A 120,903-nucleotide genomic window follows, 5' to 3' on the forward strand; every position below is an offset into this window, starting at 1 on the left:
ATTCAATCAATGTAACTCCAAACCGGCGCAGCATCTTTCACCCCAGTCCTACGCCTCTGCCAATAGCTACTTTTGACTGAATTGCTGCTTTTGCCACTTCCTGACGTCCTTACAGTTGCCACAGACTGAAAGTCTTGGAATCGATTGGACTCCTTTGTCCCTCCTTTCCCGACAAAGGTCTGTCTAGTCAAAGCTGTGGTTTTTCCAGTGGTCATGTATGGATGTCAGAGTTGAACCCTAAAGAAAGCTGAGCGCCGAAGAAATGATGCTTTTGAACTGTGGTGTTGGGAAAAAACTCTTGAGAGAGTCCCTCAGACTGCGAGGAGGTCAAACGAGTCCACCCTAAATAAAATCAACCCTGAATGCTCATTGGAAAGACTGATGCTGAAGCTGAAGCTTCAATCCTTTGGCCACCTGATGCGAAGAGCTGACTCATTGGAAAAGACCCTGCTGCTGGGAAAGATTGAAGGCAGGAGGAAAGGCGGTGACAGAGGATGATGAGATAGTTGGATGGCATCACCGACTCAATGGACATGAGTTTGAGCAACCCTGGGAGACTGTGAGGGACAGGTAAGCCTGGCGTGCTGCAGTCCATGCGGTCGCAGAGCCGGGCATGACTGAAACAGTAAGTGATTTTATAGATATTATATTTGTCTTCCCCTGATCTGCTTTGTATAACCTCTAACACCTATTCAGTTCAGTTCGGTTCAGTCGCTCAGTCCTGTCTGACTCTTTGGGACCCCATGGACTGCAGCACCGCAGATCTCCCCGTCCAACGCCGGGAGTCTACTCAAACTCCATGTCCATTGAGTCAATGATGCCATCCAACCATCTCATCCTCTGTCGCCCCCTTCTCCTCCCACCTTCAGTCTTTCCCAGCATCAGGGTCCTTCCCAATGAGTGCGTTTTTCACATCAGGTGGCCAAAGTATTGCAGTTTCAGCTTCAGCATCGGTCCTTCCGACGAATATTCAGGACTGATCTTCCTTAGGGTGGACTGGTTGGATCTCCTTGAAGTCCAAGGGACTCTCAAGAGTCTCCTCCAACACCACAGTTCAATTCTTCTGTGCTCAGCTTTCTTTATGGTCCAACTCTCACATCCACACATGACTACTGGATAAACCATGGCTTTGACTAGAGGGACCTTTGTTGGCAAAGCAATGTCTCTGCTTCTTAATGTGCTGTCTGGTTGGTCATAACTTTTCTCCCAAGGAGCAAGCATCACTCACTTTCTTGGCTGCAGTCACCATCTGCAGTGATTTTGGAGCCCCCCAAAGCAAAGCCTGTCACTGTTTCCATTGTTTCCCCATCTATTTGCCATGAAGTGAAGTGACAGGACCAGATGCCACGATCTTAGTTTTCTGAATGTTGAGTTTTAAGTCAACTTTTTCTGTCCTCTTTCACTTTCATCAAGAGGCTCTTTAGTTCTTCTTCGCTTTCTGCCATAAGGGTGGTGTCATCTGCATATCTGAGGTTATTGATATTTCTCTATTCCTTTCCCGATTTGGAACCAGTCTGTTGTTCCATGTCCAGTTCTAATTGTTGCTTCCTGACCTGCATGTGGACTTCTCAAGAGGCAGGTCAGGTGGTCTGGTATTCCCCTCTCTTTCAGGATTTTCCAGAGTTCCCTGTTCCCTGTGACCCACACAGTCAAAGGCTTTGGCATAGTCAATAAAGCAGAAGTAGGTTGTTTTTCCGGGAACTCTTGCTTTTTCCGATGATCTGACCAACGGATATTGACAATCTGATCTCTGGCCCCTCTGCCTCTTCTAAATCCAGCTTGCACAGCTGGAAGTTCAGGGTTCACGTACTGCTGAAGCCTGGTTTGGAGAATTTTGAGAGATGAGTGCCCTTGTGCAGCAGTAGTTTGTGCATTCTTTGGCATTGGAATGAAGACTGACCTTTATCCCATCTTGTGGCCACTAGCTGAGTTTTCCAAACTTGTTATGCCAGCACGCTCACAGCATCATCTTTTAGGATTTGAAGATTTGAAATAGCCCAACTGGAATTCGATCACCTCCACTAACTTTCCTCCTACTGAAGGTTCTTGAGAACCACCCAGACCCCAGCCACCCCACTTCCCATTCCGGACGCTGCCAAACGACTTAACTTGCAAGAAAAGCGAAGTACAGCCAAAATCCGACCAAACGACCTTCCAGTCTGACAACATAGGCAAGGTACACCGCCACACACCACTAGTACAGTAAACGCCAGAGCAATAAAGTCGACTGGCTATACGGCTCACAGACAACACAGCTTCTCACTCGGTCTGCTCTTACATAAACCATGTTAATCAGGGGAAAGCGCGAACGCAGTCCCCCACTACCACAAATTATGCAGTCGAGTTTCCCACATTTGGGGAAATCGCAGGGGTCAGCACATCCGGAGTGCAATGGATAAGCCTCGCCCTGGGAAAACCACCTTCGTGATCATGGTATCTCCCCTGCCAGGTAAGTATGAGTTGCCGCCCGCCCACCGCCCAGCACCCTCCAGCTCGCCCCACTCTTAACGCACGGTCACTTCCCTCGCGCCACCTCCGCACCCGCCGCCCCTGCGCGTCCCTCGGCCCCGCCTCGCCCACCCGGGGAACAACCTCAGGAACCTCCGCGTGTCCACACGCGGGACGCCGAGGCCCCGGGTGGGAGCGGGGCCAGCAGGCTCTGCGCGCCGCTCATCTGCATACGCCACGCCCCCACGCCGGCTGTCTGACCAACCAATCCCCAACCTAGACAACTTCCCTTGAGGTTTCTGCGCCCCCGGGTCTGGGCGCGCCGCGAGAAGGCGCGACCTGCAGGGGGAGCCCGGGAAAACAGGAGTTCTGAGCGGCCGGAACCCCGCATTTCAGAGTGGGGCTGTGAGTCGCGGCTCCGTTCTAGTCTCACCTTCCGATTTTGTTTTCACAGCCAGACCGAACTCATCCCCACTGGGCATGGTTATTATGAGGGCCTTTCCCACCCCCGACCCCCATCAAATATTTAAGTAAGAGGACTTCCGCAGTCAATTAAAAAGCGATCGCTTTATTCGTAGCGTCTTCCTGAGGGAGCATCTCCATCAACTACTTCGACACATATCTGCTTCAAGATACACAACTAAACCAAGTGAAACTTAAAGGGGAAAAAAAGTCAAGATTCTAACCTTGAAGAAAATAAACCAGGGCAAGGTACAAGCTTCTTCCACTTGGCAAACAGTACAGTGCTTGAGTCAAGTATACTGGCAAATACGAAGTTTTAAACTTTATTTTGGCCGTTGCCCTGCGATTTGCAGTATCTAAGTTTCCCCACCAGCGACTGGGACTCTGCTCCCTGCAGTGCAAGCACAGAGTCCTAACACCTGGACTGTCTGGGAATTCCAAACAATTTTTTAGAGAGTAAATGAGACGTTTTATATCCTAGCTATGCTGCCCACTGAGAATCTACCCCTCCCCTGGAATATTAGTAACTAGACTGATCAATAGAATGAGGCCCAAGTGACTTTCAGGGATTCTGAGGCTAGGTCAGCAGAAGCCTTGCATCTTCCTTCTGTGTTTTCGAGAACCTTGTGTGGCCGACTTGAGCTGTGAGTACGAAGGCTGACAGCTCTGGGGCTGCCATGTTGTGAGGAAGCTGCTGCTTTAGAACCTGACTCTTCTCCCTCCCTAAGGAGAGAGTAAAGATAGAGGTAGGCCACTCTAAATTGGTAGATGGCAGGTCTAAGAAGCAAGGAAACTTACTAAGATTGTCTTGGGTGGCTGAAAGAGGAGTAGATCTCTACCCCTGCCTGCCAAGTCTTAAGTGTATACAAAGGCCTTAACTGGGTTGTCAGGTATATCATTCAGATGGTCTCAACAACACCTTACTTCCACAAGATTTTCTTCTTTGGGATAGCTCCCACTGTGGGAGTAATAGGCAGAGAGTACATTCCAAGGACAGGGAATGGTTGCCTGAATCTAGCTCAAAGACCAGTGGTCACAGCCTACCGATCCTCTCCTTTAACAGAAGACCAAAGTTTTGTCTCCAATCTGTTCCTGGTTGGAGAAGTAAGATCCCACAAGCCAAGAGCCATGCATGGAAAAAGGATACAGGTTTCAGTCCCAAACTGTGACCCCAGACATTGTGGAAGAGAGAAATCCCTTCCCAAAGCACAGATTTGGATGAAAATAGATGAGTGTTTTTGTTTCAAAACTCTTAACTTTGGGGGTGATTTTTTTTTGGGGGGGTGATATTTTTGTGCAACAATAGAGTAATGGAAGAGGGAGACAGAAGTAAGCGAACAAGTAACATGAAGTAGAAGGGGGGAAGTGGATTAAGGGATAGAGAAGACACGATGGAGAGAGGGGTTGGGGTTGAGGGCTTCCAGTGTTTGACAAGGGGGTCAGGGAAAGTCTCTTTGTTTCAGTTTGCTACATACTCCTGCTTCCCTTTGCTTGTTTATCATTAGTGCATTAGCCATGTAACCACCAAAAACTGACAGGCTCAGCCCCTGAGTTTACTTGTTCTGTTACCTTGAGGAGGGCCACAATTCTCAGAAAAAGAAAAATGGGTTTCCTAACAGGTGTTTCTTTCATGTCATTGTGACTCACTGGAGAGTATTGTACCTCCCAAGAGAGTTGGGTGGAACAATAGTTGAAAACCAGGGAAGGGAGTTCCCTGGCAGTCCAGTAGGACTCCTCCCTTTCAGGGCAGTGGGTCTGGGTTCAGTCCCTGGTCAGAAAACTAAGCTCTCACAGCCAAGAGGCACAGTCCAAAAACAAACAAAACCAGAGAAATACATAGCATGTGAGTAGTACCTTATCCTACAAGATTTCAAAGCACAGAGCGTGCAAGCAGAGGGAAAATCTGGAAGGTATCACAGCAATCGCACAGATGGAGTTACCATAAGTGCAGCATCTCATGGCTGAAAGGAATCCTAAAGGATCTTTCTATCCAGTTGCTTGCAGATGGATTTTGACAGACAGGCAGGGTTTCGATGGTGCTTGCACTGCAGGGAGCAGAGTCCCAGTCGCTGGTGGGGAAACTTAGATACTGCAAATCGCAGGGCAACGGCCAAAATAAAGTTTAAAACTTCGTATTTGCCAGTATACTTGACTCAAGCACTGTACTGTTTGCCAAGTGGAAGAAGCTTGTACCTTGCCCTGGTTTATTTTCTTCAAGGTTAGAATCTTGACTTTTTTTCCCCTTTAAGTTTCACTTGGTTTAGTTGTGTATCTTGAAGCAGATATGTGTCGAAGTAGTTGATGGAGATGCTCCCTCAGGAAGACGCTACGAATAAAGCGATCGCTTTTTAATTGACTGCGGAAGTCCTCTTACTTAAATATTTGATGGGGGTCGGGGGTGGGAAAGGCCCTCATAATAACCATGCCCAGTGGGGATGAGTTCGGTCTGGCTGTGAAAACAAAATCGGAAGGTGAGACTAGAACGGAGCCGCGACTCACAGCCCCACTCTGAAATGCGGGGTTCCGGCCGCTCAGAACTCCTGTTTTCCCGGGCTCCCCCTGCAGGTCGCGCCTTCTCGCGGCGCGCCCAGACCCGGGGGCGCAGAAACCTCAAGGGAAGTTGTCTAGGTTGGGGATTGGTTGGTCAGACAGCCGGCGTGGGGGCGTGGCGTATGCAGATGAGCGGCGCGCAGAGCCTGCTGGCCCCGCTCCCACCCGGGGCCTCGGCGTCCCGCGTGTGGACACGCGGAGGTTCCTGAGGTTGTTCCCCGGGTGGGCGAGGCGGGGCCGAGGGACGCGCAGGGGCGGCGGGTGCGGAGGTGGCGCGAGGGAAGTGACCGTGCGTTAAGAGTGGGGCGAGCTGGAGGGTGCTGGGCGGTGGGCGGGCGGCAACTCATACTTACCTGGCAGGGGAGATACCATGATCACGAAGGTGGTTTTCCCAGGGCGAGGCTTATCCATTGCACTCCGGATGTGCTGACCCCTGCGATTTCCCCAAATGTGGGAAACTCGACTGCATAATTTGTGGTAGTGGGGGACTGCGTTCGCGCTTTCCCCTGATTAACATGGTTTATGTAAGAGCAGACCGAGTGAGAAGCTGTGTTGTCTGTGAGCCGTATAGCCAGTCGACTTTATTGCTCTGGCGTTTACTGTACTAGTGGTGTGTGGCGGTGTACCTTGCCTATGTTGTCAGACTGGAAGGTCGTTTGGTCGGATTTTGGCTGTACTTCGCTTTTCTTGCAAGTTAAGTCGTTTGGCAGCGTCCGGAATGGGAAGTGGGGTGGCTGGGGTCTGGGTGGTTCTCAAGAACCTTCAGTAGGAGGAAAGTTAGTGGAGGTGATCGAATTCCAGTTGGGCTATTTCAAATCTTCAAATCCTAAAAGATGATGCTGTGAGCGTGCTGGCATAACAAGTTTGGAAAACTCAGCTAGTGGCCACAAGATGGGATAAAGGTCAGTCTTCATTCCAATGCCAAAGAATGCACAAACTACTGCTGCACAAGGGCACTCATCTCTCAAAATTCTCCAAACCAGGCTTCAGCAGTACGTGAACCCTGAACTTCCAGCTGTGCAAGCTGGATTTAGAAGAGGCAGAGGGGCCAGAGATCAGATTGTCAATATCCGTTGGTCAGATCATCGGAAAAAGCAAGAGTTCCCGGAAAAACAACCTACTTCTGCTTTATTGACTATGCCAAAGCCTTTGACTGTGTGGGTCACAGGGAACAGGGAACTCTGGAAAATCCTGAAAGAGAGGGGAATACCAGACCACCTGACCTGCCTCTTGAGAAGTCCACATGCAGGTCAGGAAGCAACAATTAGAACTGGACATGGAACAACAGACTGGTTCCAAATCGGGAAAGGAATAGAGAAATATCAATAACCTCAGATATGCAGATGACACCACCCTTATGGCAGAAAGCGAAGAAGAACTAAAGAGCCTCTTGATGAAAGTGAAAGAGGACAGAAAAAGTTGACTTAAAACTCAACATTCAGAAAACTAAGATCGTGGCATCTGGTCCTGTCACTTCACTTCATGGCAAATAGATGGGGAAACAATGGAAACAGTGACAGGCTTTGCTTTGGGGGGCTCCAAAATCACTGCAGATGGTGACTGCAGCCAAGAAAGTGAGTGATGCTTGCTCCTTGGGAGAAAAGTTATGACCAACCAGACAGCACATTAAGAAGCAGAGACATTGCTTTGCCAACAAAGGTCCCTCTAGTCAAAGCCATGGTTTATCCAGTAGTCATGTGTGGATGTGAGAGTTGGACCATAAAGAAAGCTGAGCACAGAAGAATTGAACTGTGGTGTTGGAGGAGACTCTTGAGAGTCCCTTGGACTTCAAGGAGATCCAACCAGTCCACCCTAAGGAAGATCAGTCCTGAATATTCGTCGGAAGGACCGATGCTGAAGCTGAAACTGCAATACTTTGGCCACCTGATGTGAAAAACGCACTCATTGGGAAGGACCCTGATGCTGGGAAAGACTGAAGGTGGGAGGAGAAGGGGGCGACAGAGGATGAGATGGTTGGATGGCATCATTGACTCAATGGACATGGAGTTTGAGTAGACTCCCGGCGTTGGACGGGGAGATCTGCGGTGCTGCAGTCCATGGGGTCCCAAAGAGTCAGACAGGACTGAGCGACTGAACCGAACTGAACTGAATAGGTGTTAGAGGTTATACAAAGCAGATCAGGGGAAGACAAATATAATATCTATAAAATCACTTACTGTTTCAGTCATGCCCGGCTCTGCGACCGCATGGACTGCAGCACGCCAGGCTTACCTGTCCCTCACAGTCTCCCAGGGTTGCTCAAACTCATGTCCATTGAGTCGGTGATGCCATCCAACTATCTCATCATCCTCTGTCACCGCCTTTCCTCCTGCCTTCAATCTTTCCCAGCAGCAGGGTCTTTTCCAATGAGTCAGCTCTTCGCATCAGGTGGCCAAAGGATTGAAGCTTCAGCTTCAGCATCAGTCTTTCCAATGAGCATTCAGGGTTGATTTTATTTAGGGTGGACTCGTTTGATCTCCTCGCAGTCTATCGGACTCTCTCAAAAGAGTTTTTTATGTCACTTATATGTGGAATCTAAAAAAAGGAAGTTAACTTATTTATAAAACAGAAAACAATCACAAACAGAAAACAGTGCTGTGCATCGAGGGGGAGTAGGGAGAAGAGGGGAAGGCAAAAGACAGGGGTAAACTAGTAATATGGGATTAATAGTTATAGAACACCAGAAGAAATAAGTAAGAGCTTACTACATGGCACATTGAACTATATTCAATATCATGTAATAACTTATAATGGCAAGGAATCTGACTGTACACCTGAAATTAACACAAGGTTGTAAATCAACTAGTTTAATATATAAAAAAATTTTTTAAAGAACGTGGAGGGAATTTCCTGGCAGTGCATTGTTCAGGACTCCAGGCTTTCACTGATGGGGCAAGACATGAATCCCCGGTCAAAGAACTAATGTACCGAAAGCTGTGCAGCCCGAAAACGAAAAGAGCAGATTTATTTACATGTACAAGAGAACCCCCAAAGGAAGATAAATACCCCCAAAAGTGACTAAGTGCTTCTTTTTATTGGTCCTGGTTCCTTTTGCTGGAGAATATTTAGAGACCAAAATCTGGTTCCTCTTGATGAATACTGGTGTGTCACTGCTATTACTATTAAGTCCTGTACCTATTTTACTCAAGGATTATATTCCATTATTATTACCTTGATTTGGCAGTGGGACTCCTTTGAAACTGGCTCCTGTGTGGATGATGTGCCCCAAAATCAGTCATCGTGCATTTCTTCATTTTTCTAGGCTTGCATTTTCCCAGACTAAGAGCCTCACCTCCAGTGGAAGCTGATGTGCCTCTCCGCCCTCCTGCCTACCATGACTTCAGGTCATAGCGAGGCTTCCTGTGGAGTGATGGAGAAGGCTATCAGGCTAAGAGCAATGAGCACATCCAGGCTTAACCAGGCCTGTAGGTATCCAGCCTTGGCTGTCCTCCTTTGCCCACCTACCCTAGTTTTGGGGCATAAGTGGTTGCTTCCTGGAAAAGGTCAAGCTTCTGTGGACTTCCTGGAGAGGGGGCTGGAATCCAGAGGGAGGGGCAGAGGGCACGGATGTCCAGGTTGGACTCTACAAACATTTCAGATCCCAGGGGTGTGTGCCCACCACCCAAGATTGCTAGCCCACCCAGCAGAAGTCCTCCAGAGGCACAGCAAGCCACAGTGAAGTGGCCTTCCCTCAGCCTGGTGTGTTGCCACTCCCTGACCAGGCAGCGGGCACCTCTGCCCCTTTGAGGTTGGGGGAACAGTGCCTCAGAGTGCCCCTGCCAGTCTCTGTGACACCCAGACCAGAAGGGTTGGCCATGCTGGTCACCAAAACCCACGCCCCTTCCCCCTTCTCCAAACCCAGGTCCCCAAGGGCTGCATACTTCCACATCCTTTGGGAATAAATCCAACAAAGGCCTAAGGTTCTTTCTTTTGGCCCCATCTGCTGGTCTTTACAGTTGGTATCATTTGAGGCTGGGGTCTCTGCAGTCGCAGAGCAACAGCCCCTTCTGGAAGGACACCGTTCAGACTGCAGCGGCACAGCGCCCCAGGGCCAGGGAGACTCCAAAGGCTCCAGGTCAGCGCATGTCAGTTAGCAGTGGGACGATGGAAAGGGCTGAGACCAACAGGGGTTGCCAGAAGAGGAAGACAAAGCAGAAACACAGTCTCCAGTTTGAGAGGCAGTTCAGTTCAGTTCAGGCGCTCCTTCGTGAGGGACTGTTTGTGACCCCGTGGACTGCAGCACAACAGGTTTCCGTATAAGCAACTCCGGAGCTTAGTCAAACTCATGTCCATTGAGCCGGTGATACCATCCAATCATCCTGTCTTCCCCTTCTCCTCCCGCTTTCAATCAGAATCAGCACCAAAAACGGCTTGTGGCCTCACGGGTCGGGGACAGCAGCCCCGGGCCCCTGAGGTTTCAGAGAGCCACACTGCCATTGGCCTTCTGCCGAGAGTCCTCTGAGATGGACTCGAAGTGTAAGCAGAGTCTCCGGCGTTTCCCTCCCACAGGAAGGGAGGGAGAAAGTACCACTCCCTGCTGTTCTCTGTACCCACACCCAAGCCAGTCTGTCCCCAAAGTGAAGCTGCTCCTTCTTGATGACAGTCCTGCCCATTTCCTTATGGGTGCTCTCTCCACTTCGTCCTCTTCTTTCTCCCAATTTAGCCTTAAGGACCCAGCACTAAAGTTAGCCACCTGCTCAGAACCAGGTGGTCCGTGCAAGGAGGTGAATTTATGTGCCCCTCATGCTGGTGTCTCCCCACCTGCCCCCATCCCACCCTCCACCCTTCTCCCTGCCATCAGCCCCCGTTGCTCCCGACTCCGGGCTCTCTGAGCTCGTGTCTGTGCTTTTGCTGTCATCTCTCTCTCCTCCATCAGATGTAGCACAATGGTGGAGGCGCTTTTCCCACCCTTCTAAACAGTGAGAGCAATCCTTGTTCTTTCCACAGGAACTTGAACCTTCCAGCGGCTACAGGGATAGGTGCAAAGGCCTATGAAAGCTGAGGCTTCCCCGGGGGCCACCCGTGTCCTCAAACGGACGGGACACCTGAAGCAGCCGCCGAATTTCTCATCAGCACAGTCAGGCCCACTGAGAGCCCTGCTGACTTTTGCTCCTGCGGCGTCTACTTCTACGTAGGAGCAGGGTTGGCAGTGGTTCGAAAGATCTCGGGGTGGCTGCTCTGCCCCGAGAGATGGTTGGGAAGGTTTCCTGTCTCCCCAAGTCTGCACCTGCAGAAACCATATGAAAGACAGGGACGGAGAGACAGAGGCTGGGAGGCTGAAAGACTGTGAGCTTCCTTGGGGGGCAGAGCCGGGGACTGAGCCGCCATTGAGGGGGTTTCAGGAAGGGTGCCCTGCTGTCCCTGACCCTGTGACGGCCTGGGTGCTTGTCGGCCTCGCTCCAGGGCTTTTGGTGCGCAGCAGCTGTTTGGAGGGCCGGTGTCGGGCGGGGTAGAGGGGCCGGGGCGGGGTGCCTTTCACTGGGGAGCAAAAACAACCAGCACCTCCTTCGAGCCGGAATCGAACCAGCGACCTAAGGATGACCACAGGTGTCAGCTCTACAGTCCTCCGCTCTACCAGCTGAGCTATCGAAGGGTGTGCGCCGCCAAGCGGCCGGGACCTTCCTTTTTCCGGAAATGCCGCAACACGACACTGGGACGCTGGTCGGAAGCCCCTTTGAAGAGAACCCTGCGCGCGCCGCCAGGGCGCCGCGTGCGGTGCGAGGACCCGGCAATCCTGCGGGGTGGCTGCAGCCCAGCCGTGGTGGTGGCTGGCATCCGGGCGGCGAGTTTCAAGATACCTCCTGTCCTCTCAGCCGTCCCTCTTTCTGCAAGTGGGGACCACGGCCTGAAAGCGGGGAAGAGGGCTAAGGGAGAGGCGGCGAAATGGATGCGCTCGCGGGGTGCGGAAGGCCGAGCCGAGGAGACGGGCACAGCGGAGCCGGCTGCCAATCGACTAGGCAGCCACCTGGGGCTCTTTAAGTGCCGTTAGTTCAAAATACTCCTTTGCTTAAAATTATATTTTTTGCTGTGGCACGTTGTGCCACCCTTCAAAGCCAGCATCATCTTGCCTGCATTCCGCAGGTCTCCTGTGAATCTCCCTGCTTTCGCTCTGCCACCTTTGCGGCCAGAGTGATTTTCTCTCCTTTCCTAGGAGTGTGGGGAAGAGGGGTGGGGGTGGGGTGTGGAGGGTTTAGATGAAGCTGCTCCTCTTCTGGAAACTTCTGGTTCACTCAGACTTGAACCCTTACAAAGGTCTAGAAGACCCTCAGTTCTTGTCCCCACGCAGTCACCTCTCTCAGTTTCCGTACCACTCATATTCTTCTGTACTCACGACCTTCTTGCTTTCTCCAGACACTGCTCTAACTGACCTTTTGCTAGGGATGCTCTTCCCAGACAGCCCCATGACCAGTCCCCTCCTCCCTCCAGGCTGCTCACATTGTTACCTTCTCCAGGGAGCCTCCCCTGACCATCGAAATCAACACAGCAACCTGCCTCCTTACAGCAATTCCCCATCTCCTTTCCTTCCTCGTTTTTCTCCCCCTTTTTCATAGCTCTTAACACCCAACATACTAATTAATTTGCCTACTGTGACTATTGTCAGTTTTCTCCCACCTCCACACCCCTTTCTCTAAAATATGATATCTAAAACATCTGACGTACATCTGAAATTAACACAACGTTGTAAATAACTATGCTTCCATTAAAAAATAAATTATGAAAAAAATTCCTCTCTGAGAAAGTCCAACACCTGACGCAGGCCCCTGACACCCTTTTTCTGTCTTCCCTTTTTGGCCGCGCTATGCTGCATTTTAGCTCCCTGGCCAGGGTAACCCGTACCCCCCGCCTTGGGCGCTCAGTCTTAACCACTGAACCGCCAGGAAGGTCGCTTGACTGCCCTTTGTTACAGCATTCATTTAAAAGGCCTTGCAAGCTCCCACAGTATGGCCGGCGACATTAGCTAGCGCTCGCTCTACTCTCTCTAACGGGGAAACAGCGGACTACAAGAGACTGAGCTGTATCTGCCTCTATTTCCAACAGACTCACGTTCAACTTTCGCTCACCCACACACACAAAGCCGGGAAAATTTTATTAATCCTTTTTTTAAAAAAGTTAATATAAAATTATAGCAAAAAAAAAAAAAAAAAAGGAACCTGAACTTTAGTAACACAGCTGGAACAATCCGCAGCGGCGGCGGCGGGAGAAGAGATTTTAATTTAGTTGATTTTCTGTGGTTGTTGGTTGTTCGCTAGTCTCACGGTGATGGAAGCTGCACATTTTTTCGAAGGGACCGAGAAACTGCTGGAGGTTTGGTTCTCCAGGCAGCAACCCGACGCAAACCAAGGATCTGGGGATCTTCGCACCATCCCAAGATCCGAGTGGGACATATTTTTGAAGGATGTGCAATGTTCAATCATAAGTGTGACAAAAACTGACAAGCAGGAAGCTTATGTACTCAGTGAGAGTAGCATGTTTGTCTCCAAGAGACGTTTCATTTTGAAGACATGTGGTACCACCCTCTTGCTGAAAGCACTGGTTCCCCTGTTGAAACTTGCTAGGGATTACAGTGGGTTTGACTCAATTCAAAGCTTCTTTTATTCTCGTAAGAATTTCATGAAGCCTTCTCACCAAGGGTACCCACACCGGAATTTCCAGGAAGAAATAGAGTTCCTTAATGCAATTTTCCCAAATGGAGCAGCATATTGTATGGGACGCATGAATTCTGACTGTTGGTACTTGTATACTTTGGATTTCCCAGAGAGTAGGGTTATCAATCAGCCAGATCAAACCCTGGAAATTCTGATGAGTGAGCTTGACCCAGCAGTTATGGACCAGTTCTACATGAAAGATGGTGTTACTGCAAAGGATGTCACTCGTGAGAGTGGAATTTGTGACCTGATACCAGGTTCTGTCATTGATGCCACAATGTTCAATCCTTGTGGGTATTCAATGAATGGGATGAAATCGGATGGAACTTATTGGACTATTCACATCACTCCAGAACCAGAATTTTCTTATGTTAGCTTTGAAACAAACTTAAGTCAGACCTCCTATGATGACCTGATCAGGAAAGTTGTGGAAGTCTTCAAGCCAGGAAAATTTGTGACCACCCTGTTTGTAAATCAGAGTTCTAAATGTCGCACAGTGCTTTCCTCGCCCCAGAAGATTGAAGGTTTTAAACGTCTTGATTGCCAGAGCGCTTTGTTCAATGATTACAATTTTGTTTTTACCAGTTTTGCTAAGAAGCAGCAACAACAGCAGAGTTGATTAAGAAACATGAAGAAAAAACGCAAAAAGAGAACACACATAGAAGGTGGTGGTGGCTGCTTTTTAGATATTGATACCAAGGGCCATGCTTTCCATAACCACCACCTTGTAGTTGCAGAAAGCCCTAGATGTAATGATAGTGTAATCATTTTGAATTGTATGCATTATTATATCAAGGAGTTAGATATCTTGCATGAATGCTCTCTTCTGTGTTTAGGTATCCTATGCCACTCTTGCTGTGAAATTGAAGTGCATGTAGAAAAAACCTTTTACTATATGAAACTTTACAACACTTGTGAAAACAATTCAATTTGGTTTACACACAGTGTAATATTTCTCCAGGTGTCATCCAAAATTCCCCACAGACAAGGCTTTCGTCCTCATTAGGTGTTGGCCTCAGCCTAGCCATCTGGGACTGTTCTATTAATTGCTGCCAGGATTTTACATCCAGTTACCTCCACTTTCTAGAACCTATTCTCTACTAATGTTATTGAAACCAATTTCTACTTCATACAGATGTTTTTGCAACAGCAATTAAAGTTTTTCTTCCACGAGTCGAGTCCTCTAAGAAAACAATTGGAACTATCCATTCTGTGTATTTATATTTTAACACTGCTTCCTGTACTTGTATTACTTTGATTCCTTCCGTTTACCATGGTGTCTCCCCTCCCAACCATACCCCCTCAATAAAGCAATACACTGTTAAAAAAAATAAATAAATAAAATAAAAGGCCTTGCAATTGTGAAGATGGTTCTCTTACAGCCCAGAGGGTCTCTCTCAAAGACTGGGAGCCATTCCTTTGAAATGTAAGCAAGAACGGTAGGGCCTGTGTCTCCCACTTTCTGAGCGAGGACGCATCCTAACTTCAGTAACTGCCGGCTGACAAACTCGGCCGGCCTGCCTCTCTACTGACCAACTCTGTGGTTTTTCACTGCCGCCTCTTCTGAGTCCCCTCGCTCTCCTCCTCCCTTTAAAACGCTCCGACCCCCTCGCCCATTTCGGAGTGGAGCTCGGTCAGCTCTTTCCCCTGCTGTCAGTATTCACTGAATAAAGTCTGCTTTCACCACGTTCTCTACGGTCCGCTGTGTTTCTCTTTGACCGAGTCAGATCGGAAAGGGCCAGAGGACACCTGGGGGGCCGCCCGGTGTGCACGCTGGGGCAGGGCACGGGGGTCGGGCGCGAGGCCCAGGGGCAAGGGTTCCCCGAGCACCGCGCTCCGGGAGCCCCCGCCTGCTGCGGTGGAGGCGACCACTCGCGCTCTCACCTGGTTTTCTCTCTGCAACAGGACCCCGGATTTTCCCTCCAGCATCACTAGGATAGGCTGCACATCCCGAAGCACTTTCGTCACTTTTACTGAAAAAGACATCGTGAATAAACATTACCACGCTTTCCTATTAAGGCGGCTTTAGCGCTTAACGTCAACCGGCAAATAGGTCTTTCCTGAGCTTTCCATGACTAGAAGATGAGTTCAGACAGGCGAGGGCAAAAATGGGCTGACATTTTTTGCTGAAAGGAAGGTGAGACTAGACCCGAGCCCCGACCCACCCCCTCAACTGCGGCGCACCGCGAGCTCGCGTCTTCCCAGGTCCCCCCCGACTGGCCGCCACTCGCCCACGCGCTCCCCTCACGAGCCACCGGCGAGCCTCGGGTGGGGTTAGTAGGTCTCGCGCCCCCACGTGGAAGAACATGACATCCGGGACATCCCGGCAAGGGGGCGTGGCGTATGCAGATGAGCGGCGCGCAGAGCCTGCTGGCCCCGCTCCCCCCCTGGCCTCGGCGTCCCGCGTGTGGACACGCGGAGGTTCCTGAGGTTGTTCCCCGGGTGGGCGAGGCCGGGCCGAGGGACGCGCAGGGGTGGCGGGTGCGGAGGTGGCGCGAGGGAAGTGACCGTGCGTTTAGAGTGGGGCGAGCTGGAGGGTGCTGGGCGGTGGGTGGGCGGCAACTCATACTTACCTGGCAGGGGAGATACCATGATCACGAAGGTGGTTTTCCCAGGGCGAGGCTTATCCATTGCACTCCGGATGTGCTGACTCCTGCGATTTCCCCAAATGTGGGAAACTCGACTGCATAATTTGTGGTAGTGGGGGACTGCGTTCGCGCTTTCCCCTGATATTTGCTGTTACATAAAGGTAGATATAGCCATTTACATGTTGTTTTGGTTTTCCTATAAGCTGTTTTTTCTTTAAGTTCTGCTGAAAAAGTGTGTTTTAATACAACGTGTAACATTGCAGTTTTCGAGCTACTTGAAATTTGATATAGTTGTGGGTTTTTTTAATTAGTGTTCTGCGGGTTACGGGTAGTTCTCTGTTTCTTGACGTGATTTGCTGAAATTTTTTTGTTTATGGAATTGGTATCTCATTTTTTGTGGCCCCGTTCTCTTCTCTTGCTCTCCATCTTTCCCGGCATCTTATCAGGTTCTTTATGGATGAGTCCGCTGTTTACATCACGTGGACAAAGTATTGGAGCTTCAACATTAGCCTTTCCAATGAATATTTCGAATTAACATTTTTGGGGTTTGACTAGTCTTAGTCTGATCTCCTTTCGGTCCAAGAGATTCTCAAGAATATTCTCTATCAGCACAGTTAGAAAGCATCATCAGTTCTTTGGCGCTTGGTTTTTCTCATGGTTTAATTCCCACATCTATAAATGCCTAGGGGGCAAAAACACAGCTTTGTCAACAAAGTGATGTCTCAGCTTTGACTATCCAGACCTTTGTCAACAAAGTGATGTCTCAGCTTCTAAATACGCTGTCTAGGTTTGTCATAGGTTTGTTATTTGCTCTTTCCTTCCAAGGAGCAAACGTTTTAATTTTGTGGCTTCAGTTACCATCTCCAGCGATTTTGGAGCCCAAGAAAATAAAATCTGTCACTGTTTCCACTTTTCCCCCATCTATTTCCCCTGAAGTGATGGGACTGGATGCCATGATCTTAGTTTTTTGAATGCTGGGTTTTATTTAAGTCAGCTTTTAGAGTTAACGTCTTATATTTAAGTCAAGTACTTATATTGACTGAAGCAAGTATATATTTTAAATTTTATATAGAAAAGTCATTTTGCTGTACAGTAGACTGACACAACATTGTACTCCAATTAAAATTGTTTTGAGTCAAATTTAGCGCTTGAGTACATGGATTCAAGTTAGATTTACTTTGATATTATAAAAAGTAATGGAAGTGGTCTTGCTTTTGCCCTGCCAATAATCACCAATGACAGTTGTTCGACTTAAATACAAACCATGTCTGAGAGTGCGAAGTGGCATTGACTGGAAGCATGTAACTGAAGGAATCATTACCTTTTCAGTACAGCTCAGTTCCAATGTCAGTTATTCCAGAAAATTTAAGTGTCAATTTTTTTCTCCCTTTTTTCTGACAACAGAGATGTAACTTCTCGGAAGATTGGCATTCTTTCCCATCTGTGTCAAAGGGCATGGTGGCTTGCTGTTGATTTGTATATGCTTAACCTGAACTGTCGGAGAAGGCAATGGCACCCTACTCTAGTACTCTTGCCTGGAAAATCCCATGGGCAGAGGAGCCTGGTAGGCTGCAGTCCATGGGGTCTCGAAGAGTCAGACACTACTGAAGTGACGTAGCAGTAGCAGCAGGAGCAACCTGAACTATGAATCTTTGGTGAACTTTATGTAAAATGAGCAACCTGAACTATGAATCTTTGGTGAACTTTATGTAAAATGTCAGTAAGTTATTTTGATGTGTGATCCTTTGTTCTGAAAAATATATGTGACTGTGCCTTCAACTTCTTTCTCAGAGCTTATCCTGGGTTATAGTCCTCAGTTTGACTACAATAAAATTCTTTTTTCTTTTTTTCCTCTTTTTTCTTCTTAATTTGATTGTCAAGTTTTGTTAATTGTTCTCTATCTCAAACTAAAAATGTGTCATTATTTGCTAAGGCCCAGCTCCATACATGGATTCGTCTCTGTTTGGAGGGCTTTTCCAGGGCAATATGAGATAGTCACTCTTTTTTTCTTTTTTTTTTTTTCTTTTTAGATAGTCACTCTTGGCCATCTTCTTTCAGGAGGTACATAGTTACCAAATTAGGGGCCTTTTTCTCCAAGGAGCTCCACCAACATGGCATCTATAGCACAGGGCATGATAGCCTTTAATATGCACAGTAGGTCTCCCCAGTAGGTTAAAAGGAGAAAATAAGAATACATGTTTCTCAAGTCAGAGAGCTTGTTCTACATGAGAACCATGGAGGAAAAGGAACAAGTAGAAAGGTCGCCCAAAAAACCAACAGTTTCTACTACACTATCACCAGATGGAAAGTAGAACATTTCCAAGAAATTGAAAAGTAGAACCAGTATCTATGAGAAAAGACAGGGCTATATTAGGCCAAGGAAAAGTTCTTGACACAATATGGTTTGGAGTCTGGATGGTCCATCCGTAAGAGAGCTGAGACCAAAGGTTAGACATAACAGCAAATCTGATCTGCACCTGGATCTATACCAACACCTGCTGAGACATTTCAATCATCAAACTGCTGACGGAAATCCGTGGGGATACAGCTCTTCTGGGTACAGTGCTGTAATTTCTCCCAGCTTACCTTTGGCAGGAAAGGCTTTAGGAATACCCACTGACACGGTCTGGATGGTTCTTTAAAGATCTTAGTTCTGCCCCAGTCATGAAGGCTGACTTCCCTTGGTCAAGAGTACTCTGTGTGGCGGGTCACTGGGTCCCCACAGCGTTCCTCCATCAAAGCCCCTGTCTTCTGGCTCCCTGCTGCAGCCAGCACACACCCCCACAAGCAGGGCTGGTACCTGAGAGCACGCTGTGGAATACTTCTGCAAATTTGCCTGGGTCTTTCCTAGGGCACAGAAAAAGCAGCCTGTAAATGGTGAATATCAGCTGGTGAGAAGGGCATGTGGATCCTATTGTTTTGCAGGGGGATAAGGAGAGTTGAGGGCTGGGTAGCTTTGCTGGCAATCTGATTAGGAAGGGCTGGTTTACCTCCCATCAAGAAAAAAAAAAGAAAAAGATATGACACATCAGTTTCTTTCCCCATGCTGGATTTATCAGCCTAACCTTTTTTGCTTGCCTTTTTCTAAGTAACTGATATGACTGCTCTCCATCCTGTGCCCTTCAGAGGGGACACAGTGTTTTATCTGAGTTCTCAGTTATTCCTGGATCATACATCTGAGTCATGTCTGCTGTCCTAACTACATGGTGTGTGTATCATAAGGGACTCTTGGAGGTGGAATTTGGACTGACATGAAGTGAACTCTAGGCTGGGCTGGAGAAACACAAATCCACGTTCTTGAACACAGCAGCTAAAGAAGTTGTGTCTTTGTCCACTTTCCCTCTTCTCTGGAGTTGATTTAAGGCTGGGAGGGATAAAGGGATGCTGGAGGCCCAGAGACAGCAGAGAAAAGAGGAAGAGGGTAAGAGAGTCCTGGGAAACAGAAACCGTCATTCTCACATCCCTCTCCCATTGTTTTCAATCTTTCCTTCTACCCTAAAAAATTACTTAGTATTCCTCTTAGAATGATATTAATTCTTTCAGTACCATAATCCACTTGCTTGGGATGAGGCCCTTCTTTAGAACCTGCACAAACACAAAAGAACCAAATCAAAGGAACCATCCTCAGGCCACTGTAACACTGGATTCTCCTATGCATACCCATTCTAAACTAGAGAGAGACAGATGGAGAAATCAGACTTTAAAAAGCAAGACATGACCTGCAACAGATCTGGTTGTGTGTTTGTGTGTATATATATATATATATATACATACATACACACCCAGGGGCTTCCCAGGTAGCTCAAACAGTAAAGAACCTGTCTGCAATGCAGGAGACTTGGGTTTGATTCCTGGAATGAGGAGATCCCTGGGAGAAGGAAATGGCAACCCACTTCAGTATTCTTGCCTGGAAAATCCCATGGACAGAGGAGCCTGGCAGGCTACAGTCCATAGGGTCACAAAGAGTTGGACACAACTGAGTGACTATATATGTGTGTGTGTGTGTGTGTGTGTGTGTGTGTGTACACACAGACATATTTCTTTTACCTCCAATGCTAATAGTGATCCTGAGAATTGTAGAACCTATATTATCCATGCTTACTTAATATGTTGATATTGAAGTGGGTGGTTCCTCCAGTTAGAATTTGAAAAGAGCAGAGGGCTAAAAAAGGGCTTTTTCTTTTTTGCCACACCACATGGCATGCATAACTTTCCCTAACAGGGATCAAACCCATGCCCCCTGCACTGGAAGCATGGAGTCTTAACCACTTGACCACCAGGGAAGTCCTAAAAGGGAGACTTTTAAAAATAACTCAGGGTCTTTTCTTATCTGACTGTTGTGAGACCACAAGACGTTTACCTGATTCAGTCAAGAACTGCCAAACCAACCCTTGTCCTCGATGCCAGACCATTGAGAATACCATCTCCTGTCAAATCAGGGAATCCTCTCCACAAAGGTAGAAAGAAAGAAAACATTTTTACTGAAAAACTACTAAACCACATTGTAATGTGCATCACAAGATATGCACCAAATAGACTGCGAAGACAGGATGTCATTCAGTCTGGGCTACCGTAATAAAACACCATGGACTGTCAGGGAGGTTTGAATAATAAGAACGTTTGCCAGTTCGAGGAGCTGTAAAACCAAGACCAAGATATCGGGCACCTTTGCTGTCTCATGAGGCCTCTCCTTGGCTTACAGCTGTCCCTCACATCTCCAATTAAGGACACCAGTCATATTGAATTAGAAATCCACCTTTACGACCTCATTTTAATCTTAATTTACCTCCTTAAAGGCCCTGTCTCCAAATACAGTCACATGAGGGTTAGGGCCTCAACATTTGAATCTTGGGGCGGGGGCGGGGGGTGAATGACACAATTCACCCCATAACAATAAGAATGTTGCCTGTTACACAAGCAGGCAGATACAACTCATTACATATATGTCTTCAAGAACTTGTCCTCAATAGGAGGACTTGACAGCACCATTTGCTACACAGTGCATCCTAAATTCAACTGGTGAGAGGAGAGGCCATCCATGTGCCTTTATCCAAAAGGAAATAAGACTCGTAACTCCATGTCAAGCAGGTCCTTACAACATGGAGCCAGCCACCATTTAGCTAAACTCCCTGAGGTAGAGGGAGATGAGACACTAACTACCTTCTTTAACGTTCACAGTTCAAAAGATGGCTTCAAAGGCTCAAGACAAACATTCTCAGGTTGCAACACCGACAAAAGATTTCTTTAGCTGTTAAAAACACTATGTATCTATATATCTCAAAAGGACAGAACAGGTATTTGCAAATTTTTTAAGAAATGGGGAGGACTTCCCTATTGGTCCAGGGGCTAAGATTCCACACTCCCAATTCAGGGGGTCTGGGTTCCATCCTACTCAGGGAACTAGACCCCACACACTGCAACAAGGATCCTGCAAGCCAAAATTAAGACTGGCACAGACAAAAACAAAAGAATAAATAGTTTGAGAAAGAAGTAAATATCTTTCCCTTTCTTGCATAGGGGAATTTTTTTTTTTTTCTAATTTAGTATTCATCTTCCATTACACATGTCACATGTCCCAGTGCCTATGATGCCAGAGAGCCTGGGCCATAACCGACTTGGGTAGTGAAGTGAGTGAGTCACTCAGTCCGTGTCCGACTCTGTGACCCCGTGGACTATGCAGTCCATGGAAGTCTCCAGGACTGAATACTGGAGTGGATAGCCTTTCCTTTTTCCAGGGGATCTTCCCAAGCCAGGGATCGAACCCAGGTCTCCCACACTGCAGGCAGATTCTTGACCAACTGAGCTATCAGGGAAGCCAGGATGGGGAAGGGCAACATTATCACTAGAGGAAGGCCCACATCACGATGGTGATTCCGTCTTACAACGGCAGTCTCCTGTTTCTTCCTGGGCAGTCAGGAGACTCTCTATATAGCATTTATGAAAAACCTTAGCAAATGGCCGGGGTCTTGCCTGGTCTTCTGAGTTCATCAGAAGCACAAGTCCCCTGTTTTGCAAGGGCCTCATAAACAGGACTTTGCTGTCATCACATGCTAACATCTTGAGAGTGGGAATAATGCCGTCGGGGCCCCTTCCAAAAGCCTAGAATTTGTCCACGACTCTGTATTAGATACTCTCTACCCGCCAACTCTCCAGGACAAGCAAATGACTGGCAACTGACAGAACCCGGTCAAACCTCACAACCAAGTTATTAATACCTGCAGCACCAGATTAGAACCTGTTCACCATCCGCTCCTCTCCAGAGAAGCCAAGCCCACTGCTACGGAAGCTCATCATCTTCACTCACTGATAAACCTTCTTTGCATATAGACATGGGACTTGCGTTTTTCACCTCAAATATCTCAAAAGTACAAGTCAGTCTTTTGCTCTGGCGTTCTCTCCTGTTGCCGAAAGCATAATTGATATCACTAGGGGCGCGGGGGGTATCAAAGCAACTTGATGGCAGACACATTAGAAAGCTTAAAATAAAAGAAACCCTTTCAAGATAACAAATCAAAAATAAATAAATAAATAAATCAGCACGGTTAAAAGAGAAACGATCACAACCTAGCAAAGTATGGGACAAAAAGAAAAATGTGAGACATACAAAAAGATACGATGGGGCAACAGTACACGTAACTTCACGATCCCATGAGCAACCCACCAGGGCCAAACCACGCTAATCATCTTCACCAACCCGCAGAAATCAAATCAAATCCACATGTAGTTTACCCCTTTTAACTTTCCAAACCACTATCAACTCCTTTTATCTTTCCCCATACCCAACATAAAAGTATTTTACGTGTACTTGCATTTTTTAGAGTTTGGTAAACAAAACAAAAGCATAGATAAGGTTAACAGAACTACTTAAAATGCTCAAGTCAGAACAATGAAGACAAACCAAAGTCTGTTCTTATAACCGAAAAAGTTTCAGGGGAAAGCGCGAACGCAGTCCCCCACTACCACAAATTATGCAGTCGAGTTTCCCACATTTGGGGAAATCGCAGGGGTCAGCACATCCGGAGTGCAATGGATAAGCCTCGCCCTGGGAAAACCACCTTCGTGATCATGGTATCTCCCCTGCCAGGTAAGTATGAGTTGCCGCCCACCCACAGCCCAGCACCCTCCAGCTCGCCCCACTCTAAACGCACGGTCACTTCCCTCGCGCCACCTCCGCACCCGCCGCCCCTGCGCGTCCCTCGGCCCCGCCTCGCCCACCCGGGGAACAACCTCAGGAACCTCCGCGTGTCCACACGCGGGACGCCGAGGCCCGGGGGGAGCGGGGCCAGCAGGCTCTGCGCGCCGCTCATCTGCATACGCCACGCCCCCTTGCCGGGATGTCCCGGATGTCATGTTCTTCCACCTGGGGGCGCGAGACCTACTAACCCCACCCGAGGCTCGCCGGTGGCTCGTGAGGGGAGCGCGTGGGCGAGTGGCTGCCAGGGGGACCTGGGAAGACGCGAGCTCGCGGTGCGCCGCAGTTGAGGGGGTGGGTCAGGGCTCGGGTCTAGTCTCACCTTCCTTTCAGCAAAAAATGTCAGCCCATTTTTGCCGTCGCCTGTCTGAACTCATCTTCTAGTTATGGAAAGCTCAGGAAAGACCTATTTGCCGGTTGACGTTAAGCGCTAAAGCCGCCTTAATAGGAAAGCGTGGTAATGTTTATTCACGATGTCTTTTTCAGTAAAAGTGACGAAAGTGCTTCGGGATGTGCAGCCTATCCTAGTGATGCTGGAGGGAAAATCCGGGGTCCTGTTGCAGAGAGAAAACCAGGTGAGAGCGCGAGTGGTCGCCTCCACCGCAGCAGGCGGGGGCTCCCGGAGCGCGGTGCTCGGGGAACCCTTGCCCCTGGGCCTCGCGCCCGACCCCCGTGCCCTGCCCCAGCGTGCACACCGGGCGGCCCCCCAGGTGTCCTCTGGCCCTTTCCGATCTGACTCGGTCAAAGAGAAACACAGCGGACCGTAGAGAACGTGGTGAAAGCAGACTTTATTCAGTGAATACTGACAGCAGGGGAAAGGGCTGACCGAGCTCCACTCCGAAATGGGCGAGGGGGTCGGAGCGTTTTAAAGGGAGGAGGAGAGCGAGGGGACTCAGAAGAGGCGGCAGTGAAAAACCACAGAGTTGGTCAGTAGAGAGGCAGGCCGGCCGAGTTTGTCAGCCGGCAGTTACTGAAGTTAGGATGCGTCCTCGCTTAGAAAGTGGGAGACACAGGCCCTACCGTTCTTGCTTACATTTCAAAGGAATGGCTCCCAGTCTTTGAGAGAGACCCTCTGGGCTGTAAGAGAACCATCTTCACAATTGCAAGGCCTCTTAAATGAATGCTGTAACAAAGGGCAGTCCAGCGACCTTCCTGGCGGTTCAGTGGTTAAGACTGAGCGCCCAAGGCGGGGGGTACGGGTTACCCTGGCCAGGGAGCTAAAATGCAGCATAGCGCGGCCAAAAAGGGAAGACAGAAAAAGGATGTCAGGGGCCTGCGTCAGGTGTTGGACTTTCTCAGAGAGGAATTTTTTTCATAATTTATTTTTTAATGGAAACATAGTTGTTTAGGCAGAATATTTTAGATATCATATTTTAGAGAAAGGGGTGTGGAGGTGGGAGAAAACTGACAATAGTCACAGTAGGCAAATTAATTTGTATGTTAGGTGTTAGGAGCTATGAAAAAAGGGAAAAAAATCGAAGAAGGAAAGGAGATGGGGAATTGCTATAAGCAGGCAGTTTGCTGTGCTGATTTCGGTAGTCAGGGGAGGCTCCCTGGAGAAGGTAACAATGTGAGCAGCCTGGAGGGAGGAGGGGACTGGTCATGGGGCTGTCTGGGAAGAGCATCCCTAGCAAAAGGTCAGTTAGAGCAGTGTCTGGAGAAAGCAAGAAGGTCGTGAGTACAGAAGAATATGAGTGGTACGGAAACTGAGAGAGGTGACTGCGTGGGGACAAGAACTGAGGGTCTTCTAGACCTTTGTAAGGGTTCAAGTCTGAGTGAACCAGAAGTTTCCAGAAGAGAAGCAGCTTCATCTAAACCCTCCACACCCCACCCCCACCCCTCTTCCCCACACTCCTAGGAAAGGAGAGAAAATCACTCTGGCCGCAAAGGTGGCAGAGCGAAAGCAGGGAGACTCACAGGAGACCTGCGGAATGCAGGCAAGATGATGCTGGCTTTAAAGGGTGGCACAATGTGCCACAGCAAAAAATATAATTTTAAGCAAAGGAGTATTTGGCACTTAAAGAGCCCCAGGTGGCTGCCTAGGCGGTTGGTAGCCGGCTCCGCTGTGCCCGTCTCCTCGGCTCGGCCTCCTGCACCCCACGCGCGCATCCATTTCGCCGCCTCTCTCCTAGCCCTCTTCCCCGCTTTCAGGCCGCGGTCCCCGCTTGTAGAGAGAAGGACGGCGGAGAGGACACGAGGCATCATGAAACTCGCCGCCCCGATTCCGGCCGACACAAAGGCCGGGCCGCAGCCACCCCGCAGGATTGCTGGGTCCTCGCACCCGCACCCGGCGTCCTGGCGGCGAACGCACGGGTCTTTTCAACAGGGCTTCGGACCAGCCCGGACGGCCTCATCTCGGGCGCCCCAGTGTCGTGTTGCCGCATTTCCAGAAAAAATAAGGTCCCCGACCGCTGGGTGGCGCGCATCCTTCGATAGCTCAGCTGGTAGAGCGGAGGACTGTAGAGCCGACCCCTGTGGTCATCCTTAGGTCGCTGGTTCGATTCCGGCTCGAAGGAGGTGCTGGTTGCTTTTGCTCCCCAGTGAAAAGCAGGGGAAGTTCTGAGTAGGTTGCTAACTTTAGTGCTGGGTCCTTAAGGCTAAACTGGGAGAAAGAAGAGGATGAAGTGGAGAGAGCACCCATAAGGAAATGGGCTGGGCTGTCATCAAGAAGGAGCAGCTTCACTTTGGGGACAGACTGGTTTGGGTGTGGGTACAGAGAACAGCAGGGAGTGGTACTTTCTCCCTCCCTTCCTTTGGGAGGGAAACGCCAGAGACTCTGCTTACAGTTGGAGTCCATCTCAGAGGACTCTCGGCAGAACGCCGATGACAGTGTGGCTCTCTGAAACCTCAGGGGCCTGGGGCTGCTGTCCCCGACCCCTGAGCCCACAAGCCCTTTTTGGTTCTGGTTCTGGTTGAAGGCGGGAGGAGAAGGGGAAGACAGGATGAGATGATTGGATGGTATCACCGGCTCAATGTGCATGAGTTTGAGTAGGCTCCGGGAGTTCATAACGGACAGGGAACCCTGGTGTGCTGCAGTCCATGGGGTCGCGAAGAGTCGTCACGGGTGAGCGCCTGAACTGAACTGAACTGCCTCTCAAACTGGAGACTGTGTTTCTGCTTTGTCTTCCTCTCCTGGCAACCCCTGTTGGTCTCAGCCCTTTTCATCGTCCCACTGCTAACTAATATGCGCCAACCTGGAGTCTTTGGAGTCTCCCTGGCCCTGGGGCGCTGTGCCGCTGCAGTCTGAATGGTATCCTTCCAGAAGAGGCCACTGCTCTGCGGCTGCAGAGACCCCAGCTTCAAATGATACCATCTGTAAAGACCAGCAGATGGGGCCAAAAGAAAGAACCTTAGGCCTTTGTTCGATCTATTCCTGAAGGATGTGGAGGTATGCAGCCCTTGGTGACCTGGGTTTGGAGAAGTGGGAAGGGGCGTGGGTTTTGGTGACCAGCATGGCCAACCCTTCTGGTCTGGGTATCACAGAGACTGGCAGGGGCACTCTGAGGCACTGTCCCCCCAACCTCAAAGGGGCAGAGGTGCCCGCTGCCTGGTCAGGGGGTGGCAACACACCGGGCTGAGGGAAGGCCACTTCACTGTGGCTTGCTGTGCCTCTGGAGGACTTCTGCTGGGTGGGATAGCAATCTTGTGCCGGGGTCCAGCCTCGACAGGATCCAGGGGGTACCCTCAGGATGAACGGCGTCGGCGAGAGAAAGAGAGACGTGAGACTAGCCTTGATAGGGCCAAGTCTGTGTTTTACTTTTTGACAACCGGTTTTATACCCTTTCATGGAACGTTTTCAAGGTACAAGATGCTTACTCATGATTACACAGGATTAGCGTTACATCATTTTGATTTTTAGGAAAAGCAGGATTTTTTTGCTGTCTAATTCTATAGTAATTTTTAGCACATGATCTTCTGGCCTTGAGGCTATTAACATTTCATGCAGGTCAGGTGATTGTAAACCTATTTTCCGTTTTTTTTTTTTTTTTTTTTCCGTTTTTATGGTGACCTTAACTGAAAGGTAACAGGGTCATAGGGAAATAGTACAGAGTAGAATTATATTCTTGTTAATACAAAAATTAATCTTTTTGCAAAAGTTGTCAGCTGCGTTTATCTAAGAACTTTACCCCATACAGACTCTGCGGCTTCAGTGAAGCAGCTTCTGCCTAGTACTCTTTGCTGACAATAAACAACCATCTCATTGTTACCACACTAGGGCTAAGTTCTTATTTCTCTAGATCTTTAACTATATTAACAATGGTTTTGATAACACAACCTTAGCACATTAAAGGCAAAAATACAGCAAGCAAAACACAGCAAGCAAATCACAACCCAATAACCACCTATAGAATAATTTCTTATGTTTTCTAATAGGACTCCTTTACCCCTTAAAAGGGCTCTGTATCTATTAGGGCTTTTATATAGTTAGGTTCTTTATGCTATTTTATGATTAGGATATTATAAGCAATCATGCATATTAGTACCAAGCGCATAAATGCATTTGGCTAACAAAACTACCAGCAAAGGAGTTTGAATTAAAACACTCTTTTCACCCTGGATAATCTCATAAAATACCACCACCTGGGAAACTATTTGATTAAAGTTCTAAATTGTTTCTTATTTGGGAAGAGATCGGGGAAGGCCTTCCTGCCTGTGTCAGAGAAATTAGGGAGTAGTCCATTGAGGCAGGCATCAGAAAGACAGATATCATCTTTAAGGTGAGAGCCGGGGGCAGCTTTTCGAAATCCCTGAAAACCTGATCTGCCTTGCCTGTCAGGCTTTCTCCTCGTGACCTTGTCATGGGTGGGATCTCGTGAGCTGGCCTTTTCGAAAACCCCTGAAAACCTGATTCACCTTGCCCATCAGGTTTTTTCCCTTATGGCCTTGTTAGGGGTAGGGTTTCATGAGCTGACTTTTTCGAAACCCCTGAAAACTTGATTCGCCTTGCCCGTCAGGTTTTCTCCCCATGGCCTTTTTAGGGGTAGGGTCTCGTGTGTTGGCTCCCGGCAATCTTGGGTGGTGGACACACACCCCTGGGATCTGAAATGTTTGTAGAATCCAACCTGGACACCCGTGCCCTCTGCCCCTCCCTCTGGATTCCAGCCCCCTCTCCAGGAAGTCCACAGAACCTTGACCTCTGCCAAGGAAGAAACCACTTATGCCCAGGAATTGGGGTAGGTGGGCAAAGGAGGACAGCCAAGGCTGGATACCTACAAGCCTGGTTAAGCCTGGATGTGCTCATTGCTCTTAGCCTGATCGCCTTCTCCATCACTCCACAGGAAGCCTCACTGCGACCTGAAGTCATGGTGGGCAGGAGGGCAGAGGGGCACATCAGCTTCCACCGGAGGTGAGGCTCTTAGTAGGGGAAAATGCAAGCCTGGAAAAGTGCCGCTGTGCCAAAAAGTGAAGAAATGTAGTGAAATGAAGTGATTGATTTGGGGGCATATCAAGCGCACAGGAGCCAGTTTCAAAGGAGTCCCACTGCCAAATCAAGGTAATGATAATAATGGAATATAATCCATTGAGTAAAATAGGTACAGGACTTAATAGCAGTGACACACCAGTATTCATCAACAAGAGGAACCAGATTTTGGTCTCTAAATATCATTCTCCAGCAAAAGGAACCAGGGCCAATAGAAGGGGCCACTTAGCAACTTTTGGGGGTATTTATCTTCCTTTGGGGGTTCTCTTGTACATGTAAAAAATCTGCTTTTTGGGTGAGGGGGCTGCACAGCTTTTTGGATCTTAGCTCTTTTACCAGGGATCGATGTCCCGACCCATCAGTGAAAGCCTGGAGTCCTAAACACTGGATCCCCAGGGAATTCCCCCTGGGTTCTTTAAAAAAAATAAAAAAAATTATGTATTAAACTAGTTGATTTACAGTCCTGTGGTAATTTCAGGTGTACAGTTGAGATTCTTTTCCATTATGTTATTATAAGATATTGAATATAGTTCAATTGCTGTATAGCATTATTTTTTATATAGTGTTCTACCTATTAATCCCACACTCCTAGTTTATCCCCACTCCCCCAGTTTTGTTTTGTTTGTGATTGTTTTCATTTTATAAATAACGACTTTTTTTAAGATTCCACATGTAAGTGATATAAAAGCCTTTTGAGAGTCCCTTAGACTGCGAGATCAAACGAGTCAATCCTGAATGAAATCAACCCTGAATATTCGTTGGAAAGACTGATGCTGAAGCTTCAATACTTTGGCCACCTGATGCCAAGAGCTGATTCATTTGAAAAGACCCTGATGCTCGGAAAGATTGAAGGCAGGAGGAAACGGGGTGATACAGGATGATGATAAGATGGTTGGATGGCATCCCAACTGAATGGACATGAGTTTGAGCAGCTCTGAGAGATAGTTAGGTAAGCCTAGCTTGCTGCAGTCCAGGGGGTCACAGAGTCAGGCATGACTGAAACAATAAGTGACTCTATAGATAAACTAAAGTGAAAGTGAAGTTGCTCAGTCGTGTCCGACTCTGCAACCCCATGGACTGAAGCACACCAGACTCCTCCATCCACGGAATTTTCCAGGCAAGAAACCCTTCAGTGGGTTGCCATTTGTCTCCTCCAGGAGATCTTCACCCAGACATCGAACCCAGATCTACCGCATTGTAGACAGACGCTTTACCATATGAACCACCAGGGAAAGGAAGTATAGATACTAGATTTATCTTTTTCTGGCCTTTAACACCTACTCTTGTTGCTGTAAACGGCAAGCCTTTTGAAACGTTTAAATTCAAACAGGAACCCTTTCCCCACCTACCCAGATAACGCTGAAAACAAAAAAAATCACAGAAATTTGAAAAACGACACATGCTGGCTAAGAAACAAAATAGAATCGAAAACAACTCAAAAGAGTGTGTTTTTCCACCAACTAAGACAACATTACTGCGTTTTAAAATACAGTAACTAAGAAAAGAACACTACACAACGGCAACAAAGCAACTTATACAATCTCCGTAAATCACAAACAGCACGATTGACTCAACCTATCATTGAAAACCAATTTATCAGGGGAAAGCGCGAACGCAGTCCCCCACTACCACAAATTATGCAGTCGAGTTTCCCACATTTGGGGAAATCGCAGGGGTCAGCACATCCGGAGTGCAATGGATAAGCCTCGCCCTGGGAAAACCACCTTCGTGATCATGGTATCTCCCCTGCCAGGTAAGTATGAGTTGCCGCCCACCCACAGCCCAGCACCCTCCAGCTCGCCCCACTCTAAACGCACGGTCACTTCCCTCGCGCCACCTCCGCACCCGCCACCCCTGCGCGTCCCTCGGCCCGGCCTCGCCCACCCGGGGAACAACCTCAGGAACCTCCGCGTGTCCACACGCGGGACGCCGAGGCCCGGGGGGAGCGGGGCCAGCAGGCTCTGCGCGCCGCTCATCTGCATACGCCACGCCCCCTTGCCGGGATGTCCCGGATGTCATGTTCTTCCACCTGGGGGCGCGAGACCTACTAACCCCACCCGAGACTCGCTGGTGTCTCGTGAGGGGAGCGCGTGGGCGAGCGGCGAACCGTCTGGATCTGGAGTGGGAACCTGGGAAGACACGAGACCGCAGTGCCTCGCAGTTGAGGGGGTGGGTCGGGACTCGGGTCTAATCTCACCTTCCTTTCAGCAAGAAGAAAATGTCAGCCCATTTTTGCCGTCGCCTGTCTGAACTCATCTTCTAGTCATGGAAAGCTCAGGAAAGACCTATTTGCCGGTTGACGTTAAGCGCTAAAGCCGCCTTAATAGGAAAGCGTGGTTATGTTTATTCACGGTGTCTCTCTAAATAAAAGTGACAAAAGTGCTTCGGATGTGTAACCTAACCTAGTTATGCTGGAAGTAAACTCGGGATTCTGTTGCAGAGAGAAAACCAGGTGAGAGCGCGAGCGGTCGCCTCCACCGCATCAGACGGGTGTTCCCGGAGCGCGGTGCTCCAGGGCAGGAGCCCTGGGCTTTGGGCCGCGCCCCCGCCTGCTGCCCCAACGCGCAGACACTGGGCGGCCCCCCAGGTGTCCTCTGGCCCTTTCCGATCTGACTCGGTCAAAGAGAAACACAGCGGACCGCAGAGAAAGTGGTGAAAGCAGACTTTATTCATGAGTACTAACAGCAGGGGAAAGAGCTGGCCGAGCTCCATTCCGAAATGGGCGAGGGGGTCGGAGCGTTTTAAAGGGAGGATGAGCAGGAGGCTCAGAAGAGGCAACAGTGAAAAACCAGAGTTGGTCAGTAGAGAGGCAGGCCGGCCGAGTTTGTCAGCCGGCAGTTACTGAAGTTAGGATGCGTCCTCGCACAGAAGGTGGGAGACACAGGCCCTACCGTTCTTTCTTACACTTCAAAGGAATGGCTCCCAGCCCAAAGAGAGACCCTTTGGGCTGTAAGAGAACCATCTTTACAATTGCAAACCCTGTTAAAAGAATGCTCTAACAAAGGGCAGTTAGGCGACCTTCCTGGCGGTTCAGTGGTTAAGACTCAGCTCCCAATACATGGGGGCCGGGGTTACCCTGGCCAGGGAGCTAAAATGCAGCATACAGAAGCCTAAGGAAGGAAGGAAAGAAAAACCGGAGATCAGGGGCCTGTGTCGGGTGTTAGATTTTTTGAGACAGGATTATGTATATTATATATACTGTAGACTCTAGTCTCATGTTATTACAAAATATTTAGTGTAGTCCTGTGTGCTATATACAGTAGGTCCTCTTTGTTTATCTTTTTTTTTTTTTTAATATGGAACGCTTCACGAATTTGCGTGTCATCCTTGCACAGGGGCCATGCTAATCTTCTCTGTATCGTTCCAATTTTAGTATATGTGCTGCCAAAGCGAGCACTGTTTATCTCTTTTATATATAGTAGTGTGGATATGTTAATCTCCAATTCTGTCTTCTCCCCACCTTTCCCCTTTAGTAACCCTAAGTTTGTTTTCTATGTCTGGGATCAGACAGACATTTTAATGGGGGTGGAGGTCAAGCCAGAGACAGGACCTTATGCTGCTGAAAGCCAGGCTTGAGTCTGGTCAAGTCTCTTAGTGCAGGAAATGGTTTGGAGGGGTTGCTACCTGCTGAGAGTTCTGTAGTTCTCAACTTACATGCCCTACTTTGTGATCAAAGAAGATAATTCTGTGCATCCCCCTGGGCAAACCCTGGTTCCTAGCCCCTTCTTTTATATCCTGATCTCCTCTTTGACAGTACTGGGCACTTTTCCACTCAACAACTATTTACTGAATACCCCATGCCAGACACTGTTCAGGAATTTGGCAACAAAAAGGCCTCTTGATATTCATATTTTACTTAGAGAAAGGGGTATGGGGTGGGAGAAAATTGACAAGAGACACAGTAGGTAAATTAACTAGTATGTTAAGAGCTATGAAAAAGAAAAAAAAAACAAGGAGGAAAAGAGGATGGGAGTTACTATAAGGAGGCAGGTTGCTGTGCTGATTTCGGTGGTCAGGGAAGGCTCCCTGGAGAAGGTGACACTGTGAGCAGACTAGAGGGAGGAGGTGGCTAGTCATGGGGCTGTCTGGGAAGAGCATCCCTAGCCAAAGATCAGCTAGAGCAGCGTCCAGGTGGGACTGTGTCTGGAGAAGAGCAAGGCGGTCCTGAGTACAGAACAAAATTTAGGAGTGGTACCGAAACTGAGAGAGGCGACTGCGTGGGGACAAGGACTGAGGGCCTTGTAGACCTTTGTGAGGATATAAGTCTGAGCGAACCAGAAGTTTCCAGAAGAGAAGTGGCTTCATCTAAACCCTCCACACCCCACCACACCCCATCCCCCACTCCTCTAGAAAAGGAGAGAAAATCACTCTGGCTATAAAGGTGGCAAAGCGAAAGCAGGGAGATCCTGCGGAATGCAGGCAAGATGATGCTGGCTTTGAAGGGTGGCACAACGTGCCGCACAAAAAATACCATTTTATTCAAAGGAGTATTTTGAACTAACGGCACTTAAAGAGCACTTAAACGGCGCTTGAACGCTGTCTTCAAAAGGGCTTCCCACCAGCCCGGACGGTCTCCTGTTGGGCGTCCGAGTGTCGTGTTGCGGCATTTCCAGAAAAAGTGAGGTCCCCGGCCGCTTGGTGGCGCGCACCCTTCGATAGCTCAGCTGGTAGAGCGGAGGACTGTAGAGCCGACACCTGTGGTCATCCTTAGGTCGCTGGTTCGATTCCGGCTCGAAGGAGGTGCTGGTTGCTTTTGCTCCCCAGTGAAAGGCACCCCGCCCCGGCCCCTCTACCCCGCCCGACACCCTGCGGCAGCGCAGCGTCCTCCCTCCTTGGCCAGAGGCGGGAAGGCCTTTGGGAGACCCGCACAGCCCCGCGTTGGCCGTGGCCTGGGGACTCCTGCCCGCAGGCCGCACACAAGCCCGCAGCGCGGTGGCTTCCGCCGCGGGCCGCGCCCTCTGCACTTTTCTTCGCTTTCCCACTCCCGCCCCGGCCCTCCAAACAGCTGCTGCGCACCAAAAGCCCTGGGGCGAGGCCGACAAGCACCCAGGCCGTCACAGGGTCAGGGACAGCAGGGCACCCTTCCTGAAACCCCCTCAATGGCGGCTCAGTCCCCGGCTCTGCCCCCCGAGGAAGGTCACAGCCTTTCAGCCTCCCAGCCTCTGTCTCTCCGTCCCTGTCTTTCATATGGTCTCTGCAGGTGCAGACTTGGGGAGACAGGAAACCTTCCCAACCATCTTAATCTGTTTGTGGGGCAGAGCTGCCACCTGGAGATCTTCGGAACCACTGCCAATGGAACATTAGTAAATGCGATGGAAAGAGAAGACTTAAAAGCAGTTGCTCGTCAGGACTTGCTGTCCTGAGACCACCATGAGAAGAAGACTGACTTATCCTATTGGAGGATGAAATATGGGAGTGAAGATGAGATATGTCTGCTGAGGCTCTTAGACCAACCTGCCCCAACTGTCCGATAAGCTGACTGCAGCTGCATAAGTGAGCCTACATCAATGCCACAGAACTGCCCAGCTGAACCCAACTGCAACTGATAACCCAAAGGATGGTGGACAAATAACATGGATGCTATTTTTTAAATTAACTAATCACTTTATTGATTTGCCTGAGTCAGGTCTTAGTCACCATGGCCTAGGCTTAGTTTCTCTGCAATTCTTAACCAGAGGACCAGGGAAGTCATCCACATGGTCACTATTTTAAATTGCTAAGTTTTAGGATAATTTGTTACACAGCAGTAGATGACTGATACACCACCTTAACCAAATAATGAATGTTAGCACCATCAATAATTGAACAAGCTTGCTTCACATGCTTCCAATGTGATGCCCACAGGAGGACGCTGGATTAACTTGATACAGCTATCATATATAAAGCACTACTATCTGGGTGGTTTGAAACAAAAGAAATTTATTCTTTCACAGTTATGGAAGTTAGAAGTTCAAAATCAAGGTGTCAGCAGGACCATGCTCTCTCTGAGATTCTGGGTAGAGTCTGTCCTTGCTTATTCCTAGCTTCTAGTGATGACAGTCAATCCATGACTTGCAGCTACAAGTCACTGCAAGACCACCACTACAAGACCACTGCATCTGTCCTTTGTCATTACATGGCATTATCCTCATATTATCTCTGTCCTTACACAGCATTTTCCTCTTATAAGAGAAATATTCTTACTGGATTAGGACACACTTTACTGACCTTTTACTGAAAGAAAGTTGAGCGCTGAAGAATTGATGCTTTTGAACTGTGGTGTTGGAGAAGGCTTTTGAGAGTCCCTTGGACTGCGAGGAGATCAAACCAGTCAATCCTAAAGAAAATCAGTCCTGAATATTCACTGGAAGGACTGATGCTCAAGCTGGAACTCTAATACTTTGGCCACCTGATTCTAAGAACTGTATCATTAGAAAAGACCTTGATGCTGGGCAAGATTGAAGGCATGACAGAAGCTGAGATGGTTGGATGGCATCACAGATTCGATGGACATGAGTTTGAGCAAGCTCCAGGAGTTGGTGATGGACAAGGAAGCCTGGCCTGCTGCAGTCCATGGGGTCACAAAGAGTCAGACACGACTGAGTGACTGGACTGACTTACTGACCTTACCTTAAGTTGATTATATCTACAAAGATTCTATTTCCAAATAAGGTCGTGTTCATAGGCAGGAGGGATTAGGATATCAACATGTGTTGTTGTTTTTTTTCCTGGGGGGGCGGGACACAGACATAATTCAAGCTGTAAACGGATGCAGTATCATTTATGTTGTCTACCTGTCAAAAAATACATACTTGAATGTAATTATGAGGACATACAGGACAATTTAAAACCCAAAGGATATTCTACACAATAATAACTGGCCTGTAATTTTCAAAAATGTCTGCATAATGAAATAAAAAAGAGAGGGCTGAGAGTTATATCAGATTAAACAAGGTTAAAAAGTCAGGATACATAATGTAACACATGATTCTGAATTTTCCTTTGCTATAAAGGATTACTGGGAGAATTGAGCAAATGGAATAATGTCTATAGAATAACGTATCAATGTTAATTTCTTGGTTTTTATAATTACACTGGGGTTAGATAAGAAAATCCTCTATTTTTAGGAAATATACACTAAGAAAGAAAACTTCTTGAGACAACCAATAATCAGAAAGGGTGCTTGGGACTTCCCCGGTGGTCCAGTGATTAAGACTCCACTTCCACTTCCACTTCCACTGCAGGGCGCAGGGGGTTGGCGAGGGGGTGGGGGGGTGGCGGGGCGGGCACGCGATTCCATCCTGTTGGGGGAACCAGCATTGCCCCCACCAGACGTGTCGGCAAAAAAAAAAGAAAAGAAAAAGAAAAAAGGGTGCTATAACAGGTGTTCTAGGATCTTTGAGCAGTCAGGACCTCAGGAAGCCTTCCCTTATCTTAAAGTCTCCAGTCATGCCTCTCGCCTCGCTTTGCTCCCTTGCACGGACCACCCAGGAGCGCACAATAGTTCGTTGTCTTTTTGCTCATGGTTGGGGAGGAGCCACTTGATTCCGAGAAATTGATTTCCTCTTCATGTACGGAAGAGGAAAAGACAAATCTGGCGGTTGAAAAGGCAGCCTAGTCCTTCAAGACGAAAACGTGATATTTGCGTGCATTTGATTTTCAGGGACCATTCAACACCCCACCCAGCCCATACACATCTACCCCTTGCAGGAACGGGTTTGCCCTGATAGTCTGTTTTTCTTTCGCTGTTGCAATATTAGAGTACTACATAATCTGAAAGAAAGATCATGGACGAGGATTAAATTTCATGCTAAATTTAAGACGAAACTCTGCTCTTACTATTTAACATCCGATTGACATCCTGTTGCGTGTCAATTTCAGTAAAAAGAAGGTGAAACCAGACCCAAGCCCCGACCCACCCACCCACCGACCCCCTCAACTGCGGGGCGCCGAACGCCGCGAGCTCGTCTTCCCTGGTCCCCTCTGCAGGTCCGGACTGGTCGCCACGCGCCCCCCCTCTCCCCCCCATCGAAGATATTCGCGCGCCTCCGGTGGGGTCAGTAGGCTCCGCGGTCCCCAAGGCGAAGCAAAGGACGCCGGAGACACCCACGCAGGGGCGTGGCGTATGTAGATGAGCAGGCGCGCAGAAGTTGCTGGGCCCGCTTCACCTGGGCCCGCGCGTCCTGCGTGTGGACACGCGGAGGTTCCTGGGGTTGGTCTACGGCTGAGCGAGGCCGCGGCGACGGGCGTGCTGGGGCGGAGGGCCCCGAGTGTGCGGAGTCGGCTGAGAAAGTGACCGTGCCTGGAGGATGGAGCGAGCGCGAGAGTGCTGGGCGGTGCATGGGCGAAAACTCCTACTTACCTGGCAGGGGAGATACCATGATCACGAAGATGGTTTTCCCAGGGCAAGCCTTATCCATTATACTCTGAGTGTGCTGACCCCTGCGACTTCCCCAAATGTGGGAAGTTCGACTGCATAATTTAGGGTAGTAGGGGGCTGCGTTCGCCTTCCCCTGGTAATTGTGAATACAGATAAAAAGGGACTTATTTGGTGTCTGGAGTATGTGTGTTTCAATGTTTTATACCCAAAGGAATTTGTAGCGGTGTCTTTTGTGTCATTTGTTTTCGTTTTCTGCTATAAACTTGCTCTTCGTTAGCTATTGTTGTTCAGTGCCTCAGTCCTGCTGATTCTTTGCCACCCCATGAACTGCACCATGCCATCTATCGAAGTGTACTCAAACTCACGTCCATTGAGTCAAAATGATGCCATCCAACCATCTCATCTTCTGTCGCCCCCTTCTCTTGCTCTCAGTCTTTCCCAGCATCAGGGTCTTTTCCAATGGTAGCCAAAGTATTGGAGCTTCAACTTTAGCATCAGTCTTTACAATGAACATTCAGGGTTGATTTCCTGCAGGATTGACTGGTTTGATTTTGTTGCTGTCCAAGGGACAGCTTGAGTCTTCTCCAGCACCATAGTTCCAAAGCATCCATTCTTTGGCTCTCAGCCTTCTTGATGGTCCAATTCTCACATCTGTATGTGACTGGAGAAGCCATAGCTTTCTATATGGACGTTTGTAAGCAAAGTGATGCCTCTGCTTTTTTAATATGCTGTCTAGATTTGTCATAGCTTTTCTTTAAGGAGCAAGCGTCTTTTAACTTCTTGGCTGCAGTCACCAACCACAGTTTTGGAGTCTGAGAAAACAGTCTGTCACTCTTTTTGTTTTTTCCCCCATCTATTTGCCATGAAGGGATGGGACCAGATGTCATGATCTTTTGTTTTTTGAATATTGAGTTTTAAGCCAGCGTTTTCACTCTCTTCAACAAGAGGCTCTTTAGTTCTTCACTTTCTGCCAAACGGGTGGTGTCATCTGCATACCTCAGGTTATTGATATTTCTCCTCTACCCCATAAGCAGTGAAAAATCAATTTCTTGACAGCTTTCCTTTTACACCCCTATGTGCCCACTGGAAAAAAAAAACTCTCATCCATTTGGAGCCTCACTGGCCTCAGGCAGGCTTGACCCACCTTTTTTCTTCAATGATTTCCTCTGTCACCCTCCTTGCTCACCACATAAACTCCTAATCCCTCACACCCTTGGTTCCCACCACAACCAGCAGTGACTCCCCAAGCCACTTCCACAGACCAGGTTGCTCCTCTTCCTCTCGAAGCATAAAGTGTCTCCTGAGGGAAGCCCTTTTGTCCACTGTTGTCCTGTCTCTGCCACTAGATGTCTTCTTCTGGCACCTTTGCGATGGTAGGTTTTATGAATGCAACAACTCAATCACTAGCAGTGAATCCAGGGTAGGCTATTTTTAAGAGAGACTAGCAGTGAGCTATGGAATAAATGTTTCAATTATTCTGGAGGTACAAAGTAAATTTTTTCCATATGACTTCAAAGCAGTAACACACATTCTTTCCCAAGACCCTTGGATAGTAATTAACTCATTTATACATGTATTTATTAAGCACGCCTCACCTCCCCACACTCATAACTGTTGCCTCCAGTTTACCTCCATTCCGTCAAGCATTCTAAAATGTAAACCAAAAGGTCAGGGGATGTACTTTTCACTGTACTCCCTTCCTAGAAAAAGGCCAACTTGGTAGAAACAGATTAGTTGATGGCTGTATAGAAAATTGTGAACTTGCTATTTTTTAGCATTGACACAGCATCTTCACATTTCCAAAGCACTGTACCAACATTTATTAATCCTCACAACACCCCTGTGAGGTAGGTCAGTATATCCTTCACGGTGGAGAAACAGGCAAAGAGCTCAAATGAACCTTGTGGTCTGAGGCCACAAAGGCAGCTGGTGAAGGGACAGCCCCTGAATCCAGAGGCTGGGGCCCTCCACCCCACGTTCACCCAATGGTGGGCATCACAGGGGCATATTCTCACCAGTGAAGGGGACACGGAGGACAAAACACAATCTCTCAGCCAACACAAACATGGACAATTCAAACGCGCTAAGGAACAACAGTAACACAGAGGAACATTGAGCAGCACACCAGTGAGGCCAGAGACAAGCAGCCGAGGAAGTCTGGAACCACAGTAACGAGCCCTGAGACCCAGGCAGGCGGTCTTCAGAATGGTTTGCAAAAACAATTAGGAACACACTGGAGGGGTGACCAACCCAAATGCCTGTGGTTTCTACATGGGAGACAACTTAGAGTGGAAAAATCCAACCACTCAAGCTAATTTTAAACTAGGAATAACATAATGGTCATTCACATTAGAAAGGTCAATAATATTTGTAAAGTAGCTACTGACATTACCTTAACTTTGTACCCTAACTTTTATTCCAAATATTCCAACTTTTCCCCATGGACAAGTGCTATTCCCTATAGCAGGTCTGTTTCTCTCTACATACCGATCTATACTCTGGCATGTGTCTCATGGTTAACTGGCTGAGCTGGAGGTGGAATCCTGGGAATCCGAACAGACCAGAGTCTCTGTTCCAGTTTTAGAAACAGTGGTCTCTAACCTGTCTCTGTCCAATTCCATCTTACAAGAAGTGCTCAAAGCACCCAGAGAAGCAGTTCATTCTTTTGTAAAGCGGTGAACTTGGTTCCATATGCCATTTTAAAAGAAATAAAGAAAAGCTAAGACCTGCACTATAAAAGCATAGTATAGGAGTAGATTATAACTACTCCAAATTTTAGAGTGATACAATGACCACAGAGTTAAAAACTATCACTGTTATCACTGTTTATTTGACAATAGTTGGTTTAGTCTACAAGTTTAAGGCAAACATACTAATGCATTTGCTTTTCTTCAGAAATCATACTTATAAAGAGTACATAAAGCCTGTCCCAAAACTTCTAAGCAACGTTCATTAATTAAAATAAGTCTGATTAAGATGCTTTACCAGGATACAAGAGTGAACTATGGTGGTGTATAATGTTTTGTTTTGTTTTTTTAACAAAAATTTTTTAAAAAGGTAACGGCAATCCTTATCTTCGTTTAAACCATGTATTTTGGAAAGGGTTAAACTTCAGAAATTATTTAAAGGTAAGTAAGATTGGCAGCCAAAAGGAATACTATTCATAAAATAAACACAGTTATAGAGGCTACTTAAAAAAGACAGAACTTTGGACTTCTGAAGAGGAGGAGGGCGAGATGATGGGCAATTGTCCAAGGCGCAGGTGCCACCACACAGCCCGCGGACCCGTGAGTGGCACCAATCCATTATTTTTCAGAAAAAGGGAGAGGAGATGCACTCTGTCAGCTGTTTCTTTCATTTCCAGTGAGCAGTAAATGCCTAACATCATTAAGAAAAAATAAAATCTGAAGGAAGGCAGCCCTTTTTAACTGGAAGGCAAGAGTGTGGCTTATGTGTCTCCACTGAGCACTGCCAGGCAGTTCTGCAGCAACTGTAGATTGCCCTGAAAAGGAAGGGAACGGAAACAGTGAGGTTCAAATAGCGTGAGAGAGTCTTACTGAAAACACATGGCATTAGAAATCACATTAAGATACCAGAATCGTGAGAACAGTCATTATGTAGAAATAAAGGTTTAAAGACATAAAATTATAGAATCTATTCCACGCACAATAACATTTTCCACAGACTAGATGCTTCAGTAAGTTTCTATCTAGACCAATATTAATATTTGGCATGTTCTAGTGAGGGTTATAAAATATGCCCTTTGTATACAGATTAAACTACTGAGCATGTTCTGATTGTAAGGTAGGTTCCTATTCTTTAACTATTAAAATATACGTTAGCTTAGACTTATAGCAGTTTTATAAAAATAGTAAGATCACACAGGAGTATTCTACAAAAGTCTTACCTAAATGCCCATATATAAAACATGTGAACTGGCATCCAAATTTAGGAACATACAAAAGTAAACTTCAGTATATTTATGTTACAGTAATATATTAACAGGAGTGAAGGAAATCCTTCTCCTTAGAAAGTCAACTAAAATGTATAAAGATGGAATTAGAAAATGACCATTTGGCAATCATCACAAATTAATTGACTCAGGCAAAAAACATGAATGGATGCTATTATGAGACTTAAAATGCCAATATTGTAGCCACTAGCTATGTACAGCTGCATAATTAAAATTTCTGTTAATTAAAATTAAATAAAACCTCAGTCCCTCAGGGGCATTATCCACATTTCAAGTGGTCAACAGCCACACATGACTGATGCCAACCACACCAGGCAGTGCTAAATGAGTACTTCCACCATGGCATGACGTTCTATTGGTCAGTGCTGGTTGAGTGCTGGGGTATTTAACAGTCTCAAGTACCTCCCCACAGAATAGCTCTTAATTCCAAAGTATAAAACAGCAACTCAGCCACTGTGAAGCCTGCAGACATCACTTTAAGCAAATTATGTCGATACTAATTTCCTCACCTTTATAACTATTTTAAGAAAATTACTTTGTTTTAGGTAATTCACAATGAAATGTGTAAAAGAAAGAAGCACAGTATCTGCAACTTATTCATATGGTTTAAGACAAAAATAAATGTGTACAGGGGTGTGTGTGTAAAGAGAAACAGGGAAGAAGAGGAAGAAAAGGACAAAATCGATGTGGTAACATGCACATTTGGGGAATCTGGGTGAAGAGTATTCAGGAATTGTTTGTACTTTCCTTGCAACATTTCTGAAAGTCTAAAATTAAGTGAAAATAAACAATTTTAGATGTTTAAGTTACTGTCAATTTTTGGCCAGTATAACAACAGAACTGTGACAAATGATTCTAAGCCTGCCTATCATTATGCAATTACCTTCTTACAGCTGCATCCCTCAACGGGAACCACTAAGTCACAAGATGTATGTGCTGCAGGCTGACACCTGCCAAAATGCCCCACAGAAGGTGTACCTTTCTCTGCACCTACAACAGGGTATGTGGGGACTCATGTCACACCCCAACAGTTGGCTCATCATTTTCTTTTGTTACTGCCCCTTTCATACATTTTTTATTTCCTTAATAAAGAATCTGAGCCTATTTTCAAGGACACAAAAGTGACCTAACTATTGAGTTTTCTGTTATAACTAGACTTCAATTATGTGGTAAAGTCATATATGTCAGTTATAATAAATAAAATCCAAAGTAGTTTCAAACATCTTGCTGTAAATATAACCATTATCTACTCTTTTTTCTGGAATGGTTTACTTGGATTCTGGGACCAAAATGAGATTTTGTTCAGACTTACAAAATCAGTAAGAAATCTGAGACAAAAGAGTTCTCCCAGCTCAGCACTCCTGACGCTGGGGCTGCGTGATCCCCTCCCATGGGGGCTCTCTGGTGCATCGGAGGATGCGGAGTAGCAACCCTGGCCTCTGGCCTCTACATAACCTGCCCATCCCGATTGGTGACAGCCATAAATGTCTCCAGAAACTACTAAATGTCTTCTGGGGGGCAAAATCACCACTAGTCCAGTTCAGAACTGGACTAGAACAGCTGTGAGAAACTGGCACCCAAAGAACACACCCCAGAAAGGATTTGAAAAAGTACAAAATCTGGAAACCAGAGGCTAACACCAATCTATAGCATGGGTCAGCAAACTTTTTTTGTGAAGTGCTAAACAGTAAACATTTTAGACTTTCAGAGACAATTTGATCTGTTTCAACTACTCAACGTTGCTGCAGTAGTATGAAAGCCATCATAGACAAGGCATAAGTGAATAAGCTTGGCTGTATTTCAATAAAACTTTATGGGTTAAATTTGAGTTTTATGTAATTATCATGTCAAGAAGTATTCTTTTGATCTTTTTATAACCATTTAAAAACACGAATGTTATTTCTGACTCACAGGCTGTACAAAAACAGGTTATAGTTTGTCAACTCATCCTTAATCTATAACAAAATCCGTGATAGTTTATAACGTCTTTAAAAAGAACATAAACAGTGAACATCAGAAAACCAAAACAGGCTTGATCCTAATGTCCTTCACAGATAAAATGGAGAAATAATGGTGGATAATAGTATAAATAAGTGAATTCATAACTATTCAAATAAATATAACCAAATAAATATTAATTAATAATATCAATTAGTATAGAAAGAACAGAAGGGAACTAAAAGTTTTTTGGTGCCACTTACTTTTATAAGTTAGATTAACAAACACTGCTTCATTTAATACTGATCAACCTTTTAAATAAAAACTTAGATGAAGACATAAAAAGGAAGTTCATGCAAATTGCAAATATCAAACAACTGACAGGAAAAACTAGTGTAATAGTCAAATACTACATGATCAAACCCAAGTTTCCAAAAGATCTCAATGAGCTGGGCTACAATTAGCAAGCTAAAATTTAACAGACACACATGTGGCCTGCAATTACATTTTTAAAATAAATGCTCAATAAATGAGTAAGTTCTAGAGATCCAGTGTACAACAACATGAATATATTTAACACTACTCAAACTTTACATTTAAAAATGGTTAATTTTATGTTATTTACCACAAAAATACGAATTTGAGAGTAACATATACACACTTTTTTTTGAAAGTTGCTCAGTTGTGTCCAACTCTTTGTGACCCCATGGACTATATAGTCCATGGAATTCTCCAGGCCAGAATACTGGAGTGGGTAGCCTTTCCCTTTTCCAGGGGATCTTCCCAATCCAGGGATCAAACCCAGGCCTCTCGCATTGCAGGCAAATTCTTTACCAGCTGAGCCACAAGGGAACATATACACGCTACTATATATATAAAATAAACAAGGATCTACTGTATAGCACAGGAGACTATACTCAATATTCTGTAATAACCTGTAATGGCAAAGAATCTGAAAAAGAATATATACATATATGTATATAACTGATTCACTTTTATGTACACCTGAAATCAACGTAACATTCTAAATCAACTATATACTTCAATTAAAAAAACATGCTGCAACAAGAAATGTGTACAATAATCATTTCACACACGCAAAAGTGTTTCCATTTTCAGGTACAGTTTTAAATGAGCAATGACAGTAGGGTAAAGAAGATTTATTTTTTTAACAGTCAAAAATGATACTGTTTCTCCATATTAGGTACTAGAGTCTTGCAGAGCTGACCATTAGAGACACTGCAGATACTATTCCTGAAATTAGATAAATCTTTAAAATCCCTCTCAAGTCTAAGATTTCCTATTTTTAAAATTAGTATAAAGTATCAGAACAGACTCATTTCTAAATTTTAAGTCACTTAAATTGTTAAATCTTTAATATGACACTACCTTTGCATGCTTCAGTTCTAACTCTGCCAGTTCCACTAAATTTTTTCTGAATGCAGCAACTCTTCTTGTCTTAAAATCTATAAGTTCTGTGAACAAAACAAATTAGGATTAACTACTTGTATAACAGTGTAAAACATACCTGATGATTAAAGGTTAATATAAGAGTACCTTGTTTTGCAGATTCAGATATTTTTTCAAATTTCTGACAACATAACTGTTGGGATGTTTCAGCCTGCAGAACATCTTTATTTTTCGCTCTTGCTTTATCCAGTGCTTTATTGGCATTTTCATAATCCACTAATGACCTAGATCTTCGATAGAGGAGATCCTATAAAACAGAATGCTTCATGATAACATATGCTGCTGTGTCTAGTAGCTGCTGCCAACCTCCCTCCCCCACCCCTAACCATCATCGGAGCTAACACTTACACCTTGAATGCCACAGGTCAGTTACTCTTCTAAATTTTTTTGGTAACAGTTTTACTGAGGTATAACTCATATCACCATATAATTCACCCATTTAAAGAGCACAATTCAATGGTTAGTATGCACATGGAGTTGTGTACCCATCACTACACTCAATTTCAGAACATCTGTCACCCGAAAATAAATCTCATATCCATTGGCAGTCACTCTCCATTTCCTCCCACAGCCCCCACCCCCAGTCATGGACAACTATTCATCTGCTGTCGCTACAGATTTGCCTATTTTGGACATTTCATTAAAAAAGGAATCCTGGGCTTCCCTGGTGGTTCACGGGTAAAAAAATGTGCCTGCCAATGCAAGAGATAGGGTTTCCCTCCCTGATCAGGGAAGACCCACATGTCGTAAGACAACCAACCCCATGTGCCACAGCTACTGAGTCTGTGCCCTCGAGCCCGGGAGCCACCATTCCTGAACCTTGTCCACTGGGGAGCCCATGCTCTGCAAAGGAGAAACCACCACAAGGAGAAGTCTGTGCACCCCAAGGAGAGAGGAGCCCCAACTCGCCACAACTAGGGAAGAGCCCAAGACCCAGCACAGCCAAATATAGATTTCTTAAAGGAATCACTTCATACGTGGCCTTCTGTGCCTGGCTTTTATTCATTTTTTTCCTTCTTTGGCTGCTTGCCTTGAGGGATCTTAGCTTGCTGACCAGGGGCTGAACCTGGGCCCTCAGCAGTGAAAGAGCAGAGTCCTAACCACTGGACTGTCGGGGGACTTCCGTCTGGCTTTTTCACTTAGCATAAAGTTTTAAGTTTACCTATTTGTAGCATGAATCAGTACTTCATACCTTTTACTGCTAAGTATTTCACTGTATGGATATACCACATTGATTTACCCATTCATCAGTCAAAAGATTCGGTTTATTTCAACTTTTTGGCTATTTCATAAAAATGCTGTTACGAACTTGTGTCTTTAAGCTTTTCTGTGGACGTGTTTTCATGTTTCACTTCTCTTTCACAGCTCGTTATTTAGAAGTAGAACTGCAGGGTCACCTCGTAACTCTATGTTGAACCTCTTGAGAAAATGCCAGACTACTTTCAAAGTGACTGCACCATTTACGTTTTTCCACCAAAACTATATGAGGGGTCTCATTTCTCCACATTCCTGTCAACACTGTCGCCTTTTTGACTAGAGCAACCTAGTGGGTGTCAAGTGGTAGAACACCATGGTTTCGATGTGTACTTGGTGGCTCAAATGATAAAGAATCTGCCTGGCATGCAGGCAGCCCGGGTTCAATTCCTGGACTGGGAAGATCCCCTGAAGGAGGGAATGGCTACTCCCTCCAGTATTCTTGCCTGGAGAATCTCCATGGACAGAGGAGCCTGACAGGCTACAGTCCATGAGGTCGCAAAAAGTCAGACACGACTGAGCGACTAACACTTTTCTTTCCCTGACAGTTCAAAATACACAAATAACTCTTTTTTTTTAAACAGGTAGCTCATCAAAGACACAGAGATGGCAAATAAGCTTGTGAAAAAATGCTTCACATCAAATGTTATCCGGGAAATGCAGATTAGAACAAGGTATCACTACATGCCTTGTTAGAATGGCCAAAATCTACAATACTGATTAATACTAAATGCTGGTGAGGATGTTAAGCAACAGGAATTCTCATTCATTCTGGTGGGAATGCAATGATATAGCCACTTTGGAAGACAGTTTGACAGAGCATACTTTTTTATCATATGGTCTAGCAATTACCCTCCTTGCTGTTTATTACTCGAAGGAGTTGAAAACTTATGTTCACACAAAAACCTGCATATGGGTGTTTACAGCAGCTGTACTCATAACTGCCAAAACTCAGAAGCAACCATTCAGTTAAGGGTAGTGGATAAACAAACTTGATGGACAGAGGCTATTAACTGCTAAAGAAATAAGAGCCATCAAGTCCTGAAAAGCAGAGAGGAAACTTAAACACACATTACCAAGTGAAGAAACCAATATGAAAAGACCCAACGATATGTTGTTTTGGAAAACGGAAAAACTACAGAGGCAATTAAAGTATCAAAAAGTGTTAGGAAGAAGGTGAATGAACAGATGGAACACAGGATTTTTGGGTAGGAAAACTATTCTGTATACTTATGGCACTACACACTTGTCCAAATCCATGGAATCTACAACACCAAGAGTGAACACTAATGTAAACTGCAGTCTTTATTGTTGGGCTTCTTTCACTCAGCAAAATTATTTTGAGAGTGACCTATCTTGTTGTATATATGCATAGTTTATTCCTTTTTATTGGTTGAGCAGCCTTCCCTTTTATGAATATATTACAAACAATTACATATTATAATAGTAAGCCTTCAAAAGTGAACAATTTATTTTAACCCTGCCCAACCAATGTTAAGTAGTTCATAATACACAATCTGATTGATTTAAAACAAATTCGATATGGACAGTGTATCTGTAAGTACTTAAGTCCTCAAAGTTAAAAGGGTTATTTATAATTTGATGAGAAATAAAAGAAGGGTATTCAAAGCACCAGTGACCAGATGGGAATTTTCTGTACATCTCAATTCATAAATTAACACTGAACTGGAGTATCTGAGTCACTAAGATTTCAGTGCTTTAGAAGTTTTTGTTAAACATTTTCTTGATTAGTAAGAGTTTTAGTTTTACACATGGACAGATTTCCAAAAGGAAATTTGAGATGCCTTAAAATAAAACATATCCTTGTTTTATGACTCTCTCACCCTCAACAGAGGGCTTCCCTGGTGGGTAAGTGGTAAAGAATCTGCCCGTGATGCAAGAGACACAGGAGACGTGGGTTCGATCCCTGGATCGGGAAGGTCCCCTGGAGGAGGACATGGCAACCCACTCCAGTGTTCTTGTTGGGAAAATCCCATGGACAGAGGAGCCTGGCGGGCTACAGTCCATGCAGTCATGAAGAGTTGGACACGACTGAGCAGACACCTGCAACAGAGGACTTAGGCCAAACTCGGGATCCTCTAGCTGTACAACTGTTATTTGAGCGTTTTCCTTTTGTCTTTGCAGGTATTGCACCTGGCTAAATATACCAAATTCAAAGAAAAGTTCCAGACAAACTGTATCAGAAGTTAATAGAGGAGACTTTAATGTGGGGTTCCGTAACCTACAAGCTAAAAAAGGAGGAAAAAAAAAATCACACTTGAAAATATAATTTAAAATCAAGAGATAAGTCATCTTAAACCATCTTAAGTCTAACAACTTCTAAGGAGATGATGGGTTTCTGTAAAGCAGTCCATTTTAAAAAACAATGAATAAAATTACCTTAGCAGCTTGAGATTCTCTTAAGTAATATTTTAAAAGGTCAGAAAGCTTGAGGTCCTCATCAGCTGACACTCGTGCTTCTATTTTCTAAAATAGGAGAAAAAAAAATTAGTATTTGATCTGTACTTACATTCTACACTCAGTACTTTCTTAATTATTGTAAAAAAATTAAAGTTATACCATACACAAAAATAAACTCAAAATGGATTAACAATCTAAATATAAGACCAGAAACTATAAAACTCTTAGAGGAAAATATAGGCAGAACACTCTCTGACATAAATCACAGCAAGATCCTCTATGACCTACCTCCCAGAGTAATGGAAATAAAAACAAAAATAAACAAATAGGGCCTAATTAAACTTAAAAGTTTTTGCACAACAAAGAGAACTATAAGCAAGGTGAAAAGGCAGCCTTCAGAATGGGAGGAAGTAATAGCAAACGAAACAACTGACAAAGAATTAATCTCCAAATTATACAAGCAGCTCATGTAGCTCAATATCAGAAAAATAAATGACCCAATCAAAAACTGGGCCAATAGAACTAAACAGACATTTCTTCAAAGACATAGAGATGGTTAACAAACATGTGAAACAATGCTCAACGTCACTCACTATCAGAGAAATGCAAATCAAAACCACAATGAGGTACCATTTCATGCCGGTCAGAAAGGTTGCCATCAGTCTAGGAAAATAAATGCTGGAGAGGGTGTGGAGAAAAGGGAACCCCTCTTACACTGTTGGTAGGAAAGAAAACTATAGTATAGCCACAATGGAGAACAGTGCGGAGATTCCTTAAAAAACTATAAATGTAATTGCTATTCGACCCAGCAATCCCACTGCTGGGCATACACATCGAGAAAACCAGAACTGAAAGAGACACGTGAACTCCAATGTTCATCGCAGCACTGTTTACAATAGCCAGGACATGGAAGCAACCTAGATGTCCATCGGCAGACAAATGGGTAAGGAAGTAGTGGTACGTATACACAAAGGATTACTCAGCTATAAAAAAGAATGCATTTGAGTCAGTTCTAATGAGGTAGATGAAACTGGAGCCTATTATACAGAGTGAAGTAGAAACACCAATACAGTTTATTAACACATATATATGGAGTTAGAAAAACGGTTGACGATGACCCTATATGCAAGACAGCAAAAGAGACAGATGTAAAGAACAGACTTTTGGACTCTGCGGGAGAAGGTGAGGGTGGGCCGACTTGAGCTATCAGCACTGAAACATATATATTACCATATGTAAAACAGATGACCAGTGCGAGTTCAAAGCAAGATGCACGGCACCCAAAGCTGGTGTTCTGGGCCAACCGAGGGATGGGGTGGGAAGGGAGGTGGGAGGGGGTTCAGGATGGGGGGACACGTGTACACCCATGGCTGATTCATGTCCATGTATAGCAAAAACCACCACAATATTGTAAAGTAATTAGCCTCCAATTAAAATAAATAAATAAATTTTTAAAAAGAAAAACAAATGAATTAAAAAATTTAAGTTATAAGTAACTACAGTATCAATTCCTACTTAAGCTAAGTTTCCTTCCATTCTTTCTATAAGCCTGTTAGTTGTCTTTGTATGTAACTGACAAAAAAAAAATTAATAGAAAAATGATGAGATCAAATGAGATTAGTGAATTTATGGAAGGACTCTATATTTGACTCAAATTCTTGGCTGTTAACTAGCTTCAATAGCATCTTTTAGGTTCACCTGTACTTTTCTGTTCATTTTAATAGCAACTGATATATACACATGACTATAAAGTAATGGACTAGGTAATTCAAACCAATCCCCCTGCTGCAGACAACCACAAAACAACATTAAAACATTAACAAAATGTGCCTGAAGATACCAAAGAGTAAAAGTAAAAAAAAAAACAAAACAAAAACTAAAGCAGTGTGGTTAGTCTGAGGTGAGGTAAAGTGGGAAGCAGCCATGTCAGACTAAAAAGATGACAACTCTTCATTCGCTCTCAAGAGACGGAGGATAAAGAATGTATTATGTCAACCAAATCTAATATGGGAACCTCATTTGGATCCTGACTCAAAGAAAGTCCACTGCAAAAAGCCACTTATAAGATAACTGGGAACATTTGTAAAACAGATATTGATGACACTAAGGAGAATCACTGATAATCATCCTACTACATTAAAATTGATTCTTAGGTCCTCGCTTCGGCAGCACATATACTAAAATTGGAACAATACAGAGATTAGCATGGCCCCTGCGCAAGGATGACATGCAAATTCGTGAAGCGTTCCATATTTTTAATGGAATATTACTCAGCCATTAAAAAGAATACATTTGAATCAGTTCTAATGAGATGGATGAAACTGGAGCCCATTATACAGAGTGAAGTAAGCCAGAAAGATAAACACCAATACAGTATACTAACACACATATATGGAATTTAGAAAGATGATAACGATAAGTCTATATGCAAGACAGAAAAAGAGACACAGATGTACAGAACAGACTTTTGGACTCTATGGGAGAAGGTGAGGGTGGGATGATCTGAGAGAACAGCATCGAAACATGTATATTATCAAGTGTGAAACAGATTGCCACTACAGGCTGGATGCATGAGACAAGTGCTCGGGGCTGGTGCACTGGGATGACCCAGAGGGATGGGATGGGGAGGAAGGTGGGGGGGTTCAGGATGGGGAACACATGTAAATCCATGGCTGATTCATGTCAGTGTATGGCAAAAACCACTACAATATTGTAAAGTAACTAGCCTCCAACTAATAAAAATAAATGGGAAAAAAAATTGATTCTTAGGAAACAACAAATTCTGTAAAGCAATCATCCTTAAATTAAAAAATAAATTTTAAAAACTGATTCTTATCTTTAAAAGAGAGAAATGTACACAAAGGGCAAAAAACAATAAATATGGACTTTGGGGAATAAAATAACTTTAATGCAGAAAATGTTAACATTAAGGAAATCTGTATGCAGGACAAGCAGCAACAATCAGAACTGGACATGGAACAATGGACAAGTTCAAACTGGAAAAGGAGCCCGTCAAGGTTGTATACTGTCACCCTGCTTTACATCATGCAAGATGCTGGGCTGGATGAATCACAAGCTGGAATCAAGACTGCTGGGAGAAATAGCAACCACCTCAGATATGCAGATGATATCACTTTAATGGCAGAAAGTGAAGAAGAACTAAAGAGCCTCTTGATGAGGGTGAAAGGGGAGAGTGAAAAAGCTGGCTTAAAACTCAACATTCAAAAAACAAAGATCGTGGCATCTGGCCCCATCACTTCATGGCAAATAGATGGGGAAAAAGTGGAAACAGTGTCAGATTTAGTTTTCTTGGGCTCCAAAATCACCGCAGACAGTGAATGCAGCCACAAAATTAAAAGACGCTTGCTCCTTAGAAGAATAGCTATGACAAAACGAGACAGTGTATTAAAAAGCAGAGACATCGCTTTGCCAACAAAGGTCCGTTTAGTCAAAGCTATGGTTTTTCCAGTAGTCATGTATGGATGTGAGAGCTGGACTATAAAGAAGGCTGAGAACTGAAGAATTGACGCTTTGGAACTATGGTGCTGGAGAAGACTCTTGAGAGTCCCTTGAAGTGCAAGATCAAACCAGTCAATCCTAAAGAAATCAATCCTGAATATTTATTGGAAGGACTGGTGCTGCAGCTAAAGCTCCAATACTTTGGCCACCTGATGCGAAGAGCTGACTCATTGGAAAAGATCCTGATGCTGGGAAAGACTGATGGCAAGAGAAGGGGGCGACAGAGGATGAGATGGTTGGATGGCATCACCAACTCAATGGACAGGAGTTTGAGCAAACTCCAGGAGATGGTGATGGATAGGGAAGCCTGGCTTGCTGCAGGTTCATGGGGTCGCGGAGTTGGACAAGACTTGGTGACTGAACAACAACAAAAGGAAAGGAAATTTGGGTGACACATGTACAGGAATTCTTTGTACTATTCTTGCAATGTAAGTCAGAAATTGTTGTTTAAAAAAAAAAGTTCTATACATTCACCAGAACAGCTAAAGTAAAAAAAGACACCAAATATTACAACCCTATGCAGCAGCCCAATGCTCACATTCATTCTGGTGGGAATGTAAGCTGGCACAATCACTTTGGGAAACAGTTCACCTACAAAAGTTTTTCACATGGGTATCCTATGAACCATCAATTCTCCAAGTTACATACATCCAACAGAAATGTATACTCATGTTCAGCTGAAGATAAATAAAAAATGGTCTTAACAGTACTAAGTGTAAAGTACCTCAAACTGGCAACTATCCAAATGCCCACCAGTAAAACAAATAATAAGGTTAGGTGTTTTCTTGCAATGGAAAACAATACAGCAATAAGAATGTAGGAACTATACCTACATGCAACACCAATGAATCCCATGTATATAACAATAATTAAAAGAAACCAGACAAAGAAGAATATATACTGCATATGTATTTATATAAGATATGAAAATAAAACTAATTTTTGCTGTTAGAAGCTAGGACAGTGGTTAGTCTTGCAGGAGTTGGTGACTCAGGAGGCAGCTGAAGGGGGACTCGGGCACCTGAATTGCTGTAATGCTCCATTTCTTGATCTGGGTATTCATTACATGGGTGTGTGAAATAATAACATTTCACTGAGCTGTACGTTTCTGTTATGTGCTTTTTTCTACTTGTACAGTATACTTTAAAAAGAAAGTTAGAAAAAACTTTCTGGAGAAACAAACTTAACTTCCTGATATGCTAGTTAATATTGGGTGCTTTTAAATGGGGCTCCTCTCCTGCCATTAAGAAGTATGGTGTGTGTCCTCTTTCTTTGAATCTGGGTTCTAAGACTGCTTGGCCAATACAGGAATGATGCCACACCAGTTTCCAAGCCCCAGCTTCCTCTTCCCATCATTTGGGATGCTCACTTTTGGAACCTCTTTACCATGCTGTGAAGAAGCCTAAGCAGCTCCATGGGAAAGCCACATGTAGGTGTTATAGCCAACAGCCCTAGCAGAAGTTCCAGCTGCTAGCCAGTATCAACTCTCGGACACAGGAATGATAGAGCCTTCAGATGATTCCAGGCCCTGGCCTTCATAACCTTCCTGTGGAGGTACATCACGGAGCAGAGGCAACCACCTCTGCTGCACCCTTTCTGATTTCCTGAACCAGAGTTCACTGGCTTAACCAAATGGTTGCTGTTTAAAGCTACTGATTTTAGGATGATGTGTAACAACAGCCATAGTAACCAGAACACCATGCACATGCTAATGGAAATAAGAATTTGGGGGTTATCAAAATGTGCCACCCGGACCTCGGTCAAGAGAAATGCTTGCTGCAAGGAGCATAGCTGGCTGGCTAATAGCCCCAACTGCAGTATCTCTGAATCTGGAATCATGTTCGTACCAAAGTTATGTTCGATCCTTCCCACCCAGCCCATTTTTGCCTGACACAGAACTCCTCTAACGGGCAGCTCTGGCTTAGGGGCTCCCCTGTGACCTGGATGAAGCTTTTTTAGAACTATGCTGAAGTCTGAAACCCTGCCTAGACAGTCCTCTCTCCTCTCCCTCTCCTTGCACGGTGCAGACCGGCACTGTCATCTGAAGGCTCCTCCTGTCTACTCCTGTTCCTTCCTTTTTGCTTTTCACAATAAATCTCTTGTGCATCTAATCCCATCTTTACATCTGCTTTTGAAAGAACTGGCACATAAGGCTATTTTGTGATAGATCCCTATTCTTCTGATGTAAATGCATAGATTCAAGAAAACTACTGTATCTTTCCAGAAAATGCTCACTGGTACAAATATCAAAGGCAGAATAATGGACTATATGGACCCCCGTATAACATTTATGTATTTAAGAACTTGTTCCGTTGGCAGAGAATATTATTTCTACTTGTCTTCACTACACATAGCTCAATTGACAAGATCATGATGAAACCAGACTTCTACAATGGACTAGCCACCACCAATCTTAATTAGCTGCTGCTGCTAAGTCAAGTCAGTTGTGTCTGACTCTGTGCAACCCCATAGACGGCAGCCCACCAAGCTCCTCTGTCCCTCGGATTCTCTCGGCAAGAATACTGGAGTGGGCTGCCATTTCTCCAAAGCATGAAAGTGAAAAGTGAAAGTGAAGTCGCTCAGTCGTGTCCGACTCTTCACGACCCTGTGGACTGTAGCCTACCAGGCTCCTCTGTCCATGGGATTTCTCAGGTAAGAGTACTGGAGTGGGGTGCCATTGCCTTCTCTGCTTAATTAGCTAAGTACTATCAAACATTTAGTAAACATTTTCACTATTCTATCAATTTGTTATTTAATGATCATAATGATTATAAATAAAACACAACCCCTGAAAACCAAGACTGTATCAGTATTAAATTATTATTACAATGAATGAAAACTTCATGTAGTTATATATTTGCTTTATACTAATACAACTCACTTTTAACTCAGTATGTCATGGGGGATCAAAAACAATAATCTTGGTAAAGTTATAGTGAATCCAAGGTTTTCTTCTAGCTTACAAAACCCCCAAGAAAAAATGATTTTTTCATAAAAATAAACCCAGTTTCCTACTGAACACATTTTCTGATCAAGAATTTGAACTTTTACACCACAACAAATAATGAATTTCCTGAAAAACTCATTATTTTCTAATCTGAATCTGCCTCTTCATTCTTCTAAAGTATAATTCATTTTCCTCAATAAAGTTAAAAACAGTCCAACAAGTTAAACACTATTGTAGACATTTATACTCCCAAAGGTTAATTAATAGTACTTACTCTTGTCTTATCAAACAGTTCTGAAACTTTAAGAAAAAACCTGAAAGGGAAAAATATTTCATCATAAGCTATCTTTGAAATAATTTTCTATTGCAAATGTTCAAAGAACATACTCCAAACCATATTAATAATGAACATTCTTATCTCATTACAATAATATTTAATGATTTTTTTCACTGCAGACTTCATCTAGTTCAACAAAAATCTTTCTTTGTACAAGCACCCATATAACAGATTCCCCTTGATGTACTGTTATAGAAAATCCTCCCATTTCAAGGTAACAGTCTAAGCCATACATTAAAAACTTTGTCTCGGGAATTCCCTGGTGGTCCAGTGGTTAAGACTTCATGCTTCCAATGCAAGGGCCTAGGTTCAATCCCTGATCAGGGAACTAGATCCCACATGACACAACTAAGACCCAGTGCAGCCAAATAAATATATTAAATAAAGGTTTAAAAAAGGAAAACTTTTGTCTTGATATCCTTTAGTAATATGCCGCATAATATTAAATAAGGTATATACCTTTAAATTACTACAGAAGTACAGAACAATCACATCCAAAGAACTACATTTTAAATATTTTCAAGTAGAGTGGCTTTGTTTTGGGAAACAATAGAATAGCCAACTTCTATTTCAGAACTCACTTTCACTTTTTTGGGGGGTGGGTAGGGGGGCTACACTTGCAGCTTGCAAGGATGTTCCTGACCAAGGACTGAACCGGGGCCACCTCAGTGAAAGCCCGGACCCTAACCGCCAGGTCACCAAGAAGTCCCCACTGTTGCTTTTAACTAGAATAAAGTCCATCTTTCAAATGCTGATGCCAACTAAAAAAATATCCCAATGCCAAACTATTAAAGGGCATTCTGTAAAATATGACAGACAACATTATATTTGGATTAGAGCATATACTATTGAGAGCTGAATTTTATGAACTTCACTTTATTAAAAAGAACTTGCTTTGACAGATTTATGTAAGATAACATATGGTAAGGTGCCTTTTTTTCCTTATCAAAGACTTAAGAACTAACTCTTTGGGAAGGTAGCATGTTAATTAGTTAATTAGTAGGCTATGGTATCCTGCTTTGCTGAAAAATTTGATCTGACATGTCTACTGAGACAGGATATATGAGAGAAGAGTTCAAGGACGTGGTTTAGAGAAGGGCAGGACTATGAACACAGTCTTTCCTCTTATAATTTTAAAAGTATGTCTGAGCTATTTTCAATGGAGAGTTAAGTTTAAACAACATTACACCAGCAACTAAGATTTATGGCTAGATTAAAACTTCAGTTCAGTTCAGTTCAGTTGCTTAGTCCTGTCTGACTGTGACCTCAAGGACTGCAGCACACCAGGCTTCCCTGTCCACAACCAACTCCTGGAGCTTGCTCAAACTCATGTCCAGTGAGTTGATGACACCATCCAACCATCTCATCCTCTGTCGTCTCCTTCTCTTTCTGCTTTCAATCCTTCCCGGTATCAGAGTCTTTTCCAGTGAGTCAGTTCTTTGCACCAGGTAGCCAAAGATTAAAACTTGGCCTCCAACACAATATATGTTAATATACATATTCTAATTCTAAAATAGCATTTCTTATTTAAAATAAACTTTATCAAAATCTAAGAACATTTTAATATAAATTCTGTTTCTTTCTCACAAATTGGCAAATTTTCATCAACTAAAACATTGTAAATGTTAAAAATTATATATACTAAGGTTGATTTTTATTTCTTGGATTTAAAAAAGTAAGAGAGAAAAGGAAGAGAAAAATAACACCAACCTAAGTTTATAAAGAAGCTCTATACCGTCAATGTGTTTTGACAAAAATATTCCAAAACGCTTGCTGGGTCAGCAGAAGTGTGTGTGCCTGAGCTGCCAACAAAAATTTTGTTTTATTTAATGTTTTAAATCAGAATCCTTACTTGCATATATCTGTAGAATCCTGAGTTCCTAAAGCATATAATGAAGAACCAATTCTATTGTAATCATCTGCAGCACCTATGGAAAAAGTTTTAAGGATTTAATATATTTATTCATGGATTAAAAAATAGTTACTGAATACATACCTGCCAAAAAATGTGTATGTAATATGAGATATCGAAATCTAGAGAAAGATACGACACAAACTATAATACATTATGATGAATATGGAACGGGAAGTAGCCATAAACTACTTAAGGAGCAGGGGAAACACATATTCCAGCTGAGGATGTCAGGGAAGGCTTTGCAGACACTACAGCAGCAGTTGGAGTTGCAGGGTGAGGAAATCTTTCCTAGGCAAAGTGGAGGAAAAAGCATTCTAGATAAAGAGAAGGGCCTGGAAAAAGACCAAGGAGACATTCAAGAGCAAAGAATATTCAGAGAGACTTCTGGGTCTATAGCACTGTACAGTACAGAGGGTTATTTTTTTAAAAGTAAAACAAAAAAAATTACGTATTACTTTTTTTTGTTCTTAAGGAAACCACTCAGACAGCATTCTCTCCCAAAGGAGGAGGAGAACAATCATCAACAGCAAATAGCAACTGCAGAAGCCATCGCCACGAGCTGGCTTCACGCTGAGGAGAGAATGTTGTGTGAACTGTGTCTCCTTGTGGTTTCCGGTGCTCTACGTGTTCAGAGAAACTTCTAGAGTAACAAACAATAGAAACGATCCCTGAAAGTACAGTGTTAATATTTACTATTTTAAAGTAACAGTATTAAAACCATTATGTGTTAACATGATATTTAAATGAAAAATATTTAAAATCAATTAGCATGACACTTGGATTTTTGCAAATCTCTTTTGTGGGTCTGCATTAATAGTCAATAGCTCCATTCTCTTATCTGCTTCTGCATTCACTGTACTGTGATACAAGATTTTTGCTCAAGTATGTGGGGGGAAAAAAAATCTAGCTTCAAACAGGTATGTCATTGGAAAAGCAGGAGGCATTTTACTAATATTTTCAGAGAACTGTGGATACTCTACTCAACAAGCAGTAGTTTCTTTAAGGATGAGTCACACTGGGGAACCTAAAGTCCTATCAATGAAGTCTGTACTCTATCACATTAAACTCCAATGATATGTGATATTTATCCCAAGAATATAAGATTGGTTTAGTAACTGAAAATCAATCAACATGATTAACCATATTAACAGACTAAAAAAATAAAAACCATATGGTTATCTTAATTGTTGCAAAAAGAGTATCTGACAAAATCCAACGTTCATTCCTGACTTAAACCTGCTAAAAGACATCTAGGAAAAACCTATATCTAACATCACAATTAAGATGGATGCTTTCCCCATAAGATAAGGAATAAGGTCAAACTGCTTGCCCTCATCACTTTTACCAACATGGTACTAGAGGGTAAAGCTACAGTATAATGGGCAAGGAAAAGAGATCTTAATCCTCCCCAAATTGATCTATATTCTACACAATTCCAATAAAAAATCCCAGCGGGCATTTTTGTAGAAAGTGATGAGCTAATTCTAAAATCCATCTGAAAAAATAAAAAACCTAGAGGTGCCAAAGCAACTTTGATAAAGAAGAATAAAGTTGAAAAAACTTACACAAGAAAAGAAGTTCAATATCATCAATCACTGAAACTAAAACCACACTGGCCTAGCAGAATGGATAAAATTTAAGAATGACTTTGTTGGTGAGGATATGAAGCAGCTGGAATTCTTGTGCACAGCGGGTAGGAATGCAGAATTTATAATCATTTTGGAAAAATGTTTGGCAATTTTTTTTAAAAAAGTTAATTATACACTTACATTTGACGCAGTCATTCTACTTCTAGGTACTACCCAAGAGAAATGAAAGCATATGTTCATACAAAGACTTACACATTTTATTTTGAACGGGTGAAAGCTAGCAACAATCCAATTGTCCACCAACTGCTGAATAGACAACTGTGGTATATCTATACAGTGGAACACCACTGAGCAATAAAACAGAATCAACTACTGATGCATCCAACAACATGGATGAAACTCAAACTAATTTTGTTGAATTTCAAAGCCAGATCATAAAAAGTACATATTGTAGGATTTCATTTATATACAACTCTAGAAAATGCAAATTAATCTATAGAGACAGAAAGCAATATCAGCAGTGGCCTGGGGACAGGGACAGGATGGAGGGATTACAAAGGGCCACAAGGAGACTGTGTGTGGTGATGGACATGTTCATTATGCTGTCTCTAGTGATGATGTCATACACGTGTCAAAACTTATCCAATTGTAAACTTTGAACATTGCAGCTTATTGATAGCAATTACACTTCAATACAGCTGTTAAAAAAAACCATTAGTCTATGGTGTACTTAACATGACTTTGATCATTTAGAAAATACTGGTTCAATGAATCACACAGATCTTCCAAATGCAGATGCACTTCAGTATATAAAAAGTATCACACTCAGTAATTACTATCACCATCAATTTCCTCAGACAAATCTTTAATTACTGAAAAGCAAACTCATGGTGATTGATACAAGTTTTCCAAGATTCTAATAATTGCTGGAAAGCTTGATTTTTATCATTGTCAACATACACTGCCAGTAGTTTTTCATGAAGTGTGAGGCTCATTTAATTAATTTTTGATAAAATGTCTACCAAAACACAAGTCTGCAAAAGAGCAGCTTGTCTGTCAGTTGTTCTTTCAAGTAAAAATGGTATTGAAAAAAAGCAGACAGTTCAGTTGCAACTCAGTTGCTTTTCTAGAAAGAACCATCATACATCCATATGCAAACTGCTTTATGCATACCTCCCAATCCATCATTCAGAATATTAAACAGTATACTCAAGGGAGGAGACTTTCAACAAGTAATAAATTTCACTGCTTCATCAAGGACATTCTTAATTGAATTTTAAAAATTTTGAATGCAGTGTGGGAAAGAGTACAAAGACTATTAGTATTAGTACAGTTTGGTGCCACTGCTTTGATTTATCCTAGAGAAAGTGAAAGTTGTCCTGAGACACCAGCAATTTATCCACCACGGCTTTTGCATCATTGGTGTAAATGTCAACATGGTGAAAAGGACAAAAAAATCATCCTAGTATTATTATGAAAATAGTTTTGATCTCACAGACTTGCTTAAAAGAGCCTTGAGATCAAAGCTTCATAGACCATAGTTTGAAAATCACTGCCCTATATCAAGACTTTTACAAACTGTAAATAACATAACAACTTTATAATTATTCTATTAAACAATGTAAACTTGAGCCACAAAGAAAAACCTTACTTTTGTGGGATCTTGTCATCCTATCAGATTTAGCAGATGCATCCTTAACTCGGTTATGATATTCTAAAAGGAATGTTCGTTCATGCTCAAAGAAATCATCTACATCCTATGGGATCAAAAGAAAATATGAGCTTTTTTCACTTATTTGCTTTAATCTAACATATAAATCACTTTGCTACCCTTATAGTCATAAAAGATCATCATTTAACAGCATAGCCATCCGCTAATAATCAGACATTATATTGATTTCATCAACAAGTTCAAAACAAGTTCAAACTTCAGAAACATCTCTCTATCAAGTAAGAAGTCTTCTACAGCAGAAGGCTCATGGTCCCAGATGGTCCAAGCTCCCATGTTGTACTCGAACCTATTCCAGCTTGTACTCTTCCACTACAATCCTGCTTCTCCAACACACTTATTTCCTGCAGTGGGAGCAATCAACTGCTTTTGAGAAAAAAAAGGAAAAAAAAGCCTGGCAGACAAGTAGGAATCTGCTTTTCTTGGTCTGTTACGCATTTTATGGACCATTCCTGAATGCTGCCAAGCCTCATCCATTGGCCCTCTCTGATTGCTTTCAGGAAGTTGGTCAAATTAGCTATCTGGGAGCAATTTTCGTGTTAAACACTGCTTTCAATCTTTTTTGCAACAAAGCTAGATATCCATTAAAACTAAAAACAATGAACTACTTTTCTCCCTTCTAAAATAGCAATTGTTTACTGAAAAACTACCAGCTGAAATGATGTAACTTGAGACCCACATTAACAGAAAATAGTAGCGAAAGTTAGTGTGACAAAATGTGACTTAAAATCTGTTAATTCATGTGTACTAGTTTTCTTAACTAGTACACGCGAGATCTATTGGAAAAACAGAGATAAAACTAACTTGCAGAGTTGTAGTGAAGATTAATGAAATGTGAGCTACCAAACACCACACTGCAAATGTTCAAAAAAAAGTCAGCTATTACGTTAATAAAATTATCAAACTCATAAAGAATATAGTGGTTTATACTTAATGTTAATCAAAAAGTTCAACATAAGCAGCATCAAAATGGAAATAATCTGAAAACAAAACAAAACAAAACAGCCTGAATCTTTTTTTGGTCTCACTGCATGATTTGTGGGATCTTAGTTTCTTTTTTTTTTTTTTTTGATATTAGTTTCTTAACCAGGGATTGAACCCACTGCCCTTGGCAGTGAAAGCACCGAGTCCTAACCACCAGACTGCCAGGGAATTCCCATGTCAACTCTTTACTAAAGTAGTCACAGGACAGGCACTGTCAACATATCAACTGCCCTGTCTCCACAAAATCAAAGTATAAATCAAACAGTACTTTACACACAAGTTTTAGTGTAGATATATTTATAAAAACAGGCAATGATGATAAAGCATTATTTATTGTGCTATTATTTGCTTAATAATATTATTATTGGAGTACAATATACCATCATATGATTCTATATAAACTTTGAAAATACATTTTGCAATAAACATTTTTTCAATATTTTAATGGTAACAGTTTTCAGAAAAATCAATTCTTGTACCATTTTCAGACCATCATTAAGAAAAATCTAAGTGTTATCTAGGTAATTGTAAGTATATGCATACCTATCATCTCATTCTTTCTAAATCTAACTCAGTCTCTCTAACAATCCTGTAGCCAGGTAGCATTACTAACCACATTTTCAAAATGGGAAACCTGAGATTTAGAGAAAGAAAAGTGACTTTTCTCAAGGTCACGTAGCTATTATGAGACAAAACCAAAACTTCAACTGAGCTCTTCTAACTTCAGATCTGAACCCAAGTCGGCCCCTAACATTTGTAAAGCCAAGGCTAAGTGTACAAACTGAGGCAGCCCCTCGGCGCCCCATCCTGTGACTCTGTAAGGCACCCAGAGGGACCTCACGTGCGTGTGGCCGGACAGCCACTCCACCCTGCACACCGCTCTCCTTCCCTTGCTGGCCCTCTTCTCCCTGACTACCTGTGGAGGACAGACCACCAGAGGCACTGTCTACTCACCAGCAGATGAATTCAAGGAGAAGTGCAGGCAGGACCTGAAGGCAGGCTCGGAATTTGGGCAAGAAAATGTGGGGTTCTAGGTAAGGAGAAAGGTCTGGTTTGGAGGACAGGGGTGTGGGCTCTGGGTTGGCAAACCCCCTTGGGGCTTCAGACCTATCACCCCTTAGAGAAAGGAGCTCTCTGAAGAGGGGAACTCAGGGCAAGCAACCCCGTCTCCCAGGCCTAAGAAGTCTACTATTCAAACTTCTCTTTCATTCTAATATAACTGCCTACACATCGGAAAATCTCAAAGTATCTCCCTCATAAAAGAAGTAAATTCTCAAAGCAGTACCTCTGTTAACCAAATAGTGTCTTACCTTTACTCCAGAAACAATTACTCCATCTGCTGATTTAACCATGTTTTTAAAGAAATCTTCAAGTTTCTCTTTTTTATTTTTTCCTCGCACACTCAACTGAAACAAAGGTAAATTTAAGTTAGTATTTCTTTTAAGATTACAAATGAGAAGTTAATACCTCCTTTATTCTCTGTCATCAAAAGCATCAATCCCAAAAGGACTCCAGTTTTTAACTTAATAAGATGGCAATTTCATTATGTATGATCAGTAATTTTCAAATTCTGGGAACTTAAAGGAGTCTGGCTTCACCCACGAAGATTCAGGTTCAGCTGACCAAGGCTCAAAAGTGAAAGTAAGTGTTAGTCACTCAGTCGTGTCTGATACTTTATGACCCCATGGACTTTAGCCTGCCAGGCTCCTCCGTCCATGGAATTTTCCAGGCAAGGATACTGGAGTGGATTGTCATTCCCTTCTCCAGGGGATCTTCCCAATCCAGGGTCTCCCACACTGCAGGAAGTCTCTACCGCTGAGCCACCAGGGAAGCCCCCCAAATTGTATAAGTACAGTTGATAATTCTGCTCTAAGGAGCCCTTTCATCATACTTTGTCAAACACTACTACATCATATAAAGTCAACTAAAAATTCAATCAGGAGTTTCTCTGAACATGTAAAATTTATTGGAGTACAATATACCATCATATGATTCTACAGAAACTCTGAAAATATATTTTGCAAATTTTTCACTCTGAACTCCAAATCTCATCTCCTGACCTATTTTGGGGTCAACAACTCATGAGACAAAGGACACAAAAGATGACTCTGAATGGTATGAACAGTGTATATCTAAAGGCAAAACTGAGAAGCAGTCAACTCTGACTTTACCACTTATTGCATCAGGGCCCCATGAAGGAAGATCTCATCTAATGTCCTTTTCTGCTGCCATGGCTTCAATACTCACCATTAAGTAAGTGACTCACAGATCTCTATCACTATGCCTTGGCTCTTTCCTGAATCTTAGATTCTGTTTCCAATTGCCTCCATCATATTCTTTACATATATATTCTGCTAACCGCACATTAGAATATTTTTAACAGTATCTATTCTAATCTGATCTCCAAGTTTTCCCTCTTCTTGGTTCCCTATTCATGGTTTTCCCATCTATACAGTCTCTCAAATTCTCATCTGTTCCCTAAAACGCCATCAGTTCAGTAGCTCAGTCATGTCCAATTCTTTTCAACTCCATGGACTGCGGCATGCTAAGCTTCCCTGTCCCTCACCAACTCCCAGAGCTTGTTCAAACTCAAGACCAACAAGTCAGTGATGCCATCCAACCATTTCATCCTCTGTCCTTTTCTCCTCCTGCCTTCAATCCTTCCCAGCATCAGGGTCTTTTCAAATGAGTCAGTTCTACGCATCAGGTGGCCAAAGTACTGGAATTTCAGCTTCAGCATCAGTCATTCCAATGAATATTCAGGACTGATTAGCTTCAGGATAGACTGTCTGGATCTCCTTGCAGTCCAAGGGACTCTCAAGAGTCTTCTCCAACACCACAGTTCAAAAGCATCAATTCTTTGGTGCTCAGCATTCTTTATAGTGCAACTCTCATATCCATATATGACTACTGGAAAAACCATAGCTTTGACTAGACGGACCTTTGTTGGCAAAGTAATGTCTCTGCTTTTTAATGTGCCATCTACGTTTATCATAGCTTTTCTTCCAAGGAGCAAGCGTCTTTTAATTTCATGGCTGCAATCATCAACGGCAGTGATTTTGACGCCCAAGAAAATAGTCTCTCACTGTTTCCATTGTTTCCCCATCTATTTGTAATGAAGTGATGGGACCAGATGCCATGATCTTCGTTTTCTGAATGTTGAGATTTAAGCCAGCTTTTTCACTTTCCTCTTTCGCTTTCATCACGAGGCTCTTTAGTTCTTTGCTTTCTGCATATAAGTTAAATAAGCAGGGTGACAATATACAGCCTAGATGTACTCCTTTCCCATGTTGGAACCAGTCCATTGTTCCATGTCCGATTTTAACTGTTGCTTCTTGACCTACATACAGATTTCTCAGGAAGCAGGTCAGGTGGTCTGGTATTCCCATCTCTTTAAGAATTTTCCAGTTTGTTGTGATGCATACAGTCAAGGGCTTTGGCATAGTCAATAAAGCAGAAGTAGATGCTTTTCTGGAACCCTCCTGCTTTTTGATCATCCAATGGATGTTGGCAATTTGATCTCTGGTTTCTCTGCCTTTTCTAAATCCAGCTTGAACATCGGGAAGTTCACGGTTCACATACTGTTAAAGCCTGGCTTGGATGATTTTGATCATTACTTTGCTAGTGTGTGAGGTGAGTGCAATTGTGCGGTAGTTTAAAAATTCTCTGGCATTGCCTTTCTTTGGGATTGGAACAAGAACTGACCTTTTCCAGTCCTGTGGCCACTGCTGAGTTTTCCAAATTTGCTGGCATATTGAATGCAGCACCTTCACAGAGCCATCTTTTAGAATATGAAACAGCTTAACTGGAATTCCATCACCTCCACTAGCTTTGTTCGTAATGATGTTTCTTAAGGCCCACTTGACTGGACTCCAGCATGTCTGGCTCTAGGTGAGGGATCACACCATCATGGTTATCTGGGTCATGAACATCTTTTTTGTATAGTTCTTCTGTGTATTCTTGCCATTTCTTCTTAATAGCTTCTGCTTCTGTTAGGTTCATAGCATTTCTGTCCTTCGTTGTGCCCAACTTTGCATGAAATATTCCCTTGGTATCTCTGATCTTCTTGAAGAGATATCTAGTCTTTCCAATTCTATTGTTTTCCTCTATTTCCTTGCACTGATCACTGAGGAAGGCTTTCTTATCTCTCCTTGCTATTCTTTGGAACTCTGCATTCAAATGGGTATATCTTTTCTTTTCTCCTTTGCCTTTCGCTTCTCTTCTTTTCTCAGCTATTTGTAAGGCCTCCTGAGACAACCATTTTCCCTTTTTGCATTTCTCTTTCTTGGGGATGGTCTTGATCATTGCCTCTTGTACAATGTCATGAACCTCCAGCAACAGTTCTTCAGGCACTCTATCAGATCTAATCCCTTGAATCTATTTGTCACTTCCACTGTATAATTAAGGGGTTTGATTTAGGTCACACCCGAATGATCTAGTGGTATTCCCTACTTTATTCAATTTAAGTCTGAATCTGGCAATAAGGAGTTCATGATCTGAGCCACAGTCAGCTCCTGGTCTTGTTTTTGTGGACTGTATAGAGCTTCACCATCTTCAGCTGCAAAGAACATTATCAATCTGATTTCAGTATTGACCATCTGGTGATGTCCATGTGTAGAGTTATCTCTAGTGTTGTTGGAAGAGGGTGTTTGCTATGACCAGTGCGTTCTCTTGGCAAAATTCTGTTAGCCTTTGCCTTGCTTCATTTTGTACTCCAAGGCCAAACTTGCCTCTTACTCCAGGTATCTCTTGACTTCCTACTTTTGCATTCCAATCCCCTATGACGAAAAGAACATCTTTTTTGGGTGTTAGTTCTAGAAGACCTTGTAGGTCTTCATAGAACTGTTTAACTTCAGCTTCTCTGGCATTAGTGGTTGGGGCAAAGACTTGGGATTGCTGTGATATTGAATGGTTTGCCTTGGAAACGAACAGAGATCATTCTGTCATTTTTTGAGATTACACCCAAGTACTGCATTTCAGACTCTTGTTGACTACGAGGGCTATTCCAGGTCTTCCAAAGGATTCTTGCCCACAGTAGTAGATGTAACAGTCATCTGAGTTAAATTTTCCCATTCCAGTCCATTTTAGTTCACTGATTCCTAAAATGTCAATGTTCACTCTTGCCATCTCTTGTTTGACCACTTCCAATAGATTCATGGATCTATCATTTCAGGTTCCTATGCAATATCGTTCTTTTATTGTTCTTTACAGCACTGGACTTTACTTCCATCACCAGTTACATCCACAACTGGGCACTGTTTTCACTTTGGCTCCGTCTCTTCGTTCTTTCTGGTTATTTCTCCACTCTTCTCCAATAGCATATTGGGCATGTACTGACCTGGGGAGTTCATCTTTCAGTGTCACATCTTTCTGCCTTATCATACTGTTCATGGGGTTCTCAAGGCAAGAATACTGAAGTAGTCTGCAGTTTTGTCAGAACTCTCCACTATGACCCGTCCATCTTGGGTGGCCCTACACAGCATGCCTCAAAGTTTCACTGAGTTAAACAAGGCTGTGGTCCATGTGATCAGTTTGATTAGTTTTCTGTGATTGTGGTTTTCATTCTGTCTGCCCTCTGATGGATAAGGATAAGAGGCTTATGGAAGCTTCCTGACGGGAGAGACTGACTGTGAAGGTATGAAGGTATGAAAACCCCATACCTTTCATTAAAAGTCTTGACACAATCTACAACTTTGTTCTTTTTCTTTCCAAAATCACACTTTGAGCATCTCTTCCATACTTAAGTAAGTTCACAGAGTTTCATAATGTTCAGAGACTGAACACCAATCCCCTTAGCAAGGTACTCAACACTGAAAAAACTTGGTTCAGGTTACCTTTCCACCTCCCGCCAACCCCAAAGAACCTTATGCTCCACACTGTTGTCGAAAGAGGCTCTGAACTCTTAGGTTCCTCTGTATTTGAAATGGTATCTCCTCTCCCACCAAAAACCCTATTCAGACTTTAACATTCAAAATAAAAGGCATCTCTTCATGAAACCCTTTCAAATTCCCAGTTAGAATTCACTGCTCTATCTTAGGCCTCTCAAAGCACTCCAGCTTTTTTTTAACCTTATTTTTTATATTAATTATTTCACTAATTCACTCATTTAATAACAAACCATAATGAATGTATATTATAACCACGCACTGTGCTGGGTGTTACAAATATTAAGATGATAAAGAGGTGGTCCCTACTCTTAAAGTAACTTATGGTACAGAGGAGGACAGAGAGAAGCAAACATATAATTACACACAGTATGAGAAGTATAGTGTTAAAGCTACTGATGGGATATTAGCGAAGCATCCAAGGAACTCAATACGACTGAGGGGTTGAGAAAGGTTAAGACTGGAGGCTGACTGACCAGTCAGGGTCAATAACCCAATAACCCAGGCGAAGATTATGAAAGTCTGGACTAGTCTTTTGGTCTAGTGATGGAAGGAAGTATGAACACCAAAATGAGACAGAGAGAATCTGGTGACTCCTGATAGGAATAGACAAAAGGAGTCCTGAGTAATTTTCATGGTGGAAGGGACTGGGATTAATTGATGCCTTCTTTGAGATAAGACAGAGAGTACAAAAGGAGGCATGGATTTAAAAGAAAGGTTCAGCTGAGGGTAAAAGGCCAAGGGACACCTAAATGGAGGTTTTTCAAGAGGCTATTTAATGAATAGTGCTGGGACTCAGGAGTGATACAGTTGGGGCGAGGGGAGCGGCCAGGCGGTGCTGTCCCATGCAGCTTCTGGGATCTTAGTTCCGTGACCAGGGATCAAATCCGTGCTCCCAGCAGTGGAAGCACAGAGTCCTAACCACTGGACCACCAAGGAATTCCCATAGATTTCTAAGTTAATAGCATATCAGAATTGATGGAGCCACAGAAGCAGGTATTAGAGAGAATTTACAGAATTAGAAATCTTATATAGACTTGTAGAGAACTCAGTGAGGAACCTTGAAGAATCAGATTTAAATGAATGGATATATAGAGGGAAAACCCCATGAAGCAGACTGGGAAGCAGCAACAGAGTTAAGAGGTGAACACATCAAGACGGATTCCCATAGATCCACAAGAACATGGGAGTCAGCATAGCTAGAAAGGTATCTCAGTCAAAATGGAAAAGCATGATGTATTTCACCACATTAACAGAATAAAAAACATGATCATCTCAACAGATGTACTTTTTCATGATAAAAACACTCAACAAACTAGGAACAGAACTTCTTTAAGCTGACAAAGGGTATCTAGGTAAAAACCCACACTTAACATCACACTTGATAGTGAAGGAGTAAGTGCTTTTCCCCTAAAGATCAGGGACAGAACACGGATGTCTGCTCTTATCATTTCCATTTAACACCGTACTGGAGGTTCCAGCCAGGGCAGTGAGGCAAGCAAAATTTAAAAAGCATCCAGATTGGAAAGGAGGAAGTAAAAAAGAAAAAAGAAAAGAAAGCTATTAAAGGAGTGTGGCTGCCAAGGTGGTTGAAGGCTATGGGAGGATACAGGAGGTTCGGGCATTTGCTTTCTGACTGGGTCCACTCCCAGTGAACAAGGTCATTATTTGAGCAAGAAGAATTATTGAAATTAGCTTTAATGGAAAATGACAGAGATCTGTCTAAAGTCATAACACTGCTATTAGTGATAAAACAGGCATTCTAGGCAAGATAAGAAAGAAAGAAAAACAAAAGGGCTATTGACAGGGTCAAAGTGCAGGAGAAGTCAAGGGCCTGGGTGCAGCACTGAGTCAAAGAACTGCAGTGGGAACAGGGGAAAAGGAAGTTGTGAGGGCAAGGCTATGTCTGGAGCCCATCACATCAGGGTTTAAGAACCTGGGGGTGAGAGGAGGTCCTGAGTGTGGTCACTGATGCCATAGGAAGAAATGAATGAAGGTTAGGAAACATCTGTCTTCTGCTAAAAGCATGAGTTAATCTTGGCATTCAAATAGAGACTCCAAGATCTGTATCATTCATCCACTATAGAGATTTTTTCCAGGACCACGAATGAAGAAACCTCTTGAGGCAGGGAGGGAGGGAGGGAGGGAGGAAAATCAGCAGCAACCAGCGCTGAAGGAGGCAGGCTAAACAGATCAAGAGTCAATGATCAACCCAAAAGTAACTGGGAATTCTTTAGCTCAAGAACTTCTCTGGCATTCTGCATAAGGCTTCAGAAGCCTCCAAACTCAAATTTAAGAAACATTAACCGATTTAATAATTCTATTTCTAAAGAAGTTCACAATTCAGGATCAAAATCAATATCAGTAACATAGTTTAGCATCATTTAAAAAATTAATCCACTCAGGTTCTACTGAAATACTGGATCATCATTAAAAAAGAGTCATATTAAACTGCCTTGAAAAATCAGAACATTTTATAAAACATATTTATAAGGCCTTAAGCCTTTTCTAACAATTCCCTTTTCCTTCCAATGACTCTTTAAAAATAAACCTTGATCACTGCTTTGATCAATTCAATACTCACATCTTGATTATATTCCAGGAAGACATGGAAATTTAAATCTTTCCTCAAAATGGGATGTGCAGCCACACGACACAGAAACACTTCATGCATTGCAACCGTCTTCTTGAATATTGCCAAATACTCACTAGAAATAATACACAAAATTAAAGGTAAAACATTGCAGAAAAACACCCGCAAGTTTTTTAAGCAAATACTGGGAATTATTCTAAATGCAAAACTAGAGGCACAAAGATATATTCCATGTAAACAAAGGTTTTTAGTTGAACTGTTAACAAAATAATAAAACCCAGCTCTGAAAAGACTTCATGCTAGTTAATAGTATTTATTATATATAAATGTTAATATTTTTAGGTTTTATGAACCTTTCTTCCTATGCAAGTTGACGTTAAAGGTAACTATAGGGCTTTTTGTTTTCAGCTTCAGAGAAAGTATACTACAAATTATAGCATACAATTTTAATGATTCAATTTCTAGATAATTACTGCTTTTCAACACCTTCATACAAATAAATAACACAAACCTCAGTAAGCATATTTTCAACTTAAATAACTATTTTCATGTAAAGACCCAATCACACAAGAAAGAAACACACCATGGAGAGGCTAGTGTTTTCCATTACACTGAAGAACTGTGTTTAAAACATTTTAATATCATCAGTGAATCACAGCGATCATATAGTAATACATGTCAGTTTGGAAAAAAGACACTCAAGGAAAAGGCCCAATATTCTTGCTTCAATTACGTGCAAGGAGGTTAAGTTTTACATACCAGCAAACCAGCAGGACCAATGTTGGGAGAAGTTTGATCTCTGTGAGGGTAGTCATTCAGTGAAGACAAAAAAGAAGGATGCAGAGGATGGAGGTAGCAGTAGAATAAACCCAAGGTTCTCTGTTATCCAACCCCTAACCAGACCACAAAAGAATCATGATCAGGGCCACTGGAAAACCACAGATTCAATATTAATGTGCGCTGCCCATTTCCAGCTTTCAGGCTTATAAACTCTAGAAGCTGTACCTGTCCACTATCAGGCTACTGCTTGCACTCAGTATTGACAGAATTCTTAAAATATCTGTCACCTTACAATTTAACAAGGAAGACCTACTTTGTTAACTTCTCAAGAGTTTAACATTCTGAAGAAGAGTCTAGTAGCAGCATAAATATATGCTTAAAAACTGAAATTCAGTGGAAGAGGAAAAAAGGAAATGCACAAACAGGAGAAATGATCAGAAAAAGTGATGGAGGTGATGGTAACGCAAGGAAAGCGATTTCCTTGTTTAACTCTCAAAATACAGAAAAATAATATGCAGCAATCCAAAATTATTTCAAATGTTTAAGAGAAGGGGAAAAACTGTATTTTCAGCGAATACACTAAAAATGAAATAGAATTTTTTCAAGAATTCAGTGTATGTCTAGTATGTCAATGTATGTCTAATAATCATTTAATAAAAAACACTAAAAAACTATATTCTCTCATTGCTTTGCTCCTATTCTTTTCCCTTCAGGCAGAAGCCATAGGCACACAAATGAGGAGGGGGAAAATTACACACACATTTGTGCACACACACATACACACACACACACACACACACACTTTTTGAAAAAGAAAGAAGAAAATATCCAGAGTTGCTTAGTGCATACTTATATGAGAGACAGAAATCTTGGTAGAATGCACTTGTCCAAACAAGAGAACCAGGTGGGTAATGACTAAGGCCTTATAAATAAAAATAAAAGGATCTACATGTGTGTTTTAAAAAATCATTATTTCCCTTTCTACAATCTTTTATGAACTTGTGGATCTTTTGTTTTCAATCTTCAGAGTTTATTGAAAACAGCAATTTAAAGAATTTTACAATGCAGACAATTATTCTATAATTTTCCTGTAGGCTCTGATCATGATAGTTAACATTGGTTGTATGGCTTCCTGCATCTTCCAGAAAGGGTCACTGTGGTGAAATGATTGAAAGGATGGGATATCAGAGAGCAGAGAAACAAAAACAAAAACCAACCAAACAAAAAAGGGCATAAAAACAAGCACAAATAACAACAAAAGTCACATACGCTTCCAATTCCTGTTTCATCTTCGTGAATTCCTCCTTTGTCATAGACCCTTCTCCTTCTCCAAGTTTCTGCAGTTTCTCCCTTGAGGCATCAAAATCAGGTCTTGGTGGTGCTGGAGGGATCTGTCACAGAATAAAATCACTAGTTTTGTTTTGACTGTGCCATGCAGCAGGAGGATCTTAGTTCCCAAAAAGGGATAGATCCCACGCCTCCTGCAGTGAAAGCACAAGAGTCTTAACCACTGGACCATCAGGGAAGTCCCCTAAACCACTAGTTTTTAAAGATTTTTATTTCTCTCAGTATTTGCACTATTGCCACCACAAAAGACTTGTCTCGTCGGTTCTCACTTGAGTCGGCCTGCTGTTCTAACAGTGTCTCCCACTCTAATAAACTTTATTTCCCTCTCAAAAAAAAAAAGACTGCTATCTGAGAGAGCTAAAGACATCCTGAATGAATGAGGAATACCCTAATTAAGGTGAAAGAAGTTGATTAAATCTAGAAATGAAGATTCGTAAGGTCCTTAACACCAAGGAAGAAACAGAGCGTAGCACTATATTCTGGTATCAGATCAGCAGCACCCAAACTTGAGGAAGAGGATACGTCAAGGCTGTATATTGTCACCCTGCTCATTTAACTTATATGCAGAGTACATCAAGAGAAACGCTGGGCTGGAAGAAGCACAAGCCGGAATCAAGACTGCCGGGAGAAATGTCAATAACCTCAGGTATGCAGATGATACCTTATGGTAGAAAGTGAAGAACTAGTAAGCCTCTTGATGAAACTGAAAGAGGAGAGTGAAAAAGTTGGATTAAAGTTCAACTTTCAGAAAACTAAGATCATGGCATCTGGTCCCATCACTTCATTGCAAACAGATGGGGAAACAGTGTAAACAGTGGCTGACTTTATTTTTCTGGGCTCCAAAATCACTGCAGATGGTGATTGCAGCCATGAAATTAAAAGACGCTTACTCCTTGGAAGGAAAGTTATGACCAACCTAGACAGCATATTAAAAAGCAGAGACATTACTTTGTCAACAAAGGTCCGTCTAGTCAAGGCTATGGTTTTTCCAGTAGTCATGTATGGATGTGAGAGTTGGACTATAGAGAAAGCTGAGCGCTGAAGAATTGATGCTTTTGAACTGTGGTGTTGCAGAAGACTCTTGAGAGTCCCTTGGACTGCAAGGAGATCCAACCAGTCCATCCTAAAGGAGATCAGTCCTGGGTGTTCATTGAAGGACTGATGCTGAAGCTGAAACTCCAATACTTTGGCCACCTCATGTGAAGAGTTGACTCACTGGAAAAGACCCTGATGCTGGGAGGGATTGGGGGCAGGAGGAGAAGGGGACGACAGAGGATGAAATGGTTGGATGGCATCACTGACTCAATGGACATGAGTTTGGGTAAACTCCAGAAGTTGGTGATGGACAGGGAGGCCTGGTGTGCTGCGGTTCATGGGGTCACAAAGAGTTGGACATGACTGAGCGACTGAACTGAACTGAACCCACTCTTTAGTCTGTAGGCTCCTATGTGACAACCTAGAGCTCTCAAATGTATATGCACATAAGCTCTAAGTACACACTAATTAAATGTGTTGCAAATATGCATGATATCTTTCCGAAGTATGTACATGGTATGATTGGAGTGTACCAGAGGCAGAAAGCACTGACTCAACTACAAGAGAATAAGGCACAGACGAATGACTAACCTCCCCCTAGTCTCCCACTGTGAGGGGGAAAGTAAGCACTTACCTTAAATAAAAATACAAGGTCTAAAAGAGATGTATCACTCAAGGGAATGATATATAAGAAAAAAAAAATCTATCTTAGAGGAAGAGCCTGCAAGTAAGAACTGTGAAGGGGAAATGATGGAAAGCAAAGATAGCAAGTTAGCAGAAGGAAAGGTGAGTAGGGGGAAGTGAAAACAGCAACGACCAGCAGAAAAGGACTATATCAAGGAAAGCAACACGGAAGGGAGCACCAGGTACAGACTGGCACATGTTCATTGCTGCCCACACACGACATCTACTGTGTGCCAGGCGTGATGCTGAACGACCAGCACATAAATAAGGCATGGTCTTGATCTTTGAGGACGGTTTCGTCTATGAGAGAAAAAAGTAGTAAGAAAATAACATCACACAAGGAGGTGAGGGGGAAAAGGGTGGAAACAGGAGAGCTTCCAGGCTAGTAAACACACTGACATGCTGGGAAATTGGAAGGTGGTACATCCTGGCAAGGGCATGAGAGGTCTGTGCCAACCCCTCACCCCAATATCTCATCCTATGCATCTCTTCCACTGGGCTGTTCCTCAGTTGTTTTCTTTATAAAAACTGGCAATTAACAACAACAAAAGCACTGCCTCTTGTGCACCAAACTGGAGTTGTAGAAAGAAAAAAAAAATGCAAATGACTGAGAGTAAGGGCCACAGGATAAAGATGGAGTCAGGTCAGGATGACTTCAAGGAAATCAAATGAAACAGTTCCAGAAATCTGTGTGGTCAACAGCTGAGGCACAACACCAGGTGCATATTCACATTAGATAATCTCTCAGCAGCCCTCCAACTCTAAACATCTGTCTACCTAATGGTTCAAGACCAATATGGTCTGTAACACCTCCTTAGTTATTACTCCCCAGGACAACAAGCTCATTTCAATTCTAATAAACAGTAAGAATTTAAGTTTATGTGAGGGAGCGTTACATATCGATATCGCCACACTCCCAAACAAGACAACTTGGGATAAAAGGTGGCAGTCAATTATGTTTCAGTCAATTTTTTAAAAAATTACATCAGTTCACTGGAAGTGTTGAATAAGATTTCCACACATAATAAAGTATCCAAAAAGCTCCTAGAAAATAGGATTAAAATGGAACCTCAATACTTACAATGTAACCTGCATAGTCTTCATTTTCAATGAAGGAATCGTGAAGCCAGATAAATTCTTCATGTTGTCGGACAACAGAAAACTCGTTCTGTTTAAAATTTGGCAATGAGCTCTGCAAACACAGAGATTCTCTCAAATAAAAATTAAGATAAGACTATATAAGCTTCTATGAACATTTTATACCTTATTTTCTAAACTTAGTCTTTAGTGAAAAATAAGCAGCAGTGAATTATATATAAACTAAAATACAATTTCTAATTATGCTAAAAACCAAAATTCTAGTCAGTGTACTATTACATATGTAACAGCACAATAATTAAAATAACATAAGTAAAAAAATCCCGTTTACCTTTGTGTGAACAGTGAATTTTACTTTGTCTCTCTCACTCAGAGCATCAGAAATGTCCACCTGCAGAGCAGCATCACTCTGAAGATCTACATTTATTGCTTTAAGCTAGGAAAAAATAATACTTCAGTGAAAATACTATAGGTTTTTATGCAAATTCATTCTTCTCCTAGACAATAAGACGTGCAAAAACAAAACTAAAATTGCGAATCTTAGATCTAACAAGTATGCAAGTTCATTTAATCTATCTTTTGGGGGAGGTGCTTTGGGTATGTTATATTAAACAATTTTCATTCTACACCTTTCAACTATCCTTTGTATGAGTCAATGTGCTAACTATGATTTACTATAGTTTCACCCAAAAAGTAAACTATTTTTCAAAAAGATGGTCTTTTACAAGTTCAAGTGTCCTAAAATTAAGAAACGTATCTACCTTTAAGAATAAGAAAAATAATAAAAAGAATAACGGCCATTTAAATTTTATTGTTTAATTCAGGAATATATAATAAAATTAATGACAGTTAAACATATTATATATATGCAAAGTGCTAAGAAAAATGCTAACAATAATTAACTCCTGTGATATATATTAAATTTTACTCTATAGTTTCAGTACATTAAAAGAATTGGGTATATTCCCTATTTAGCGCTTCTATTTACTCATCTACGAGAAGACTTCACTCATAATTCTAACCGCAATTTTACTCATTCTTAAATATCACTCATTTTTCTTCCCTTTTAAACAGATTAACATTCTAATATCTTAGGGTAATTTGGAGATTTACAAAAGAAGCAAATACACTAAAAGATAAAATCAAGTCTTAGCCAGATGCAAAGATACGAAATATTAAAAATCTAGCTAATTAGCCTGCTTCCAATACGCTAGCTGTACAAGCAGGACTGCCTTTGGAATCTTCCCGAATCATTAGGGCTTCAAATTTCAATCACGATGCAAATGGAAAAAATGCTAGAAGCAAAACTGTTCACTCTATGATCTCAATTATATTTTTTAAAAATGCATACATAAAATTATTATGTATAGGAAATACAACAAAATGTGAGTTGCAGTGGATTTTTTTCTATGTTCTTTATTTTCCCAACTTTCCACAATATGCATGAATTACTTTTTTTTTTTTTTGCATGAATTACTTTTATAAAATTGGAAAAAAGCCTCTAAGAAATTTTGTGACTTATTAAAAGATGATTTTTGTGAAGTTTCTCATTAAATAGAGTTGTTTATTAGTAATGAAAGTAAAATGCTATTTCACTTTTGCACTACTGGTTCTATATTGAGTAGACGTATTTTTAAAAAATAAATAACATTACAATCTAACTTAACAGTCACAGAAGAAATGAATCATTATTTAAAATGCATGATGCTATCTATGATGGCTTTTAACAAAAACTTTATTGGTAAGTTTAATAAGTTTATACTGAATTTAAATTTCAACCAGCAATCATATTTTTAAGTTAACACTATAAACTTACATAAAAATGTTTTAAAAATCACTATTGTACTCTGCTACATGTAGCCATTGTCTGATAAAAGAAATTAAAGGCTGTACTGAATTACAAAGAAATTTTCTTTTTCATTTTCCAATTACCTTCATTGCTTCCACAATACTGGAAACATTAGAGTCTCTGTTCTTTGGTTTTCTTGCTTTTATTTAGTCTTATCAGGTCTTCAAACTGTTTCCTACCTCTTCTCTAACCTCTTACCTTAATTCTAATTTAAGAAATCTGTTTCCTTATTTCTTTTTATTCATATTGAGGCCACTCTTAAGATGTTTATTGTGGTTGGCTGAATCAGAGCTCTCCCAAAGACATCCACGTCCAAATCCCTGTGGATGTGACCTCATATGGTAAAAACAACAACAAAAAAGATGTGGAGTTTATCCTGGATTACCCAGGTGGGCCCTAAATACAATTACATGTATCTTTATAAGAGGGAGATTTGACACAGACAAAAGGAGAGAAAGCAACTTAACTAAGGAGGCAGAGATTAGAGTGGTAAAGCCACAAGCCAAGGAGTGCAGGCGGCAGCGAGAGAGCTGGAAGAGACAAGTAACTAATTCTTCGCTAGAGCCTCAGGGAGCATGGCCCTGCCAACACCTTGATTTCAGCTCAGTGATACTGATTTCAGACTTCTGGCCTGCAGAATTGTGAGAGAATAAAACTCTGTTGTATTAACCCATCAAGTTTGTGGTAACTTGTTACAGCAGTCCCAGGAAACTAATAAATTTATCTTACGGATTTTGGAATAACAATCTTGGTAGTTCTTCATTTATGTTTTCACTGCTTGGTCTAGCATTTCTCAGACACAACTGGTAAGACTCAGCTTGGATGCTTATTAAAAAACACAGAATCCTATGTTCTATCACAGACGTTATCAAAACAATTTTCAGAATAAGCCTTAAAAACCATATGAGGGAACCACTAGTCTAGATTTTCCAGACTGTCTTTACATTCTGTCAAAACTTTATCTCAGTTGCTAATATTTTCTTTTTAATGATTACATAAAACATTTTGCCAGACTCCATATCTCTAAGTACATTTTAATTTTCAGGTTTATTTTTTTAACCATTGCACTATTAATCTGGAAACACACCTTTCAGGATTTCTACATATGAACAGCTGTTATTTATTCTTCCAATTAAAGATTATTTTAAATTATTAACATATTTCTCTGTCTATTTCAGTATCCTTTTATACCACATCCACTATTTCCCTTTTTTTGCTTTGTTTTGTCTGACAGTAAACACTTGGCTTTTTAAAATTGCAACTCATCAGTAAAAGTATTTCTATACACAAAAAGTATACCTATATTACACATTCCTATATTCTTATATATCACTTTTGGTCTTGTACTCTATTTTTTTAGGTACAGTTTACATATAATGAAATGCAGATTTTAAGGATATAATTTGAAAAGTTTTAACAAATAAGTAGATTATACCCTTGTAATCATCACCATAATCAGGATATGGAACATTTCCATCCATCCCAGAAGTTCCCTCCTTTGCTTTTATTCCTCTACTTCTTTCTAACCTTTCTATAAATTCTCTTCTTGTATGCTTTACTAAAGCACCCCATATAATAGCCTTAATAGCTATTAATTCAACCTGCCATTTGCTTCTTTCATTCTTTTAACAGCTGAGTTCTAGACTGATCTCAGGAAAATGAACATGAATTACAAATGTGGTCACAGCAAAATGCTGATGGTAAGATTCTGATTCTTCCTCTTTACATCTCATAATAAGTTCAGCTAAGTATCAGCAGAAGCATTCATTTTGATAGCGGATGTTCCTATGGTCAGTTCCCATATACACGTCAGACTGCAATTTTTTTCCATTTCCTGGGCCTATGGAGAAGGATTATTTTGTCTGAACACAAGATTTGTTTCACACACATAAGGGTTTGCCAGCCAATAAAACCATCTCCCACATCAATAGAAAACTTTCGCTGAAAGATAATCTGGATGGATAAACAACAAGGTCCCACTATATAGCACAGGGAACTGTATTCAATATCCTAGGATAAGCCACAATGGAAAAGAATTAAAAAAAAAAAAAAGTCTGTATGTGTAAGGGCTTCCCTGATAGCTCAGTTGGTAAAGAATCCACCTGCAATGCAAGAGACCCCAGTTCGATTGCTGGGTCAGGAAGATCCGCTGGAGAAGGGATAGGCTATCCACTCCAGTATTCTGGCCTGGAGAATCCCATGGACTATATAGTCCATAGGGTCCCAAAGAGTGGGACACAGCTGAGCTATTTTCACTACTATACATGTATAACTGAGTCACTCTGCTGTATTGCAGGAGTGGACACAACACTGTTAATCAACTATACTTCAATTTAAAAAAAGTTAAAAAGAAAGATAATCTGATATCATATTTCATCAATTCCAGATGCAAATTTTCCACATTTTAATGTATCTGAAATAAGGATGCCCTGTAATCGATGACAAATTAATAGTTTAGTTGGCTGTATTTTTTTCTTAGTGGTACATGTAAGAAAATATATCTTCCAATCAACTGCACCTTAGATTTAATAAAATATCGTATTGTAAATTTAGTGGGTTTTTTTTTCTTTCTTTCTTTACTTGGCCCTGTTGTGCAGTTTGCAGGATCTTAGTTCCTCAACTGGAGATGGAACCCCGCCCCCTGCAGTGGAATCACAGAGTCCTAATCCTGGACTGCAGGGAACTTCTGTAAATTTAGTGCTAATTAGACACAATGTACACAGATTTTGCCTGGAGAAGGAAATGGCAACCCACTCCAGTATCCTTGCCTGGAAAATCCCATGGATGGAGGAGGCTAGCAGGCTACATTCCATGGGGTCACAAAAAGCTTGACAAGACTGAGTGACCTCACAAATACACACAGGCACAGATTTTGCAAGCAGAGTATCTTCTTGGTTTAGAGAAAAATAAGTAATTTTAGGTAGCTTTTATTAAGGGGAGGAGTGAAGCAAACAACTGTGATTTATTAACATTTAACTGTGTGCAACTAGTCAGGTCAGTTTGAGGATATTCTAATTAGACTACACTCATCAGTTTAATCCTAATCTGGGTCAATAAACTTTGTACTTTCTTTTGTCAAACACTTACTAGGTTAAACACTTGTGTCATGGTCAAGAGAAAGCGCAAGTAGAGGAAATGGATTAAGCAACATAAATACACTATCCTTAGAAATATAAAGACACTGCCCTACAGCTAACAGATAATTCTTCATGTATAATTAGTAAAGACAACATTCACTACTAGTTTAGTACATTGATGTGTTTACACATTAAAGTATCTACTTTATGACACTCCTAAAAAACTATCTTTTTTCAGAAAAGTAAATACATATACAGAGATAGACTGATGGAAGGAGGAGGAAGAAGGAAGCAAAGTAACTGACTTTTGTATTGCCACAGCTTCCCAACCAGTCTCTTGCTTCTGTTCTCTTTCCTCTTCAATCTACATTCCATATAGAGCCACTGGAAAGATACCACTAAACTAGAACTCATTCCCCTGCTCAAAACCTAAGGGGTTCTCCCTTGGAGAAAAGCCTAGTCCTTACAATGAGCCCCCAGGCCCTATTCTTCTGGCTCAATGCAGCCCTGAAAGAAAGGTGCAAACCGTAATAGTGCTAAGAAACTATTTCTAGAGAATTATAGTACAATCAGTGAAAAACCCCATGAGATAGACAGAAATTCTGGTTCTGGCCAAAATTTAAATCTATTTTACTCCTAGTCCAGTTAGGATTTAAAAAAAAAAAAAAATTTTTTTTTAACTTGAAGTACAGTTGATTTACAACCAGTTATAATTTTGGAGATGGTGAGGGATAGGGAGGCCTGGTGTGCTGCAGTCCATGGGGTCGCAAAGAGCTGGACACGATTTAGCGACTGAACAACAATAATTCTGGAAGTCCTGTGATGAATTATTTCCATTATTATACCCAGTATACTCAGCAGCCAAATCAATGGTTGATATACATACACCTTCTGGAAACTAGATTTCCTTTCATCTACCATACCAGAAATAAGTCACTTGATGTCACTCCAATACCTTTCTCACCAGTCTTGTCAACTCTCACTGCTCCTTGCCATACCTGACTTGCAAATTCCCACTTGGAGGATCAATTCAATCAACATTTTTTGCTTTCTGAGCTGAGTGTGGCTAGAGAAAAGTCACAACTGTTTGTGGCACTTGTCCACTACAAATTACTGGTCTCAAAACTGCATTAGATCCTTAAAATCATTCACAGTCCTAGGCCGACCTGCTCAGCTCCCCTCTGACTCCCTGAGCAACGACTCCAAACCTTTCCTGTCTCAAGCCTCAACCACATTTCCACCCCTATGCTCAATATGGGACACTGCCTCCCACATCTCCAAAAAATAAACACTAGCAGCTGTTACCCCTTCAGACCCATCAATAAATCTTTCTACAAATAGATTTGGACTCAATGCCTCTGCTTTCTCAGAAGACATGGTGTCTTACAGAGAGCTGAGCTTTCTGGCCACCTGAGCATATAACCTTCCTGTCTGCTCTAGCACTGCTCTTCTAGTCAAACTAGCCCTGGTCTCACAAAACCTTCACACGGTGAGGACCTAATTTCCAAATCCAATACTTTGCGGTCTTCTTGACCTCGCTTCGGTATTTTGCCTTAATGATCATTCTGACCCTTTCCCTTAAAACTCTCAGCTTCTGGGAATGCTTCTCATTCTCTTCCTGCCCATCTCAGCCCCATCAATTGGTCCATTTTCTCCCCTTGGCATGTGAATCTTGTTTCCTCTGGGTATCTAGCCTCCGTAATCTCAGCCATTCTTGACTAATAACTCCTGAATTTATACCTTCAACTTACATCTCTTATTCTAAGTTCCCAATCATAATTTCAACTTACCAACTAGATATATCCATCTGGATGTATTTGTTGTTTAGGGTTTATGTATTTATTGCTTAATACTTATTAAACCACCGAGTGCCTTCAGTATGCCAACCGATGCCAGAGGTGCTAGGGTGAAAAGACACAATCTTTGTCCTTTCAGATCTTAGTTTGTGGTTTTGGGGTTGAAAGAGTTTAGGCGCTTCAAATCTAGCATATCTGAAAACCAAACCTACTATCCACCTTCTAACTCTACTCTACTCTCCTATATTCCTCATTTCCTTCTCCTCTGCCCAGTCCATGTATTTCTTAAGCCACCATGCCCTGTCCATTCTGTCTCCTAGACATCTCTTTGCTATGTCCTCTCCTTCATCCCTTTTCCCACTGCATGGCCTTAGTTCTACCTTTAACATTTCTCATCTGGACTGCCGCAACGGCCTGGTAACTCCTTTCTGCAAGAAAAGCATCTTCCACACTGGAGTCATCTACAATGCTATATGTCCTTCCCAGCTAAGAACCCTCAGGACTTTCCACTGGCTGGATTTTTTATCATTATGCACTTTATCTGTACTACCGGTATTTACTCCTGCCTCCAATGAGAACAAGTGCTGCAGGTGGAACCAAATGACTTATCTACACATGTTATCTTCTCTGCTGACTAGCCCTCCCGTTCCCTGACAGCCTATACAATTTCTGATCAACATTTAAGGTTTAGCTCGTTTAGGAGACAGCACCACAGTTAACGGGATTCCCTGGTGGCTCAGGGGTAAAGAATAGATCTGCAATGCAAGAGATGCAGGTTTGATCCCTGGGTCAGAAAGATCCCCTGAAGAAGGAACAGGCAAACCACACCGGTATCCCTGCCTGGAGAATCCCATGCACAGAGGAGTCTGGTGGGCTACAGTCCATGAGGTCACAAAACAGCTGGACATGACAGCCCAGGACCCATAGCTAGATTCCCTCTGAGTCTGATTCTATTTCCTACTGGCTGTCGGAATCTGGGCAAGTCCTTCTTTCTAAACCTCACTTTTCCTTTCCAAAGTAGGAATAACGGAAGCAGTTACTTCACAAGGATTTGAGAAGTGAGGTAATATATGGGAAGTCCCCGGCCTGCAGCAGATGCCTCGGCAGCGCGTAGCTACCGTTAGGTCATCACCCTCCTTGGCACTCCCTTGGCACTTCACCCTAAGGCCCACACCACACTGCCACGGTCCCGGGCAGGAGCTTTCTCTTCTTCCTCTGCCACATTCAACTTTTCCTTTGCTAACAAAATCTATGTGACATTTTTATCTGAAATAACTATCAATAAGTGTGGAATGTACTCAAGCTAAATGCTGAGGAGGTACAAAAGAAAATGTAGACATCTGGGCCAAGTCTTAAAAGATAAGCCAAATTTCATGTGGAAAAAAAGAGGTGAAGGGAAAAAACCACTCCGTAACATTGACAAGCATGCATAAAACAGACATTAGAAAGGGCAGACGTGCTTGACAAATAGTCTAGAATATGCCTACAGTGTGTGTGTTGGGGAGGGGGTGTCTGCTGGGCCATCTTGAGAATGAAGTCGGCCAGAAAGGATGATGAACGGTACTCAACGCTAGCATAGGGAGTTTAGACCTTACTGCAAAAAGAACTGGGTCCAAGTAAGTCCTTGTGACTACTGGTGCCATATGATTCAATCATTTCAGTTAGATAAACTAGCAGTCATGTGAAGTCTGGAATGGAAAACAGAGACACCAGAGACAAAGACCAATAACAGATACTGCTACAAGCCAGGCAAGAGATGGCAGGGACCTTAACTGAGGTCATGTAAACAAAAGATGAGCTAAACAATATTTCTGAGGTGAAATTATCTGGCCTTGATGATTGTTCTGGTATGGGGATGAAGGATATGATTCAGAGGCTTCTTGGCCTGCAGGAATGGAAATGATATTAATGAAGATAAGAAATACAGAGGGAGGAGCAAGGCGAGGAGTCCAGGACAGGTGTAGTTCCTCCACCTGAATAATTCTGAAAACAATAAACATATTTAGAATTCAAATCAAATGCTAACAGAACTATGCCATCATGCTGGCACCTACTGCTCTATTTAACAAGGACATCAGAGCAAAATGTGTCCAGTTCAAAGGGCTCATTTGTTTACTAAATAATATGTTACTGTCCTGCCTTTGGGAAAGAAAAAAATACCCTATTATGTAGAGGTGTAACCAAAGAGATTAAACGTGACCAATATTTTCAATGCTGTGTATTCTTAAAGTCTGCTTTTTATGCTTCTCACAAAACAGTATTTTCTTAAAGCTCTAAGATTCTCTTCTGCTCCAAATATCATAATGAAAATTCAAGGCTGCTTATAAACGTATTTAAAAATACTGTCTTTAATTTTGCTTACTTACTGCTTTGAATGAAGTGCTTACATTATTATTTTTGAATCTGTGATGTTCCCCTCTGCAATTTGTATCAAACAGATATTTCATGCTTTCTCTTTATCAAGACTTTCTTAAAAGGCTGAACAAGACAATCTGAACTAAAAGTGCAATGCCTAAAAATTCTACTAATCTATTTCTATCAAGACAAACACAATATAAAGAAATTTTTTTTTTAATATAAGGAAATTTAAACAGGCCTGCAATTTCTCTTCCTGAAATGAGGAAATAGCAGGATAACTTTGTGCAGCCATAATCAAACTTCATGTACAATAGAATCTTCTTGCTTGTTAACAAAGTAATTTTCTTCCCTCTCCATCTCAAGAGACTGATTTACCAGACAGAGGGCCCAGAACTTTTTGACTTTAGTTTTTCAAACACCCCAGTTGATTCTGATGCAAGTGTTTCAAGGAGACTTTGAGAAATATGTGCACTGGCTTTGATGTCAGCTACATGGTTTAAAGTCCACCTCTCCGACTCACTGACTGTGTGACTTCAGACTATTTACTTAGTTTCCCTGAGGTTCAGATTTCTCCTCTGTAAAGGGGGATACTAAAAGCTTCACAAGAATGATGAGAAGATACAAGGAAACAGTGCTTATACACTGCTAACACTGTCCAGCTGCGGCTATTACTATGATTCACCTAGTTCCACAGGACAAAAATAAGGAAGAACTGGACATTTAGACATATTCATCATGACGTTCTAAATGCTTTCAAATTCATGGTAATGTTTGTTGGTTTTGTTTTTTTTTTCCATTTTCACATTAAAATTTTCATCTGCAAAATTCTGTAAGAATCTCCTGATCACCCATGCCTTTCATCTCACTCTGCCTTTAATCTGCAATACATGAAAAGTTTCTGGACACATTACTTAAGAGGTTCCAGTTCGATAAGCAAATCTCATCAAAGCCATAAGGCTTGAAACACAAATATTCACCAGAAAATAATCTATTTTTCACATCAACATAAATACTCAAAAAATTAATACTTTTACTGAACAATAGTCAGGTTTTACAAGATAGCAAATCCTGTTTGCTTTTCCTGTTTTGTGTAAACAGAGAAATGTATTAACTCCTCATTTATAAAAGTATACTGCACCCTTTGCATCTTTCTTACCATGTTAAAGCTTTATAAAGGTCATCAGTTAATACTATCTTATCTTTAATTTTTAAAAAGGGGGATAAAATCTTAGAAGAATATTTTATCATCTGCCAAAAATCGACTAACAGACGTGTCTCTCATATTATCAAAGACAAATGAGTAAAAGCAAAACAGAAAAGTAAAGCTCAGGCTGTTAAATGTGAAGGAATCATAGAACGTTGCTGAGTTGCAATCATGTATCAGTATGTTTCAAGTGCTCACTTGTACAAGGCACTATACAGATTACCACCCTTCAGCCAAGGTAAATGGGGGCAGAGTGGAAGGGAGGAATCACAGCTCTGAAGGCCCTTTCTGAAGGGAACTGCAGTTTGCCTCAAATCACCACCAAGGGGTCTCCGCAAAAGATGCGTCTTTTGGACATTAGGAAAAGTAAAGGTACTGTGGGCTACTAGCACTTTGCAAAATCTCGGAGGCTACTGAAGAGATAAGACCCGGCGACTGTAAAATCCCTTGCAAAAGGATAGTTTACAAGCCAGCACTACAATGTCTTAGAGATAGAGGAGGGTGGGCGGAGACGGGTGAGAGTTCCCAAGGGGAAATTCAGGGTGCGGGCAGGAAGGTCTGACAATGGGTTTCATGGCCCCCAACGTGGGGCGGGGGGGCGAGGACTGGCCAGCTCCGGCTTCCCCCTCCGCTTCCCCACCTGCACCCGGAGCGGGCGGGGAAGGCAGTCCACCGCAGGGTCGGAGCCGGGGCGGGGGGCCGAGAGCGGCCGCGGATCCCCGGGAAATCAGAACCGCACGGCCCAAGGGAAGAAGGGCGGCAGGAGGGCGGGGCGCGGTGCGGCGAGGAAACCGAAAGGAGGCCGGCGGGGAGCGGGTGCCGCGCGGCCGGGGACCGCCCTCCGGTAACCCACCCCAGGGCCAAGGCGAGGGAGGGGGTCCCGCGAGCCAGAAGGAGGCAGAACTTACTCCGCGGTCCTCCTCCGAGAGGAAGTCGGGGCCGTCGTCCAGGCCTTCCTGCGGGGTCGGCGGGGCCCGGCGCGCCGGGGGGAGAGGATGGGGCGGGGGAGACACAAAGGGAGACGTTAGTGCCTGGCCGGCGCGGCCCCCGCGCCCGCCCCGCGCCCGCAGCCCCCACCGCGCGCCCTGGGCTCGGCGCCGCGAACACCCACCATCATGGCTGCTCCGAGACGAGGGCCAGCGCAGGCGCGCACCGCACCGCGGGCCGGAGGGAGCCGGCGGCGGCGGCGGCTGCAGGCGGGCGGGGCGGGGCCGGCGGCGGGGCCTCGGAGCAGCTCCGCCCCGCCCCGCCCGTCCCGCCCCGACGCGGGGAGCCGGGGTCTGAGAGCGCGGAAGAAGGAGTCAGCGCCCTCCGCCCAAGGTCGTAGCATCCTGGGCCGAGTGCGCCCAGGCCCAGGGGCACGTGTCTGGAGACCGCTCGCGGCTGGCCGGTTCAGACCCGGGAAGGGCCGAAAGGGCCACCCGGGGCGCTGTCCAGTTCCCTCTCCCTGAGGGCTGTAGCGAAAACCAAGCAAGTGCCCTCCGGGAGCCCCAAGAAACCTCTCGTTTTTGTGTGGTGCCACACGATAATTAATCACAATTAATATTTTGCCCGTGGATGTTGTGGGAACCAAGGCCCTTTACACAGTCATCAGTCAGGGGCTGTAATAAAGCTTTTATTGCTGGCAAGGTAATAACTACCTCAGGGTGTGGGGCGCTAATAGTTGAGAACTATATAAATGAGCTGTACACTCTAGAGTATTCCTTTTCTTTATACCAAGAACTGTCCCAAAGCCCACTCTACCTGTCCAGTTCTATAGCACCAGGTGTCCACAGGCACTTGAAACAAGACAAAATCATTCCTTACCCCCTGCCCCACTTCTTCTGTTACACAGAAGTGCACACACGTGTACAGACAAAAAAAGCAATCCTGCGTTTCCATTCAGTTTATGGCATCAGCATGTTCAGATGTTCAGGCCAGAAACCTCAAAGTCCCATTCAAGTCCTTCCTTCCTCTCCCTCAGTCCTCACACCATTTAGTAACCAAACCCCATTACATCTATAGTTGATTATCTGCCATTACCTCTTAAATTGATCTCCTTCCTCCTTCCAACTCCCTTCCACAGCAATTACCCTCAGCATCTCTTGTCTGGCCTGTTTTTTAAAAATCATCTTTAAAAATTGAAGTAGAGCCCCTAGTGTATAGCATGGGCTTTCCTGGTAGCTCAGCTGGTAAAGAATCTGCCTGCCAATGCAGGAGACATGGGTTCCTTCCCTGCGTTGGGAAGATCTCCTGGAGGAGGAAATGGCAACCTACTCCAGTATTCTTGCCTGGGAAATCCCATAGCAGAGGAACCTGGCGGGCTACAGTTCAGTTCAGTTCAGTTCAGTGGCTCAGTCGTGTCCGACTCTTTGTGACCCCATGGACTGCAGGACGCCAGGCCTCCCTGTCCATCACCAACTCCCAGAGCCTACTCACACTCATGTCCATAGAGTCGGTGATGCCATCCAACCATTTCATCCTCTGTTGTCCCCTTCTCCTCCCACCTTCAATCTTTCCCAGCATGAGGGTCTTTTCAAGTGAGTCAGCTCTTCGCATCAGGTGGCCAAAGTATTGGGGCTTCAGCTTCAACATCAGTCCTTCCAATGAATATTCAGGACTAATTTCCTTTAGAATGGACTGGTTGGGTCTTCTTGCAGAAGAGTCTTCTCCAACATCACAGTTGAAGAGCATCAATTCTTTGGCGCTCAGCTTTCTTTATAGTCCAACTCTCATATCCATACCTGACCACTGGCTACAGTTCATGGGGTGACAGAGTAGCACGCAGCTGAGCAACTGAGCATGAGCGCATACTGCACAAGAGGTCCTTGTTGTTTATCTGCTTTATATGTAGCAGTGTGTATATGTTAATCCCAAACTCCATATTTCTCTCTCCCCACCCTGTCCAGCCCTTTGCAATACTCTCATAACTTCTCTTGCCATTCTATATATACCACTGCCAGTTTTCCTCCTAAGACACAGATATTGATGATTATGTGACTACCCTGTTCATTAATCTTCCCAGGTCTCTGTTATGTGAAGGTCCAATTCTTCAGCCTGTGAGTTCCTATTTTGCCAGGCCCTCCCATCCTATCTTATTAAATTGAAGCTCTCAAAACAGTAGTGGATTTTTTTTTTTTTTTTTTGGTCAGGTTCCGCCACTTGCAGGATCTTAGTTACCCAACCAGGGATTGAACCTGTACCCTCTGCAGTGAAAGCACACAGTCCTAGCCACTGGACTGCCAGGGAATTTCTACAAAACAATAATGTTAAACTTCCAGACATTTTCATGAGAAATTGTAGGTTTCATTTTATGTGTAAGGAGAATTGAGGCATAGAAAGATTTAAGTTACTGCCCCAACAAGGGTTATTCTCCAACATGGGGGGGATGACTTTATTTTTTGTTTGTTTCTTGTTTCCCAGTGCAATGTAATAGCTACTAGGGTGGTGTTTTTCACTGGGAGTCATGAGGCATCATGTGGTGTCAGTGTAGTGTGGTGAAATGTCAGGAGGAATGTTCCAGTAACTTGTTGCTGATATGTGTCAATATTTCCCAATAATTTGTTTTTGGTTTTAAGATAATGCCTATAAGGTTACACTTCCTAGGTGGAGACAGAAGCAAGGAGCTACAATTAATGAGCTCAGGATTTGTACACAACTGGTAGGAGGGTCAGGTGTGTCCTTGTGGACAAAGATCAAGAAGTGCCACATAAGATTATTTCAAATGCCTCTGTATTAACCAAGGGTTTTAAATTTCAATAGTTAAGCCAAGTCCAGGAACACTATACAGAAACACTGAAATTCTCAAATGCCAAAACTTTAAGATCACTAGTTCTGGGGAAAAAAAAAAAAAAAAAAAAGGCAGGATTTAAGTTATGAGTAACTGGGACTTTCCTGGTGGTCCAGTGGCTAGGAATCTGAGCTCCCAGTGCAGGGGGCCTGTGTTTGATTCCTGGTCAGGGAACTAGATTCCATATGCTGCAAACTAAGAGTTCACATGCCACAACTAGGGTTCGGTGCAGCCAAGTGAAAATAAAATTTTAAAACAAGATATGAGTAACCAACTAAAATGATCAACAAAGACATATAGTAATTACTGTAGCTAAAATCAGTAGCTGAAAACTCGCATAAATAGAGAACTCAATCTTGAAACAATAAAGTTGTTCATTAACATTTGAGCCTTCCTTTCTGAGCAAAGGTCTCAAGATATATTTTGTAAATAATAAAAAAAAAAGGAGTTATAAGTAACTGATACTAACAACTATCAAAAAGACAGTTATAGAAGTTCAGGAATATGAAAAGAAATTAAGGTAGAAGTTTACATAACAGATTTTTTAACTACTTGTAAAATAAATCAAGAAGATATTAAAGCTAAACCCCTTTCCTAATACTTTTAACCAAATAATCAATCTTCATCTTGTTTTGATAGATTTCTATGAAATTACCTACTTTATATAAATTTCATGAGCAAATTATGTTGAATCACAATTTGATTACTTCACAGATTCAACAGGAAAGTAAAATGTTATAATTATGAACAGTTTCCCAGTGGTGTGCTTAAGCAAAAGGCATGCATTGGGAGACTTCCCTGGTGGTATAGTGGCTAAGACTCAATGCAGGGATTGTGGGTTGGATTCCTGGTCAGGAAACTAAGATCAAACATGCTTCATGATGTGGCAAAAAAAAAAAGACATGCATTGGAAGATTTTAAAGGAGAGTAAGATTTCAGAGAATAATGAGTTACTTTAAAATTCTGGAAATAAACAATTGTATTGGCGTTGAACATTTTTTGTCAAACAAAAGTTTTGTGGGGTTTTTTTCTAGAAGAAAAACTTTAAACATATGAAATAGTAATTGTTTAAGTTAGATTAAGAAGGGGCTTCCCTGGTGGCTCAGTAGTAAAGAATTTGCCTGCCAATGCAGGGGATCTGGGTTCAATCCCTGGTCAGGGAGCTAGATCCCACATGCCACAACTAAGATCCAGCACAACCAAAAAATAAGTAAATAAGAGAATAAATTTAAGAAAAAAAAGCTTACTATCTGTTTCCTTCTAGGAGTTTTATGGTCTCAGGTCTTATATTTAAGTGTTTAATCCATTTTGAGTTAATTTTTTATATAGTGTAAGGTAGCGGTCCACTTTCATTCTTTTGCACGTGGCTATTTGGTTTTCCCAACACCATTTATTGAAGTGCCAGATATTATTTGATGTGTTTTTTAAGGAGAAAGTTTAGAAAATAAATTGAAGATCATTTCTTCACACACATATATCTCGAAAAGTAGATTGTCATTGCCAAGGACTGAGGGATGGGGAAATAGGGAATGACTGCTAAAGGGTATGTGGTTACATTTTTAGGGTGATGACAATGTTCTAAAATTAGTGGTTTTGGTTACACAAGGTGAATATACTAAAAACCATGGAATCATACACTTTAAAAGGGTGAAATTTATGGTATGTGAATTATTTTTCAATTTAAAGAAGAAAGAAGTGATTTGGGGAATTTCTTTTTTAGGATCCTACACATGTTTTTTTTTTTTTTTTTTTTAAGAATGATATTCCATGGAGAAGGAAATGGCAACCCACTCCAGTATTCTTGCCTGGAAAAATCCATGGGCAGAGGAGTCTGGCGGGCTGAACTCCACGGGATTCCATGACTGACCGTGTGTGCACGAGGGTGGAGGGAGACGGGATAATAAAAAAATTATAAAATAAAAAAATAAAAAAAAAAAGAATGATATTCCAAAAAGTCACAGAGTTCTTTTGTGAAAAGATAGCTGCATCTTTGCATAAAGGGAAGATGAGTAATGTTTACAAATCCCAGGCCTTGCTTGGAAAACCTGCTGCTTCCCTACTGCTTTCATCTTTTGTTGTTGTTGTTTAGTTGCTAAGTCATGTCTGACTCTTTGCATTCATCTTTTTAGGAGTAGCTTATCCCTTTGCTTACGATCTAAGAGTACCTGAGCAAGAACCATTTTTCCAGCAAAGACTAATGGGGTTAAACCCCAGGAATCCTGTGAACTGACCTCAGCCCATGGCTATAACACGGGAGTCTCAAGAAAGGAAACTTTCAGGAATCAGAAAACTCTCTAAGCTTCCCAAGCAAAAGGCCTGGAAATCCCTCCAAAAGGCTGAGCCCGAGGCCCTGCTCCTCCTTCTGGATGTCTCTTCAGAAGTGTTGCTTGGCCCCAGTTGGCACAAGAGTATCCAGACACATGAAGTTCTCCACTCTAGGAGTCAGTTTAGACACTGCACTCAGAAGGAATAAAATGACAGGTCCAGGAACCCTTCGCTTAGTGGTGCTGAACTTTCCCTCTCATTGTAGGGGATAGAATCAGACTGTGTCTGGCCCAGAAAGGGGAGCTGCCTAGATTTTAGTCTGTGCAGGTAATGCAAGACCTCCCCTGTTCTCACAGCCTGAACTTACTTCCCTCTTCATCTGTGCCTCCCCAACCTTACCATCCTTCAAGATGGGCCCAGAAGTTGCCTCCACCACCGCCCCTTCTTTACCTGGAATAGTTAGGAAAGAACATGGGCTTTGGGGACAGTCTCCTGTCCAAATCTTGGCCCTGTGTCCTGTAACTGTGGGTGAAGAAAGTTGTCTTTCTGAGCCTGTTTCCTTCCTTTGTAATATGGCAATGCTCACGTAGACTCTGGAGTTAGATGGGCTGAGTGTAAATCTCACCTTTGCCATTTGATTATCATGGAGCCTCAAACACTTTTATAAACTTTTTTTGTTCTTTGGTTTCTTCATTAAAATGGGAATAATAGCACATACCTATCTCAAAGTGGTTGAAGAGGTTTAAAATAATCCTTAGAAAGCACACAGAAGAGTACCTGGCTTACAGCAAAAGCTCAGATATTTGTTTTAATGCTATTGTTATCATTTGCTTAGAACTATCTGTCCACTCAAGAGATAGTGGGCCTCCAAAACCATGTTTAAGTCATGGACAGTAAATCCCTGGTCACAGACGACTGGGCCAGAGGACATCTGACTAAAGCTGGCTGGGCCAATCAGATTCTTTTGCGTAAGGGTCTTAGAGACATGCAGCAACAGAGTTGGAAGCCCAGTCATGTTAATGGCAGGGCCTGTCAAAAGAGGCAGGCACCCCAGAATACTACTGAGGTTCCTAGAGCTGCTCTGACCCCAGTCCATTAAGGTGCCTGATGGTTTACCTTACCTTTGTATCCAGTGAGATATTCCAGCTCTCTTCCAGTAACATCTTCTTTGGTTAAGCTTTTGGTTACTTGTAAGGAAAAGAAGTCTCAATGAATACAAATATATGTACTTTTGTACTGTTAGTTAATACAAGTGCATATATAAATAAAATTTAAAGTTTAAGAGCCATATTATTTGAGATTATGCCAACTACTTTAATAGATAAACCTAAAACTTCAATGGTGTAACCCTATATGATTTACTTCTAACTTAAGCAAAATGTATTTGGCAGTGGTGGGGGTGTGGGGGGGGCTATTTTGAGAGTCTCAGCTACATGAAGATTGATATTCAGGAACTCAGGTCTCCAATCCTGGGGTTCTACATCCCTTTTAAGACAGTCATGGTGGCCACAGAATTCAGAGAATCTGTAGACTTGAATGGGAAAAAATTTACATCTCTATTTTCTCCAGCCTTTACTGTAGGCAAAAAGTCTCAGTACCCATGACTGCCGTGGAGACAACTCACAGATATTTTCATGTTATACTATAGTTGTTACAGAATCTCAAAATAATGTTTATGTTCACCACTATTTCAAAGTCAAGGTAGCTACTAGATCTAGTTTTGTAATGTGTTAAAAAAAGAAAAAGCACATAAATTATTGTATCACAGTTTTTAAAAAAAACTCCAATATTTCAATGTGATTTGTTTTCTTTATAATCCTGTTTTTTGCATGTAAAACATTATTCTGGAATTCCACAAAATTCCTGAACAGTTCTCCTCAAAAGTACCTGTCAAAGTCATGAAAACCAGGGAAGACCAAGACATTGTCACAGACTGAAGGAAGCTGAGGAGACATAACCACTAGAGAGACAATGTGGTATCCCGAATTAGATCTCAGAACAAAAAAGGGATATTAATGGAAAAACTGGTGAAATCAGAATAAATTCTGGAGTTTACCTAATAATACTGTACCAATGCTGGTTTTGGCAAAGGTACTGCAGTAATGTAAGATGATGACGTCAGAGGAAACTAGAACTGAGTGAACAGCATGTGGGAATTCTGCTATTGCAATGGACTGAATGTTCATATCCCCCAGATCCATATCCCGAGCCCCACGGTTATGGTATTAGGAGGTGGGTTCTTTGGGAGATGATTAGTGTCCCCATGAATGGGATTAGCACCCTCATAAACAAGGCCCTAGAGAGACCCCACACCCCTTCTCCCATGTGAGGTTACAGTAGGAAGATGACCATCTTCCTATAGTAGGAAGCAGGCCCTCATCAGACACCAAATCTGCTGGTGCCTTGATCTTGGACTTCCCAGCCTCCAAAACTGTGAGAAATAAATTTCTGTTGTTTATAAGCCACTGGGTCTATATTTTGTAATAGCAGCCCAAAGGGACTAAGATACTATCTTGGCCACTTCTCTGTAAATCTAAAATGATTCCAAAGTATAAAGTTTATGAAAAAAGAAAAAGGTTCTGAGAAGGAATGCAGGCATCCATGGTACAAAATAAATAGGAACGCCTGCCCAGGAGGTTCAGATGTTATTAAACAAGGGCAGAGAAAGCATCAGGATCAAATAGGAAGCTTTGGTGGCCCAGGCCTGGTAACAGGAACATCTCCTCTGCCCACATTCAGTCACAAGGCCCCCTCCTGATGCAAGGGAGAGTAACCTCTGGGCTGAGCGGCAAGAACTCTGTGCTTCAGAAGGGCGTGTGACTCAGCTAGCCATCTGCCACAGGAGTTCAAGCAACAGAGTCACAGACTTCCTGTCTACCAGTCAAGATTCTAACAGGAAACAGATGTCACACTCCTTAAGAGATTCAGAAAGGGTTCATTTACAAAGTGAAAAAGTTCAAGGTTGAGGGTGGGGATAAGGCAGAACTAGGGCCAGCAGAACCCAAGCCAGCAGAAGTCCCCAAAGGACTTAAATCTTGAGGACAGGAATAAGTCCACCATAGCAACAGGACAGTAAGGAGTCCTTAATGAATCCTCAACAAATATTATTAACTAAATTGCAATAAACTGGAATTTAAAATCTGGGAAATATATATGGAATGGTCTCCAAGATAGATTGTAGGAATTTTTTTAACTGAGAGCTGCATATGGTATGAAATTAAAAGATAAAGAAGGGGGAAAAAAGCTGGGAAATAACATTATAGAGTAAGGCTGATGATGAGCAAAAAAAAAAAAAAAGAAAAGGTTAAAGGATGACTCCTTCAAGTGCAAAGAACTGAGTCAGACAGAACTGTACTTACTCTGTCATTTCTTGGTGAAATAGGACTTGTTTTTATAAGTATTAAAACACTGAATATAAATACATCCCTAAATTGTGTTTCCACCTCTGACCACCTCTAGAGGGTGACTGGACCGGGGCAAGAAAGAGTGGGCCCTTGCTTTCGTTTGCAGGACACTCAGCTGGAGGAAGTAGTTATAACATACAGTGCTCACAACAGCTGAAACTAGATATATACATATTTTAATTTTATGGCTGCACAGCGGGTGAGATCTTAGTTCCATGCCCAGAGATCGAACTCCTGCTCCCTGCAGTGGAAACTCAGAGTCTTAACCACTGAACCACCAGGGAATTCCCTGACAATATGCTTGCCTGTTCTAAGACTTTGCTATGGGGCTGGAATGGAGAGAGAGATAGTATCACCAGTTCCTTTTAGCCTTGATGGAGAGAAAAGGAGTCGAGAGGAGAAGAGGGCATGGACAGTCACAGGGGGTCTTGATTTCCTCTCTTCTGACTTTAGGTCTGGAAAGAATGGGGCATCAGATGCATGGGGCATACGCTAATGTAGGGAGATGTTCTTGCTCAGTTTTAGGGCTGAGAGGGCTGCCCCCTTGTTAATCTAGCAGTTCAGCCCCACCAGGCAGAGAGAAGTTATGAGTTTTTTTTCTTTGGGGATATGATTGAGGCCCAGAGTTTCCCCACCCCTCAGCCCTTCCTCAAAGTCAGAAGACAGCTGAGTTGGGTGCCGGCAAGTCTTCCATGGGCAAGGCACCTAGCAGATATTGGCATTGCGTATGTCAGCTATGAGGATTCAGACAATACCTTGAAAAGTTCTATACAACCTTCTCCAAGCTTAAAGATCCTGGAGCAGAACACACAATACCTTTCTGTCTCCACCTGCAATCACACACTTTCCGGCATGACTTCTATCTGGGCCTTCTCAGAAGCAGAGAGTTGGGCCAAACGACCTCTTGAGTTTTCTTTCTGCTTGCTGACTCAGAAAAGGTACTGAATTATTTACTCTTGTATGTTCTACAACCAGATTTTTAGTCACTTCTCTGACCTTGCTATTTACACAATTTCCTTTGCCTTGCTTGCAGTTTCTAAAAAGGAAAGTCAGAATATGTTTATCATCATTTTAAAGGCATCTTGGAAACATACACTAATTTCTGAATCATTAAAGGTATTTCTTTTGCCCTCTTGTATTTAACTGAATGGAGATGCATAAACTTGGTATGGGAGGCTCCCAGAAATTCAGGTGAAAACCACCATCGCCCCTGATAGGATTCACTGCGAGACTGAGGCTGCCGTCACTGTAATGGTCTGATGTGAGGCAGAAATGTGGTGCTCTTTAGGCACTAAAAGATATTCAGTTTCACTGGCTGGTTCCATGGTTTGGAAGCTTTCATGAAAGGCTGTGGAAGAGACTGGCCAGATATTCACCAAACCCTCTTTTTTTCCCAGCCATTCAAGATTACATTCTGGGGACCCCATCAACATAGGAGTGACTGTGTAACTAAGTTGAATGAACTGTGAGTGAAAATGCTGTGCACACATCTGCCCCTGAAAAACCTCTTATACAATTATATCATTTTTCTATTACTTCTGCAACAAATTACCACAAACTTAGTCACTTGACACAATACAAATTTATTCTCATTTCTAGAGGCCATTCCTCCCAAATCAGTTTTACTAGCTAAAGTCAGGGTGTTAGCGGGACTCGTTTATTTTGGAGGTTCTAGTGGGGAATCCATCTCCTTGCCTTTTTAGCTCCTGGAGGCCACTCACTGCATTCGTTGACTCTTGATCCTTTCCTTATATCACTCTGAAATCTCTGATCTTTACATCTACTTACTTCTTTCTCCTTTGACCTTCTTGCCTCCCTCTAAAATGAGGACCCTGCTGCTGCTGCTGAGTGGTTACACTTAGGGTGCACCCAGATAATCTAGTGGGAGAAGGAAATGGCCAGCCACTCCAGTGGTCTTGCCTGGAGAATCCCGTGGACAGAGGAGCCTGGCAGGCTGCTGTCCATAGGGTCACAGAGTCGGACACAAGGAAGCAACTTAGCATGCATGCATGCATTGGAGAAGGAAATGGCAACCCACTCCACTATTCTTTTTTTATTTTCTCTAAAAAATTACTTTTTTTTTTCATTTATTTTTATTAGTTGGAGGCTAATTACTTCACAACATTGCCCACTCCACTATTCTTGCCTGGAGAATCCCAGGGACAGAGGAGCCTGGTGGGCTGCCGTCTGTGGGGTCGCACAGAGTCGGACACAACTGAAGTGACTTAGCAGCAGCAGCAGCAGATAATCCAGGATAATTTCCCCAATTTAAAAGCTTTACTGTATCTGTAAAGTCCCTTTTGCAGTGTAAGATAACATTCACAGATAATAGAGAAGAGAATGTGGACATCCTTGAGGGCCATTACTCAGCCTACCACAGTGATCCTACACCCTTTGTCTCTCTTTCCATGTCTTTGAGCTAAGAGGAGAGAATGATAAAGCCCAAAGAGATGAACAAACCGCCCAACAGGAGGCTCGGTTGCTGGATGACTGGATGGTAAGAGTTTCCCTGCCTACCACACAAGATAGACTGTGAAATAAGGGAGAAAACTCTCAGTTCAGTTCAGTCGCTCAGTCGTGTCCGACTCTTTGCGACCCCATGGACTGCAGCACGCCAGGCCTCCCTGTCCAACTCCCAGAGTTTACTCAAACTCTTGCCCATCAAGTCGGTGATGCCATCCAACCATCTCATCCCCTGTCGTCTACTTCTCCTCCTGCCTTCAGTCTTTCCCAGCATCAGGGTCTTTTCCAATGCATCAGTTCTTTGCGTCAGGTGGCCAAAGTATTGGAGTTTCAGCTTCAACATCAGTCCTTGCAATGAATATTCAGCAATGATTTCCTTTAGAATTGACTGACTTGATCTTGCAGTCCAAGGGACTCTCAAGAGTCTTCTCCAACACCACAGTTCAAAAGCATCAATTCTTCAGTGCTCAGCTTTCTTTATAGTCCAACTCTCACATTCATACACGACTACGGGAAAAACCATAGCTTTGACTAGACAGGTCTTTGCCGGCTATGTAATACCTCTGCTTTTTACTATGCTGTCCTCCCACGGGTCCACACTTTTACTGTGGTTCCTTGAACTTCCTGGCCCCCTGACCATGGGACTTGGTTTGGTCCATAACGTGTGAGTGGGAGTGACTGACTGTGTGCCTAGGCTTTACTAAGACATTGCTTGTGCTTCCACTTGCACTCATATGTCTCTGCCACTCTCATGAGCTTGCACTGCCCTGAGCTTGTCCAGATCAACCAAACCCCAGCTGCCCCACAAATCTGTGTTTATAATGAGTAACTGTCATTTTAAGGCAAAAGATTTGGGAGTGGTTTACTAGATAACAATGACTAACTAACGTATGTTTTCCTCTAGGAGTTTTATGGGTTTGCATTTTATATTTAACTTATGATCCATTTTGAGGGGTTTTTTATGTTTGAAGGATATAAGGTCTGTGTATAATTTTTTTTTTTGCATGTGGATGTCTAGTTGTTCAAGCACCGTTTGTTGAAAACTCAAATGCTTTTAAATGATATTTACATCTGTATAATATAAATGCCAGCTCCATGGATGTTCCCAAGCCCTTTGGAATTCAAATGAGGTTTGGTTCAAACTCCCATCCCCTGTTTCTCTGAGGATACTCTGGGGCTTAGCCTTCTCTCGGTGTCCTCTGGTTCAGTCTTCCTTCCAGCAACACTACAGCCCTTCTACTCAGGGTTTCTTCTCCTTTTCCCCCACCTTGTCCCCCAATTTCTTCACCCTGAAACATCACTCATCCATGCTATATGTAAGCATGTATTATCAAAGGAAGAGAACCATGGAGGAGATGATGTTCCAGGGCAGAATGACCTAAAGAGGATTTTAACATTTCTGAACTTAAAAATCCCTGGTCCATTTTTTCTTATGGCAAGTTCATCCCATACCTGTTCCATCCAAGTTGTGCTGGGTCCGTCTTGGGGTCACTGTTGACCCATACGACACTTTAGCAAACATTTTTTTAAAAAGGCAGCCCTTCTTCAGCAGCCTTGGCAATATTCAGCACAACAACAGAGACTGGGCCAGATTTCAGCATTGGTTTCCCTTCATTTTGCTTTAGTCCCCATCTTTCCCTTACTTACTGGTCCTCAATCCCTCAAATTCTCATTCATTTCTTACAGAGCAGGTTAGCTCTTTCTTTACAGGCTCCAGGCCATCCAAGTTATTCCCAAAGGTTTCATCTTCATAATTAATTTTAAAATGTGCTCAATTTTAACAATTAGAACTCCGAAAGGAACTCTGGGGTGTTGACTTTTTTCTGTCACTACATGTACATCATGATGATGGTGATAATGACAATAGCCCTTAAGTAAATACAAGTTATCACATGAGGAGAAAAATGGTCTTTTCCAGGAAAATCAATAGTCCTTTCTTTGACATGTAAGAGGTTGTATATTATACCCCTGTACACCACAGAATAGAAACCAGAGTCTCTAAAGCGCTTTAAGCTCTCAAAATTAAAAATGCTGATCTCTGCAGATGCATTCTGTAAATGCATAAGTCTGGCAGAAAGCCAGCAAGTTCCTGGAAGACAAGAGGATGTCAGCCCAGCTTTATGAAGCATATGTATTGTCATCACATTCTTTAACAGACCAAGAAGAAGCAGAGGCACGGGCCATGTCATTGACATAATGTATTTCTGCAATTTTAAGGTGTACCAAGAGCATTGGGAGAAAGAAAAAAGGCAGTGCATTAGATGTTCACACCAGCATTAGGTTACATCCATCCTGATTTCAGAACTTTAAAATGAGAATAATGAAACTGTATCTTAGAAGTAAGGAGTACTGACCTTTCTGTTTAGGTCTTCCATAGCACATTCCTCTATATCCTGAAGAAAAAGTTATTTCAATAATAGTATTGCTCAATACATGCAAAATAAGCTTTCAGATAGAAATAAAACAATCAGTATATTCAAAACGAGGCATGATGTTAATCGAATAGTCTTTTTCTTGACTCAAACTACAGAATATAAAGAATTTGGTGAGGCTATGAATAGCAGAGAACAACTTCTCTAAATCTAGTTTTCTCATCTGCAGAACAGGTAAAATAAAGTACCACCATCCTGATAGGTGTGAAGGCTGAATGAAATAAGACATGTAAAGTGCTCAGCATAGAGCCTGGAATACAATACTGTCTCCTGCTCTGCAGAAATTCAGAAGGAACTGCAGAGAGAAGGCTGGGGTGTTACTTATTCCTGGTATTGTTCAACCTAATCCAACAAATACTTCATGACTATCCACTTTATGCTAAGAATTGGGCTGGGAGGTGCTATAGGAGAAAATAAAGAAGAGTTCTGTGCCTGTCTGTCTTAGGAAGAGAGAGCAGATGGGAAATATTGGGCACATTTAATTTTATTAACTGAACTTCGTATTTAAATATTGACTAACTGGAAATAGAACTGCCATATGACCCAGCAATACCACTTCTGGGCATACACACTGAGGAATCCAGATCTGAAAGAGACACGTGCACCCCAATGTTCATCGCAGCACTGTTTATAATAGCCAGGACATGGAAGCAACCTAGATGCCCATCAGCAGATGAATGGATAAGGAAGCTGTGGTACATATACACCATGGAATATTACTCAGCCGTTAAAAAGAATTCATTTGAATCAGTTCTAATGAGATGGATGAAACTGGAGCCCATTATACAGAGTGAGGTGAGCCAGAAAGATAAAGAACATTACAGTATACTAACACATATATACGGAATTTAGAAAGATGGTAACGATGGCCCTATATGCAGGGCAGAAGAAGAGACGCAGAAGTACAGAACAGACTTTTGAACTCTGTGGGAGAAGGGGAGGGTGGGATGTTTCGAAAGAACAGCATGTATATTGTCTGTGGTGAAACAGACCACCAGCCCAGGTGGGAGGCATGAGTCAAGTGCTCCGGCCTGTTGGGCTGGGAAGATCCAGAGGAATCAGGTGGAGAGGGAGGTGGGATGGGAGACCGGGATGGGGAATTCGTGTAACTCTATGGCTGATTCATATCAATGTATGACAAAACCCACTGAAAAATAAAAATTTAAAAAAAATAAAAAAATAAAAAATAAAAAAATATTGACTATGCTATACTTAAGTTATCAAATATATTAAACTTTAGGTATTAAGTAGGTAGGGGCTTCCCTCTTGGCTCAGATGGTAAAGAATCTGTCTGCAATGCAGAAGACCTGGGTTCGATCCCTGGCTGGCCCTGGAGAAGGGAATGGCAACTCACTCCAGTGTTCTTGCCTAGAGAATTAATTCCATGGATAGAGGAGCCTTGTGGGCTATAGTCCGTAGGGTCATAAAGAGTCAGCCATGACTGAAAGACTAACAACACATTAAGTATGTTATGTTGCTTTAAATATACATGCCTAATGTATACTGTTTTATATACATGATTCTGAGATAATTCTGTATTGGCCAGTACATAAATAAATAACAAAAGAATATTTTTTTAAAGTGGTATTCACCCTTGCTTCCTCAAGAATATTAAAATAAATGAGCCAATTGAAGTAGAACCCTCATCCCTCCTTACTGGCCTTAGGAGTAAATGCAGGGACTGCAGCCATGGAATTAAAAGACACTTGCTCCTTGGACAAAAACTAGTCAATCCTAAAGGAAATCAACCCTGAATATTCATTGGAAGGACTGATGCTGAAGCTCCAATACTCTGGCCACCTGACACAGAGAGCTGACTCAACCAACTTTAAAAGACCCTGATGCTGGGAAAGATGCAGAAGGGGGCGACAGAGGATGAGATGGCTGGATGGCATCATTGACTCAATGAACATGAATTTGAACAAACTCCAGGAGACAGTGAAGGACAGGGAAGCCTGGTGTGCCACAGTCCATGGGGTCACAAAGAGTTGGACATGACTTAGCGATTGAACAACAAGAAGGAGTAAATGAATGAAAAACTACCCCTTATCTCTTTTTCCCCCCAGTTTTAAAGCATTTATTGAATTTGTTACATTATTGTTTCTGTTTTATGTTTTGACTTTTTTGGCGGCAAGGCCTGTAGGATCTTAGCCCCCTGACTAGGGATTGAACCTGCACCCTCCGCACTGGAGGGCAGTCTTAACCACTGGAACGCCAGGGAAGTCCCTACCCACTACTTCTGAAATAGCAAACTTGAAGATGTACTAGGACATGAAAGTGAAAGTGTTAGTCGCTCAGTCCTGTCCAACTCTTTGCGACTGTATATGGACTGTAGCCTGCCAGGCTCCTCTGTCCCTGGAATTCTCCAGGCAAGAATACTGGAGTGGGTAAGCATCCCCTCCTCTAGGTGTCCTGACCCAGGGATCCAACCCAGGTCTCCTGCACTGCAGGCAGATTCATTACTGTCTGAGCCACATGGCAGGTCCTTGTTCCTGATGATAAAGAGTAAATGGCCTTGAAGGACACTTTAAGATTAGAGGTTATCCTAGGTATCTGTACTAGCCAGTTTCCAAGAGGGCTCCTAGAGATTCTTGCCGCTGATAACAGCAGCCTCAGGCAAAATCTGATTGTATCCTCCTGAAAGATTCCAAGCAAGAATTTCCTAGCCAAGCCCTCCCCAAATTCCTGACCCATATGTGATTACTGTTGTTTGAAGCCACTACATTTTAGGATAACTCATTACAGATACAGAATGTATTGAGTGGAGCAGTAAATGGTCAGACATGCATCTAGAAATAATTCTGCCTTCAAGGTAGAAGTTGGATGAAGGGGGTGGACACTGAGAAACTAAAGGTCAGACACTGCTGAGGAAGGGATCCTACCATCCAGGAGTGAGGAAGTAGGGACTGAGACCACGTGGCGAGCAAGCAGGAGGTTAGAGAAAACTTCAGAAGCAGAGACTTGATTGAAATAAAAAGTGATTATATGGGGTTTGTTAGAACTGCTGCTGGGGAGACACAGGTTCTAAAAGAACTTGAATTGTGTTCCGCCATACTACAACATGGGGGAGGCTTATAAAGGCAAAAACTGTAAGGTTAGAGTCAGTTAAATCAGCTCTTTATCAAGAATTGTAATTGGAACTGCCAAGAAGTCAGGGTGCTTATTAAGTAAGGACTGGTTGGGGTCTGAAATGGTCACACAGTTGCAAAGGGAGACTCTGAGAACATAAGGTTGCAGCTGGCAGGTGGTGTCCTTGGGTCTGGTATAGTTCAGTAAAATTCAGGTTCTCACTGATGCAGAGACTGCTAGAGACTAGATCCTAAATGGTTCCCTGACTCCACTTTTGTATTCCTGAACTGTGATGACTCCATTATAATTTCTATTTGTCATCAGGATCAAGAAGTGTTTATAAAAGATAGAACTGCCTCCATTAAGAGACTGATGGGCTGTGATAGGAAAGATAGAGACTAAAATGATTTCTGTGTTCTCTTTTTTTCCTTCTAGAATCTTGCCAAATGTATAGATTCCCCAGCTTTGACTATTTGCTGAAGAAAGAGTCAGTCCCATGCTATTTCTCCATCTCAGCTCAGAAATCTCCTTTTGAAGGTCTCACTCTTATCTAAGATAAATGTATTAACCTAGTTGCACTTTGTGGATTTATAGTAAGTACTAGATAGAAATATCTTCCTATAACTTGGCGGGGGGTGGGTGGGTGGGTATGTGAGTATTTTCCTTAAACTAAGTGTTCTTTAACATATTTTGTTCTTCAAGGTTTTTCTTACATCAGCATTTTTCTATTTAAGAAACACTAAAAATGTAGTCTTCATTTCAAATGTCCTTTTAAATTACTTAATATTTTTAAGACATCAATGATGCCGTCTAGTTTTAATAGTAAACTGACTTACTTTAAATTCAAACTTACACATATGCCCATTGAGAAATTAGCCAAGCCTCCTTCCGCGTTCTCTCTTTACGGTGGGCGGCCGCCGAGAGGGACGCAGGGAGTCTCCCTGCCTCCCGCTTTGCCGCCAGCGCCCAAGCTCGCCAGCGTGGCCGTGGTGCCTCCCAATCGCTCGCAGAACGGCCGGCCCCGGGATGTCACCCAGTTCAGCCACACGTACATCCAGCAGACCAAGCCCCTCCCCCGGGAGCGCACCATCAACCTGTACCCTCTTAGGCATTCCCTTTTTGGTACAAAAGAGCCCCTCTGAGAAGGCCAGATTTCAGCGCATGAGGAAGGAATTTGACAGAATTGGCATGAGGAGGGCTGTGGAACCCGCTTTGATTGTCAATGAGCACGGGCGACCCCATGTGTTACTACTCCAACTGGGAACAACTTTCTCCAAATTACCTGGCGGTGGGCTTAACCCAGGAGAAGATGAAGCGGAGGGACTACAACGCTTAATGACAGAGATAGCGGGTCGTCAAGGCGGAGCCCTGCAGGACTGGGTCTTTGATGACGGCATTGGCAACTGGTGGAGACCAAATTTTGAACCTCCTCAGTATCCACATATTCCTGTACATATTACAAAACCTAAGGAACATAAGAAGTTGTTTTTGGTTCAGCTTCAAGAGAAAGCCTTGCTTGCAGTCCCTAAAAATTACAAGCTGGTAGCTGCACCACTGTTTGAACTGTGTAACAACGCACCTGGATGTGGACCCATCATTTCTAGTCTCCCCCAGCTTTTGAGCAGGGTCAATTTTATATACAACTGAATGGCCACATAGCAGAGAAGTAAGAGAAGCTGTCTCTGTGAGCACAGCTATACACAGCATAGAATAAACGTCCAGGAAGAGCTTTTTTGGTGTTCTCTCTTTCCCAGTCCTGAAATTACCACCTACTTTCTATTGTCTGAATAGTAAAGTTAATATGAAAAGCTAGATTGTGCTGTAAAAAAAAAAAGAAAAGAAGAGAAATTAGCCAAGAAAGAAGAGGGACATTAATCTCCTAAAGTCTTTTTTTTTTTAAAGGCTTTCTTTTTAACTTTGGAGAAATCTTTTGGGAATAACTAGTTTTTACTTTGAACAAACATTTATCTGTAGTTCAGTAATTCTTTCCATTTACCTCAGACTCCCCTCTTGACCTGTTGTGGCTTTGACCCTAAACAATACTCTCTCTCTTTGCTCAAGTGGTACTGTTAGGGCTTTCCCAGCTACCTGTGTGAACCTAAGAAACATAACACTTCCGCTTAAAAACCATGTTTGAGCTCATGAAAAGAAAAGTGAATGTGTCAGTCGCTCAGTTGTGTCTGACTTTTTGTGGCCCCAAGGACTGTAGCCTGCCAAACTCCTCTGTCCGTGGAGTTCTCCAGGCAAGAGTACTGGAGTGGGTTGCCATTCCCTTCTCCAGGGGATCTTCGTGACTCAGGGATTGAACCTGTGTCTCCTGCATTGCAGGCAGATTCTTTGCTATCTGAACCACTAGGGAAGCATCCATTTGAGTTCATGCAAATCAATTAAAAAACAAAAACACAAAAGCAACCCAATCGAAAAATGGGCAGAAGATCTAAATAGACATTTCTCCAAAGAAGACACACAGATGGCCAACAGACACATGAAAAGGTGCTCAACATTGCTAATCATTAGAGAAATGCAAATTCAAAACTCCAATGAGATACCACCTCATACTGGTCAGAACAACAGCCATCATTAAAAAGTCTCCAAAGAACAAATGCTGGAGAGGGTGTGGAGAAAAGGGACCCTTCCTACACTGTTGGTAGAAATGTAAGCTGGTGCTGTCACTATGGAAAATAGCATGGAGGTTCTTCAAAAAGCTAAAAACAGAATTGTCATATGATCCAGCAATCCTACTTCTGGGCATATAATTTAAAAAGATACCTTTATGTTCATAGCAGTGCTCGTCACAATAACCAAGACATGGAAACACTGAAATGTTCACTGACAGAATGAATGCAAAAGAAGCTGTGGTATACATATATACAATGGAATACTACTTAGCCATAGAAAGAATGAAATAATGCCATCTGCAGCAACACGGATGGACCTAGAGATTATCATACTAAGTGAAGTAAGTCAGAAAGAGATACCATATGATATCACTTATATGTGGAATCTAAAATACGACACAAATGAACTTATCTATGAAACAGAAACAGATTCACAGACATAGAGAACAGATTTGTAGTTGCCAAGGGGGAGGTGGGGCAGGAGAGGGATGGATTGGGAGTTTGGGATTAGCAGATGCAAACTATTATATGCAGAATGGATAAACAAGTCCTACTATCTAGCACAGGCAACTATATTCAGTATCTTGTGATGAACCATAATGGAAAATAATATGAAAAAGAATATATATATAAATATGTGTTTGTGTGTGTGTGTGTGTATATATATATATGAGTCACTTTGCTATATAGCAGAGATTAATACAACATTGTTAATCAACTCTAGTTGAATAAAAATTTAAAAATCTTTTAAAATCCTTGTGGGGAATTCCCTGGCGGTCCAGTGGTTAAGACTTGGCGCTTTCATTGTCGTGGCCCTGTGGGTTCGATCTCTGACCAGAGAACTAAGTTCCTGCAAGCTGCGGGTGCGGCCAAAAACAAAAACAAAAACAAAAACCCTGTGTTTGAATCATTTCAAAGAAATATAGAGCACAGATCACAGTAAGGTTCATTCCAGGATAGGTTGTGTAGTAAGAGTTCAGGGCACTTGGAAAACTTCCTTCCAGAGACTGCTTTTCCTTTGTTTTCCCATATTCCAGGATCCCATTACTAGATAAGCATGATTCTAGCACTAACTCTGATGGGTGGCTTTTTTCCCCACACTAAGCAAACTTCTGACACCAGCTGAGTGTCCTACAATTCAACTCAATTCTGACACTATCTGCCCAAACAGCATCAGATCCCACAGATTCAGGGCTCAGCCCTGAAAGACTGCCCCTACTTCAGATGCCAATCACAAGTCCAGGTAGTTACCTGTGCTTCTGACCCAACAGCTGGAAATTAGAGGTTTCCATGACTCCCTCCTGGGGTGTGATTAATTTTCTAGAGTGACTTGGGGAACTCATAAACCAGTTTACTCACTGGATTACTGGTCTATTACAAAGGATATTAAAGGATTGGAATCAACAGCCAGATAATAGAGATATAGAGGGGGAGGTCCTAAACAAAGGAGTTTCTGTCCCCATGGAGTTTGGGGCCCAGCACAGTGGCATGTGAAAACATTATGGTTCACCAATGTAGAAGGTCTCCAAATCCCATCCTTTTGGGTTTTTATGGAAGCTTCATTACATAGGCATGATTGATTAAATCATTGCCCACTGGTGACTGATCAACCTCTAGCTCTCCTCTGCTCCCTGGAAATGGAGGCATGGGACTGAAAGTTCAATCCTCTTTTACTCGGTTGGCTCTCTTGGCCTACTGCCCTCAATCTGAGGTGCAGCCTGAAAGTCACCACTCCATCACAAAAGACACCTTGGCCATTCTCTTCACTTGGGAAATTCCAAGGGTTTTAGGAGCTCTGTGCTAGAAACAAGGATAAGACTGAATATATATTTCTGAGTATGAATGACAACACCACAGTGAATCATCATTAGATGATTCCAAGAGTCCCTTACTAAATTGTATGCTACCTTTGTCACATATGTCAACGAAAAAGGTCACATACAATTTAGTAATTAATCAATAGCAGATCTAAGAAAGAAATGGAAAATTGTATTGCTACCAACCTGAGGATTATAACCTGGGAAACAGTCTTTCAGAAAGCTCCGAGGACTATTTCCTTCTTTAGAGGTCGAAGTACAGTGATATAAGTCTTTAAGACAAAGGGCTATAGTCAATTGACAGTTTACACAATCCAGATTTACACATGGCTCTTGGCCTCTTACAAGGTTAAGAAGGAAGGTTATCTCCTAAGGAGCTATAAGCCTTTATGACATTAAGAAGGAATTTTATCTCCTAAAGAGAACCGGTTAAAGCAGATGCACAACATGCACTGAAGGAGAGGCCGGCAGCCCAAACAGGCAAAGAAAAATTTTAATTTAAAAATTTAAGTTAAAATTTTTCTTGTCTTGCCATAAAATGTGAATTTTATTTCAGCACGTTGTAGGGAAAGATTTTCCACTGCCCCTAGGTTCACTCTCCACCCACCTTCGGCCTGCTGTATAGGGTGGCTGATCCCTACAGGCTAGCTCAGAGCCTTTGACTTCTAGCTGGGTTTAACCAACGACAATCCCTGGGAAAGATCAGAAGAAGCGAGGACAGTGGAGCTGTTCGGGGAACCACTGCTGAAACCACCTGCGCTGGCCAGCACCACAGGAACCAGACTCTCACATGAGTTATCTTACAACAGGAGGTCTTGGAATTCTGGAAAGGTCAAAACGAGAGAGGAGACTCTAGCCCACATGTCTTACCAACCTCCCAGAATCCTTTTTGCTGGAGTCCATCTTGGCTGAGCGGTCCACGTGCCACCAGGAAGGACCCTGAGTCAGAATGATTGGCCAGAGACAACTGGAAACTAACCAAATGACCGTTAAACCTGAGACTTAGAGCCACGTGGCAGAGCAGTTCTCCTGGGTTCCCTCACCTTACTATTCTCCACCTGGGCACCTCTTCCCAAAAGAATCTCTTGCTTCATCAGCACTTGTGTCTCCTTTGACAATTCATTTCCAAGTGGAAGATAAGAGCCCACTCTTAGGCCCAGGAGGTGCTGTTATAACTGCCCAATGTCAAGCCTGAAAGGTCACCTTGGGCAGCTTGGGTTCCATGACCAAAGGTCATAGTTCCTCTTTTGGCAAGCTCCATGTGTCTCTAGAGAATCCACTCACTCCCTGCATCCTTCTGGGAGTAGGGGTGGGAATACCCTTGGGAATACTACATGCACTTTTCTCTCCTTACACACTACATGCACCTTTATTAAACCCACCTTGAATTATCCTAATTTGAGTGTGCCATCTGTTTCCTCCTGGGACTTTGACAGATACTCCTTGATAGAAGCAATTTACCAAGCTATTATTGGCCATAAACATCCAATTATAAATTATGAGATTGCTTTTCAATGTATAACCACCTAAGGCTGAGCTCGGATGGAATGGGACTTAGGACAAATAAAGCTTCATAGAGATAAAAGAGAAACACCACCAAGCAATAGGAAGAGCAAGAGGTTTGAAATGAGGAGATCTGAGTTTGAGGTCCAGATCAGCAGTTTACAACACTTCTGGGCCTCATTTTTCAATAAAGTAAGAGTTTTTAAATAGATTGGCAGTTTTCAATTTGCATTTCACAAAACCCCACAGCTTCACAGAGGTACCTCAATGTCCACCAGCTTGGGAGGGGAGAGATGCAAAGGAAAAATAGGTAGCAGAGACAGAGCCCCACTCCTGCTCCAACCAGGGCAGCTGTGCTGTAAGCTTTCTGTGGAAGGAGATAACCAAGGATGTGACTGACAACGCCAGGTCAAGGACAGGCTCCTTTGCTCTGGAGAGTGCTCAGGTCATGGATGCAAAACTGGGTATTCCTGCTGCCAGTCCTCTAGGGGAGAGTGGGCTTTGCTGTGTGTGTGTTTAAAGAGCAGTTTGGGATTTCTGCCCTCTGAGTACAGTAACAGACTTCCCTATTGGCTTGGTGGTAAAGAATCTGCCTGCCAATGCAGGAGACCCAGGTTCGATCTCTGGGTCAGGAAGATCTCCTAGAAAAGGAAACGGCAACCCACTCCAGTATTCTTGCCTGGGAAATTTCAGGGACAGAGGAACCTGGAAGGCTACACATGGGGTCACAAAGAATCGGACACAACTGAGGGATGAACAAAGAGTGTGGCACTCTTTCTGTCACAAAGCGTGGAAGTCCTATCTGTGTGCAATAACACTGGGTGGGGACAAACATCCCCCACCCTCTTTTCGGACCCATTGCAGGTATCTGTGGTGGAGGACAATCAGGCAATGCTTCCAGGGTGGTGGAAGCTGTCCAAATCTGATTTCCCACACCCACACTCCCAGTAGAGACCAGTAGGCAAGTTAAGTGCAGGACTGGGTCCCAGCATGAGTTTTAGCTCTCTGGTGTTCACATGAATTTGTAACACAGAGGAATTTTGCGGAGGGAAGAAAGAAAGGATTTTCCAGAGACTGGCATGTGCGTTTGTTTGCATGTTGCTTTGATGTTAAAAGGAATGTGACTAAATTTTAGACCCCTATTTGGTAGAAGTGACATATATTCATGACATATAGATAGTGTACAGTACATAATAGGTGCTCAGTAACTGTGGAATAAGTGAATCCATGGATGAAAAGTGGATGAATTCTGGGTCACACTGCATTAGAAGCTAAGAATTCTGCTCTTAAATACATGAATGAAAAGCAGTAAGCTAGTTCACATTGGCATTATGGTTTGCTCTGACTGATGAGCATGCACATACCTGTTCTGGCTAGATTCCTCTTGCAGGTTCCTCAGGGACTATCGGGAAAGGCTTCTGACCACCCTTCCCGGCCAGTAGCCAGGAAGAGGAGGGAAAGAAAAGGGGAGTAGGGCAAGAAAAAGAACAGAAAAGTCAAAATTTCAACTGATGCACATTTTTAATCTTTGTCTTTGTTATTTTCCTTCCATTACAGTTCAAGAAGCTCAAAAAAGACTTAAACGATTTAAAGCTGCAAAGTAAACTCATTAGACTTCCCCCCCCGACTTTTCATTTTGAAATAATCATAGATTTACAGGAAATTGAAAAGTTGGTACAGAGAGACTAGTGTATACTAGAAACTGTATACCCAACAACAAAATATATATTTTTAATGTAAAATCTAGTTTTAAATATTTGGGTGCCACTTTATTCCATTTAATCTTTCTTCTGAAATGCTGATTACTTTAAAACTTAGGATCCAACAGACAAATTGATATTCTTGCCCGCAGAATGCCATGGACAGAGGAGCCTGGAGAGCTACAGTTCATGGGGTCACAAAGAGTCAGACACGAGTGGCTGACACTTACTTACTTAAAATGGTATTTCTGATTAAGAAATCAAGCTGGAGCAAAAAAGTCACTGCTCTCTCTTTTTCAGATGATAAGCCTTTAGAAAAAAGATCACTCAATAGGAATTACACAGAGATTTAGTATTGTATTTACATGTTTCCAAAAATTTTGAGTCCTCTGTGGACCATTAGCTGCCTGGCTTTCTAGAAAGTAACCAGTAGAGGGCACTCTAGCCTTCAAAGACTGCAGAAAAAGCCCCAGAATTGCCAGAAGCCTTATCTTTTACCTTCTGCAAGTTACTTTTCACCTTATTATGAGCTTGCCTGTTGGATGACTGCTGAGTTTTGCGTGTGTATGTGTGTGTGTGTGTGTGTGAGAGAGAGAGAGAGATGAAAATAAAAAATTATGAACTCCCAAATAGCCATGTTAATATTACACAAATAATTTTTTTAAATTAAATCCAATGTTCTTGCATCAGTGTTTCCCAGTTACTCAAATTTGCCTTTGTATTATTTTTATGACACAGATTCCCAGAGATAACTTACACATGATTATCAGGATTTCATAATCCTGAACATTCTTGCCTAAATCCATATCCATTGCTTGAACCTAAGTCCAATGCAGATGTATTTCTGTGCCAGTCTTTAATTAACCAATAAAAACACTGAAGCGGGGCTTCTCTGGTGGCTCAGTGGTAAAGAATCTGCCTGACAATGCAAGACACTCAAGTTCGATCCCTTACCCAGGAAGATCCCACATGCCAGAGAAACTTAGCTGGATTTTTCCACAGCTAAACAAGGCTCACCTGTGACCTGAACACTACACATCTAACACTTAGAAAACAGCTTTGAAAAAGTGTCCAGACAACCTATTGCACAATTATACACAGCAGCTCTACTTGTAACAGCTAAAAAACAAACAAACAAACAAACAAAAACACTGATGCACTCCAAGCAGTTTGGCAGGGCAACAAAGCATGCTCTTCTTTCACCTTTTATAAACAGTGCACAAATAGGATTATAACTTCCCCACGAACATGCAGATGAAACTAGAATTTCACCAGAAATCAGCATGTGCTTTAGATGCATCAAAGTTCCTCTGGAATTGGGAGGAAAACTACTTTTGCCAAAGATCTAGCATAGGTCAGGCACTTGCTAGGTGTTTCCTGGCCATAAGCTTCATTTCGGACTCCTATTGTCGAGCTTAACTTACAGCTGGGGAAATAAAGATGCTCAAAGACTTCCAGCTCGCTAGTGGCAGGGGGAGAAGCAAACCCAGACGTTTTTGGCCCCAGGAGCTTTTTCACTCGGGGACTCTGGTCTGTGTTCAGCCACTCTGCCACGAATTTCCCTGGCACTTGCTGGGACTATATTTCACAGGGAGGTTCACTTTCAGTGATTCCTGGTTGTTTATATTTTGGAATTTGCCTGATGTTTATAATTTGGGATTTGACTGAATATACCATCTGTTGCTATGAAACTGCCCCAAACCAGGGTAATAAAGGTTTAAAATAAAGAAAGAAAGAACTTTTTTTTTTGTAGGGGCTGACTGTTGGGAGAAGGGGGTTGGGCAAGGGCAGTGAAGGGAGACTTTTGTTTTTCACTCTGTTATTTCTGTAATGTTTGAATATTTTATGATTTGCACATATTAATGCAGTATTTTTTGCAGTATTTTTAATAAGGAAAAAAAAAGAACCTTTCCAGGAAAATATGAAAAAACAATGTAGAAGGAGCCACAATGCAGTATATGTTCTCTTTTTATGATATATTTATAGTAATTTGAAGATAAAGAGCTCTTTTGAGAGAGGGAGAAAGAGGACCAAAGTTTCATTATATGGCTATTCTCATCTCTTCATCCCTCACACCCTACACTCAGAAACACAAACAAAAGCCTCTTATTGTTTCCCCTGACGGAACAACGATGACTAAGTGAATAAATCATCCAGTCACCAAAACTTCATTCCCAGTCATTTGACACCATTTAGGGAATACTATGTTGGAAATGTGCAGCTGTTCGAATCCCCATCAACACCACCCCTTCAGATAAGCAGATCCGAGGAATAGGACAAAAGTAGTCGATACAAGCGTTTCTAAATGAACGGTGGATATTCCATGTCAACAATCACACTCTTAATTTGAAGGTGAAAAGGGTGAAAACATGTTCCTTTCTCCCTTTCTTCCCAACTTCAGCACAGGTTATTTTCACACTAAATTGGGGGAAGTAAGGTTACATATTTTTAGGGTTAAATTTACAGTCTGTTAAATTCATTCACAGTCCGTCCGACAAACAACTTTAAAGTAAGGTTTGTGCCAGGAAACTGAAGTACAGTGGGGTTAAATTTTAGACGCGGAGAGGGTTGAATAACCTCTCCCTGGTGATTCAGTATCTGCTGAGAAGAGTTTACCGTAGAGAAACTCGACAGCAGAAACAGAGTCAGGACACTTCCCTCTCCTCTATTACTCATACGGCTTTGCAACCTTATTAAAGCTGTTGCATTGTGGAAGCTCTATTTATTCTAGTTATTCTGGCACAAATTTCCTTGTTAGGTAGCAAAAGCACCTCAAACCTCTTTTCAATATTTAGTAGTCAGTATCCTACTTTTTCTTGCTTTCCCCCACTTGAATAATCTGGAATGCTTCTGTATTCAGCAGTGCCTCCCGTGTGGGGCACATTTTGAACATGTATATTATTATATACACTCACGTGTGTATATACATATGCATCACACATACACATATATACTTGTGTGTATGTTATATGTCTTAAAAAACTGCCTACAGAGCAGACTTTCCTTTCACCTGCCTTTACTGGTTTTCTCTCTAATCCTTTAAAAATCATTGAGTTGATAGGTTTGTTCTTCATAATTTTTCAAGGTAATCATATGCATAAGATCTAGCCAACAAGCTGAATGGATTTGCTGTAGTCACTGTCTATGTTCACCTATTTGATATCTTTATTCTCTTGGTTCTCAAGACTTCTTGGCAAATATGCTTTTCAGATAACTTCTTAATTCATCAATTTAAAGTGACCTCTTATTTTTAATAGTATGAAAATTTATTGTTTTACATAGCAAGAAGTCCAGAGGTGGGGCGGCTTAGGAGTTGGTTAGCTCAGTGGATCAATGTTGTCAGGGACACAGATTCTTTCCACTGTTCCCTGGCCATCCCAACTGAACTGGCCTTCGTCCTCCCACTTGTCCCTTCGTGGTCTCGTCGGCAACTTCTCTTCCTGATGATTATTCTGGGTTCTTTCTCCTGTTTTCCTTACCTGTAGGAGTTCTGCCTCAGGAGATATGAGGATCTGGGAATTTGCACCTCTAGCCTGCCCTCTACGTTTCCCCTCCAGAAGGTTACCTGATCTGACTCCAGCTGGCATAGGTCTGGGTCCCAAGGCCCCTCTTCTAGAGAACTAATTTGCACCTTGAATTTAAAACCATGCGCAGCTCAGGGGTGGGATTCACTGTTTCTTCCTCATTACCTGGGCACCCCCCCACTCTCCCCACCCCCGGTTCTTCTGGGTCTCCAGTGTGCTCTGCTGCTCCTCTGGCCTGGAAGTCTTCCAGGGTTCAGAATGATCCGTCCCCTAGGAAAGTCACCATCCTATGGCTCCCCCTCACTCCTCTGCGACTCTCTTCACCTTCCCTAGGGAGAGAGTCAGGTTCCTGTCTCCAGTCATGGCCTGCTGGTCTTGTCACCTTCCTGTTCTGTCAGTTCTTTGACTTGAACATGCCCCAAGCTGAATGCCCCATTCCTTTTCCACCTTTTTCAGACTTGTCATCATATAGCTGCTGTTAACATCTATCATTCTATTTCAATATGGTTTAAAGCTAAGATCTGAAAAATAGTGGGATTATATTCAGTACAAGTCACTTTTTCAAGAAGTACATGGGCCAAAAGTGAAGATGAGAAACTTCTGCATTTACTCATGAGGCCCACTGCTGTAAATAAAAATTAAGAGGAAAACAATAGTTCTAGCTCCAAAGGGGAAAGGTTTTTGGATTTCAGAGTGAATGGATGACAACTAAATGCAACGTGTGGTCTTTTTACCTTTGTATTCTTTTTGAAATCTAGATTAAAAGAAAAAAAAGCCTACAAAGGATATTGTTGGGAGAAATGAAAATATTTTAATAATGAACTGTGTATCAGATTATATTAGTGCATTACTGTTAAATTTCCTGAGTGAGAGTCTTATTCCATGTAGAAGGAATGTCCTTGTTCTTAGGAAATACATGCTAACGTATTTTGGGATGAAGTTGTCAGTGTCTATAATTAACTCTAAATGGTTCAGCCAGAAATAAAAAATTAAAAAGAGTGAAAGCAATGGGGAAATTCAATTGATGAATCTAAACGTGTAGTATATGGTGTTCATTGTACTACTTGTAATTTTTGTTTGCAATTTGTTTGAAATTTTCAAAATGAAAAGTTGAGTAAAAGTTGTGACTGGTGGAGAAAACCATCGTTCTGATTCAAGGACTCTGTGTGTGTGTGTGTGTGTGTGTGTGTAAGATGTATCAAGGTTTAAGCTTAGATTTAGAAAAGTTGGAGGTATAATCACTCAAGAAATAGATGTGATCATTGTCTATTTAAAACCAATAAAGTTTGAACTGTTTTAATGGTTGAAGGGCTGTTTAGCAATGCTGCCTCCCGAAGGCAGGGGTTGCGTCAGTCTGCTCTCTGAAGGCCTCTACCACCTGGCAGACAGCTCAGTTAGCTGGACGTGAGCCCCATGAAGGAACTGGCCCGCATATCTCACGGCAGTAGCTGTGCTCAGATACAGGCCTGGCTGTCTGGTTCTGTCCCACAGACTGGGTCCCCATGGGAGGTGGGAAGTAATCCACTGATCCTGTCCGTTGTCAGGCTCTGTTCCAGGCTTTCATGGACATTATTTCTATCTGCACAGCTTCCTGGTAGGGTAGGGACCATCATTCCCAGCTACGAATGAGAAAATGAGGCTCATGCATCATTAAATTTTAGCCTAAAGCCATAAAATTGGGTAAGTGGAAGGGCTGAGATTCCAATCGGGTCTTTCCACTAGAGATAAACCTAATAGCTTCTACTAAAGTTGGTCTCCCTGACTACACGCTTTTCCAATTAGAATAAGATGCACAGATTTTGGATAGCTTACAAATTATCAACTTGGTTGTGGAGCCAATTTGTCAACTTACCGGGGAGAAACTGAAGTCGTGTAGGTCTGCCTATCAAGTAGAGCTATCCACTATACTGCTGACACAAGCTTAGTCCAACAGTTTGGCTAAATCATTACCTGCTTGTGAACAGATCTGACCGGCCCTTCTGAGGCAGCTGCACTTAGCACAGGAATTCATTCACCGCTCTTTAGGTTGGCAACATTAGAGTTTTGTTTTTACTTTTTAGAAAGTGACCCAGGAATTAACTCCTGAATTTCAATGGTCTTTCTTCCTACAGATGATTCTTCAGGTTCAGTAATCCTTCATTTTTGCAATGTCCCAAATATGACTTTAAACTTTTTTTCATTTTGAAAATACTATTGAAAGTAGATATGGGTATTATTTCTATTTTTTCTTTCCAGAAGAAAGGTTTTTTAAAATTTAAAAGTAATGTTTTCATCAGATCAAAATTTATAATAAGGCCTGCTAGTTATTAATATAGCATAAAGAGGTCTAAGAGGTTTATGTGTTTTAGGTATTCCTCTGAGGGGAGAATGTTGCCAAGGTCACTCAGCTACTAGGAAGCTGAGACAGAGCTGGAACTGGAACTCAGATCAGGCTAACACCAAAGTCCATGTTCTTAATTACAGTGGCTCCTAATTATAAAAAAGTATGTGCTTATTATCAACACATTTGAAAAATACAGGAAGTCTAAGGAAGAAATAAATCCTCCTGAAATTCTGTCCACTAAAATAAATCACCAGTAACATTGTCTTCAACTTACTTCTCTGCTTATATCTTATGCATACATAATATATTGATATATTGTCTTAAGTATTAAGTGAAAAGCATGACACAAAACTACACTTAATAATTCTACTTTTTAAAAATATGTGGAAAAGTAAATGAATAGGACTCTTATGCCACATTCATTTTTAAATTTAACATTATATAATGGATGCTTCCCAGTATCATTATTACTCAGAAACATGATTTTTTTTTTGAGAAACATGATTTTATAAAGGCCACATATTTCATTGTGTAAATTTTCTGTATTTTAGCTTTTATGTTGATCTTTTTTATCATAAAATTGTGAGAAACATCTACATAAATTTTTGTTCTATTCTTATGAATGATCAAATATATACTGAGCTCCTACTCTGTGCCAGCTACTGTGCTCAACATAAGAGAGACAAAGGCGAACAAGAGAAGCACGGTTCCATTCTTTGGGGAGTTAGCAACCTAGCAAGGGAGATTTAATAAACATTAAACCACTGATCACATACAGATTGTAAATATATTCTGTGATAAAAAGGAAAGACATAAGTTACTGGATGGCACATACCAGCAGAAAGACCTGCCCTAGTGTGTGGGGGATCATGGAAGTTCTCTCCCAAGAAGTAACACTGGGCTTGAGATCTGAGTGAAAAGTAGGCACTAGTTGAGCAAGGAAGCTGGACAAGAGCATTCTAGGCAGTGGGAACAGTGGATGCAAAGTCCCTGTAACCGGAAGCAGCACAGGGCATTGGAGGAACAGTGGAGGAGGGGGTACAACCATGATGCTAGGTTAGGAAATCTCTTTTCTTTCATAAAGAACCAATTTTTCCAATCTTGATTTAATTTAAAATTTAGGAGCTGATTTCCACATATTGTGAATTTCCTAAATTTCTTTCCATTACTAATTTCTAATTCTACTCTATTGTGATCAGAGAATACACTTTGTTTAAATCCACTGATTCAAACTAGGAAAGTGAAGATAATCTTTTGTTTTGTTTCTGTTTAATCTTCCAGGACTTGGATGGCACATGGTGGCAGTGAATAGAAGGATCAAAGCATCACTCCACGCTGGTTATAGGGGAAAACACAGCTCTGTAATGAGAAGGATCAGACTGTGATCCACTGTATGATTGCACTGGTCAATCTTGGTCTCAGTATTGGTGGGGCAACCAGATATTGTGTGGACCTGACATGATGTAGCACAAAGGACATAATGTCACCTATGAAGTATTCTTACCCAAAATGTTTAACCTGAATCTAACCAACCTTTTATATCCAACTACCAGCTTACAAGGGACAGAGGAACAAGGGAAATGACATCTCAAGGAAATCATCCAAGTGATAAGGTAGGAACATTCTTCACAACATACAGAGGTTCTTCAACAAATAAATGGCATTTAAAAAAAAAAAAGTGTTGAAGACTATGCTAGATTATAAGAGACTTATGAAGAATAAAACCAAATACAACATGTGGGTTTTGTTGGATTGTGGTTTGAACACACCAGTTGTAAATGACATTTTGGGGAAAATTGGGGAAATTTTAATATAGATCAGGTATTAGTTTATATTAAGAAACTGCTAATTTTGTTAGGTGTGATAAAGGTCTCTGATGTACAGCCAGGGCTCAGAATCTCAGGTTCGGGCTCAGTGAGACTCGGGCCCCAGACTTAGGTGTTCACAAGATCAAGAGTAATACTACATAAAAATTCCAGGAAGTCCCATGGATTTTCGGGAAGCATGTGAATTTCACTGGACTGAAAACTGTTCTGAAGTCCCCAAGGAGCCAGTATTATGGTCAATTCTTCAGAATAAGTCAATAACGAGTAGAGTCATGTGCTATCCTGTTTTCACCTGATACATGTCACTGTCCAGGAAGAAAGTAACCCCTCCTCTTGGTATTTTTGGTAAAACTTCACTTTTGGTCAGTTCTCTCTCACAACTCCTTCCTCATGTCCATGCATGAAATGTGGGGATGTGAAAAAACTGGCATTAGTAAGTGGGATTTCTTAATTTGCTTACGATAGGCTTGTTTGTACATCACATGAGCTGAAGTTCATGCTACCTTAAAAAAAAGCCATTATGGTTTGAATTGTCTGTTTTGTTTTCTGTTAATTTAACTATTCATAGGATCCATCACCCTAATAAAGGCAACCACAAATTAACTGCCATGGTTTGGAAGGCCACCCACCTAATTCCACTGAATTTGGTCCAGGATTACTGTAGAAAGTAAGGTCCTTGAATCTCTATTTAAATCTCACTTCTGTTATCTTGATATAGAGCTTGCAGCCCCAGATTTTATACAGTATTTCTAAGCACTGAGAAAAAGTAGAAATTCACATTTATTGGCCAGGCATTATACTACTTAATCTATTTTCACTCATTTAATTGCAAATGAATATAACGTAGTAATTAAGAAGACTGACTCTAAAAAAATGAAATCTGAGAGAGAAAAAGAGGGAGGAAGAGAACAAGCAGGGATGTAAAATCGGTAAAATATTAACAATTATTGAATCTAAATGGAGGGTGTATAGGTACTCTGTACTATATTTTTTCAACTTTTGAAATTTTTCACAGTAAAAAAGAATGTCCTTAAATAGATAAACATATTTATCATGTGACCTAGCATATGACTGCTAGATACATAACCAAGAAAAATGAAAGCCTAAATTTGCACACAAGAACACTTGTACACAAATGCTCATAGCCCCATTACTCCTGATAGGCAAAAAGTGAAAACAACCCAAAATTTGATGGATGGATAAATAAAAGTGGTATATCCATACAATGGCATATTATTTGGCAACAAAGAGGAATGAAGTTCTGATATATGCAACAACATGGATACATTTTGAAAGCATTATGTTAAGTAAAATAAGCCAATTATAAAGAAAAACACATACTTTATTATTGTATTTACATAAAATGTTTAGAAAATGCAAATCTATAGAAACATGAAATAGACTAGTAGCTGCCTAGGGCTGGAAGCAGGGGATTAGGGTTGAAGTGATTGTTAATAGATATGAGATTTCTTTTAAGGGGGATAAAAACATTTTTTTAAATTTATTTCAGCTGTACTAGGTCTTAGTTGTGGCATGCAAACTCTCAGTTGTGGCACAAGGGATCTAGCTCCCTGACCAGGAACTGAACTCAGGCCATCTGCATTGGGAGTGCAGAGTCTTAGCCACTGGGCTACCAGGGAAGTCCCTAGAGGGGATGAAAATGTTTTTAAATTATATTTTAGTGATGGCTGCATAGCTTTGAATATAATAAAAACCACTGAATTTTATATTTAAGTGGGTGAACTGTATGACATGTGGATTATATTTTGATAAAACTGTTTCAAAAAAAGAATGAAGTCTGGAGTCAAGACTGCCTGAGTTTGCAGAGAAATGTTAATATGTCTCACTATGATATATGTTTTTTCCTTTCCCTTATATTTCTTCTGACTTTTGCTTTATGCATCTTTGTTTCTTTTTTGCTAGGTGTCTAATGGTTTATGATGTCTAACTTCTTTGTGAACTAAACCTTTTATCATTAAAAATACTTATCTTTGTTTCAAAGATAAACTCAAAATGGATTAAAGATCTAAATGCAAGACCAGAAACTATAAAGTTCTTAGAGAAAAACATTGACAGAACACTAGATGACATAAATCAAAGCAAGATCCTCTATGACTCACCTCCTAAAGTAAAGGAAATAAAAACAAAAACAAACAAGTGGGACCTAATTACACTTAAAAGCTTTTGCACAGCAAAGGAAACTATAAGCAAGGTGAAAAGACAACCCTCAGAATGGGAGAAAATAATAGCAAATGAAACAACTGATAAAGAATCAATCTCCAAAATATACAAGCAGCTTATATAACTAAATACCAGAAACACAAACAAAAATAAACAATCAAAAAGTGGGAAAAAGACCTAAACAGATATTTCCTTAAAGACGATATACCAATGGCTAGCAAACACATGAAGAGACGCTCAACACTGCTCATTATTAGAGAAATGCAAATCAAAACTACAATGAGATAATCACCTCACACCAGTCAGAATGGCCATCATCAAAAAGTCTACCAACAATAAATGTTGGAGAGGGTGTGGAGAAAAGGGAACACTCATGCCCTGTTGGTGGGAATGTAACTTGATACAGCCACTACGGAAGACAGTATGGAGATTCCTTAAAAAACTAGGAATAAAACCACCATATGACCCAGCAACCCACTACAAGGCATATGCCTGGAGGAAACCAAAATTGAAAAAGACCACATGTACCCCAGTGTTCATTGCAGCACTATTTACAATGACTAGAACATGGAAGTAACTTGGATGTCCATCGACAGATGGATGGATGAGGAAGCTGTGGTACATAAATACAATGGAATATTACTCAGCCACAAAAAGGAACATATATGAGTCAGTTCTAATGAGGTGGATGAACCTACAGACTATTACACAGACTGAAGTAAGTCAGAAAGAGAAAGAACAATCTCGTATACTAATGCATATATATGGAATCTGGAAAGATGGTACTGATGAAATTATCTGCAGGGCAGCAATGGAGACATGGACTATAAAGAATAGACTTGTGGACCTAATGTGGTGGGGGTTGGGGGGAAGAGGTGGGGAGGGTTGGAGGGAGAGGGTGGCATGTACAAGAATAACAAGGAAACTTACATTAGCATATGTAAAACAGATACCCAGAGGGAATTTGCTGTGTGGCTCAGGGAGCTCAAACAGTGACTCTGACAACCTAGAGAGGTGGAACGGGGAGGGAGATGGGAAGGAAGTTCAGGAGGGAAAGGACATGTGAGTGCCTGTGACTCATTCATGTTGATGTCAGGCAGAAAACAACAAAATTCTGTAAGGCAATTATCCTTCAATTTAAAAAAAATTTAATAAAAAAAATTCATCTTTGTTTCATGTAAAAAATAAATTAAAAAAAAGCCTGTTTCTGTGGCTTTCTTTGTTATGCAACCTAGGGCAAGTTATTTAACCTCTAAGCAACTGTGTCTGTAGAGAAGTAGAAGCACCAGGCCTTGTTTGAGGGGATGATCTACGAGAAAATCTATGTGAAGTGCCCAAAGTAAATGCTCAATATTAGCTATTATTAATATTCCTGATAATCCAACAACCCTAGAAGCTGGCACTGATCCCATTTTCCACATCGGAACTCTGAGGCCCAAAAAAGTTAATAGTTTGCCTATGGTCATGAATCTAATAGAAAGTAAGAGTGGGCATTCTGATGACACATGACTGCAAAAGCCAGGTTTTTCCACCATGTAATTGTGCCTGCCAGAGTAGAGA

At 42.5% G+C, this 120,903-nt stretch overlaps 1 protein-coding gene, 13 non-coding genes and 2 pseudogenes across 14 annotated transcripts; 9 read left to right on the forward strand and 7 right to left on the reverse strand.

Annotated features, from left to right (window-relative positions):
• Positions 1 to 2,293: 2,293 nt before the first annotated feature.
• Positions 2,294 to 2,457, reverse strand: LOC136147630 (U1 spliceosomal RNA). Its single transcript, XR_010659293.1, has one exon. It is a non-coding gene; the product is annotated as a U1 spliceosomal RNA (small nuclear RNA).
• Positions 2,458 to 5,805: 3,348 nt separating this feature from the next.
• LOC136147642 (U1 spliceosomal RNA) lies at positions 5,806 to 5,969 on the forward strand. Its single transcript, XR_010659304.1, has one exon. It is a non-coding gene; the product is annotated as a U1 spliceosomal RNA (small nuclear RNA).
• A 4,994-nt stretch (positions 5,970 to 10,963) lies between these two features.
• TRNAY-GUA (transfer RNA tyrosine (anticodon GUA)) lies at positions 10,964 to 11,053 on the reverse strand. Its single transcript is given in 2 exon segments — positions 10,964 to 10,999; positions 11,017 to 11,053. It is a non-coding gene; the product is annotated as a tRNA-Tyr (tRNA).
• Positions 11,054 to 12,401: 1,348 nt separating this feature from the next.
• Positions 12,402 to 14,015, forward strand: LOC136147393 (S-adenosylmethionine decarboxylase proenzyme pseudogene; annotated as a pseudogene).
• Positions 14,016 to 15,671: 1,656 nt separating this feature from the next.
• LOC136147676 (U1 spliceosomal RNA) lies at positions 15,672 to 15,835 on the forward strand. Its single transcript, XR_010659333.1, has one exon. It is a non-coding gene; the product is annotated as a U1 spliceosomal RNA (small nuclear RNA).
• Positions 15,836 to 22,622: 6,787 nt separating this feature from the next.
• Positions 22,623 to 22,786, reverse strand: LOC136147653 (U1 spliceosomal RNA). Its single transcript, XR_010659312.1, has one exon. It is a non-coding gene; the product is annotated as a U1 spliceosomal RNA (small nuclear RNA).
• Positions 22,787 to 25,312: 2,526 nt separating this feature from the next.
• TRNAY-GUA (transfer RNA tyrosine (anticodon GUA)) lies at positions 25,313 to 25,402 on the forward strand. The gene is given in 2 exon segments: positions 25,313 to 25,349; positions 25,367 to 25,402. It is a non-coding gene; the product is annotated as a tRNA-Tyr (tRNA).
• Positions 25,403 to 29,905: 4,503 nt separating this feature from the next.
• On the reverse strand, positions 29,906 to 30,069 carry LOC136147665 (U1 spliceosomal RNA). Its single transcript, XR_010659323.1, has one exon. It is a non-coding gene; the product is annotated as a U1 spliceosomal RNA (small nuclear RNA).
• A 1,529-nt stretch (positions 30,070 to 31,598) lies between these two features.
• Positions 31,599 to 31,705, reverse strand: LOC136147734 (U6 spliceosomal RNA). Its single transcript, XR_010659380.1, has one exon. It is a non-coding gene; the product is annotated as a U6 spliceosomal RNA (small nuclear RNA).
• A 1,252-nt stretch (positions 31,706 to 32,957) lies between these two features.
• TRNAY-GUA (transfer RNA tyrosine (anticodon GUA)) lies at positions 32,958 to 33,047 on the forward strand. Its single transcript is given in 2 exon segments — positions 32,958 to 32,994; positions 33,012 to 33,047. It is a non-coding gene; the product is annotated as a tRNA-Tyr (tRNA).
• Positions 33,048 to 36,641: 3,594 nt separating this feature from the next.
• On the forward strand, positions 36,642 to 36,803 carry LOC136147687 (U1 spliceosomal RNA). The gene has a single exon (XR_010659342.1). It is a non-coding gene; the product is annotated as a U1 spliceosomal RNA (small nuclear RNA).
• Positions 36,804 to 38,463: 1,660 nt separating this feature from the next.
• Positions 38,464 to 85,794, reverse strand: SNX6 (sorting nexin 6). Its single transcript, XM_065906138.1, has 14 exons — positions 85,561 to 85,794; positions 85,358 to 85,405; positions 74,497 to 74,601; positions 74,149 to 74,259; positions 71,271 to 71,392; positions 69,213 to 69,336; positions 62,054 to 62,149; positions 59,682 to 59,787; positions 56,379 to 56,454; positions 54,464 to 54,503; positions 47,703 to 47,789; positions 44,136 to 44,295; positions 43,968 to 44,053; positions 38,464 to 40,169 (listed from the first exon to the last, which is right to left on the reverse strand). The coding sequence occupies exons 1-14, from the start codon at positions 85,777 to 85,779 to the stop codon at positions 40,116 to 40,118; spliced, it is 1,434 nt and encodes a 477-aa protein (XP_065762210.1). The 5' UTR covers positions 85,780 to 85,794; the 3' UTR covers positions 38,464 to 40,115.
• On the forward strand, positions 49,877 to 49,980 carry LOC136147541 (U6 spliceosomal RNA). Its single transcript, XR_010659214.1, has one exon. It is a non-coding gene; the product is annotated as a U6 spliceosomal RNA (small nuclear RNA).
• On the forward strand, positions 54,783 to 54,854 carry TRNAW-CCA (transfer RNA tryptophan (anticodon CCA)). The gene has a single exon. It is a non-coding gene; the product is annotated as a tRNA-Trp (tRNA).
• LOC136147716 (small nucleolar RNA U3) lies at positions 56,917 to 57,125 on the reverse strand. The gene has a single exon (XR_010659368.1). It is a non-coding gene; the product is annotated as a small nucleolar RNA U3 (small nucleolar RNA).
• Positions 85,795 to 102,654: 16,860 nt separating the features above from the next.
• Positions 102,655 to 103,522, forward strand: LOC136146970 (cleavage and polyadenylation specificity factor subunit 5 pseudogene; annotated as a pseudogene).
• The last annotated feature ends 17,381 nt before the right edge of the window (positions 103,523 to 120,903 follow it).

This window comes from Muntiacus reevesi, chromosome 15 (assembly GCF_963930625.1).
Source record: "Muntiacus reevesi chromosome 15, mMunRee1.1, whole genome shotgun sequence".
Taxonomy (NCBI): domain Eukaryota; kingdom Metazoa; phylum Chordata; class Mammalia; order Artiodactyla; family Cervidae; genus Muntiacus; species Muntiacus reevesi.

Coding starts and splice junctions, on each gene's coding strand:
- SNX6 (XM_065906138.1), bottom strand. CDS start 85,779: ATGCTACGACCTTGGGCGGAGGGCGCTGACTCCTTCTTCCGCGCTCTC. Junction 74,602..85,357: donor TCTCGGAGGAGGACCGCGGA/GTAAGTTCTGCC, acceptor ATTTTTTCCTAG/CTTAAAGCAATAAATGTAGA. Junction 47,790..54,463: donor AACTGTTTGATAAGACAAGA/GTAAGTACTATT, acceptor CTCCTATTTTAG/AAAATAGAAGCACGAGTGTC.